The sequence below is a fragment of the Selaginella moellendorffii genome, unplaced genomic scaffold (assembly GCF_000143415.4).
Source record: "Selaginella moellendorffii unplaced genomic scaffold, v1.0 SELMOscaffold_27, whole genome shotgun sequence".
Lineage (NCBI taxonomy): Eukaryota > Viridiplantae > Streptophyta > Lycopodiopsida > Selaginellales > Selaginellaceae > Selaginella > Selaginella moellendorffii.
In genome coordinates, this window is record NW_003314288.1 from 1241504 (window position 1) to 1357229 (window position 115726).

At 45.7% G+C, this 115726-nt stretch overlaps 29 protein-coding genes and 1 long non-coding RNA gene across 34 annotated transcripts; 15 read left to right on the forward strand and 15 right to left on the reverse strand.

Moving 5' to 3' along the window:
* Positions 1–37366: 37366 nt before the first annotated feature.
* Positions 37367–39495, reverse strand: LOC112348191 (pentatricopeptide repeat-containing protein At4g39530-like). The gene is made up of 2 exons (XM_024680319.1): positions 39423–39495; positions 37367–39358 (listed from the first exon to the last, which is right to left on the reverse strand). Exon 2 carries the CDS (start codon positions 39346–39348, stop codon positions 37465–37467), a length of 1884 nt encoding a protein of 627 aa, XP_024536087.1. The 5' UTR covers positions 39349–39358; positions 39423–39495; the 3' UTR covers positions 37367–37464.
* A 208-nt stretch (positions 39496–39703) lies between these two features.
* LOC9629914 (prostaglandin E synthase 2) lies at positions 39704–41500 on the forward strand. Its single transcript, XM_024680320.1, has 6 exons — positions 39704–40344; positions 40431–40565; positions 40632–40722; positions 40788–40882; positions 40944–41111; positions 41171–41500. The coding sequence occupies exons 1-6, from the start codon at positions 39723–39725 to the stop codon at positions 41368–41370; spliced, it is 1311 nt and encodes a 436-aa protein (XP_024536088.1). The 5' UTR covers positions 39704–39722; the 3' UTR covers positions 41371–41500.
* Positions 41501–41629: 129 nt separating this feature from the next.
* On the forward strand, positions 41630–43183 carry LOC9629421. The gene has a single exon (XM_002975249.2). The coding sequence runs from the start codon at positions 41758–41760 to the stop codon at positions 43111–43113; it is 1356 nt and encodes a 451-aa protein (XP_002975295.2). The 5' UTR covers positions 41630–41757; the 3' UTR covers positions 43114–43183.
* Positions 43184–43758: 575 nt separating this feature from the next.
* Positions 43759–44742, forward strand: LOC9629422 (formin-like protein 1). Its single transcript, XM_002975250.1, has one exon. The coding sequence runs from the start codon at positions 43759–43761 to the stop codon at positions 44740–44742; it is 984 nt and encodes a 327-aa protein (XP_002975296.1).
* A 464-nt stretch (positions 44743–45206) lies between these two features.
* LOC9629423 (amino acid transporter AVT1E) lies at positions 45207–46799 on the reverse strand. Its single transcript, XM_002975371.3, has 3 exons — positions 46628–46799; positions 45876–46483; positions 45207–45797 (listed from the first exon to the last, which is right to left on the reverse strand). Exons 1-3 carry the CDS (start codon positions 46752–46754, stop codon positions 45252–45254), a joined length of 1281 nt encoding a protein of 426 aa, XP_002975417.2. The 5' UTR covers positions 46755–46799; the 3' UTR covers positions 45207–45251.
* LOC9629915 (transcription initiation factor TFIID subunit 12) lies at positions 46799–49030 on the forward strand. 2 transcript variants are annotated; one of them, XM_002975251.2, is made up of 7 exons: positions 46799–47563; positions 47745–47924; positions 47988–48350; positions 48414–48488; positions 48552–48630; positions 48680–48744; positions 48796–49030. In XM_002975251.2, exons 1-7 carry the CDS (start codon positions 46838–46840, stop codon positions 48949–48951), a joined length of 1644 nt encoding a protein of 547 aa, XP_002975297.2. In that variant the 5' UTR covers positions 46799–46837; the 3' UTR covers positions 48952–49030. The 2 variants fall into 2 exon arrangements, with proteins under 2 accessions (XP_002975297.2, XP_024536061.1); XM_024680293.1 differs by having other exon boundaries at positions 47748–47924.
* LOC9629424 (pentatricopeptide repeat-containing protein At3g09040, mitochondrial) lies at positions 48746–52008 on the reverse strand. 2 transcript variants are annotated; one of them, XM_024680292.1, is made up of 4 exons: positions 49661–52008; positions 49417–49558; positions 49233–49302; positions 48746–49182 (listed from the first exon to the last, which is right to left on the reverse strand). In XM_024680292.1, exon 1 carries the CDS (start codon positions 51982–51984, stop codon positions 49969–49971), a length of 2016 nt encoding a protein of 671 aa, XP_024536060.1. In that variant the 5' UTR covers positions 51985–52008; the 3' UTR covers positions 48746–49182; positions 49233–49302; positions 49417–49558; positions 49661–49968. The 2 variants fall into 2 exon arrangements, with proteins under 2 accessions (XP_024536060.1, XP_024536059.1); XM_024680291.1 differs by having other exon boundaries at positions 49417–52008.
* On the reverse strand, positions 49150–49644 carry LOC112348168 (reticulon-like protein B22). The gene is made up of 2 exons (XM_024680265.1): positions 49417–49644; positions 49150–49302 (listed from the first exon to the last, which is right to left on the reverse strand). Exons 1-2 carry the CDS (start codon positions 49642–49644, stop codon positions 49150–49152), a joined length of 381 nt encoding a protein of 126 aa, XP_024536033.1.
* Positions 52009–52016: 8 nt separating the features above from the next.
* LOC9629916 (rhomboid-like protein 19) lies at positions 52017–53521 on the reverse strand. The gene is made up of 8 exons (XM_002975373.2): positions 53471–53521; positions 53271–53395; positions 53150–53210; positions 52909–53075; positions 52747–52852; positions 52480–52685; positions 52278–52421; positions 52017–52224 (listed from the first exon to the last, which is right to left on the reverse strand). Exons 1-8 carry the CDS (start codon positions 53489–53491, stop codon positions 52137–52139), a joined length of 918 nt encoding a protein of 305 aa, XP_002975419.2. The 5' UTR covers positions 53492–53521; the 3' UTR covers positions 52017–52136.
* A 45-nt stretch (positions 53522–53566) lies between these two features.
* On the forward strand, positions 53567–55488 carry LOC9629917 (CCR4-NOT transcription complex subunit 9). 2 transcript variants are annotated; one of them, XM_024680295.1, is made up of 9 exons: positions 53567–53739; positions 53803–53874; positions 53947–54036; positions 54108–54150; positions 54218–54324; positions 54390–54485; positions 54555–54745; positions 54808–54877; positions 54923–55488. In XM_024680295.1, the coding sequence occupies exons 1-9, from the start codon at positions 53590–53592 to the stop codon at positions 54959–54961; spliced, it is 858 nt and encodes a 285-aa protein (XP_024536063.1). In that variant the 5' UTR covers positions 53567–53589; the 3' UTR covers positions 54962–55488. The 2 variants fall into 2 exon arrangements, with proteins under 2 accessions (XP_024536063.1, XP_002975298.2); XM_002975252.2 differs by having other exon boundaries at positions 54934–55488.
* Positions 55481–56934, reverse strand: LOC9629425 (zinc finger A20 and AN1 domain-containing stress-associated protein 6). Its single transcript, XM_024680297.1, has one exon. It carries the CDS (start codon positions 56649–56651, stop codon positions 55950–55952), a length of 702 nt encoding a protein of 233 aa, XP_024536065.1. The 5' UTR covers positions 56652–56934; the 3' UTR covers positions 55481–55949.
* A 247-nt stretch (positions 56935–57181) lies between these two features.
* On the forward strand, positions 57182–58925 carry LOC9629918 (ras-related protein RABE1c). Its single transcript, XM_002975253.2, has 8 exons — positions 57182–57468; positions 57574–57646; positions 57714–57814; positions 57884–57949; positions 58012–58109; positions 58172–58234; positions 58296–58388; positions 58466–58925. Exons 1-8 carry the CDS (start codon positions 57396–57398, stop codon positions 58535–58537), a joined length of 639 nt encoding a protein of 212 aa, XP_002975299.1. The 5' UTR covers positions 57182–57395; the 3' UTR covers positions 58538–58925.
* A 347-nt stretch (positions 58926–59272) lies between these two features.
* On the forward strand, positions 59273–60420 carry LOC9629426 (rhodanese-like domain-containing protein 9, chloroplastic). Its single transcript, XM_002975254.2, has 6 exons — positions 59273–59367; positions 59422–59654; positions 59731–59881; positions 59954–60039; positions 60098–60202; positions 60267–60420. Exons 1-6 carry the CDS (start codon positions 59294–59296, stop codon positions 60326–60328), a joined length of 711 nt encoding a protein of 236 aa, XP_002975300.2. The 5' UTR covers positions 59273–59293; the 3' UTR covers positions 60329–60420.
* LOC9629427 (probable choline kinase 2) lies at positions 60334–61861 on the reverse strand. The gene is made up of 6 exons (XM_024680294.1): positions 61478–61861; positions 61293–61414; positions 61044–61239; positions 60839–60956; positions 60604–60752; positions 60334–60501 (listed from the first exon to the last, which is right to left on the reverse strand). Exons 1-6 carry the CDS (start codon positions 61835–61837, stop codon positions 60355–60357), a joined length of 1092 nt encoding a protein of 363 aa, XP_024536062.1. The 5' UTR covers positions 61838–61861; the 3' UTR covers positions 60334–60354.
* Positions 61862–62030: 169 nt separating this feature from the next.
* LOC112348185 lies at positions 62031–62938 on the forward strand. The gene is made up of 5 exons (XR_002992974.1): positions 62031–62285; positions 62346–62389; positions 62437–62695; positions 62751–62812; positions 62869–62938. It is a non-coding gene; the product is annotated as an uncharacterized LOC112348185 (long non-coding RNA).
* Positions 62939–63003: 65 nt separating this feature from the next.
* Positions 63004–66286, forward strand: LOC9629919 (DNA cross-link repair protein SNM1). The gene is made up of 15 exons (XM_024680325.1): positions 63004–63319; positions 63386–63439; positions 63505–63546; positions 63601–63723; positions 63777–64121; positions 64169–64232; positions 64285–64502; positions 64562–64675; positions 64724–64829; positions 64886–65097; positions 65151–65257; positions 65329–65749; positions 65813–65916; positions 65984–66026; positions 66086–66286. Exons 1-12 carry the CDS (start codon positions 63053–63055, stop codon positions 65471–65473), a joined length of 1797 nt encoding a protein of 598 aa, XP_024536093.1. The 5' UTR covers positions 63004–63052; the 3' UTR covers positions 65474–65749; positions 65813–65916; positions 65984–66026; positions 66086–66286.
* On the reverse strand, positions 66095–67423 carry LOC9629428 (desiccation-related protein PCC13-62). The gene is made up of 3 exons (XM_002975376.2): positions 67159–67423; positions 66867–67095; positions 66095–66804 (listed from the first exon to the last, which is right to left on the reverse strand). Exons 1-3 carry the CDS (start codon positions 67281–67283, stop codon positions 66520–66522), a joined length of 639 nt encoding a protein of 212 aa, XP_002975422.2. The 5' UTR covers positions 67284–67423; the 3' UTR covers positions 66095–66519.
* Positions 67424–68057: 634 nt separating this feature from the next.
* LOC9629920 (protein ENHANCED DISEASE RESISTANCE 2) lies at positions 68058–71721 on the reverse strand. The gene is made up of 22 exons (XM_024680377.1): positions 71688–71721; positions 71335–71508; positions 71193–71267; positions 71072–71125; positions 70950–71015; positions 70843–70898; positions 70724–70791; positions 70546–70671; positions 70458–70492; positions 70304–70404; positions 70132–70227; positions 70001–70080; positions 69876–69947; positions 69630–69821; positions 69374–69579; positions 69264–69321; positions 69035–69207; positions 68835–68984; positions 68642–68785; positions 68472–68567; positions 68303–68404; positions 68058–68243 (listed from the first exon to the last, which is right to left on the reverse strand). Exons 2-22 carry the CDS (start codon positions 71479–71481, stop codon positions 68148–68150), a joined length of 2193 nt encoding a protein of 730 aa, XP_024536145.1. The 5' UTR covers positions 71482–71508; positions 71688–71721; the 3' UTR covers positions 68058–68147.
* Positions 71722–79031: 7310 nt separating this feature from the next.
* On the forward strand, positions 79032–82058 carry LOC112348169 (pentatricopeptide repeat-containing protein At4g02750-like). The gene is made up of 3 exons (XM_024680266.1): positions 79032–79069; positions 79193–79391; positions 79480–82058. The coding sequence occupies exons 1-3, from the start codon at positions 79032–79034 to the stop codon at positions 81244–81246; spliced, it is 2004 nt and encodes a 667-aa protein (XP_024536034.1). The 3' UTR covers positions 81247–82058.
* On the reverse strand, positions 81268–82766 carry LOC112348170 (pentatricopeptide repeat-containing protein At4g02750-like). Its single transcript, XM_024680267.1, has 2 exons — positions 81449–82766; positions 81268–81362 (listed from the first exon to the last, which is right to left on the reverse strand). Exons 1-2 carry the CDS (start codon positions 82764–82766, stop codon positions 81268–81270), a joined length of 1413 nt encoding a protein of 470 aa, XP_024536035.1.
* A 34-nt stretch (positions 82767–82800) lies between these two features.
* On the forward strand, positions 82801–83417 carry LOC9629922 (tubulin-folding cofactor A). The gene is made up of 3 exons (XM_002975256.2): positions 82801–83012; positions 83085–83171; positions 83230–83417. Exons 1-3 carry the CDS (start codon positions 82851–82853, stop codon positions 83320–83322), a joined length of 342 nt encoding a protein of 113 aa, XP_002975302.2. The 5' UTR covers positions 82801–82850; the 3' UTR covers positions 83323–83417.
* LOC9629429 (protein CHAPERONE-LIKE PROTEIN OF POR1, chloroplastic) lies at positions 83385–84709 on the reverse strand. 2 transcript variants are annotated; one of them, XM_024680185.1, is made up of 5 exons: positions 84601–84709; positions 84444–84544; positions 83755–84137; positions 83617–83693; positions 83385–83556 (listed from the first exon to the last, which is right to left on the reverse strand). In XM_024680185.1, the coding sequence occupies exons 1-5, from the start codon at positions 84705–84707 to the stop codon at positions 83406–83408; spliced, it is 819 nt and encodes a 272-aa protein (XP_024535953.1). In that variant the 5' UTR covers positions 84708–84709; the 3' UTR covers positions 83385–83405. The 2 variants fall into 2 exon arrangements, with proteins under 2 accessions (XP_024535953.1, XP_002975425.2); XM_002975379.2 differs by having other exon boundaries at positions 84444–84547.
* Positions 84710–84786: 77 nt separating this feature from the next.
* On the reverse strand, positions 84787–87211 carry LOC9629923. The gene is made up of 2 exons (XM_002975380.2): positions 87095–87211; positions 84787–87033 (listed from the first exon to the last, which is right to left on the reverse strand). The coding sequence occupies exon 2, from the start codon at positions 86508–86510 to the stop codon at positions 84957–84959; it is 1554 nt and encodes a 517-aa protein (XP_002975426.1). The 5' UTR covers positions 86511–87033; positions 87095–87211; the 3' UTR covers positions 84787–84956.
* A 103-nt stretch (positions 87212–87314) lies between these two features.
* LOC9629924 (fructose-1,6-bisphosphatase, chloroplastic) lies at positions 87315–88921 on the forward strand. Its single transcript, XM_002975257.2, has 4 exons — positions 87315–87828; positions 87907–88134; positions 88196–88702; positions 88775–88921. Exons 1-4 carry the CDS (start codon positions 87388–87390, stop codon positions 88850–88852), a joined length of 1254 nt encoding a protein of 417 aa, XP_002975303.1. The 5' UTR covers positions 87315–87387; the 3' UTR covers positions 88853–88921.
* Positions 88922–88983: 62 nt separating this feature from the next.
* LOC9629430 lies at positions 88984–90265 on the forward strand. The gene is made up of 7 exons (XM_002975258.2): positions 88984–89126; positions 89191–89298; positions 89352–89453; positions 89530–89690; positions 89753–89834; positions 89886–89954; positions 90004–90265. The coding sequence occupies exons 1-7, from the start codon at positions 89004–89006 to the stop codon at positions 90172–90174; spliced, it is 816 nt and encodes a 271-aa protein (XP_002975304.2). The 5' UTR covers positions 88984–89003; the 3' UTR covers positions 90175–90265.
* Positions 90248–91465, forward strand: LOC9629431 (psbP domain-containing protein 7, chloroplastic). Its single transcript, XM_002975259.2, has 3 exons — positions 90248–90596; positions 90683–90899; positions 90951–91465. Exons 1-3 carry the CDS (start codon positions 90248–90250, stop codon positions 91249–91251), a joined length of 867 nt encoding a protein of 288 aa, XP_002975305.2. The 3' UTR covers positions 91252–91465.
* Positions 91466–92044: 579 nt separating this feature from the next.
* On the forward strand, positions 92045–93497 carry LOC9629432 (arabinosyltransferase RRA3). The gene is made up of 2 exons (XM_024680317.1): positions 92045–92254; positions 92314–93497. Exons 1-2 carry the CDS (start codon positions 92102–92104, stop codon positions 93406–93408), a joined length of 1248 nt encoding a protein of 415 aa, XP_024536085.1. The 5' UTR covers positions 92045–92101; the 3' UTR covers positions 93409–93497.
* Positions 93498–101357: 7860 nt separating this feature from the next.
* On the reverse strand, positions 101358–101939 carry LOC112348190. The gene is made up of 2 exons (XM_024680318.1): positions 101638–101939; positions 101358–101553 (listed from the first exon to the last, which is right to left on the reverse strand). The coding sequence occupies exons 1-2, from the start codon at positions 101914–101916 to the stop codon at positions 101491–101493; spliced, it is 342 nt and encodes a 113-aa protein (XP_024536086.1). The 5' UTR covers positions 101917–101939; the 3' UTR covers positions 101358–101490.
* Positions 101940–102155: 216 nt separating this feature from the next.
* On the reverse strand, positions 102156–104393 carry LOC112348171 (pentatricopeptide repeat-containing protein At1g09410, mitochondrial-like). The gene has a single exon (XM_024680268.1). The coding sequence runs from the start codon at positions 104391–104393 to the stop codon at positions 102156–102158; it is 2238 nt and encodes a 745-aa protein (XP_024536036.1).
* Positions 104394–104455: 62 nt separating this feature from the next.
* Positions 104456–108345, reverse strand: LOC112348172 (putative methylesterase 13, chloroplastic). The gene is made up of 3 exons (XM_024680269.1): positions 108303–108345; positions 104829–104944; positions 104456–104719 (listed from the first exon to the last, which is right to left on the reverse strand). The coding sequence occupies exons 1-3, from the start codon at positions 108343–108345 to the stop codon at positions 104456–104458; spliced, it is 423 nt and encodes a 140-aa protein (XP_024536037.1).
* Positions 108346–115726: the final 7381 nt, after the last annotated feature.

The window sequence follows — 115726 nt, forward strand, 5'->3', positions numbered from 1 at the left end:
GGTTTAGTCAAAGATTCGATCGAAAAGAGAGTTGTCAGGGATGAAGGATCAAACACGTAAATCATCTTCTCTTCTTGGAGAGATGATTTGCAATGAGATGTTAACTCATTACTCGTGTTCACATTATGCAATCAAGAGACCCTACCTTGATGCATGTTAGTTATGGGGGTCTTACAAATGGTGAATTGTGGGATAGATAGTGGTGAAGCGTTAATCCATTTTGTTTATGCTTGCTATTAGAAGACTTGGGTTGTAATACTCAATTCTTTTCCGGAGAACCTTGCTATTGCTCCTCGAGTAGTTTGGTGCTAGATTAGTTTTGAGTTTAGTTGGAAAGAGAGTGGCATGAGCTTGTCCATGTTGTGAACAAATGTTAATGGTGTTCAATGTTGTAAACCTCTATTGGTGGAGTGTAGTATTTATGATGCATTTTGTCGAATTGAGTTGGCACTTGATATTCATATAAACCTTTGAAGTAATAATATGGGTATTGCTCGTGTTGTTGCTCAATTGATGATCAAATCATTGTGATTTCTATATTATATCCAAGTGATAATGAGTAATGTGTTTATGAAGTTGCTTGGTCAAACGATGATCAACCCCAAAGTGGTTGATGGAGAAGCTAGTCTACTTGCACGAAGTAGCATTGTAGTAGCTTTGACTAGATTCTCGATGATATTCCATTATGCTAAGTTTAAGTTGCTACCTTATTTCCTTGAGTTTGCCCACTGAGGTGTTGGAAAAGGGTTGTAGCATTTATTTGCTATAGCTCGTCAGTTTATCCAATAGCACTTTGAATAGATTGTTGGATGGAGAAAGTGTGTAGTTGAGGCATTGACATCACTGTGTTAGTGGAAGTGGCATTATTATTTTGAGTGATAGGGAATTTTCCTTAGAGCTTGATTTTTTATGTCATTTTTCTTGTTAGTGTTTTGGCTTCATATTGGATCTTGAGAATGATTGAAGAAAAGTGTTAGTGCAATGTGGAAATCCAAAGATATGGTCTTCATGATCAAACTTTGGATGTTCATTTTTGCATTTTTGCGGATATCGGTGTTAGATGTCGGAAGTATGGGCAAAAAGATGTTTGAGGCTTAGGCATACTATGGGTCATGAGAATTAGTGTTGAGGTGAACCTATGTGAAGTTGTAGGTAGGAGGAAGTTGGTTGAGTCTTGAAAATTTGCTTTCCTAAATTGAGAGTCATTCTTTCTCTAGGATGGAAAATTTTCCACAAATTTTCTTAGACTTTTCTAATGGCTAATTTGTTATCATTTTGCTCGAAAACCATTCCATTTTCGTAAGTCAATACAAACTAGTGAAGGGGTTGGAGTTGACTTCAGTTAGCTTAGACCTTAATATGTAGTTTGTATGATGTAGCCCGAAAGGGATACTAACTTAAGGGGCTAAGGCAATTGAGTTGGATAGAGTTTGGAGTTGGTGTAAAAAAGTGGCTGTTGCACTTTTCTAAGAAGGGTGACCCTTGTGCCTTTCTTTTGTAGCATTATGCTTGGTGGCAAGTTGCACTTTGTATTTCACTAGACTTTATGAGAGTAGTGAGCTCTCATTGATCTTGACGTGGTCTTGGCAGCCCTGTGCCTTGGCTGAGGTTAGTGATGTCCAACTTAGTTGTTTAAGGTTGAGGTGTTGGTACCCATACTATAGCTTTGTCTATGAGGAGGTTGTGTACTAATATGAGTCCATCTCATGGTCTTCACTTTAGTTTCAGCTGAGTGTTGATCATGCATAGCTAACTTCTTCAAAGCATACTCAGAGCTATTAGCTAAACGTGTCGGTGACTTATTGCAGTTAAGTTGGATTCGAGTGGTCATTTAGTTTATGCTTGTCCATGAACGTTTATCTTATATCTAAGGTATTATGTTCATGTTGGACAAGTGTATGACTCAATGACGTGAGTTTAGTGTTTGGGTCTTGTGAAAGGCAAGTTGAAAAGTGATTGTTGGTTGCTTTGCAACTAGTGGTTGCTGGTAGACTTTGTCGAAGACTATGACACTTCACTTGATGAAGATTTAGCAGTGATGGGTTTGCTTTATTGGATGGTGTTGCAGAGGATCGTGTCGAGGCTTGCATGGGTTTTCCATGTTGGTATGTCAACTCTACCTCTATTGATATCATTTAGTTGCATTTAGTTCATGGTGTTAGATTTTATTGAGACTTGGATGTGGTGATTCACTCCTTGATGATGTGTTATCTATAACTAAGTTTTGTTGAAGGATTGGTCTCAAATACCGAGTAAAGTATCTTCAACTTTGGTTAACTTGGTTGTTGAAGAGTTTTGAGTGGTGATTCACTCTTGCTTTCTTCTAGCTTTGTTATGGTGTTGATGGCATTGAAGTAATGCTTTGTTGTTGACATTATTGATATTGAGATTCAAGTGAAATGAAATGTCTTTCCATAAGATTGATATTGAGTTTCATTAGTCTTGATGAAGATAGTGTTGATGATTTGGCTATAGCTTTATGTTATTAGTATTCATGCATTTTTTAGTTAGCAACTATGTCGATGTTCAAACGAACAGAGTGGCAAATTTGAGTTAGTTGTGTTTTAGATGAGGTTATTTAGTAGGGGTTGAGCTTTAGCTTTTCCTTGGAAAGTGATTTAATTGTGGACAATGCTAAATTTACAAAATGAAGAGTTAGTGATTGATATTGAAGATGTTTAAATCCTTATTGGATTTAAGTTGGAATATATCGATCATGGATGATTCTTTTTGTGCTTGTTATGAAGTGAGTTACGTTTTGCTATAGATGGATTCATGGAGGATCGATTTGGTGATCACTTGTTGAGCATAGCTTTATTATGCTTGGCTTTTGGATTGATGCAGATATGCTCTTCATTAGCTTTGTATTATGAAGTTTAGCTTCTAGATGTATTGAGAAGGATATTGTGGGTTATACCATGATTTCTTCTTTAACATAGAAGTTAGTCCATCCAAGGCTTGTGGTCATTGTTAAACAAGACTTGGCTATAGATTTCTTCAAGCTTTTGGTTCTTTGAGTTTCATGCTCAATATGTCATTTGCTAGAAGTTGTTGGGGATGGCATTTTGGCTTGTTAGCTTCGATGTTGAAGTTAGTATTTGCATCTAGCAATCATTAATGATGATTGACTATCATCTAAAAAAATTGATTATCGTTATCGAAGATTTTGCTTGATTATTGTTGATATAGAATGATTTGCGGGCAGGGGCGTATCACACTTTTGTAAGCTGAGTGACACCCAAAGCAGCAAGGGTGACTAGCTCCATTGGTCATTTCCTTGTCGGTGATAGCCGGAAGGTGTCAAAGCTGGTAGCGCATCTGTGTTAGACAAAGAGGTTGCCTCCTAACTCATTTAAGTTGGTGTATTTCTTATATAGTGTGAATACTGTGAACTTTTTCTGGAGTTGTTTCCTTGGAAGTATTCTAGACTTGAGTATGTATTGACGAGGACGTCGATCTTCCCTAGGGGGGGAGAGTGTCGCGAATGTGACTTCGGGTATCGAAAGTTACTTGTCGGCTAGTCTTTTCGGATATTTCTTTCCTTAGTACCACGACAGCAGGAGGTCGGTATTGCTGGGCCTGTTATCAGTTCCCACTTAAGCTAGTTGAGAAACTGGTCAATAATCATGTACTTAAATTGGATAAACATAAGGTAAGAACCCTATGTGTTTTTTGTTGAGCATACTTGGCCTGGTTTGAGAAACTCTTGTTATTGGCTTGCACTTACTAATATCAAGAACCCCCATAGTATTGAGATTGGTCCCTCAATATTCACTAGATGATAGCTTATTGTGTTTGCCAAACACCCTCACTATCATGCCCTTTGTGTTAGTCTCATTCCGGTCCCAAATCCTATTTATAGAAAGTGTCTAGATTTGCTCATTTGGCATATCTACGGATTGTAGAGATTGTCTTGAACACAATGGTGTTCGTCCCATGTCCAAATTCGCAATCTAATGCCATTTCATATTTAATAAGTTTTAAGCTTGTCCTAGAGACTAACTCTTGATACTAAGGGAGGCTTGGGGTGAAAGCCCAAAGCATGTGTTCCTCAAGGGCGGGGGGGGGCTATGGGGGGTTCCAAATGTATAGTAGGGATAGTGGGTAGGTCAAGCATTGCTGACCAACTTGAGGCATAGTTTAGCTCCCACTTGCGTGCCTATCCTTGTTCTATGTTTGGCTTGGGTCTAAGCCCAAGTTCCATACCATGCTAGCTAGTGGATACCCATGTCCTTGCATTAGGCCACCGGTATGCAGAAATAGTGCTAGACTTCATTTAGCTCCGTTTTGTGTGTTGGTCCTGGCAAAGGGATGTTGGTTGCTCTAGGACTATTCCAAGTCTCTCCGGGCTCCTATCCCTTCACTCCTTGGGCTGTATGCTCGGGAGTTGCTCCGTGGTCTGGTTCCGTTGCTCCTTGGCTCCATGTTTGGGAGTTTGGCATCATTCCTTCATTCAGTGGCCCAAGGCCCTAAATCTCAGGTTCTGCACCACTATCCTTTGGACACGTGGCATATGACACATGATATACGTCACGTGGCATAAAGAGGGTTTAGGTTCCGCTTCGTGGTGTTATCCTATGGTAAATCACCATAGGATAAAGGGTAAAAACCATGTGCACTATAGGTTGGTACTTCTCTTTGAATCACTTAAAGTTTTCCTAAAACTTAAATTTTTCATCAAGATTATAAAACCATTCTAATGCTTTTCTTTTAAGTGTGAAAAGGAATAGAAATTCTTTGTTGTCTTCTTTCTGATTTTGATTTTTACAAGATTATATAATGAGAATTATGGCTTGAGTATAAGAATATTTTTTAGCATATTATTGACATTTGGCAAAAGTTCCAGTGTTATGTCCCCATCCATGACATTTGTCATATCATGAACAATAATTGTGTTATGACAATGCACAAAAAGCCAACGATCTAATCTTCCTAAACTAGACTAGGCCTCCTCTTGAAGTTCCTCACCACCCAACCACCCTCGAACTACCTTAAACGCTCCTATGCACCGCCGCTGAGTCCTAGGGTAGCTTAAGTCTTTTACCCTAAAATGCCTTCATAAACCCTTGAGCCTCCCTTTGATTGATGTTGACCACCCTTTCTAGGGACCCTGCTCAAGCTTCTGATCCATCTTCCACAGCCATATACATTAAGGAGGCATTGGGCCCATCACTCTGAGATAGTACATCTTTCAATTAACTAATATAAAATACTGGATGAATTTTCACCCTAGCTGGCAGCCGCACCTAATAAGCTGCCTTACCGATGTGCTCCAGCACTTCATATGGACTAGCAATGAGAAAGTTTATCACTCTTCCCATTCCATGAAGGCATTAAGGTGTTCCGTTGCTCACTTGACAGAAAGATCCCTTGTATAAAGACGAGATCACCCACCTTATATTCCTGGAATTGGCGATACTCATGTGCAAAATTCTCCACTCTATCCTAAGCTGCTTGCAAATTCCATTTGCACACATCCAAAATCTCATCAAGTTCTGTGGCCAGATTAGTCGCTTGTAAATCAAGTTTTTCTTGAACATCCTTACTCAAATGCAATTCCAACTCCATTGTTGCTTGAGGATGCTTTCCAAACATGGCAAAGTGAGGATTTAGCTTGGTTTCACTGTGTTGGCTATTGTTATAGGTAGATTGCACCAATGGAAAATATAGATCCCACTATCCTTGCTTTTGACCAATGCTACTTTGTAGCATATCCTCCACCACCTGATTCACACGCTCGGTTTGCCCATCTGCCTGAGGATGTTCTCCACTCAAGAGTTTCAGAGTCAATTTCATAGGCTTTGCAAAGCTCTTCCAAAATCCACTAGTGAATTTTGAATCTCGATTGTTAGCAATGTCCTTCGGCAAATCAAATCAAGAAAAACCTTCTCCAAGTAGACCGCAACCAAATCTAAAGTAGTGACACTCTTCCGAAGAGCCAAGAACTACATATACTTTATCAAATAATCCACTATGACCCATAGTTGCTCCTTTTGCCTCTGTGTTCGTGGCAAACAAGTGATGAAGTCCATAGAAATACTACACCAACGGCTCTAAGGAATAGGTAAAGGTTGCAAAAGTTTCCCCCGACTTCTCTTATGGCACCTTTACCTGCTGACAGCTCATATGACCTATAGTACTCAAGGATATCAGCCTTCATATTCCTCCAATAAAAATTGTGCTTAATCAACTCATATGTCCTTTTTTCCCCCAAAATGACCAGCCTCTTGACAATCATGATAGTGGAATAAAACCTGAGTAATTAATGTATCAACCCATGGCAAATACACATGGCCATTATAGTAAAGAATCCCATCCACTAATGAGAAAGATACTTCTATCTGAGCTTGCAATGAGACCACCTCAATGTGAGACATAAATCCCTAAGCCCCAAAATGGAGCCAAAGGGTGCCATGAGGTAGTGGCCGAAGCAAAAGCCAAATGAGTGTAACACGTTTGGACTAAAAGTTCCGACTTGAAAAGTCAAGAGCAAGAGTGGAACTCCCAATGAAGTACTCAAGAACAAGCATGAAACTGTAGCGCACATGGTTTTTACCCTTTATCCTATAGTGATTTACCATAGAATAACCAAAGCCCTCTATGTGCCACGTGTCATATGCCACATGTTACATGCCACATGTCTAAAGGACAGTGGTGTAGAACCCAAGTTTTAGGGCTTGGGCCACTTAACAAAGGAATGGTGCCAAACTCCTAAGTATGGAGCCGAGTGATAGAAACAAACTATGGAGTAACTCCCAAGCATACAACCTAAGGAGTGAAGGGACAAGAGCATGAAGCAATTTGGAACAGTCCTAGAGTATTCAACATCCCAATGCCAAGACCAACATGCAAAATGGAGCAAAACGGAGTTTGGTGTTATTTCGGCATACTGATGGCCTAACACAATGATATAAGTACTCCACTAGCTAGCACGGTGTGGAGCTTGGGCTTAGACCCAAGCCGGACGCAAAACAAAAACAGGCATGCAAGTGGGAGCTAAACTATGCCTCAAGTTAGTTAGCCATGCCCAATTTACCCACCATCCCTACTATACATTTGGAACCCCCCACATCCCCCCCCTGAGGAACACACGCTTTGGGCTTTCACCCCAAGCCTCCCTTAGTACCAGGAGTTAGTCTTTGGCACAAGCTCGAAACTTACTAAATATGAAATTTAGATTGTGAATTTGGACATGGGATGAATACCATTGTGTTCAGAACAATCTCTACATTCTGTAGATGTGCCAAATGAACAAATCTAAACACTTTCCATAAATAACATTTAGGACCGAAATGAGACTACATAAAAGGCATGATAGTAAGGGTGTTTGGCAGACATGGTAAGTTATCATCTAGTGATATTGAGGGACTAATCTCAATACGCGAGGTTTCTTGTCAAACCAACGTAAGATAGAGCAAAAGAGAACTAATAAGCCGGGCCGAGTATGCTCAACTAAATAGACATTTAGAAAGGACAACTAAAGGAACATAAAGTATTATCAACTTGGCAAGCAAAATGCTCGCAAATGTATTGTCCGAAAGAAATAACATCCAACCTATCAGAAGCAACAATAATAATAGTCAATAGAATAAAATGAATATTGCAAAGCAAACAAACACTCATTCATGCTAACCATCGCACTAGCTAATCTGAATAGATTTTGATCAACAATACGAAAGAACTCAAGTTGCTTAAGTAAGTGTCAGCAACATTCTACTAATGTCTTAAACCCAAGAGACCAATCCAAAGCAAACCACAAAGAACATGTGGTATTGCGAAAAGCCATAAGCCATCAAAGAAAGTAACTGACTATTATGAAAGATCATCAATCATCCCATCAATAAAAGATGCATAATTATCGTCAAAGAAAGAATTCACCATTCTGAAGAACAACGAATTATTCTATATCAACAACAATCAAGCAAAACTTTTTAACAAGGATAATTAACTATCCTAGATGATAGTCAATCATCACTAATGATTGCCAGATGCAAAAACCAACTTCAACATCGAAGCTAATAAGCCAAAATGCCTTCCCCAACAACTTCTAACAAATGGACCACAAGCATAAAAACTCAAGGAACCAAAAGCTTGAAGAAGTCTATAGCCAAATCTTGCTTAATAATGATCACAAATCTTGCATAAATTGATTTCAATGCTAAAGAAGAAATCATGCTGCAACCCATAATATCTTCCTCAACACATTTATAAGCCAAATTTCATAATGCCAAAGCTAATGAAGAGCATTTCTGCATCAATTCAAAAGTTAACCACAATGGAGCTATGCCCAACAAGTGATCACTAAACGATCCTCCATAAATCCATCTATAGCAAGACATAACTAATAAGCACAAGAAGAATTATCAATGATTGATATATCCTTAACTTAAATCCAATAAAAACTCAAACATTCCAATATCAATTACCAACCCTTCTTTTCATAAAGCTAGCATAGTTCATGACTAAATCAATTTTCAAGGAAAAGCTCAAAGCTCAACCCCTACTAAACAATCTCATCTAGAACACACTAACTCAAACTTGCCACTCAGCTTGTTTGAACGCCAATATAGTTGCTAATTAGAAAATGCACAAATGCCAATACATAAAGCTATAACTAAATCATCAACATTATCTTCATCGAGACTAATAAAACTCAATATCAATCTTAAGGAGAGACATCTCATTTCACTTAAATCTCAACATCAACAATGTTAACGACAAGGCATCACTTCAATGCCATCAACACCAGAACAAAACTGAAAGAAAGAAAAAGTGAAACACCACCCAAAGCTCTCTAGCAACTAAATTAACTAAAGTTGAAGATACTTTAGTTAGTATCCAAAACCAATCCTTCAACAAAACTCAATTACAAATAACACTTCCTTAAGAAGTGAATCACCACATCCAAAACTTAATGAAATCTAATACTATGAACTAACCGCAACCAAATGATATCGATAAAAGAATCGACATGCCAACATGGAAAAGAAACCATGCAAGTCTAACAACACGATCCTCCGCAACACCATTCGGTAAAATAAGCTTATCACTACTAAATCATCATTGAGTGACACAAGTGTCAAAAGCCCTTGACAAAGTCTATAAGTAATCATTAGTCGCAAAACAATTAATAGTCACTCTTTAACTTGCCTTCACTAGACCCAACACAAAACTCATACCATCAAGTTATTAACTTGTCCAACATGAACATAATACCCCAAGCACGAGATAAAGATTCATGGACAAGCATGAACTAAATGACTACTCGAATCCAACCCAACCCAATAAGTTCACCAATGCATCTAGCCAATAACTCTAAGCATGCCTTAAAAAGGCTAGTTATGCATAATTAACACTTAGTTGAAACTAAAGTGAAGACCATGAGATGGTCTCATATTGGTACACAACCTCCTCATAGATAAAGCTATAGTATGGGTACTAACATCTCAAACTCAAATAACTAAGTTGAACATCACCATCCTCAGCAAAAATGCAGGGCCACCAAGACTAAGCCAAGATCAGTGAGAGTTCATTACTCTTATAAAGTTTAACGAAATATAAAGTGCAACCTGCCACCAAGTATAACGTTACCAAAAAAGGCACAAGGGTCACCTTTCTTAAAAAAGTGCAATAACCACTTTTCTACACCAACTCAAGATTCTATCCAACTCAATTGCTTTAGCCCCAAAAGTCAAGATCCCTTTTGGGCCACATCATACAAACTATATACTAATGTCTAAGGTAACCGAAGTCAACTCTAACCCTTTCACTAGTTTATACTGGCTTACAAAAATGAAATGGTTTTTGAGCAAAATGATCAATAGATCAACCATTGGAAAAGTCTAAGAAAATTTGTGGAAAATTTCCATCCTAGAAAAAATGACTCTCAGTCCAAAAATACAAACTTTCAAGACTCAACCAACTTCCTCCTACCTACTACTTCACATAAATTTACCTCAACACAAATTCTCAGGATCTAACAATATGCTTAAGTATCAAACATCTTTGCCCATATATCTGACATCCAACACCAACATTTGCAAAATGTAAAATGAACATCCAAGGCTTCATCACAAAGACCACATCTTCTGATATTCACATTTCACTAACACTCTTCTTCAACCACCTTTAAAATCCAATGTGAAGCCAAAACACTAATAAAAAAAATGACATGGAAAATCAAGTTCTAAGGAAAATTCCTAATCACTCAAAATAACAATATCATCTCCACTAGCACAAGTGCTAGCAAAATTAATGCTTTAACTACACATCTTCTCTATCTAACAATCTACTTCAAGTGTTAACGGATCAACTGACAAACTATAGCAAGTGAATGCTTTCCCTGCATATGAATGAATGATGAACCCTTTCCAACACCTTATGTGTAAATCCTCAAAGAAACAAGGTACCAACTTAAGCTTAGCTTAGCATAATGGACCACCATCGAGAATCCAGTCAAAGCTACTACAATGCTACTTCGTGCAAGTAGACTAGCTTCACCATCAACCACTTTGGGGTTGATTATCGTCTAACCAAGCAACTTCGTAAACACATTACTCATTATTACATGGATATAATATAAGTATCACAATGACTTGATCATCAATTGAGCAACACCATGAGCAACACCATGAGCAACACTCATGTCATTACTTCAAAGGTTCATGTGAGCATCAAGTGCCAACTCGATTCGACAAAATGCAACATAAATGCCACACTCCATCGATAAAGACTTACAACACCCAACACCACTAACTTTTGTTCACAACACAGATAAGCTTATGCCGCTCTCTATCCGACCAAACTCAAAACTAATCCAACACCAAACTACTTAAAGAGCAATAGCAAGGTTCTCCAAAAATGAATTGACCATTGTGACCCAAGTCTTCAATAGCAAGCTTAGACAAAATGGTTTAGTGCTTCACCACTATCCATCCCATAACTCACCACTTGTAAGACCATCATAACCAACATATATCAAGATAGGGACTCTTGATTGCATGATGTGAACACAAGCAATGAGTTAACACCTCGTTGCAAATCATCTCTCCAAGAAGAGAAGATGATTTACAGGTTTGATCCTTCGTCCATGATGACTCTCTTTTTGGTCTTAACTTTGACTTAACCTCAAGCTTGCATTCGCACTGCCTTCAGTTCAATCCAAGAAAAGTTTACGAGAGAGCACGGCAATGATTATATGAATCAATAGACTCATCTTTAAAGTCTTAATAGATCCACTTATAATGATGCCTAGGAAGGATCCACTAGTGCCGTGCTAAACAGCTACGGAACAATGTATTTGCCACTCATAGCAAACCCAGGGAAAGTTTACTTTCACCCATGGTACTTGGAAACAACTCATGGAACCATCGATAGGTTAACATTAATCTTGCAAACTCAAAGTGTAACCTCGAGTTGCTAATATGCCTCACTCACAAGCCCAAGCACAAACTTGTGCAAACAGCATCTCACATCCATCTTATGAGCCCAAGAGCAAGCTCACATAATATAATACAAAAGGTAACCAAATCTATACCCAAGACAATGCTCAATAGAAAACTCCCCAAACTCCATGAGTCTGACCATCCAATGAGCTTTCTTAGTGTTCAACTCCTTCTGTGTGAAAAGATATACAAGAGGTTTATGATCTGTCAACACTGTGAACTCTACACTATAAAGATAGTGCCGCCACATCCGTAAAGCATGAACAATGGAGTGTAACTCTTGCTCATATGTGGAATAGTATTGCTCTGTGGGATTCAAAATTCAACTCTCATATGTAATAAGCTGTCCCTCTTGTATGAGAACTCCTCCCAATGCATAACCACTCGCATCACATGTCACCTCATAAATGTAAGGAACCGACTCCCCGAGATGTCGTAGGCTAAAGGATCTCCGAAAGCATGACCGAAATGACAAAGAGTTCATCGGATGGGACCGAGTCGAAGATTGAGTCCAAGACCGACTTAGAGACCGAGTTCGAGATAGAGTCCGGGATCAAGCAGAGGCCGAATCAGAGCCCGAGTTCGAGACCGAGTTTGAGACCGAGTTCGAGACAGAGTCCGAGATCCAAATTGGGTCTGAGACCGAGTCCGAGGTCGAGTCCAAAGTCGAGTCCGAGATCGGGTCCAAGATCGAGTCTGAAATCGAGTTCGAGACCGAGTCCAAAGTCGGGTCTGAGATCGAGTCCGAGATCGATTCTGAGACTAAGTCCAAATACTAATACAGCTCAAGGGGTGAAAGCCCAAAGCGTGCGTCTCCCGGGGAGGGGGCTGCAGGGGGTTCCAAAGCGTGCGTCTCCCGGGGAGGGGGCTGCAGGGGGTTCCAAACGTATAGTAGGGATAGGGAGGTCCAGGAACCAGTCTTGGAGAGTTCCGTCTCCCGGGGAGGGGGCTGCAAGGGGTTCCAAACGTATAGTAGGGATAGGGAGGTCCAGGAACCAGTCTTGATGGAACTCTCCAGTGGTGCTTCCAAACTGACTTGAGGTTGAGACTGGGGCCGAGGGGCCTCGGGTGGGAGTGAGCATGGGCTTGGGTGGTGCCAGAGGGGCCACCCAGGGAAGTGCTCAAGAGCAACTCCCACTCCCGAAAGGGAAACTGACTGCGGTGCTCCCGACTTATATGGAGTGGTGCCCCACTTGAGAACCTTGTGGCTCATTGGTCCTCGCCCTTCCTAGGGGCTTGGGCCTTCCCTTCAGGATGGAAGTGGAGGTACCCATACCGGGCCGTTAGGCCATGGTGTTTCGCCCCGACGTCCCAAAGCAAGTGCTGCACCCAAGGTTTGGGATTTAGAGGGTCCCATAATCAATGTAAGCTCCTGAGTTTGGACTTCCCGGGAGGTCACCCAGCCCAGTACTATTCAAACCCAAGGACGCTTAACTCCAAAATATCCCAAGACCCTTAACCGATTGGAAAAGGGGGTGCACTCTTGTTCATGGGCCCTTTCCCTCTATATTTGAACCCCAACGGATCGTCTCTCGAGTCGTTCCCTTTGGTTGCTTACAATCCACCATGCTTCCCTGCAAGTTCACGCCCTCGTGAACGGAAGCTGAGAGCCGCAACTCTCCCGAGAGCCCCGCTCTCTTGACACCCTACCCCTCGGGTCGAGCCCAGCGGGAACAAACTGGACCAGCCAGATGTCAATCAACATGTGGTGTGATTCCCTTAGCCAACCAACAGAGTCGGACCCGAGACCTCTCTCTGATACCAAATGTAAGCTCCTGAGTTTGGACTTCCCGGAAGGTCACCCAGCCCAGTACTATTCAAACCCAAGGACGCTTAACTCCAAAATATCCCAAGACCCTTAACCGATTGGAAAAGGGGGTGCACTCTTGTTCATGGGCCCTTTCCCTCTATATTTGAACCCCAACGGATCGTCTCTCGAGTCGTTCCCTTTGGTTGCTTACAATCAAGTCTTGTGGTACCAAGGGGTGTTAGGAATCTGGAGGCTTGGTGTGCTTGGCTACTTGTGCCTATGGGGAGTGTAGCCGAACCTTAAGTCCAATCTAACCTGGGGAGGGGGATTGGGAGAGATTTAGGAATCCGTAGATGGATGGCTAACACTCCGTTGCTTGTGCAGTGAATAGCTGAAACCAAGTAGGACCAAGTAGGAGCTGGTACCATACGCGAGAACCTTGGTGAAGGAAGTTAGCACAAGCTAAGGCAGAGTTGGCCGGATAGATGAGGTAAACTGGCAAATTGGAAAGGAAAAATTTGTGGCTTACAATAAAGTTTTGATGAATCAGCAATGCGAAGCACTAGAATCTCACTCAACAACAGTTTCAATGCCACAAAACTATCCTTATATGGCTTCTTCCACTCGAATGGCAAGTTCTTGTGTAACAATCGTGTCAAAGGAATAGCCACCTCTGTAAACTTATGCTGAAAAATATCAATAATAACTAGCCATACCAAGGAAACTGCATAACTCAGCCACTGAAGTCGGTGTAGGTCAATTCTCCACCATAGCCACCTTCCTTGGATGGTTCTTGACATTCTTGGATGTCATAATATGGCTTAGATATTCCACCTCTGACTTTGCAAACTCATATTTGCTCTTCTTCACATAAAATTTGTTGTTATGGAGTAACAAAAGAACCTTGCATAAATGCACCTTATGCTCCTCCATATTCTTGCTGAAAAAAAAAATATCATCCAAAAAAATCTCCACAAACTCATGAAGATAATGCCTAAAGACTTCTGAGTAAATCAACTGAGTAAATGTGGCTAGTGCATTCGTCAAACCAAACGGCATAACCATCAACTGAAAATGCCCGAAACTTGTGTTGAATGCCGTCTTGGAGATAGATGTATCATCCATAGCAATCTGATGATATTCACTCCTCAAGTCAATCTTAGTAAACATTTGTGCTTCACCAAGCTTGTCTAATATATCATCCACATGCAAAATTGGCATCTTGTCCTTCACAATCTTCTTGTTCAAGGCACGGTAGTCAATATACATCCTCATTGAACCGTCCTTCTTCTTCACAAGCAAAACCAGAGCACCAAATGGAGACTTACTTGGTTGAATAAATCCAAATTCAAGTAACTCTTTGACTTCTTGTTGAACTTTTTGCTCCTCAGCATAACTCAACTAAAATGGATGCTAGCAAATTAGCCATGTCCCTGGCTTTAACATAATCCCATGCTCCACACCTCATAATAGAGGCAATCCATGAGGAAGTTTAGAGGGAAAAACATCAGGAACTCTTCAAGTATAATCCACACTACTGCTTTTCCTCCACACGCGGCTTGGTCCCCCCAAGTCATGAACAAATAGCAAGTAACTTGAAAATGTTTTTCCATTACGACAAACCTATTTCAAAGATGTAGCAGAGAGTATAACAATTGGAGGTTGAACTCCCTCTCCAAACCACACATCTTTAACGCCACCGTACTCTAATGAGACATGCTTAATACTCCACTTTATCTCCGAATCCACCTTCACCAATCATGGCATCCCAAAAATGAGATCCACATAATGAAGACCCTTCACAAGTGTGGTTTTGCCAACCAACAATTCCAGCCCTTCTACACAAGTATCGAAATGCTAAGTAGAGGTAATTGCACCTTCCACCACGTATGAAAGAACTCCTCGTGTCACTAGGCCATGCTCCTCAACAAACTTTGTGGAAACAAAGTTGTCATCGCTCCCACTGTCCAGTAAAATCCATACTGGACTACCACGGAACAAGCCTTCCAACATTAAAGTTGATGCACGAGTGTCCTCGACCTCCATCTTGTTCCACACACAATTAAGTTGATGAGCAATGATTGAAAGCCTCTTCCTTTGACTGGAATTATTGTCCCCATCATCCTTGTGTTGCAAAGTTTGCAATTTCTTAGCATCTAACTTACTATCAGTAGAAGATTGGCCATTCTTATTGTCATGTTGTTTGCTCTTCATTGTGGACAATCAAACTTGTAGTGTCCCAGATCACCGCAATGATGACAACTTTGTCTATAATTCTTCACAAAGAATTTATGCTTCTTTGACCCCTGTGTACCTAAAGTAGCCACCATAGACTTCAGCTTGTAATGTTTATTCCCATCCTTGTGTTCACAATGATCATCAAGACGATTCTTAACAGAAGGACTCCTCAAACACTTGTGAGACTTATACTTCTCATTGTCAAGTTGATGAGCAGCATCAAAGAGCTCCTCCAAACTCTTTGTAGGCTGAGAATGACGCAAGTGTTGCCACATACTCTCATTATGAAGGTCATCAATGAAGTACAACTTGTTCTGATCTGGATCCTTTATTGGAACACAGCTAATCAAGCGAGTCAGCTTCTCAATATAGTCCCCAAGTTTCATTTTCCCTTGCTGAAAATGTCAAAGTTTGGTGTGAGCATTCTCCATGTCATAGTGAGGGGCAAAACATAAATGGAAAGCAACTTCAAACTCATCCATCATAGACACTAGTGGTTTCTTATCTATAGCACAAGACTCCTCAAGTTAATTCCACCACCGAAGATCTACATCATGCAACCTCTATAATGTGCACCTGCATCACAAACCTCTGTAACGTGCACATTCCCACATAAGGAGCAGTGGCTGTCCATGAGACATGGCTTGTCTGCCAGTCCTAGAACTATTGAGTGTTGCAGCCTCCATGAGGTGATTTCTTGGGTGATTTGTGACCTGTGCAGTATGAGAAAGAAGTGACGATTCACAGAAGAATTCTAGAAACATGGAGCTCAATCTTGGAAATGTGATCATGAGCATAGCAGGAAGTTTTGAGCAAGAGGACCTTGGTCTCTTGGAATGCAATGATCACTGCAAATGCCTAGAATGGGAGTCTTTTGAAAGTGCTTAAGCTGTTGGATTTCATTCCGGCATCTTTTGTGAATGCATTGATCACCACCCATGGCAGATCAAGGATCCTAGCTCAAGCAAGAAACATGTTTGATCAAATCTTGTGCAAAACTGTGAGCTCCTAATCACCCATGATCTAACTGTAAGCCCAGTAAGGACAATCCAGCAAAACCTTATTAAATCTTTGCAGAACTTACCTTTATCAGTGTCTTAGCCATGCCAGCCTAACAGGCAAGATCCAGGAGAACTTTTGTATCAATCATTACAGCCACTTGATTATATTGTTGCCCAGTGCATGGAGAAGAAGCTCAAACTTCTTCTATCACTGTGATACTCTACTATGAGGAGCAAGTAAAAAATTCCTTGTTTTCTGTTTATGGACATGCTATAAAGACAAACACATCAGACTACTCAAAAAAAGTGAACTTCTTGACTAGTAATAATGTTCTTAAAGGAAAGTTTGCAAGCTTTTAGTATTGCAAGAGTGTAAAACTTCTTCCTCATATTCTTCACTATTTGCTTTAAGCTTGCTATATGAAGAATAAAATTGATAAAAAAACATTAGTTGAACTTTTTGAGAGATAAACAAGAAGTACTAAAATTCTAAATTATATATGAATAAACAATTCTATTAAAATAAGTACATCATATAAATTTTTTATTTATGTAAAAATTGACAATATCAAAGCAAACCAAACGTTGTTTCATAGTGCAATGCAGAAAATTATATCTATTTGAGTTCGGTTAGGGTTAGTTAGTGTAGATGGTATTGTGTATAATGCCCAACTCTCCACCTAGCAACTCTTATTTTCCTCTAGTGCCCAACTCCTCTAATGGCTCTTACTTTCCTCCAATGCAACATATCTCCTCCCTCCAACACTCTTCCTGTAGCAACTCTCCTCCATGTCCTCTAGTGCTCCTCCTGCAACAACTCTCTTCCACATTGTACTTTTGCCAATCCTACTCTTGGATTTTTCAGTTTTTTTTTATTTCATCAAATCATTCTTTCTCACCCTCTAGCTCCTCCAAAACCCTTTGTGCATTGAGTCTCCTCCAGCTCCTCCAGCACTCCTCCTATAGCAGCTCTCCAACTCCTCCAGCACTTCTCCTGCAACAGCTCTCCTCCAACTCCTCTAGCACTCCTCCTACAACAGCTCTCCTCTAGCTCCTCTAGTAGATGGCTATGCCACGGCTAAGGCCAGCCAAGGTAGTGCTAGCCATGGCCGAGACCTTGTGCCACCATGGCTGTGCTTGCTATGGGCCATTGGTGGTGTAACTTTGGCCCTAGCTGTATGGTTATAGATACCACAGCCAAGGACAACATCATTGGCAATCAAGGTTGCCAGTGGTTGTGGTAAGCTTGGAAAAACATTATCTTTTATGTTGAGAAAGGACCAATTCGCACATTTATTTAGTGAAAAAAAACTTAAGCGACCCACTTTAAAAATTAAGATTCGCACATTGAAAAAATTTGTGTTGCAAAGTAAACTTATAAGGACTTTTGCATTCACACATGTCTTAGATTTAAGTGGAAAAACACCCTGGGATTCGCACTTAAAAGAAATGCATTCGAACACTTAAAATTCACTTAATTCAAATTTTGAAATTTCAAATTCAAATTCAAATATCCCAGCAAATTTCAAAGCAAACACGAACGCCACTGGCAAAGACAGAGGGAAAACGTGAGGTTCTCTCTAACCTCTTTCGCATCCTCTGGACTGTGCAACTCCTCACGAGGCTCCCCTTCTGCTTGCTCGGGATCACTGTAATCAACAAAGAGGTCCTGGTCCTTGAGCCTTTTCACATCTTTCCTCCAAGCTTGGATCTCCCCCCGAAGATCAGTCTCCCCAACATCAATCAGGAAATTGTGCAAGATGCAACAACTCTTGATGATGTTGGGAAGGTACTTAGTGAACCAAAGAAAGTAGAATGAAGAAGACTTGTGTGTGGAATCATCAGATGCTGCTGGAGTTGGTACCCTTTGTCCCCCACTAGGTATGGCTTGATCCTATCATCATATGCTAACACCACGGGCGATGTCAGCAGCTCCCTTGCTACAATCTTGTTCCTGAGGGTAGAATTACGAAAAACCCTCATGTCGTGGACGCGTCCTGAAAGCAAAAAGAACATTTTAGAACTATCCACAACACACAAAGAAACATACCTGGCCACCCAGCGTAGACACTGAGGACTCTTCTGGGCATCACAAACCCCTTGCAAGATGACAGAGTACCGCTGCTTCCTGTCGTAGTAGCTCTCACCGTCCAGTCTAGTAGGTCGGATGATCTCGGAGTACAGTCGATTGCCCCAGCAACACTAGGCAGTCGGGTTCCTATTGGTCATCAAAACTTATAACAATCCAAAAAACATAAGACAATGTACCTGTCACTAGCAGCAACAGCTCGAACCTCCTTGGCGGTTGAAGGAAAATGAATCTTGTACCTGAGGCACTTGACAATCGCCACAGTAGTGTCCATGACAATCTCATGAGCTGTGGACTTCCCAATGCCAAACTTGTCCTAAAGTAGGCAACCGAGTGGAGGCAGGGGTTGGGAGCAATCTGAGGCTTGAGGTATGACTTGTCCTTTCTACCTGGTGGAACTCCATCCGAGCATTCCTACTTCCCTCTTTTAAGCTGTCACGTTTTTACCCTTAACTCGTGTTAACTCTTAACTCACATTTATACTCTAATTTCACAATAACTCGCATTTTCACTCTAATTAATTCGTTTTTTTCCTTCCTCTAACTTACCTGGGACATAAAACTTACTCCCTCATATCCCTAAACCTCAGGATCATATGAGCATATAAATAATGTGATTAACACCTCTCACTCTTGATCTTGTGGGATTCATAATATAATAACACCTCACTTCTACTCTTGTGGGCTCCATAAGTACACATTAAAAATTGTTAATTTTTTATTATTAAAAAGTTAGTGTATTCTAATCTTGTTGAGTTTATCTATATCTACCATAGAATATAGGGTAGAATCCTTACATCAATCCGTTCACACACAATATTGAGCTAACCGCTTCACATGGATCTTCTCTTGACGTTGTGCATTGAGTGTCACCACATAGATTTGTGGACCAACTTGTTGGACGATGTGATAAGGACCTATGCAGCAAAAACCTTGGATCTGCAACACCCGATAACTCACAAACACTTGATCACCAACGACATATGTAGAAACTTTAGCAACTCCAGCGGGTGCAAAGTCCAGGCAAAAGTAGAGTGGAATTCAGTTATTCGGAATGTGCCACACCCAGGAATTCAATCCAAAGCTCTTCTCTTCAAAGTGCTTGTGTCAGGTTTATATCCACGAAACCAGGGCTGGCACCTTCTCTTCAGAGCTCAGTTGCAGAAGATCTTGCCTAGACAGGGTGGTAACTAGAAACAAGGAATCGATTGGCACTGCTCCTCTCAACACAAAGAAGGTCCAGGATGGAATAGCAAAAGAGATGTTGAAGATATGGAAGTCACACTCCTACCCAGGTTAAGTCAGAAAGAACCAGACCATCTGACAGAGGCATTAGCTGATTGCTTGTTCTTCAACGTAGTGCATAAGAACAGTAATCAACAGTATATAGGTGACTGTTCAGCGGTTAATTAAATGAGCATGTTTAGATATGTTTATAAAAGTTTAGCTCACACATGAACGTTTTCCCTATTTGCACAATAACTTAAGCTAAAGTAATGTACTTACCCTTATTTTTTATGGGAAAGTTATTAGTATTTTGGATTCGCAGGAAAAAAAAGGCGAATTTAGAGAATTCTTAAGTAATTTTCAAAAACCCAGACCAAATCTAAAGTGTTGGGGGGTCATTTTATTTTAAGGGAAGTTGTTAAAAATTATTCCGGAAATATTCGAGAAGATTCTTAGGTTATGCCTGCGACTTTTCTTCAATTAGGTTTTGTTGCTTGCTGTGCAAGCTTTCATGCACATTGCGGATGACAAGAGCCCTGGCCTCCAAGTGCTGCCTGAGGAAGAAGACCGTGAACTTGAGGTTCGTCTGGCTGTGATTGGGAGGAACTTCAGATGGAGAAGAGGACCTTCTTCACCATTTGTGGCATGCTGGAGAGCGAGATCTGGAAGCAAGATACCGGTTGGAGGAGTGTGGTGCTAGTGGATGTTCGACTGGGGGTAACTTTTGTTATGATCCGGCGCAAAAAGACAAAGATCTAGTTGCCCTAGACTATGCTATGCCACCTCTTGAGGTTCCTCACCACCCAACCACCCCCGAGCTACCTCAAAATCTCCACTGCGCCGCCGCTCCACTGTGAGCCCTAGGGTAGGTTAAGTCCCTTACCCTAACATGCCTTAATATACCCTTGAGCCTCCCTTTGACCGACGTTGACCATGTAGTCAAAGCTGGCGCCTAACAATTCTTTCCCCCCAACAAAGTCCTTGTTCCAAGGACGAGTTGTACCAGTGATCACCCTTTCTGGGGAATCCTGCTCAAGCTCCTGGTCCATCTTCCACAGCCGTATACATCAAGGAGGCATTGGGCCCGTCACTCCGAGATAGTACACCTTTCAACTGGCTGACATAAAATACTGGATGAATTTTCACCCCAACTGGCAGCCGCACCCGATAAGCCGCTTTACCAATGCGCTCCAGCACTTCATATGGACCAGCATATCGATGGGAAAGTTTATCACTCTTCCCTGTCCGTAAAGGCACCAAGGTGTTCCGCCGCTCACTTGACGAAAAGATCACTCGCACAAAGACAAGATCACCCACCTTATATTCCCGGAATTGGCGATGCTCATTGGCAAACTTCTCCGCTCTATCCTGAGCTGCTTGCAAATTCCGTTTACACACCACCAGAATCTCATCAAGTTCTGTGGCCAGATCAGTTGCCTCGGAATCAAGCTTATCTTGAACGTCCTTACTCAAATGCAATCCCAACTCCACCACTGTTCGAGGATGCCTTCTAAACATGGCAAAGTAAGGACTTAGCTTGGTTCCACTGTGTTGGCTATTGTTGTAAGCAAATTGCACCAACGAAAGATATAGATCCCACTGTCCTTGCCTTTGACCAATGCTACAATGTAGCATATCCTCCACCACCTGATTCACAAGCTCAGTTTGCCCATCCGTCTGAGGATGATTTCCACTTGAGAGTTTCAAAGTCACTTGCATAGCCTTTGCAAAGCTTTTCCAAAATCCACTGGTGAACTTTGAATCTCGATCACTAATGATTTCCTCCGGCAAACCAAAATCAGGAAAAACCTTCTCCAAGTAAACCGCAGCCAAGTCTGAGGCAGTGACAGTCTTCCGAAGAGCCAACAACTGTACATACTTCGTCAACCGATCCACTATGACCCATACTTGCTCCTTTTGCCTCTGTGTTCGTGGCAAACAAGTGATGAAGTCCATAGAGATACTACACCAACGGCTCTGAGGAATAGGTAAAGGTTGCAAAAGTCCCCCTGGCTTCTCCCGTGGCACCTTAACCCGCTGACAAAGCTCGCATGATTTACAATACTTGAGGATATTAGCCTTCATATTCCTCCAATAAAAGTTGCGCTTAATCAACTCATACGTCTTCTTCCCCCCAAAATGACCGGCCTCTGGACGATCATGATAGTGGAATAAAACTTGAGTAATTAACGCATCCACCCGTGGCAAATAGACATGGCCATTATAATAGAGAATCCCATCCACCAATGAGAAAGGAGCTTCCATCTGGTCTCGCAAAGAGGCCACCTCAGCATCCTGAGCCTGAGCATGCTCAACCAATTGCCCAAACTCGCTGACCACCTTACTCAAATGATGACAAAATCGTGTTCGTAACGTCGTCACATGACGAACACGAGATAAAGCATTTGCCACCACATTTGATTTTCCCGGACGATGCTCAATAGGAAACTCCCCAAACTCCATGAGTTTGACCATCCAACGAGCTTGCCTAGTGTTCAACTCCTTCTGTGTGAAAAGATACATAAGTGGTTTGTGATCTGTCAACACCATGAACACTGCACCATAAAGATAGTGCCGCCACGTCCGCAAAGCATGAACAATAGAGAGTAACTCTTGCTCATATGTGGAATAGCGTTGCTCCGCGGAATTCAAAGTTTGACTCTCATATGCAATAGGCTGTCCCTCTTGCATGAGAACTCCTCCCAGTGCATAACCACTCGCATCCAATGTCACCTCGTAAGGTTTCGATGGATCAGCAATGCGAAGCACTGGAGCCTCGCTCAACAATCGTTTCAGCGCCACAAAACTCTCCTCTTGTGGCGTCTTCCACTCGAATGGCACATTCTTGCATAGCATCCGCGTCAAAGGAATAGCCACCTCTGCAAACTTATGCTGGAAACGTCGGTAGTAACTAGCCATACCAAGAAAACTGCGCAACTCAGCCACTGTAGTCAGTGTAGGCCAGTTTTCCACCACAGCCACCTTCCTTGGATCCGTCTTGACACCCTTAGATGTCACAATATGGCCTAAATATTCCACCTCCAACTTTGCAAATTCACATTTGCTCTTCTTCGCATAAAGTTTGCTGTCTCGAAGTAACAAAAGAACCTTGCGCAAATGCACCCTATGCTCCTCCATATTCTTGCTAAAAACAAGAATATCGTCCAAGAAAATCTCCACAAACTCATGAAGATAACGCCCAAATACCTCCGTAATCAACCGAGTAAATGTGGCCGGTGCATTCGTCAAACCAAACGGCATAACTGTAAACTCAAAATGTCCGAAGCTTGTGTTGAATGCCGTCTTGGAGATAGATGTATCATCCATTGCAATCTGATGATATCCACTCCTCGGATCAATCTTGGTAAACACTCGGGCTTCACCAAGCTTGTCTAGGATATCATCCACACGTGGCATCAGCATCTTATCCTTCACTGTCTTCTTGTTCAAAGCGCGGTAGTCAATACACATTCGCATTGAACCGTCCTTCTTCTTCACAAGCAAGACCGGAGCACCAAATGGAGACTTACTTGGCTGAATAAATCCAAACTCAAGTAACTCCTTGACTTGTCGTTGAAATTCTTGCTCCTCCGCATAACTTAACCGAAATGGACGCCGGTAAATTGGCTGCGTCCCCAGCTCCAATGTAATCCCATGCTCCACACCTCGTAATGGAGGCAATCCATGAGGAAGTTCAGATGGAAAAACATCAGAAAACTCATCAAGTACATCCCGTACTGCTGCTTCTCCCCCACACGTGCCTTGGTCCCCCAAGTCACGAACAAACAGCAAGTAACTTGAAAGTGCTTTTCCATTACGACAAGCCCGCTTCAAAGATGTAGCAGAGAGCATAACAACTGGTGGTTGAACGCCCTCACCAAACCACACATCTTTAATGCCACCATACTCCAGCGAGATACGCTTAATGCTCCACTTTATCTCTGGATCCACCTTCACCAACCATGGCATCCCAAGAATGAAATCCACACGATGGATATCCGCGAGATAAAAAGTCTCCACAAGTGTGGTTTTGCCAACCAACACTTCCAGCCCCTCGACACAAGCATCAAAATGCTGAGTAGAGGTAGCTGCACCTTCCACTGTGTATGGAAGAACTCCACGTGTGTTCAGGCGATGCTCTGCAACAAACTTTGCCGAAACAAAGTTGTCATCCCACTATCCAGTAAAATCCGCACTGGATCGCCACGGAACACGCCCTCCAGTATTAAAGCTGATTCACGCGTATCCTCGAGCTCCATCTTGTTCCACACACAGTTGAGTTGACAAGCAACGATCGAAAGTCTCTTCCTCTGACCGGAATGGTCGTTTTCGTCATCCTCACGCTGTAAAGCTTGCAACTTTTTAGTATCTGACTTACCATGAAAAGATGATTGGCCATTCTTTTTGTCCTGCTGCTTGTTCTTCAACTGCGGACATTCAGCCTTGTAGTGTCCAAGTTCGCCGCAATGATGACAACCTTGTCTATAATTCTTCACAAAGAACTTCTACTTCTTGGACCCTTTTGCATCTGAAGTAGTCACCACCGACTTCAACTTGTGATGCTTGTTCCCATCCTTGTGTCCACGGCGATCATCACGACGATTCTTGACAGAAGGACTCCGCGAATGCTTGCGAGACTTGTGCTTGTCATTGTCAAGTCGACGAGCCGCATCAAAGAGCTCCTCCAAACTCTTTGTAGGCTGAGAATGACGCAAGTGTTGCCGCATACTCTCACTATGTAGGCCATCAATGAAGTAGGACTTGTTCTGATCTGGATCCTTCATTGGAACACGACTAATCAAACGAATAAGCTTCTCAATATAATCCCCGAGCGTCATTTTCCCTTGCTGGAAATGGCAAAGTTCTGTACCAGCATTCTCCACATCGTAATGAGGGGCAAAACGTAAACGGAAAGCAGCCTCAAACTCATCCATGGTAGACACTGGTGGTTTCTTATCCGCAACACGAGACTCCTCAAGCCAATTCCACCATCGAAGACCCGCATCACGCAAAACCATTGGAATAGCCACTAAAGCCTCTGCATCTGGAGTTCCTCTAGCAGCCAAGAACTTCTTCACATTGGCTAGCCAAGCGAGACACTCGTCCACACCACCATCACCGGAAAAAGTTGGAATCTTGAGTCGATCTACCAAAGAAGGCTTACTTGGAGCGCTACCCCGTCCAGCCTCGAGTGCCTCAACACGCCCACGCATGGTATCCATCATGCCATGCATCTCGTCTTGCATCTCTTGCTGATTTTTATTAAGGGCTCGCAGCTCATGAACCACATCTTGAATGGTCCAAATCTCTGCAGCTTCGTCGGCACCATCGTCGGCACCACCATCGACAATAGAATTCCAGCGTTCAGCTTGGTCGGCCATCGCAACCAACTCCTCTGATACCAATGTTATGATCCAGCACAAAAAGACAAAAATCTAGTTGCCCTAGACTATGCTACGCCACCTCTTGAGGTTCCTCACCACCCAACCACCCCCAAACTACCTCAAAAGCTCCACTGCGCCGCCGCTCCACTGTGAGCCCTAGGGTAGGTTAAGTCCCTTACCCTAACATGCCTTAATATACCCTTGAGCCTCCCTTTGACCGACGTTGACCACGTAGTCAAAGCTAGTGCCTAACAACTTTGTACAAGCTTTTCAAGAACACAGAATCTGGCGGACAAGTTCAGCATTGGGGAGTCCACAGCTCATGAGATTGTCATGGACACTATTGTGGTGATTGTCAAGTGTCTCAGGTACAAGATTCATTTTCCTTCAACTGCAAGGAGGTTCGAGCTGTTGCTACTGGCTTTCAACAAGTGACAGGTACATTTTCTAATGTTTTTTGGATTGTTATAAGTTTTGATGACCAATAGGAACCCGACTGCCTAATGTTGCTGGGGCAATCGACTGTACTCCAAGATCATCCGACCTACTAGACTGGACAGTGAGAGCTACTACGACAGGAAGCAGCGGTACTTGGTCATCTTGCAAGGGGTTTGTGATGCCCAGAAGAGTTCCTCAGTGTCTACGCTGGGTGGCCAGGTATGTTTCTTTGTGTGTTGTGGATAGTTCTAAAATGTTCTTTTTGCTTTCAGGACGCGTCCATGACATGATGGTGTTTCGTAATTCTACCCTCAGGAACAAGATTGTAGCAAGGGAGCTGCTGACATCGCCCGTGGTGTTAGCATATGATGATAGGATTAAGCCATACCTAGTGGGGGACAAAGGGTACCAACTCCAGCAGCATCTGATGATTCCACACACAAGTAAGTCTTCTTCATTCTACATTCTTTTGTTCACTTGTTTTGGTTGTTGCTAAGCTCCGAACCCGACACCATCCAAGGCAGATTTCAACCTTCATCACCACCTTGCTCAGATTGTTATTGAGCAAGCATTTGGACTTCTTAAAATGAAGTTCAGATGCTTGGATCAAAAACAAAGGATCCAGCCAAAGTACCTTCCCAACATCATCAAGAGTTGTTGCATCTTGCACAATTTCTTGATTGATGTTGGGGAGACTGATCTTCGGGTGGAGATCCAAGCTTGGAGGAAAGAGGTGAAAAGGCTCAAGGCCCAGGACCTCTTTGTCGATTACGGTGATCCCGAGCAAGCAGAAGGGGAGCCTCGTGAGAGAGGATGCGAAAGAGGTTAGAGAGAACCTCACGTTTTCCCTCTGTCTTTGCCAGTGGCGTTCGTGTTTGCTTTGAAATTTGCCAGGATATAATTCTAAACATTTGAATTTGAACTTCAAATTTCAAATTTTGAATTAAGTGAATTTTAAGTGTTCGAATGCATTGTTTTTAAGTGTGAATCCGTCAATCTAAGACATGTGCGAATGCAAAAGTCCTTATAAGTTTACTTTGCAACACAAATTTTTTCAATGTGCAAACCCAACTTTCTTAATTTTTAAAGTGGGTCGCTTAAGTTTTTTTTCACTAAATAAATGTGCGAATTGGTCCTTTCTCAACATAAAAGATAATGTTTTGCCAAGCTTACCACAACCACGGGCAACCTTGATTGCCAATGATGTTGTCCTTGGCTGTTGTATCTATAACCATACAGCTAGGGCCAAAGTTACACCTCCAATGGCCCATAGCAAGCACAGCCATGGTGGCACAAGGTCTCGGCCATGGCTAGCAGTACCTTAGACATGGCATTGCCATCTACTAGAGGAGCTAGAGGAGAGCTGTTGTAGGAGGAGTGCTAGAGGAGTTGGAGGAGAGCTGTTGTAGGAGGAGTGCTAGAGGAGTTGGAGGAGAGCTGTTGCAGGAGAAGTGCTGGAGGAGTTGGAGAGCTGCTATAGGAGGAGTGCTGGAGGAGCTGGAGGAGACTCAATGCACAAAGGGTTTTGGAGGAACTAGAGGGTGAGAAAGAACGATTTGATGAAAATAAAAAAAAACTGAAAAATCCAAGAGTAGGATTGGCAAAAGTACAATGTGGAAGAGAGTTGTTGCAGGAGGAGCACTAGAGGACATAGAGGAGAGTTGCTACAGGAAGAGTGTTGGAGGGAGGAGATATGCTGCATTGGAGGAAAGTAAGAGCCACTAGAGGAGTTGGGCACTAGAGGAAAATAAGAGTTGCTAGGTGGAGAGTTGGGCATTATACACAATACCATCTACACTAACTAACCCTAACCGAACTCAAATAGATATAATTTTCTGCATTAACAATGATATTGTCAATTTCTACATAAATAAAAAAATTATATGATGTACTTATTTTAATACATTTTTTATTCATATATAATTTAGAATTTTAGTACTTCTTGTTTATCTCTCAAAGAGTTCAACTCATGTTTTTTTTTATCAATTTTATTCTTCGTATAGCAAGCTTAAAGCAAATAGTGAAGAATATAAGGAAGAAGTCCTACACTCTTGCAATACTAAAATCTTGCAAACTTTCCTTTGAGAACATTATTACTAGTCAAAAAATTCACTTTTTTTTAGTGTCTTTATAACATGTCCATAAACAGAAAACAAGGAACTTTTTACTTGCTCCTCATAGTAGAGTATCACAGTGATAGAAGAAGTTTGAGCTTCTTCTCCATGCAATGGGCAACAATATAATCAAGTGGCTGTAGTGATTGATACAAAAGTTCTCCTGGATCTTGCTTGTGAGGCTGGCGTGGCTAAGACACTGATAAAGGTAAGTTATGCAAAGATTTAATAAGGTTTTGCTGGATTGTCCTTACTGGGCTTACAGTTAGATCATGGGTGATCAGGAGCTCACAGTTTTGCACAAGATTTGATCAAACATGTTTCTTGCTTGAGCTATCCTTGATCTGCCATGGGTGATGATCAATGCATTCACAAAAGGTGCCGGAATGAAATCTAACAGCTTAAGCACTTTTGAAAGACACCCATTCTAGGCATTTGCAGTGATCATTGCATTCCAAGAGACCAAGGTCCTCTTGCTCAAAACTTCCTGCTATGCTTATGATCACATTTCCAAGATTGAGCTCCATGTTTCTAGAATTCTTCAATGAATCGTCACTTCTTTCTCATACTGCACAGGTCACAAATCACCCAAGAAATCACCTCATGGAGGCTGCAACACTCAATAGTTCTAGGACTGGCAGACAAGCCATGTCTCATGGACAGCCACTGCTCCTTACGTGGGAATGTGCATGTTATAGAGGTTTGTGATGCGGGTGCACATTATAGAGGTTGCATGATGCAGGTCTTTGGTGGTGGAATTAACTTGAGGAGTCTTGTGCTACAGATAAGAAACCACTAGTGTTTATGATGGATGAGTTTGAAGCTGCTTTCCATTTATGTTTTGCCCCTCACTATGACGTGAAGAATGCTCACACCAAACTTTGACATTTTCAGCAAGGGAAAATGAAACTTGGGGACTATATTGAGAAGCTGACTGCCCTTTCACCTTGGTCACACTGGTGGGTTAACACCACCTGCATCAAAGTCCCGTCTCTCAAGACTGAGCCATCCATCCATGAGTGATCATCCCAGATCCACTCCTTAGCATCTTTAGGATGCCCATAGACATGGGGAATATCGTTCTCCAAAATAATTTTTCTGGTCCCCACTAAGTCCCTTTTTTGTCTATGGCCATTTTCATTAACATTGCTATTGGATCAATGCCCACAGGCCCGACCACTAAGTCCCACGGTCCTCTAAGATTTCCTTGCCACATGATTGTGTCCTTGGTCACTACACCAGAGGATTGCTCCTCTTCCTTTCCACAGTTTGGGACTTGGGACAACAATTCAGAACACCGTGGCCCTATGCGAGCCTCGTGGGTACTCTCTCTGCCTTCCGCCTTTGGGTGCTTTAGCCATGGGCTTAGAGCGAGGTTCCATTGAGCCACGCCAGGTATCCAAGTAGGTAGTGCCACTCACACTTGGACTAGGAGCATCGACCATTTAATCTCCTGAGGGAACTATAGTCGGCTCTTGAACACTTCACCGAACTACCCCGTTTGTCAGTCCGTATTCACTCTAGCCTTGGACATCCCAGTGGTCATCCCATCACCCAATAGCTAGGTCTAGCCTTTTTGGGCTAAACTAGCCTTTCCTGGCCAAACTTGCTCTACTGGGGTCCAAGCCCCACACTCTCCCTACTATACTTTTGGAACTCCCTACAGCCCCCCCACCCACCCCCCGGAGGACGATTGTTTTAGGCTTTCACCTAATAGCCTGTATTATGTAAGCAACCAAAGGGGATGACTCGAGAGATGATCCATGGGGTTCAAATATAAAGGGAAACGGCCCATGAATAAGAGTGCACCCCCTTTTCTAATTGGTTAAGGGTCTTGGGATACTTGGGATTAAATGTCTTTGGGTTTGAATAATACTAGGTTGGGTTTGGGTGACCTCTCAGGAAGTCCAAATTCAGAAGCTGACATATTAGTATTCGGACCCAAACCTGGACCCGGACCCGGTCCCAGTCCCGGTTTTGGTCTCCATCTTGGGTCCATCTCGGATTCTTCCACATGTCATGTGTTGGTCCTCTTGTGTCTTTTTTCTAGAGACTCACTTATTGCTTGTTTTGTGCTTGTTCCTCGAGTACTTCATTGGGAGTTCCACTCCCGCTCTCGACTTTTCAAGTCAGAGCTTTTGGCTCTATTTTAGGGCTTAAGGATTTGTGTTTCACAATGAAGTGGTCTTATTGCAAGCTCAGATGGAAGCACCTTTCTCATTAGTGGATGGGATTCTTTATTACAATGGCCATGTGTATTTGCCACGAGTGGATACATTAATTACTCAGGTTTTATTCCACTATCATGATTGTCCAGAGGTCAGTGATTTTAGGGGGAAAGAGAAATATGAGTTGATTAAGCACAACTTCTATTGGAGGAATATAAAGGCTGATATCCTCAAGTACTGTAAGTTATATGAGCTCTATCAGCGGGTAAAGGTGCCACGAGAGAAGCCGGGGATGCTTTATTTCGTTAAAGTGGGACTTTTCAATATCCCACTTATGGTGTGTGGCCACATGCCATTTTTATAACAACAATAAAAAATTGAAGTTTTAACTTTATAATTTATAAATTAAAAACTTTTCATATGATTTTGTGTTATAATATTGTGAAATATAAAAAAATAAATTAAAAAACTGATAGAAATATTAATAAATATTAATTAAGTACTAAGAAATGGCATGTGGACACATGCTAATTAATGTCCCACTTTACTGAATAAGTCCCACTTTAATGAAATAAAGCATGGGGGGACTTTTGCAACCTTTATTTATTCTTTAGAGCTATTGGTGTAGTATCTTTATGGACTTTATCACTTGTTTGCCACAAACATAAAGGCAAAAGGAGCAAGTATGGGTTATAATGGATTTTTTTACGAAGTATGTGCAGTTGTTGGCTCTTCAAAACAGTGTCACTGCCTTAAACTTGATTACGGTCTACTTGGAGAAGGTTTTTCTTGATTTTGGTTTGCCGGAGGACATTGTTAACAATTGAGATTCAAAATTCACTAGTGGATTTTGGAAAAGCGTTGCAAACGCTATGCAAGTGACTCTGAAACTCTCGAGTGGAGATCATCCTCAGACAAATGGGCAAATTGAGCGTGTGAATCAGATGGTGGAGGATATGCTACGATATAACATTGGTCAAAGGTAGGGATAGTGGGATTTATATTTTCCATTGGTGCAATTTGCCTACAACAATAGCCAACACAGTGGAACCAAGTTAAATCTTTACTTTGCCATATTTGGAAGGCATGCTCAAGCAGCAATGGAGTTGGAATTGCATTTGAGTAAGGATGTTCAAGAAAAGCTTGATTCAGAGGTGATTGATCTAGCCATGAAACTTGATGAGATTCTGATAGTGTGCAAATGGAATTTGCAAGTAGCTCAGGATAGAGCGGAGAAGTTTGCTCATGAGTATCGCCAATTCCGGGAATATAAGGTGGGTGATTGTGAGACACAAAATCCCTAGGCCCCAAAGTGGAGCCAGAAGGGTGCCACATGGTAGTTGTCAGGAATCCCCCAATTCTTGCCACATTCTTGACTCTCGCCGGATTCCTGACCTGCAAACCACATTCCTGACTCTCGAGACACTTCCCTATTCCTGACTCTCGAGACACTTCCCGATTCCTGACTCTCGAGCCACATTCCTGATGATGATGTGGCGCCTCCTCGACCTCAGCTATATTTAGGCCGTCCTCGATTCAAGAGTGGTGGAGCTTCATCAACCTATAATATATATAGGTTAGCCTTGTTCCATTTCTCCACAATCTGAATCAACACCAGTTTAAGGCCTTTTCTTTGTTTTCACTAACTTTTTCTCTTTGTCTTTAGCATTTTCCAGTCTTGATCTTGTTGGGGGTCTTGACAGTTTGATTCAGATTGTGGTTTTTGCTTTTCTTTTAGCTCGCTTTGATTGTTTGATTACCTTTGGCTTTTTTCCCCTTTTTTTCTTTCTTCTTGCCAATGGAGTCTCCAAGCCATCTTGATTTCTTTGCTGAAGTCCTTGCAAAAATCCAGTCTGAGAATACCGAGCTGAAGGCGACCCTTCTTTGCATGCAGCAGGAGCTTGCTTCACTTTTGGCTCAAGGATCCAGCAAAGTTCCTGAACCGAAGGTGAGCTTCCCGGCGAAATTTTCAGGCAAGCGTTCGGAGCTTCGCGGATTCCTGAACCAGATGGAGTTGATCTTCGCACTTCAACATCGGCGGTACCCTACTCCCGAGTCTCAAATCGGCGCGATTGGGACGTTGCTTGAAGGTGCATCTTTGTCATGGTTTTCTTCTCTTTTGGAGAAGAGCATGAAAGGGGTCGTGGTTCCAGAACTGATGGATCTTCAATTGTTCAAAGAGAAGCTCGAAGCATGTTTTGGCGAGACGGATCGGGTTCGGGCTGCTACCACAAAGATGAGACGTCTCTCTCAGGGGTCTCGTCCTGCCTCGATCTACGCTGCAGAGTTCCAACTCCTTGCTTTGGACACTCAGTGGGATGAGCGGGCTCTGATTGACCAATTTCGTTTCGGCCTCAACAACGGTGTCAAGGATTTGTTGCTCACCATGGAGGATCCCAAAGACTTGTCGGATGCCACCAACAAAGTTGTTCGATGTGACAATCGTCTCTTTGAACGTCGTCAGGAAAGTCGCTGCGCCGCTGTTTTTCCGTCCCAGATTCAGGAATCCCAGCTTGAGTCTTCGGGGCATACTCCTGAACCTACTGCTCCAGTTCCGATGGATATTTCTGGTACTCCCCGACTCATTAGAGGGAAGTTGAGTCCTGTTGAGAAGCAACGTCGAATATCTCATAATCTTTGCCTCTATTGTGCTGATCCTAATCACAAAGCAGCTGTATGTCCCAAGAAGCCTCCTTGACTTCTCGAGTTCACTCTGCCTCAAAGTCCACCTCTATTGCAGTCGGGAAACAACCCTGTCCAAACAGAGTAGGAGCTGTCTGTTTGGACTCCCCATATAAAAATCACTTTTCTTCTTTATCAAGCTCCTCACCACCTTTCATCAAAGCCACCACCAATTCCCGCAACTTCCGCGTCCCATGTCTCCTTTCTTTCACCGGACAATCTGGTCTCAAGGCTCTGGCATTACTGGACTCGGGTGCAACTTCCTGCTTCATGGACACGGACTTTGCTGCCCGACATCACGTTCCTCTTTCTCCTACCATACGGGATTTGAGGGTTGAAGGCATCGGCGGGCATTTTGTGTCTCCATCTTCTGGACTTAGGGAAACGTTGCCCGTTCGAGTACACATCGGGTCCACCGTCACCGATATCGCCTTCAACATCATCAACAGCAAGTCCTCCTCTGTGGTGCTCGGTCTTCCTTGGTTCCAACTACATCAGCCTCAAATCTGTTGGAAGGAATTACAGCTCATCTCTCCCACGGCTTCCCCTACTATTCATCGAGTCCGAATCAGGAAAAGTTCCCTAAACTCAAATCGGGGTTCTGTTCCTGACTCTATAAAGTTTTCACCCTCTTCTTTTTCCTCTCTTCCATCTTACACTGGACCGTATCCTCGTCTCATCATTCCATTTAGTCGTATGCCTCCTCCTATCTCCACAATCACTATGAAAGAACTCCTTCATGAAGAACCTCTTTTTCTTTTTGCTTTGCATGTTTTTCCTGTCAGTCTTCCTGAGAAGTATCATGATTTTGGGGATGTGTTTGACAAGAAAAAAGCTAGTGTACTGCCTGTTCATCGGCCTTATGATTGTCCCATTGATTTACAGGAAGGAGCGTCACCTCCGTGGGGGCCTATCTATGGGTTATCCCCGTCTGAGCTTAAGGCCCTCAAAGAGTACGTGGATGAGAACCTTGCCTCGGGCTACATTCAGCATTCGCAGTCCCCGGCTGGAGCGCCTGTCTTCTTTGTCAAGAAGAAGGATGGGAGCTTGCGGCTAGTCATTGACTACCGAGGTTTGAACAAGGTGATTGTTCGGAACCGTTATCCGCTGCCCCTGATCTCGGACCTGTTGGAACGTCTCGGCGGTGCCCGCTTCTTCACCAAGATCGACCTCCGTGGAGCATACAACCTGATCCGGATCCGGCCTGGTGATGAATGGAAGACTGCGTTCCGAACCCGCTATGGCCACTTCGAGTACACTGTCATGCCATTTGGCTTGACAAATGCTCCAGCAGTTTTCCAACACATGGCGAACGACATCTTTCGGGAGTTTCTTGATCAGATGGTGATCGTCTACCTCGATGACATCCTCATCTACTCAAAAACTCAGGAGGAGCATGACGAACATGTACGCAAGGTGCTAGCGAAGCTGCGAGAACACGGCCTATACGCGAAGCTTGAGAAATGTTCCTTTGATCAGCAGTCTGTGGAGTTCCTTGGGTACATTGTCACTCCTGAGGGTATCATGATGGATCCTGCCAAAGTCAAGACTATTCTCGAATGGGAGCCTCCACAATCAATGTCGGACGTTCAGGTTTTCCTTGGCTTCGCCAACTTCTACCGCAAATTCATTGCTCACTACTCTGACATTGTCCTTCCTCTTACACATCTCACTCGCAAGGATGTTCCCTTCTCTTGGTCTGCTGCTGCCCAGTAGGCCTTCGACACACTCAAGGCGGCCTTCAGTTCTGCTCCTGTCTTGATCCATGCTGATTCCTCACAACCTTTCTTCATGAGATGGAGTCCGAGATGAGTTTGAGATGGAGTCCGAAATGGACCTGAGATGGAGTCCAAGATGGACTTGAAATGGAGTCTAAAATGGAGTCCTAGATAGACCCAAGATGAAGTCTGAGATGGAATCTGAGAAGGACCCGAGATAGAGTCCGAGATGGAGTCTGAAAAGGATCCAAGATAGAGTCTGAGAGGGACCTAAGATGGAGTCCGAGGTCAAGACCGAGAACGAGATTGAGACCGAGATTGAGACCGAGACCGAGATTGAGACCGAGACCAAGACTGAGACCAAGACCAAGACTGAGACCGAGACCGAGTCTAAATCTAAGTCCAAGTTCGAGTCCGAGTTTGAGTCTGAGGGTGAAAGCCCAAAGCATTCGTCTCCCAGACCCTAAGGGGCTTGGTAAGCTCTAAAAGTATAGTAGGGGGAAGACTCTAGTGGAGCCAATTTAGCTAGGAAAGGCTAGTGTGACCAAGAAAGGTTATACCTATTTGTTGAGTGATGATATAACCACTAAGGAGTCAAATGGTAGAATGAATACGAACAAACAAGCGGGGTAATTTGGTGAATTGTTCAAGAGTCAGATTTAACTTCCCCAGGAGATCAAACAGTCAATGCTCCCAATCCAAATGTGGGTGGTATTACCTATTTGGATACCTAGCATGGCTCATTGAAACTTCACTCTAGCCACATCGCTAGAGCACCTAAAGGCAAAAGGTGGGGAGAGTATTTATAAGGTTTATATAGGGTTGTAGTGTTTTGAAATGTTGCCTCAAAGTCCCAGAGTGTGGAAAAGAAGAGGAATAATCCTCTAGTGTAGTGACTAAAGATATGGTCATATGGTGAGGAATTCCCAGAGGACAGTGGGATTTAATGGTCAGGCCTTTGGGCCTTGATCCAGTGGTGGTGTTAGCAAGCACAACCATAAATAAAGAGGGACTTGGTGGGGACAAAAGAAGGGATATTAAGGAAGGGTATTCTTTATGTCTTTGAGCACTTTAAGGGTGTTAAAGTGTGGTTAAGGGATGATCATTCATGGATGGATGGCCCAGTTTTTGGGAAACGGGATTGTGATGTAGGTAGTGTTAGACCACCAATGTGATAAAAGTGAATGGGTATGGATTTAGTGTAATATGTTGATTTATTAGTGATACCTTTGAGTGTCAATTATGGGATCGGACATGTGGAGCACTTGGACCAAGTGCAAAACTTGAGTGGCATAAATGTCATTCTCAGGGCCAACAAATCCTTAAGTTTGGAATAAAATTTATGGAGGTTGTGAGTGAGATTCTTCCATGTGGTTGAAAGTGTGGTTATGTGACTAAAGTAAAATAAAAAATTTAGTCACTTATAGGCATCTTCTCTTTTAAGTTGGTGAAAGGTCTTAGGATACTTGGGGTTAAGCATCATTAGGTTTAAGTAATATTAAGATTGGGTAACTTTTTAGAAAGTTTAAATTCAAGAGTTTATATTTAGTATCAGGGTCTGACTCTAGTAGTTAGCTAGGTTAATCATATTATATATTAGTTAGCTAGGGGAATCACACCACATATTAAGATTAACATTTGGCAGTCTAGTATAGGATATGCTAGACTCAAGGGGTAGGGTCTAATTCTATTACATAGCTAGAGAAATCATTTTATATATTGAGATTAATATTAGTATAGGTTATGTTAAACTTGAGGGTAAGGTGTCAAAAAAGTAAAGTAATTGTGACTTTTAGCTTTCATTTATGGGGGCATTAACTTGGCCACCTTCCAGTCACCATGGTCCTTCTTTTAAGGTCTACCAAACTTTGGTTCTCCCTCTAGATCCACCATATTGAATATTCCTTTAGAATATTTTTGCCCCACTCATCAGGCACAAGAATCGAATAAGGCTCTGATACCAATGTTAGGATCCTATCCCTTACACCCTAAGCCAAGTAGGGAAGTGTGGTGAATTGTAAGCAACTATAGAGAACAACTTGAGAAACTATTTATACAATTAAAAATTTTAAGATACTTTGGGTTAATTATTCTTGACTTTGAACCTCCTAGGAAGTGCAAATTCAAGATCTTACAAAAATCAAAGAAACACTTCACACTTTTAAAGGAATGAAAAAACTCCTAAAAAACAATGATAAAACAGAGACTTTCTATGGCATTTATAACTAGGTAAATGCAATTAATTTGAAACTTTGGCAAAAGTAAATTAACCCTTGGAGTAGAGGAACATTCAACACCAAAACTACTCAAAGACTTTTTTAAAGAAATAAAAACAATATTCTTAATTTCACATACTTGCTCAATATCTAAATTAGTATGAAGAGGACTCCAACATTGGATTGAGAATAAAAATAATAAGAGTTATAAATAATTGATATGCCAAAAAAAAAGAAATATTGTAAATAAGGAACATTAAAAGGTGGGTTAGGCCAAAAAATAAAAAAAGGTTGGGAAAGAGGAAAAGGCAAAAAAGAAAAGATCAAATAATAGATTGAAGGATTGATATTTATCATACAAATTTTTTAACTGATCTTTAAAGCTATGTCCATAATAATCAAGGTCCACATCATAAATAAAATCATAAACATAGTTATTTCATAACTTGATCCTCAAACATTCTTTAAAAATGGAATAACATCATTTATAGCAATGTTATAATTATGTTTCACATGAACCAAAGATAACAAGGCACCAAGAACAAAAAAAATTATATAATGATATCCCATAAAAGCTAGAGATAACAACACACTAAAGACAAGCACAATATTAATATGATTACACTCTATATTCCAAAAGCTCAATCTAACATAGAAGGGTCAAGAACTTTAAATGATATACTCTTTAATCTATGACAGTGTGGCATGGCATAAGAAAAGAATACAATGAAGATAAAAAAAAAAAAATCTAAACACAATAATAACTAAAAGTTTAGATCTGGCAAAAAACTAATATAGATTTAGAGAAAAAAAAACAATAAAACAAAATCAAAAGCATAATCCTAAACATTAAGTAAAGCCCATTACCTTTCTTTTCCACCAATGTAAATGCTTGGGATATAAGAATAAATGTATTAATTAAGAAGGAATAGACTAGATTCAGTTACAAATACATATATACATACAAATTCTCTTTAATCCAAAAAGACCTTCGTATCAACCTGTGGAGCCTTGGTAAATGTTAGCCATCAATGAGTAGGCAGAGGCATCGCCACCATCGCCCATCTCCACCAGTGCCTCAAATGCAAGCTTTCCCACACCACTGCTTCCCCACTTTCTACACGAGCTCATGAGAGACTTCCACGCTGCTGGGCTTGCTCTCACAGGCATGATCCTGAGAATCTGGATTGCCGCATCTAACTCGTTGGCCCGGCCGAGAAGATCGATCAAACAAGTATAGTGGTCGATGCCTGGAGCCAGGCCAAACTCCCGAGTCATCCTCTCGAAGTAGAGCTTGCCTCTGGCCACGAGACCTCCATGGCTGCAAGCCGTGAGAAGGCAAACGAAGGTGATGGCATCGGGCTTGCAGCCCTCGTCTAGCATGCTTGCAAAGAGATGGAAGACGTCGTTGGTGTCTCCCTGGCGACTGGAACCGGCAATGATCGTGTTCCAGGCGACCACATCTTTGCTTGCCAGTGACTCGAAGATCTGGAGGGTGTGGAGCATGCTTCCACATTTCCCATACACGTCCATGAGTGAGTTTGCAAGGATACCGTTGTTCTCCATTCCACACCGGCATATATCGCCATGGATTGGAGCTAGAGCTGCCAGGCTTCCACACGACTTGAGAGCGGCGACGAAGGTCTGTGCTCCAGGCTCCCACTCTCTCATCTCCAATCTCATCACCGAGAAGAGCTCCAGAGCGAGAGAGAACTCCCCGTTTTCAGCATAGCCGAGGAGGAGTGCTGTCCAGGAGACGACGTTGTGGCAAGGCATGGTGTCGAAAACCAAGCGAGCATCATCCAAAACACTCCCACACTTTGCGTAGACGTCCACCAGCGTGTTGGCCAGGAAGGTTTCGGTGTCAAGCCGGGCTTCCAGTGCTCGAGAGTGCACCAGCATCGCGTTTTCAAGACTTTGAAGCTTGACTAGCTTCCCATCGATCTTTCGGCCAGCTTCTTTCATCGCAAGACTGGCACAGGCGGCGAGAGCAGCGAGAAAACTGGGTGTATCGGCACTGCATCCTTCGTCTTGCATCCGAAAGAAGAGACTTAGGCTGGTTTCTTCCAGGCCTTTCTCGGTGTAGCCAAGGATGAGGGACGTCCACAGCACAACATCTCGACGAGGAGCACTGTCAAAAACTTGGCGAGCTTCTTCCAAGCTCCCACACTTGGCGTACACGTCTACCAGGCGGCTGGCCACGAACAAGTCCGAGTCGTAGCAAAGGCTCGACGCTTGCGAATGGATCACTCTTGCTTTCTCCAAAGAAGCGATCTTCACGAGCTTTCCATCGGCTTCCCGGGCTTGTTCTCTGGCGGCCACGCTCGTCAAGGCCTTGAGAGCGGCGACGAAGACGAGCTTGTCTGGCTGGAAGTTTCTCATCTGGTCGAACAGTGCCAAAGCTAGCTCTCCCTGTCCACTGTCTGTATACCCGAGCATCAAAGAAGTCCAAGAAGCCAAGCTATGGCACGGCATCCCATCAAAGACCCTCCTGGAATCCACCATGCTTCCACACTTTCCATACATGTCGATCAGACTGTTCCTCACCCGGACGTCACAGTCGAATCCAAGACTCGCAGCTCGAGCATGCACGTCCCTGCCTCTTTCCAGAGCTCTCCATCTCACAAAGCTCCCATCTCCGGCTAGAGTTCTCTCCTCCCTGGCTGCCAAGCTGCCGCAAGCGTTTAACGCAGTCACGAAAGTCACAGCGTCGGCTTCCATGTCTCGAGCTTCCATCCGTGCAAGCAACTCCAAAGCCATCTCCTCCTGCTTGTTCTCGACATACCCGGCCATGAGCGACGTCCAAGAGACCTTGTCCGGGTGCTTGATCCCCTCGAAAACCCTGCGCGATTCCTCCAGGCTCCCACACTTGATATACATGGCGATCAAGCTGCTAGTCACGAAACCATCAGTGTCAAACCCACACTCGGAAGCTTTCGAGTGAAGCGCCATACCTTTGTGGAGCGAGCTCGGTTTCACGAGCTTTCCATGGACGCGCTGGGCCTCCTCCTTGGCAGCGACGCTGGAGCAAGCCTTGAGCGCCGCAACGAGAGCTCGAGCGTTGGGCTGGCAGCCGTGGGCCTGCATTTCCTCAAAGAGCTCCAGGGCCGTGTCGCCATAGCCACTGTCCGTGTAGCCCAGCATCAAAGCCGTCCAGGAGACGATACCGCGGTGGGGCATCTTGTCGAAGACGGCGCGAGCCTCGGCCATGGCGCCACACTTGGAGTACATGCTGATGAGCGTGTTGGCCACGAATGGAATGGAGTCGTCCCCGGGGATGGCGGCATCGGAGTGGAGGATCCGACCTCTTTCCAAATCCCTGGAGCTGCCGCAAGATTTCAGTGCCGCCACGAGATGGCCGAGGCTACTCACCCCCGATTTTGGCTGCTGCAAATGCATTGTCCGCGACTCAAGCTCTACCTAGAACCCTAAAATCTCTTTTTTCCCGCTGGAAGATACACCGCCTTTCGGGGAGAATATTCATCCGAGAATATTCTCTTTCCCGAACACTCAAGAACCAGGGCAAGAGTGTTTTGGTTCGTTTGATGGCGACTATCGCCCGGGTGAGATTCCTCCGGCAGATCACAGGCGCCACGGATATTCTAGGTCGCCAGGGCTTCCAGGCGAGCGCGCGGGGATTCTTTGCGGCGGCGCATTTGTCCCCGGGATCATCCAGCCTCGACGATGGCGCCAGGGGCAGGAGGGAGAATTGGAAGGTCGCCAAGGGATTGGCAGCAGGAGCGGCAGCTTCGGTATCGTTCGCGGCGTCGATGATGAGCGTGGCGGCGGCCAAGGAGAGGCCTCCCACCGATCGCATGCCAAAGGAGGTGATCTTGTATCAATACGAGGCCTGCCCCTTTTGCAACAAGGTGAAAGGTACGCCAAGTCGATTTGGATTCCATTGCAGTGTGAGAGATTGAGGAGCCCTAGAAATTTTCTTCTTCGTTCTTCTTCTTTCCCAGCTTTTCTCGACTACTATGACGTTCCATACCGCATTGTGGAGGTGAATCCTCTAGGCAAGAAGGAGATTGCGTGGTCGGAGTATAAGAAAGTTCCAATCCTTATGGTAGATGGCGAGCAAATGAATGACTCGACTGGTAAAGTTCTTGTGGATTTGTGTTGTTCTTCCTCTCTTTTAATTGTTCTTCGTGTTTTGTCTCTAGAAATTATCAGCACTCTCGATGGAAAGCTCAATCCAAAGAGGTCGCCGGCTCTTACAGCAGCAGCCAAGGAAGAGGAAGAGAAATGGAGGAAGTAAGTAAATCTATGGTTCGTCGTGCTGGACGATTCTCACCGTCAGGAAAAAACTAAATTTCCAGATGGGTGGACGGTCACCTTGTTCATTTGCTCTCGCCAAACATTTATCGATCGACCAAAGAGGCTCTGCAAGCGTTCGACTACATCACTCGCGAAGGTGATTTTTTCCATCCTTTCTAATGCCACAAGTTTTCATCTTGTCACCATTTTCCTCACAGGTAACTTCACTGCTTGGGAGCGAGCCACGGCCAAGTACGCTGGAGCAGCGGCAATGTACTTCATCTCCAAGCGTCTAAAGAAGCGTCACAACATCACAGACGAACGCGCCGCCCTCTACGAAGCCGCTAATACGTGGGTGGAGGCTCTGGACAACAGGAGTTTCATGGGTAAGCAAGCTCCTCTCTTCGGAAACCTCGGAAACCAAGACTTTGAGATGTTTTCTCAGGTGGATCTAAGCCAAATCTCGCCGACCTTGCGGTGTTTGGAGTCTTGAGGCCCATCAGGAACCTCGACTCCGGGAACGACATGATCGCAAACTCCAAGATCGGTGCGTGGTACTCGAGAATGGAGCAGGCTGTGGGAAACTCCGCGAGAGTTTTAGCGCAGGAAGCTTTCAAGACGCAGCCAGTGGAGATGTCAACATAGCTTTCAGCCTCTTTTCTTCGGTGGATCGATCGAGCCATAGAGAAGTTGCAAAGTAGAGCCACTAGAGAGAAAATAAGAACAGTGGATGTTCTTCGCAGTTTTGGAATATACGGTGTCGTACGTGGCTGCATTCTGTTGGACTACGTGTGCCGTTCACACACCACACTTAATGCGGATAGTTCGCTGTCCACGTGGCAAAGTGCAATAGGCTGTATTTCTAAAGGCGATAGGGCGATAGTTTTGCTGGGGAGAGGAGAGAGAGAGAGAGAGAGAGAGAGCGAGGAGGGCTCGATTTTGTTCTTCCTGGGCGATCGATCGATCCCTGGAAAGCTCTTTGGCGCAGCGGCGCCGGTCTTCGGCGCATGGATTAGCACAGATCGCTCCGCAATGAGGTTCGTAGCTTGTTCTAGTTGTCGATTGGAGACTGGAGTCGTTGCTTCGCAGAAATCTGTGTCAAATTCCCCAGGAGTAGCCGCAGGAGGAAGCAACAGGGTAGGATTGATAGGGAGTGTAGTAGTGTGTAGTAGCCAGAATCGTCATGGGGGTTTTCTTGGGTGGAGCATCAGGGCAAAGCGTGGTGCTTCTCATTCTTCCGGTTCTCACAAGGTCTTCATTCTAGATTCTTCGTCATCGTCGCTTGCCCGGCATAGATCGCATCGACGGGCTGGCAAATGCAATGCAATCTTGGAAGACCAAGGGTCGAGCGCTTCGTTTGGCACGGGAATTTGGAATAGCTTCTCCGAGTTCTTCCGGATAGTGATCCAGCAGGAGGAGAGCCCGCTCTTGGGCGAGAGTTCTTCGACGTCAGGCATCCATCTCCACAAGAGTTTGAGCGAGCTGCCTTTGATCCACGTCTGCCCGACGTCCATCCCGGCTGCCCACGACCTCGACTCGGCGGACGAGGTGTTGAGCCAGCTTCTCTACGCGGGCTTCGGCAGGATCGGCTCCACTTTGGACGGTTTGCTCGCCGTGATCTTCCCCTCGCTCGGCGATCCCAGCGGCGACATGGCGGACGTGAAGATGGATCCAGTCGCGGAGCTGTGCGCTCCGTCCAGCCGCTGCGTCACGGCCGAGGATTTCTCCGGCTCGCTCGACCAGTTCTACGCATGGCTCAAGGAGAGGCTCCCGCAGGGTGGCGCTCAGTTGGATCTCTGGGGAACAGCTCCAGGAACCAAGCGCGTCGCCAACTTATGGCGAGAGCTCCTGGAGGGCGAGATCTCCCTCGAGGACTCGCGCCCGCCCAAGCGGACTGTTCACGTCGCGAGCGTCCAGATCGTGAACGAGAGCGGCGAGATGCTGGTGGAAGCGTACCAGGAGATGGCGGACGGGAGGATCCGGCCCAGGAACCGGCCACTCTCGGAGAAGATGCGGCCCGGCGAGAGCGTGGAGGAGGCGTGCTTGCGCGGGATCTCGGAGGAGCTGGGCTGCGCGATCGATCAGGTGGCGCTGCTGCGCGAGAGCTACCAGAGAGTGGAGGAGGAGCGGGAGTCCTTCTCCTATCCGGGGCTCTCGACCAGGTACGTGATCCATACGATCACCGCGCATGTCAAGCAGCTCCCTCAAACGGACTTTGACACGGAGGAGGACGAGGATGGGAATGGCGGTGGCGGCGGCAGCGGTGGCGGTGGCGGAGCGGCGGTGTTGGTGGTCGCCAGTGGAAGAACCGCGACTGCTACCAGCTGCCTGGGCGGCGCGGTGGGCGTGAGGAAACATTTTTGGAAGTGGGTACAACAAGCTCCATAGCATAAAAATCATGGAATTCCCGCGAAATAACTTCGTAGATATAATGATCATTTATCTCTTCCATGGTTTAGATTTTATTTGATAAAGGTCATCAAGGGCGTGACGTGAGGGAATATGTTCGGGAATAATCTTGTGAGAGGGATGCTGACGCCGTGTCAGCAGACAGTGGTGCCAGCTCAGCTGGCCAGACATGTCACACGAATGATGTCCCCCTCAACTGCATTTTAAGATGATTGGTTTCTAGCCAAAGTATCGCTACGCTTGATTTAGTAGAGCGTGCTAAGCCCAGACTAAACAAATATCTATATTTGAATGGACGCGCCGACGTGGGGTTCGAATCCTGCCAACACAAAATCTTGAAACGAAGCGCGTTAAAAAAGTGTTTTTTCTTTTAATCTTTTCAAACTCTCTCCCTGGCTCGACGCTCGACGCTCTCTGTGAGTTCTTGGTCCTTTGTTCTTTCTTTCTTCTCGCGAGAGAGAGAGAGAGAGAGGGAGGGAGAGAGGAGGCGCCGCGCCACTGGCGTGCTGCTCTTGGGAGGAGGGATTCGGCCCATTGGGGATGGAGGCGGCGAGCATTCCAGCGGATTGGCGGTGGATTCTTTGATCGAGGATCTTGGAGGTGAGGGAAGAAAGAGCTCCGGCTATGGCGTCCGTTGGAGCGCTTGGAATCGGGCTTAGCATTGTCTTTGGCGTCTTTCTTGTGCTGCTACTGGCGGAGCTCTACTATCTCCTCTTCTGGAAGCGCAGATCTCTCATTGCGAGCTCGCGCGTCACGAGCGCCAGCGTCGCGCCGAATGATCCTTCTCGACCAGAGGTGGTTATGGGGGAAGGAGGAGGAGGAGGAGGATCGACCGAGACGGCGTTCGTGGCCAAGATGTTCGAGAGCCGCGGGCTTGGATCGCAGATTGGGATGATGCTGGATGGGGGCGAGTGTGTTCTTGCGCCGCCCAGGCTGCTCTTCACGATCAAGGAGGAGGCGCGGGAGGATCTCGTGGACTCCGCCGAGGACGCGCTCAAATCCTCGTCCATCCGGCTCAAGCGCGGCTGTGCCGGGCACGTCGTGGTGGAGGTGATCCAGCCCGACGTTCCGGATGTCCGCGAGCGCGAGAGAGGGCTTCTCCACGTTTGCTCCTCGTCGTCGTGCGAGGAATCTGGGAGCTCCTCCTCGTCTGGGGCATCGGAAGATCAGGACTTGGGCGATCATCGCCCAGCAGCGGCGGTGACAGAGATTTCTCTCGCGGTGGATCGTCCCCCACTCCCGGCAGCCGCGGTGGTGGATGTGATCGAGGAAGAGGAAGAGATGTCCTCCGCGACGCCATTCGTGACGCCGCCATCGTCTCCAGCATTCTCCACGCCGCCCTCGTCGCCCGATCGCCCCCAGATATGGGCGAGGCCACCGCCACCACCGCGGCCGCCGCGATTGTCGTACGAATCGCCGCCATCGCCACCGCTGCTGCCAATGCCGGTGCCTGTGTCGAGCGACGCTCCTCCCGCGGCAATGACGCCATTGTCAGTGTCCTCTTCCTCGCCGGGCAGGAGGAGCAGCAGCAGAGCCACCGCCAGCGCTTGCAGCAGGGATTCCTTCTCGTCCGCCGCGGCGATGCGATCGTCCCGGCAATCCCCATGAGCGATCGATCGCCAGTGCCGGCCTGCTCGATCGATTCGATCGAGGGTAGGGAGGGATCGCTCCACACATCCATTACAACAGTGATCGATTTAGACGAGAAGGGAAGGAATGACCGATCTGGACGAGAAGGAGGAATCTCGGCGATTTGTTTGACGTGATTGGTCTTGACAATGTTGGTTGTTTTTCTTCGCAAAAGGAGAAATAGCATAGCTACTCTACGAGGCGAGCGAGCTTTATAGTAGCTAGTGTACAGATTACTACTAGTACTATACCTAGGAAAGACGCTCTTTACGTTAATTCCTCTCTTGTTCCCTGGGCACTCTCCCTCCCCTGGTTGATCCTCGCATAGGACAAAATCATGTTGTCGCCTGTCCAGCTACAGTCAACTCTAGTCAGTCTTTAGTCAACTCTAGTAAACGATATCTCTAAAAATAACCGTTAGGAGTCAAGTCAATCAGTCCATATAAGTCAAATCTAGTCAATCCTACTAGTCAACGGACACTGAATGGTCAACGCGCGAGCTTTCTAATGGACGAGACGGTTCCCACAATGCCCAGCACCACACCGGCCACGCCGAATATCACAGTCAACGTGAGCTCGTGCCGGGGTGCCCCCCGGGCACCGAAGATCTTCACGAAAAAGATGGCTGGGAGGATGACGCAGGTGGTAACGCTGATGCCCGACCCGATCAACGCTACCGTCGTCTCGAACGCCGGGACCGCCAGCGCCAGCAGCAGCACCACCGCCATGATCGCGCTCCTCACCGAGACGCTGCTCCAGCTCCGCCAGGCTCCGCCACCGCCACCGCCGCCGCCGGAGAGCGATGGTGGCGACGGAATGAGAGATTCCATGTGTACCGCCAGGGTATTGACGACGAGCGCGTACTTGGTGAGAGGGATGAGCACCATCAGGAACAGCACCAGCTTGGCCACCGCGAGCTCCTTGGGCAGGCTGAGAGTCACCTGGGACTGGATCGAGGAGCCAAACATGGTGGCGCCAGCGATCGCCACCACCGCGTAGATCAGCGTCGCGATGGAGAAGCTTAGAGCAGCCACCTGCGAGATGAGACGATCAAATGGTTCTTTAGAACTTTTCCCGATCAATGGAGAGCTTCTAAAGAGAAAGTTCGTCACCTTTGGGTACTGCGATGGATCTTTCATGGAGCTGTAGATCCTGGGAAGGATCACGTGTCCCGAGTAGCAAAATGCGTAGAGGCCAGCGACTTCGGCGAGCTTTGTCGGATTCACGAGCGCGATCGAGTGGTGGAATCCAATCCCGTCGACTATCCCGGCCCAGAGAACTCCCAGGACGATGATCAAGTAAGTTGCGATTCCACCCAGCGAGACATACGAGAGCCAGCTCAAGTCTCTCACCCAGATGATCGGAAGAACCGCGAGCACGCCGGCGATGGGGAGGAACTGCGTAGGCGCGAGCTCCAGCCACGGGAGATGGACACCTGCGTGTGGGAAGATCCTGACTAAGTTGTCACGCAACGAGATTGTGAAGCCCACCAGCGTTCCCAGGATCTCCAAGTCAACGATCGCGGCGACGAAGATCCGCCCGGTTCTTCCGAACGCCAGAGCTCCGACTTGCTGGAAGGTGGATGTTCCAGGTTTGCTTCCAAGGCATCGGGCGAGGATGTAGGCCGTGTAGCAAAAGATTGCGCCGCACGAGAAGAGGACGATCAGGCCGAGCCATCCGCCATTGTGGAGAGAGTATGGACACGAGAGCATCCCCAGACCTGGAAGAAGCAAGCGATTAATCGAAGAGAGACAGGAGAAATTCGAGAAGAGGAGGAGGAACTTTTGGAATTTCTCCGGGAAAAGGAAGAGCAGAGAGCAATCGAGAAGAGCTAGCAATCGAGGAAGGAAGGAGCTATAATTACCAACGAGAGTTCCTACGTTGTTGAAAAGCGCTTGGAAGAAGGAGCTTCGTCCTTGTTCTTCTTGCAATTCATCGCCATGCTCGAGATCTTGCGGGACGAGGAGGCGCTCCTTCGACCCACATTCCATAATTTCTCTTCTCAGAGCCTATGCCCTAATTCCATGGCAAAATATTTAGCTCTGGCCCCATTCTAGGGCTTGGCGAGGCGGACATGGCGAGCGCGCCCAGCGATGGAGCTCCTCCTCCCGCGACACAGCAATCCAGCGGCGGAATCCCATCATCCGCAGCTCCAGCAACGGTAGGATCGGCTGCCTCGGCGTCAGCGCCATCGCCGGCTGCCTCTGGATCAGGGCCGCCGCCTGGATCTCAGCTCCCAGTCGCGACGCAATCGGCCGTTCCGATCCCTCAGGCGGCCACAACAGTGGGGGGACTGGGATCGCCAGGATTGATGGCCGGGCAGCAGCAAAATCCCGCGGTGGGATCGCAGCCTCCAGGTCAGAATTTCTCGTCGCTCCAGCCCCAGCAGCAGCAGCAGCTCATCCAGAACGCGGTCTACCAGCAAAAGATGCGGCAGAGGGTGATGGTTCCACAGCAGCAGCAAGCTCCTCGCGGCGTGGCTGCTGGGAGGCCTTCCCAGGCGCCGGCGCCCACCAGCAACGTCTACTCGCAAGCGGTGTCGTCGCCCATCGGTGGTGGCGCCGCCGCCACCTCCATGCAGCAGCAGCTTGCGCAGAGGATAAGCTCGCAGCAAAGGCCGCAGCAGATGGCCGCGCAGAATGGGCAGACCATCCAGCAGCAGCAGCAAGCCAGCGCTCTCAGCGCCACCGCGATTCGATCTTCCATGTATCCCTCGCAGACCACCAACATGCAGCAGTACATGACGCAGCAGGGATTGCGGCATCCATCCATGCTCAATGGCCAGGCTTCAACAATGCAAGTAAGTTCTTCCATTTTTCTCTATTTAGTGTTCTTTCTTTCCTTTTTTTTTTCTCTTGTGTTTTTCCCGAATTCTCCCTCTGTTTTTTTTTTTCACTAGGTACTTTGGTAGTTCTTATTCTTTGCAAGTTTGTGATTCACTGCCTTAATATTGATCGTCCTGATTTGGAACTCTCTTATAGCAGGTGAGGCAAAAGCAAGCGCAAGCACAATTCCAGCCAGCAGGGATTCAGGGGCTGCACCAGATGATGAGTCCTCTCGGGAGACCCTCCGGAATGCTCCAAGCGCAACGAGCACAAGGCAACGTACGTGCGCAGCAGCAGCAGCAACAACAGCCACAGCAGCAGCTAACTTCTCCTCAGGTAGATGCGAGTTTTTCCTTTACGGATGATAACACACATCTTTGTTTTGATCATGGTCTTCAGAGGTTGCAATCCGGCCAGGTTGCAAGAGCGCCATCTCCTGCACAGCTTGCTTATCAGATGCAAACGCCCCTGCAGCAGCAGCAGCAGCAGCAACAGCAACAGCAACAGCAACAGCAGCAGCAGCAACCGTGGTCCAAACAGCTTTCCGCTGCGCAGTATCAGCACTTGAGGCCAGTCCAGCAATTATCTCCACAGCAGTTTCAACAGCAGCAGCAGCAATTAAGACAGCTCCAGAGGCCTCTAGTGTCCCCGGGTGCCAATTTTAATCCTCAGGCTGCTGGAACACCGGCGCCAGTTAACCAGCCACCGGAGCCGACCAACAGAATCCTGGGCAAGCGGAGCATTCAGGAGCTTGTCACGCAGGTACATGCAATGCTTTCTTCTCGCTTGTGACAAACCTTTTCATTCCGTTTCCTTTTCTTTCAGGTGGATGCCAAAGAGAAGCTTGAGCCGGAAGTGGAGGATGCTTTGCTGGAGATAGCCGACGATTTCATCGAAACGGTATACAGCAATACATTTTTGCTGGAAGCCTTCTAATCTTCCTCTTCCATTCGGTGGAATCAGGTGACGACGTTCGCCTGTGCTCTTGCAAAGCATAGAAAATCTACGGTTTTGGAAGCCAAGGACGTGCTTTTGCATCTAGGTACGGCCGAGCTCTCTCACAGGGAGTAACTTTAACTCTGGATTTGCAGAGAGGAACTGGCGAATCACACTTCCGGGCTTTGGTGGCGAAGAGTACAGAACGTACAAGAAACCCGTAAGCGCAATCTTCGTTTTTTCAGTGTATTAACAAGATGGAGATTTGCAGGTAGCTAGCGACGTCCACAAACAGCGCTTGGCAGTGATCAAGAAGTCACAAGCGGCCTCACCAGCAGAACCAAAAGCCGCCATCGGCAGTCCTCCAGGAATGAAACTGCCTGCTGCGTCGCCAATCCAGTCTCCTCCTGGATCCAGAATGGGATAGACACCCAAATTTTTCCTTCTCCTGTAAACTAACACAGTGATCTGTATAGAGAACTCCCGCCGGGACGATTGTGATGGAAGTTCTTTGCCGGGAACGATGTAAATCCCCTGAGCCTGAGGCAGTTAAGAGGCTGATAGAAAAAGCTTCCCGCAAGCTAGTCTCGTCGCTGGGAGAAAACCTTTGGTTTGAGCTTGTGAACTAGTAGCGGTACGATGAAAGCTGCCACGAACGCTGCGAGGAACGGATCTTAGCAAAGAATAAAAGGTAAGCTTGCCGAGAACCTATGTATGTGACTGTGGCTCCCGAGGCTGCTCTTCCAACAGCAGCTGCCAAGTACAAGAAAACCACAACCTGGGATCATAGAGATCAATGAGATGTTGTCAAGGCAAAGGCAATGGCAAGAAACAAATACGATCATAGAGGTCACGGAGACGGGTTGTCAAGCAAAAGAGAAGGAAGAAGTACCTTGAAGAAAAGCTTGTAATCGGAGCCACTAGCTGCCACTCGGAGGACTCCCTCAGTAGCGCCAACCGTATTGGCAATGCATGCCGCGATGGAGGTTGCACACTCTTGCGAGACTTGCCACTCGAGAGGATCGACCGGGACCCTGGAAGAGAAAACGATGAGTTCTTCAAGCTCTAAGAAAAGGAGACAAACAATCGTGCGAGGAGTAGCCAAAGTGATTTGTATCATCGCAAAGAAAAATTACGCGATGTTGAAATTCCGGAACGCCAGGCCCAGAATCGCGAGCGACGAGACCAGAACGATGACAACGTCGCAGGCCAGCGACACGAGGCTGCAATTCCTGGCCGTGCAGTGGTAATACAGGAGGCTGCCGCAAGCGAGCACCAGCGCCGATAACCCTGGCCTCTTCCACAGCAGCAGCGATCGCAATGGTGAAATCTCCGCCATGGCGCTGGCGCTGGCGCCGCCGCCGGCGCCGCCGCATTCGTTCATCCGCCCCGGATCCACAAACCCTAACAATCCATCCCCACGCGCAAGAACAAGGAAGAAGATTTAAAGCGCCAGCTCCTGTTCATCCGAGAGCATATTCGAGAGGAGAATGTAGGGAGATTCCACGTCCGTACATGGCTGGCCGAGCGCCATGGCGGCCACGCGGTTGGCCCGTACGACGTCCATATGAACCCTACACGCGCCCAGGATCATCGTCCACGCCACCTCCACCGGCTCGTAGGGCATGGCGGCGATGAGCTCCTCCGCGCGATCGATCTTCCCAGCGCGCGCCAGGAGATCCACCATGCATCGAAAGTGCTCGTCGCTTGGATCCACGCCGTGATCGCCGATCATCGAGTGGAAATTCTCGCGCGCCTCGCGGAGGCGGCCCTGGTGGCTGCACGAGTAGAAGAGGCACTGGAAGCTCACCTGGGAGAGCGCTATGGCGTCCAAGGCGGCGGCGCGGAGGATCTCCACGGCGGCGGCGTGGCGGCCGTGGTGCGCGTAAGCTCCCGCCATGGCGTTCCAGCACACCACGTCCTTGCGCGGGATGGCCGCGAAGATCTCGCTCGCGACCGCGAGGCTCCCGCATTTGCCGTAGAGATTGACAAGCACGGATCCAAGCACCGCGTCCGGACTGATCCCCAGCGCCGCGATCATCTCCTGGTGGATGTGCGCGCCCTCCTTGATCGATCCCAGGCTCGCGCACGCGTCCAGCGCGCTGATCAGCGCGACGCGATTGAGATCCAGGCCCTCGAGCCGCGTGTGGCGAAAGAGATCCAGCGCTTCTCTTCCCCGCCCCCTCTCCGTGAGCGCTGTGATCATCACTGTCCACGAGAACATGTCCCGCGACTCCATCCGCGAGAAGATCTCCGCCGCCTCGTCGATCCACCCGGCGTTGAGATACATCTTCACGATCGAGGTCTGGAGCACCACTCCCAGCGGTGATCCCGCCGCCGCGAGCTCCAGATAGATCGCGCGGCCGCGCTCCAGCGTGGCGCGGTCGTGGAGCGAGCTAAGAACCCTAGCGAAGCTCCCTTCGTCGGGAACGATCTCGCGTGCGCGCATTTGCTGGATCAGCTCCAGCGCGCGATCGCCGCGGCCGGTCTGGGCGTAGACCGTGATCATCGCGTTGTAGAGACCGAGATCGGGGCGATCGATCGTCTGGAAGGCGCGCTCGGCATCGCCCAAGCTACCGCATCGCCCATACATGGCCACGATCTCGGCGCCAGTGGCGGGATCGATCGCTCCAGCGGCGAATTCGAGGATCTGGGCGTGCGCGATCCTGCCCTGGGCGAGATCGCCAGCGCCGGAGCACGCATCTAGCACCGAGCTAAACGTGATATCGTTTGGCATGACTCCTTCGAGCGCCATAGCCCGGAAGAGCCCTAGCGCGCGGGCGTGATCCCCGCGCTGGACGAACCCCGCGATGAGCGACGTCCACGCGATCACGCCGCGATCGAGCATGGCATCGAAGACCTCCATCGCGTCGCCGAGGCTGCCGCATCGCGCGTACATGTTGACGAGGCTGTTCTCCACCACGGCGTTGATCCGGAGGCCCTGGTGGACGATCCTGGCGTGCATCCATCGCCCCAGCGCGAGGTCTCGCGAGCTCGCGGCGATGCCGATCACCGCCGCGCAGGTGAAGATCGTGGGCTTGATCCCTTGCAGCTCCATCTTCCGGAAGAAGAACAGTGCCTCGAGAAAATGCCCATTCTGGGCAAATGCTACCACGAGAATCGTCCACGAGAAAGCGTTTGGATTGGCAATGGATTGGAACGCCGCCATCGCTCGCGAGAGATCCCCGAGCTTGCCATACATTTCTATGGTAAGATTTGTGAGAAGTCTCTCGCGGCCGAGGCCGATCGCGAGGATGCGCTGGTGGAGGAGATTGGCATCGTGGGCATTTGTGTTGGTGCCGCATTCCCGGATCGCGCTGGCCAGGAGATCGCAGCGCTCGTCGTGATCTTGCGCTGCCTCTGCACGATCGAGCAGGCCCTGGACGAGGGCGCTTCGCAGAGATGAGTAGCTCCGAGTGACCGATGGGAAGATCCAATTCTTCTTTCGTCCCAAGATCATCAAGCTATGGGTCTTGCGATGATAGTGCCAAGTTTCCAGGAAATTTTTCTTTCTTCTTAGCTCCTCTCAAGTAAAATTTCTTGCCAAATTCTCGGCACTGAGATCTAAATCATGTGTAGGCTACTCTCTTTCGCGATTCTCTTACCACCATTCTATACATTCTCCTCCGCGGCGTTCGCGTTATCGTTCTCCCTGGGATTATCGTTTAGCCTCTCTTCCAGCGCTCGAGCCCCGCGTTCCCTGTATGAAATGAACTTCCTGAGAACTCCACCACTATGAGAAATCTGATTTACCTTCGTCTTGAGGCTTCGATCGGATCCGATCCAGGTAGAGGTCCACTGCCATCCCCACGATCGTCTTCCAAGTTTGCAGTGCTTTGATTCCTACGCCCGCAACAAAGTTTGTCGCAAAACGTCGCAACTGGATGCACGACTGGCCTGATGGAAAATCAAAACCAGAAGTGAATGAAAGATGGGTTGCGTGATTCTCAGTTACCTCATGAACTGCGGGAAGAAAGTCGAGAACGCGAACTCGTCGCTGGAGTCGCCTTTCACGTTCTTGGCCTCGGGTTTGGTTTGATGGTATCGCAAGTAAATCCAGCTGATATAAGTTCCAGGAATGATGTAAGGGGCAGCGAGGAACGCATCCGGGACGACCAAGTAGAGTACTGCAAAGAATGCGACGAGCAAGGATGGAAACCACTGCACAAAAGCCAGACAGACGTTTCAACTTCTATAGTTCTAGAAGATATTCAGAGAACACCTTTGCACGTAGCTTGATTTTTGGGAGCTCGTAATCGGGCATAAGTTGCTTCACCGCAACGAGAAACCCTGCAAGCACTCCAGAGAATCCAGAGATTGGCACATACCTGAAAGGAAAGACGACGACTCAAAACCGGAGAGAAAAGAAAGAACAAAAACTCACAAGTATTTCCCCTGGCTCGTAACGTAGTACAAGAACACCGAGAGGGCAAAAGTGGTGATCGTAGTGAAGAAATTGACAAGGATGATGAACAGGGACATTCCTCTCGAAGTCCATATAGGTTCCAGCAATTTCCCGAAGAAGACGATCCCAAGAACACTAGAAACAAGCTGCAATGATCCAAGGTAGAAGCCAGTGTCAGTGACTGGAATCGACGAAAAGTCCTAGCACTGTGCTTACTTACACCCAGAAAAGTGTGCTCGAAGTAACCGGCAGTGACAACATTCCACGCGAATGGTATAGTTCTGGCGAATGGATCCCAGACCGTCAGCACGAAAGAAGCAAAGCAAGATAGAATTCCTCACCTCCCGGGAACCAATGCGAGGTACTCCACAGTCCAGGGAAGAACAAGCGCTAGAACATACCCCGTCGCAAATACCAGCGCCAGGCCTTTGGACAGGCGCGTGGATCCAAACAGCGACCAAGCTCCCTGGATGCAAATTACGCAAATGCTGCTATAGATCTAGCGAAAAATGCGAGAGATCGAGAGATATTTCTTCCTTACATCGCCAGACGCTAGCGCCATCGCTGTCTCGCAGCCCGGGAGCCCTAAGATGAGAATGGGCCATGGCCTAAATTTTTTCAAGTAGTAGACAACTTGGACACTCTCCAAGGGTTTGTGTTATGCTGGGAGGAAACGCTGGAGTAGGGTTTGGGGAGATGGCCGCGAATGCGATGCTGGACAGGCGGCGCGAGATGGCCACCGCCGAGCAGCTAGTGCTGGAGCTCATCGTCCCGGAGCAGCGGGAGAACGCGCTCCTGGATTTGTCCAAGGTAAGATTGGATTGCGCCGGCATTCTTCTCCTCCGGGATTCTGAGCTCCATGGCTTGTTGCAGAAGAGGGAATCCTTCCAGGAGCTCGCTCCGATGCTGTGGTACTCGTGCGGGACAATCGCGGGGCTCTTGCAGGTGTGGTTTTGTGTTTTTTTTTTTTTTCTTCTACTTCTTCTAGTTTGTAAGCTCTTAGAACACTACCTACAGGAGATTGTATCTATTTATCCAATGCTTTCGCCTCCAACCTTGACGGCTGGTGCTTCGAATCGCGTTTGCAACGCTCTGGCTCTTCTCCAGGTCTGTGCTCTTGTTTTTCTCTTCACTTCGGTGACAATGTATCAATCCTCACGACCATGTTTTGTGTCCAGTGCGTGGCTTCGCATCCGGAAACGCGGACCCTCTTTCTCAACGGTGAGACCCAAACAACTTTTCGATCGTGTTCTTCGTCTCGTGACTTTGGTGCGGTCGTTGTTTGCAGCACATATTCCATTGTATTTGTATCCTTTCTTGAACACCGTCAGCAAGTCGCGACCATTTGAGTACTTGCGTCTCACTAGCCTTGGCGTTATCGGTGCTTTAGTAAAGGTAAGCAAGCGACTCTTCTAAAGTGGTTCTTTTCGTGCGATGGATGACACACGAACCTCTTGCAGGTTGATGATACTGACGTGATCAACTTCCTGCTGTCGACTGAAATCATCCCACTTTGCCTGCGTACTATGGAGATGGGCAGCGAGCTCTCCAAGACGGTTCTCTCTCTTTTTTAAAAAAGTTTTCTCCTGCTACTCCAGCACTGAAATGTTGCTCCGTCACTGCAGGTCGCGACTTTCATCGTCCAGAAGATTCTGCTGGATGATGTAGGGCTCGCATACATTTGTGCAACGGCCGAGAGATTCTTCGCCGTGAGTGCAGTTTTAGGAAACATGGTACAGGCTCTTGCAGAAACACCGTCGTCTCGCCTGCTCAAGCACATCATACGTTGCTATCTCCGTCTATCAGACAATCCCAGGTACCTCTTTTGCCCTGGATTTGGATTTGACGTTTTGTAACCTCTCGCGTTGGCCGGCACAGGGCTTGTGAGGCGTTAAAGACGTGCCTTCCAGAGTATCTCCGCGACAACACCTTCAGCAATTGCTTACGGGTAAGCAAGAGCTTTGAGACTTTTCGTTTCGAGCGTAAGATCAAGTTTTCTTCCAGGAGGATGCTGGAACTCGGCGATGGTTGACACAACTCCTGATCAACGTCGGGGTTGCTCCTCTCCATCCCCAGCGAGTTCCCGGGGGCATCCCAGGCGCCCCTTTGAGTGCCATGGAGCAGCTACTAACCGGGTAAACACACACACACAACTTAAGAGGCTTAAGAACATCGGAGGAAAGGAACACAGGGCGGTACTTACACTGGGAGAGAGCGGCAAAATCTCGCTTCTCCCGCAAGGAAACAAGGCGATATCAGATCATCAGTCTGTCTTGACAACGAAAGTTTTGGAGTGACGCTGCTGCTACTGTTGCTGCTGCGGCGGATTAAATTAACTCGTTCTAAGTGGGGAAGACTCGTTCGGTCGTGTACCATAGCATGGCGGATTCAAAGCTCGGTGATGGTGAAAAAAATAATTTTGGAGGGGACGTGGCAGAGAGCTCGTTTCCTTGGGACAAAAAAACGTTTTTTTTTATGCTGTGACAGTGGCTCTCGTGGAGCAAAACCATACGATGTAAGAAGTAAAAAATAAGATGGAACGAAGGCTCGATTCTACTATAGGCCTAGTTTTTGATTAAATTATCAAGCTACATTGAATTGCACACCCACCAGCCATATGTGATCCCGAAAGAACGACGAAAACGCAACCATAGCGGGGAGAAAGAAAACTCTCAAGAACACCTCCTACATGGAAAGAGCCAAGGAAAAAAGGACCACCAAAACACACGTAGTAGAAAACGAGAGGAGGCTTTTAGCGGCGAGGAGCGAGAAAGAAAGCGAAGTAAAAAAAAGAAAAAAGAACTTTGAAAAAAACCAATAGAGATTTGATCGAGCTCCAAGCTGTGGAGCTCGATCGATCGAGAAACACCTCCTTTCTCTCACAACATTTTTTTTTTTTTTTGTTTTCTCTCTTTTGCTGCCTCTCCGCTGCTCGATCTTCTTCGTTATGAACAAGGCCACACGATGGATGAAAAGAACCAACCTTAGAAACTCTGATGATCTTGTGCTCGCTCGCTCGCTTAGATCTTTTCGATCTTGTCGGCCTTGACGACGGGATTCGCCTTGGCGATGGCCTCGCGCCCCGCGGCCTTGTAATCAAAAGAGCAATTGTGCTTGTCCGAGTACCTGTGCATGGAGCAAAACACGTCCCCGCAGCGGCACTTGAATCCGGTCAAGCCGAGGCGCTTCCGGCAAGCCAGGCAGCGATTTGACAGCCGCGGCTTCTCCTGGGAAGCCGAGGAATCGTCCTCGGTTACCAAGGTGGTGGCGGCGGTGGCGATGGTGGTAGAAGTACGACTGGTAGCTATGGCGGCAAGAGCTTCTTCTTTCGCTGCTGGAGTAGCAGCAGCAGCAGCAGCAGTAGTGGTGGTGGTGATCATCGTTTCCTCGAGGTGTCCGTGGTGGTGGTGTTTGCTTGGCTGGAGCTGGAGATGGTCGGTCGCCTCGTCAGCAATGGCGAGCTCGAATTGGGCGGTGGAGGTGGCGGTGGCGGTGGCGGCGCCCTGGAGGCCCTTGATCGCGGCGATGTCGATGGCGGTGGCGGGCGACGCCGGCGACACCGCCGCCGCCTTGCTGCTCGACTGCTCCCGGTAGCACTTGGAGCACAAATTCATGGTGGCCACGCTGCCAAAGAAGCCGCAATTGTTGGCGCAAAGCACCGGGCCCTCGGGGAGCTGGCACCCCGCCGCCTCCTCCTCCCTCTTCCAGCTCTCTTGCGCCATTCTTCCCCTTGCGCTACTCTAGATCTCCGCGCCGCCTCGCAGAATCTACCTGGGGGGAATCTCGCGGACCCAAGCGAGGCGGCGAGCGGCGAGCGGCGAGCGGCGCTGTGGTGTAGATCCGACCAGCGGCGCGCTGGATCCAGCCAAGCCCGGCGCCTCCGCAGCGATTCCCACAAACCCTCCCAGCGCGAGGAGGACGAGCCAAGGGCGGCGGCGAGCGAGGTGAAAGAAAGGAAGGAGTGAGCGAAGAAGAACAAGGACACGAGACCCTATGACACTGTCCACATTGGCGAAGAAAATGTGATTCGATTTTACATGGAAAGCCGCCCACGCTGCCCGGGATGCCCGAACACCCGACGTGGCCTGCCCGGCCCCGCCAGCTGCTGGTTTGGTACGCCACGTCCTCCGCGGTTTCGTGTGACGTGGTGGCGCCGGGCCACGTGTGTTCGTACGGGCACCTTTATTTTTTCCCGCGTACGGAGGGGAATGTTTCGTGCTTGACGTTAGGTTAGGTTTGGTGGGGGCAAAAAATATAAGAGTAAATTTAGGGTAGGAGAAAGACGACAGGGGCTTGGCGGCATCGCGGCGTGGATCGGCCATGGATCGCCAGCAGCGATCGTGAGGAGACGGATGTGTCGTCTTCGCTGGTACTCGGATCTCTTGTTTTGTGTGGATTTAGGGCTTTGATTTGGCGGCATTGCGCCCCCGAGCGAGGGGTTTTGATCCCGTCCGTGAGCAGCGGCCATGGCCAGCGGCTCTGGGAGAGCTAGGGCCGACTACGACTACCTCATCAAGCTTTTGCTCATTGGCGACAGCGGTATGGTTCTTTTGTTTTTGGTTTTTTTCCCCCTGTTCTTTCCCTTTGTTTTTGCTTGCTTTGATGAGAATGTAGGTTCTTTTACATGGTCTAATGCGCTTCCAGGTGTTGGGAAAAGCTGCCTCTTGCTGCGCTTCTCGGATAATTCGTTTACAACGAGCTTCATCACGACAATTGGGTGAGTTCTTTGCTCTTTTACTTCTCTCTTTGTGATGAACTGAATTTGCTGTCTCTGGGATTGGCAGGATTGATTTCAAGATCAGGACCATCGAGCTCGATGGAAAGAGGATCAAGCTGCAGATATGGGACACAGCTGGGCAAGAGCGCTTTCGAACGATCACAACTGGTGTGCTTAGCTTGCTACACAGCACTTGCTTTTATTTGCCTTTTGCCTAAAAGCTCTCGGATCTTGCAGCTTACTACCGAGGTGCCATGGGAATTTTGCTAGTTTACGATGTCACGGACGAGTCGTCATTCAACAGTACGTACCAAAGTTTTTCTTACGTGCGAGAAGGAAGAACCCGACCTTTTGGCCTTAACCAGATATACGAAATTGGATCAGGAACATTGAGCAACATGCGTCTGACAACGTGAATAAAATTCTCGTTGGCAACAAGGCGGATATGGACGAAAGCAAACGGGCACGTTTTTTTCTTCTTCCCCTTTCCTTGCAGAGAATTGACTTGGTCCGCTCCACTTGTAGGCTGTTCCAACTGAGAAGGGCCAGGCTCTCGCCGATGAGTTTGGCATCAAGTTCTTCGAGACAGTAAGAACTTTTCTAGACAAATCTCGCGCTGAGATTTTCTTCTCTTTTCTAATCCTTGCAGAGCGCGAAGACGAACCAAAATGTGGAAGACGTGTTTTTCACCATCGCCAGGGACATCAAGCAGCGATTAGCCGAGAGTGACGCCAAAGCCGAGGTCGGGTTTTGTTTTTTTTTTTTTTTTTTCCTCCCTGGTTTTGTTTAAACTTGTCACCGCTGGTTCTTTGTATTCAGCCTGGAAACTTGAGACTCAACAGACCTGACACAAGCAGAGGTCCGCACAAGAAAGAAAAGTCGTGCTGTTGATTTGATCTTTGCAACGCGAGGAAAGAAAATAAAAAAACAAAGCAAACACAAGTAAGAAGAAGGAAAAAAGAAAGTAAGAAAGGAGCCAAGAAATCTACAACTTGCCGTGTGATTTTGTGCTAAAACTTCGTACCGATTGACTCAAGAGTCGTGTTTGGAGGCCTTCTCGAAGCACAGCTCCAAGTACTCGAGCCTGGTTACAAGCGTTCGTCGCTCGGCCATGACTCTACTCAGCAATCTCTCGCTGCGCCAGTAGTCTTGCTCTAGATCTTCCAGTTTTCTCTCCAGATCGATGCTGTCGTCGTCCAGATCTTGGACGGATTTTTGCAACCAGTGTACATGGTTTTCCAGCTGCAACCAAGACGACTGTGTCAGATCTCTTTTTAAATGTGTCCAACTTACGGCTTTCTCGGTGCCAGGTGGAGTGATCATCCTGAAAATGAGTGCTGACAAGAACTTGGAGTAGTGGAAAAACACGGCCACGTAGAATAAAAGCGTCCGGCAGCACGGGAGCACCAAAGAGCAGTAGCCAAAGAGAAGGATTTGGAGCTCCCACTCGATCAGCGCTCCAAAGCAGTCCATTTTTGTTGATCTTTCCTCCAAGAACTCTCTCCCGAGCTTGAATTTCTCGCGGGGTTTTTTGCCACTTGTCCAGCGAATTGTCTGCCACGTCACGATAAAAAGAATTGCTACGTCTGCAAGCAACCCAACCACATTATCTAGAAGAATCGCCACGTCAGATTTACCGCCAAAGATATGGCTATGGCCGCCAAGACGCACTCGCAGTGGACGCTCTCTAGCGGCTGCTCGTCCTCGAGAGGCTACACGAGGTAAAGTTTTCGGATTTACAGTGCTGCCCGCATTGATCTGGAACAGGATTTTAGAGCTAGGAGCATGAAATGGAGGAGGAGCTCCAATTACCTCGCAAGAGCTGCTACAAGCACTGCCATTGTGGCCGCTGGAATCAAGTATGTTGATGGAGAGGAGGCCAAGAAGCTTGTCACGGAGGAAGGCTACAGTGTGGTCGATGTCCGCGATAAGTCTCAGTTTGATCGAGCGCATATCAAACCGTCCACGCACGTCCCACTGTTTACAGTGAACACCGATGGAGATATCAGTAAGAATTCTTGCTTTCTTTTCCGAGTTTTTCTCTGTTACCTCGGCTTAAGTTGACGCTCTTTCCATTCTTCCAGGTACCTCGATCAGGCGAGTGATGCACAATGGATTCGCCGGGCTGTTTTACGGAATAGCGTTCACGAAACCAAACTCCAACTTCGTCGCTGATGTTGAGCGGAGTTTTTCTAAAGACAGCAAGCTGTTACTCGTCTGCCAGGAAGGCTTAAGGTGAGAGTGAGAGATACACTAAGTTACCTTGAAGGCGAGCGTTTCTTTGTCTTGACCATTTGATTCTTTCAGGTCTGGACAAGCAGCCGAGAAGCTGGAAGAAGCTGGATTCCGAAACTTGGCATTTATTGACAATGGGCTGCAAAAAGTTAAGCCAGGTAAGCAAAACAAAAAAAAGGGGGTAGAAAGATTCTTAAGTTGTACCCCTTGAAGCAGATCTTTTCGCAACAGAGGGTCCCAAGCAGCTCCAGGACGCAGGAAAAGCGGGCCTGGTCACCATCCAAGGCCAATTCTCCGTGGTCCTTGGGGCCATTTTAGTTTGTAAGATTTTCTTCCTGAATCGTCAGAACCGAAGAAAAAAGAATCTAACTATGAAACTTTCCAGCCGCGTACCTCTTCTTGACACTGTTTCCAACGCAAGCGGAGGAGCTCTTCTTCAAGAAGTGACTGAGTCGCTGGAATTTTGTATCTGTTTATTTCGATCTCAAGATATATGATACACTTTCTAAAGGATATTTCTTCATTGTCCTTGGCCATAATTCACGCTTCCTCTCATCGTAGCGCTGGAACCGCTGCCTCGCATACTCGAGGAAATCAAAGTCAATGTCTGAGATAGCTGCCTGTAGAAAAGGAAAGATATTTTTCCAGAGTGAGATGAAAACCTTAAGCAGCAAACTGAGACAGACGCACGACACGTCACAGGAAAAGTAGACAACACGTACCGAAATTATTCCCCAGAGGCCCCAGTGCAAGTGGCTCGCAAGTTCATACAGATCAACTCGGAGCAGTAGCGTGTCCACATCTCCTCGACTCGCTTTTGATCCGGAGGAATCCAGGTATGCTTCTATGAATCTTCGCCGCTCATCTTCATCTGCCGAATGAGAGCAACAGTGTAAGCTCTCGCAATTAAAATGCTCTCTCTCGTTTTCTCGACGAGACAAGGCGAAAAGTACTTGCCTGGATACTTGGCATAGTCCAGCCGGTGGGGAGATTCCGTGTGATAATCGGCAGCCATCTCGCAGAAGTGATTCGCAATGTCAAACGCCACGGGATTGTAGCTGGCGTACTCGTAGTCCTGTTAAGCACCAACGTTAATTAGATTGAGAAAACTAAAGAAGAGAAAGAAGATCCACCAAGCAAAAAGGCCTTGAAAGAAACGCACTATAATGGTCAGAGCGTCGGTGGCATCGTTGTGCATGATATTCCCGTATTGTAAATCGTTGTGGCAAAACCCAATCACATCGCCAGGCTCCGGGATGGTTCTCTCGGCCTCGCGAATCTCCGACTCCAATCTCTTCATGTGGAATTCTTGCATCGATTGAGGCGAGCATAGCTTCTCCGCCTTTTGGAGCCAGTCCCTGCGATCGAAATTCTCAGTGTAGAGATCGTTTGTAAGGCTATAGCTGTGTACCTCAAGCGCTCCCACAGCTTAGGCTCGTGCGATTCCGGCAAATCCAGGCGATGGAATTCCCACATCTTGGCCGCAATCCGTGCGGAGATTCCAGGATCGCGAAGATCGGCAGCCGTGAGCGTCTGCAAGAAATTCCAATCCGTCATCGCGGTTGCAAGAAAGCCAAGGGAAAAGGAGACACAAACCCTGGCGTGGATGAATTCCTCCACTCGGCCATTGGGGAATCGGCCAAGAAGACGCGGCCCCTGGCCCTTGCGCGACACGAATTCGAAAATCCGGACCTCGTCCTCCCGCTTGAACAGGATGTCGACGCTGTCGCCGTAAATCCTCACCAGCGCCTTGCGCTGCTGCTCGCCGACCCTGCCGCTCCCCCCCGGCCACTGGCACTCGTAGATGTGATTCGTCATAGCTCCCTTGAGCGGCCTCCATGTCACGTCCAGAGCATCCAAGACATCCGGCCACTTCCCGGCGAGCTTGTGGAGAAGGGGGAAAACTTCGCTGGGGATGATCCCGCTTGAAACTTCGCTATCGTCGAGTGATCCCATCGCCTCGCCAAATCCAAATGAACGAACGAAACCTAAAACGAGGGATACATAGCGCGAAAAGCGGAGCGCCACGTCATCGACAAACACGTATACTTTTCTTTACTTTTACCCCATACGTAAATGTAGATATTTGAATTTGGGCGGGAAAGACAATCTAGGGTTCTATGGCATTTCTCGACCCTAAAGTGGTGGCGATTCTCGATCGATCGAGCGGTTTTGTCGAGTTTCTAGGTTTTGCGAGCTTGATTTTGAGTCGTGTCTAGCGAATCGGATGGATGCTCTACATAGGTACCGAGCTTCAATACGATAGGACTCGGAATCGCGTCACGGGGACTTCTGAAGAAAAGTCTGTGAGAAATGGTCCATTGTGGCGACGGTCTATCCCTTATCTCCGCTTTGTACTTTTGGGATCACCATTTCAAAGCGTGCTTGGAAAAAAGAACCAAAGGTAAACATAATTGTCAATAGCTTCTCTCTCGCCCATTGTGCCAAACGTGTTCTTCTCCAGTTTGCGGTTCTCCTCGATCAAGAATCTCGTGTCCAATCATCGAGGTAGGAAACTTTCCTTTGGCTAACAGTAGAGAACAATTGTATGGCAGGACTTTAGTGAGTGGCTGCATTACCAGGATCTAGAAGATAATGGTACACAGGCTTTCCCATTTTTCTGCCAGGAAATCCGAAGAAATCCGTGACCAGGTCTGTTTAATCCGTTTTTATCTGCTGCTATCGTTTTCTTTTTCGTCTTGCAGGACGCACGGATTTTAATTTTTTTGGGAACAGTAGATTTGCAATCCAATATCTAAGATTGCTGTGAAAACCACTGAGAACAGTGCATACCAAATGTAACTCGTGCTCTTGGTACGTTTCTTCGGTGTTCTTAGCGACATTGCTATTGATCTTCCATTAAATCTAGGAAAGGAGCTGTCGCAAAGAGGATCTAGACGGCCTTGTACGCTCGACTCGTCCACCACACACGTAAGATTCGATTGTTTCATTTAGTTTGTATCGATTCTCTTGCGTTTTCATGGCAGGGAACGCTTTTCTTCGATCACAAAAGAATGTTCTTCAAATACAATAGAACTTACTTAAACATGGCATTTTGAAACTTGGGCGGGAAATTACTAGCTAGGGTGTTTTGGAGAGCAAGAGGGGCGTCTAGGGCGGCGTCTCTCTTAACGAGTCAGCTAAGGCTCGCGAGTCGCGACTAGAATCAGGATGGATGCTTCACTGGGCCTCTCTGATGATGCTGCCGGGGCAGAGGATTGGGATGATGACGATATGGTGAGCTTGATGATGACTCAGGTGGATTCGCCGCTACAAGCGGCCTCGTTGGTGCTCCAAAACATCAGCAATTCGGGGAAAATCCATGAGAATGGCCTAAATGCGGCCGTCTTTTGTCCGATTTGCAGTTCCGAGATCACTAGCATGTCGATCCAGCAACGCGAAGACCATTCTAATTTGTGTTTGGATCAAAAATCACAAGTAAGTTTCTCTCAATGTCTTTCCTTTTTTGTTTCCTCAACCATGTTTGTGATTTTTTGTTCTCAGCATTGCCAGAACGATGTGCCATCTGCAGTGGAGTGTTTGGATAAAAAATCACAAGTAAGTTTCGTCTTTCATTTCTTTTCTTGTATTCCTCAAACATGTTTGTGACTTCTTGTTCTCAGCATTGCCAGAACGACGTGCCATCTGCAGTGGAAGAAGATCAGGTAAAGAGATGAATATTTCTTTCGTTTCTAACTTTTATTTTTTCGTGCTACCAGAATTTGCCAGTTGATGTTGCCCCGGTGGTCAGGTTTCTGGAGAAGCTTAACTTGTCCAAATACGCATCCTTGTTTATCAAGGAAGAGATCGACTGGGACACCTTGCATTGGCTTACAGAGGAAGTAAGACGAGTTTTCTAGATTCTGGTACGTCACTGAATTGGCTGCATTCTCAGGATCTCCGTAGCTTGGGAATCGATGCTTTTGGACCTCGGAAGAAGATTGTTTCCGCTTTAAGGGAGATGAAAACACCTTTCTCCACCGAAGTTCCAGTTCCGGAGAATGACACGCACAAAACAAACGATAACGAAGAAGACGAAGCGCTGCTGCCGCAGTCAGGCAAAAAGTATATCACAGATTTTTTCGGAGCTACTGGAGGAACAGGAGGCACAAAACCCGCTTCTGGAAGAAAGAGAAACGGTGATGCGTCACTCAGTAAAACTCGGAAGAAACCTTCCAATTTATTCAAAGCTGCCGAAGCACGGCAGTGGATGAAAATTCCAGGCACAACGTTCAGAGTGGTCCGTCTGATCTGTATTCTACTGTTATCTCACGACTGAGTTTGCAGGATGCGTTCAAGCACACGACTACCGAATGTTCCCATTGGTTTCTCACTCATTTTCACAGCGATCGTAAGTACTCATTCTGTTACTCGACTTATCTTGCTTGGCTGTTTTGTTTCAGACTATCAAGGGCTTACTAAAAGCTTTCGGTTCGGAAAAATCTACTGCTCCATGATAACTGCGCGCCTTGTGAACTTGCGAATAGGAATTACGTGGGATCGCTTACATCCTTTAAACTTCAACGAAAGAACAAAGATCGACGGAGTATGGGTGACACTCTTGGATGCAAACCACTGTCCAGGTGCGGCCATGATCCTTTTCGAAACACACGATGGTAAGGTGTGGCAGCTAGTTTTCGTGAAAAGTTTCAATGAGAACTTGATCATTGTTTGATGCAGTTTGTCTTGCACACGGGAGACTTTCGGTTTTGCGATGACATGGCAAGAATCATGGATATCTTACCATGTAGATTGTCTACATTGGTTTTGGATACAACGTACTGCGATCCTCAGGTATTTGAAGCAGTTTTAAGTTCCACGGCTCATACGTGTTGCATGTAGTACGACTTTCCAAAGCAAGAAACCGTCATTCAGTTCGTTATTGATGCCATTCAAGCCGAATCGTTCAACCCGAGTACTTTGTTTCTAATAGGAACTTACAGTCTGGGTAAGTTCCTCTTTTTCGTTTGCACAATTTTTAGAGACTGACCTTCAAACTACCAGGAAAAGAGAGACTGTTCTTGGAAGTCGCTAGAGTTCTTCGGAAGAAAATATACGTCGGAGCTGTCAAGCGCAGAATGCTCGGCTGCCTGGATCTCAGCGACGAGGACATGGACTGGATAACCACAAGCGAGTGCGAGAGCAGCATTCACGTCGTCCCACTCTGGAGCATTGCGAGCTTCAAACGGATGGCATCCATCTCCCGGCATTACCACGTAAGCTCCAGCCGCTCCAACCTTAAGTCATCCCTTCACGTTTTTGTGAACAGGGAAAATACACCACCATCGTCAGCTTCTCACCGACAGGGTGGAGCTTTTCCAAAGGGAAAAGAGGAACTGGGAATGGCAAGAGATGGCAGCAGGGAACTATAATCAGGTAGTGTGATCTCTTACGTTGTCAAGGATCGCGAGTATTTCTTTGATCGCTCTCTCCTTGATCTTTGCTAGGTACGAGGTCCCTTACAGCGAGCACAGCAGCTTCACGGAATTAAAAACATTCGTGAAGCTTCTCTCGCCAGTGGAGATCATTCCAAGCGTGAATAACTCCTCGATCCAAGCAGCCAAATCCATGGTAGCCTCGCTAAGGCCTTAGCCAAAGAATAGCAAAGGAAGAGCTATGGACGAAATTTGAGCTTGCGATTGATTTCTTTGTCGTGGATGAGATTTGAGCCCGCGATCGATTGGTTTGTGTTGCCCTAAGAGGTAGGAGCGATGGCGATGGCGATGGCGCTGCGGCAGGCTCTTCTTCGCAAATCGCCTTTCAATTCGGTGCCCCGGCGCTCTGTCAAGTACAATGCCGTGGAACTCCCGACGAACAGCTACAATCGCTTCGCGCTGAAGAGCCAGGAAGAGGTGGAGCACGACCTCCGTAAGTATCTTCTATCTTTTTGGTCTTTTTCGCACTCTCAAGCGCTGGATTTCCATTTCCTAGATGAGATCAGCAAATGGAAGAAGATAACTCTCGGGATGATCATCGTGTGCCTTTGTGATGGGTTCTATGTCTACAACCATCCGGAAGTTCATGAGCCCAGAAAAGTACGTTCTAAGAGTTTTTCTTCTTTTCTCTCCTTTTGTGATTTTCTTTTCTTGCTATCCCTCGCAGGAGTATCCATACATGAACGTTCGCCACAAGGATTTTCCATGGGGTGAGTATCTCGACTTGGAAGTAAGTATGAGCTTTTGACTTTTTTATTTTCTGTTCCAGGCCCGGATCCTCTCTTGAAGACGCTGTTTGGCACGGAACATTGAATGGAGGTGGCTGGGAAATAATCCTCCGGATGCTAGCAGAATCAATAATTCTCACGCTTGGTTCTTGCTAGAGGTCCGTTGATCCATGTTCGTGTCGATAAACACGCTCTGTGCAACCTCTTTTTTACTTCAGAATCCAGACCAAAGTTTTTGGAAATGCACGCTGTCTTGAAAGAAACTAATGCTTTCTAGTTGGATTTGACAGAGGACAGCGTGCTATTGACTTACGCTCTCGATCATGCATCATCCAGCCTTTATCAAAGACAAACATGATTGAACCTCAGCAAAGAACTTCTGTAGAATTCAACAAAAGAAATTTATAGCAAGAGTCGAGTACATTCGAAGGTTTGTAATAGAACCTCCATCGTTTTATGCTGCGCTGACTTCGTATCATTGCAGGAATCCCAGCCTCTGCAACACTAGCCTCGCCTGTTCTGCAGATAGAGCTGGAGAAACTCCACTATCATCCACCGGAAGAGAGAAGAGGCTCGACTGGTACTTTGCGGGATGAGCTCCGCTGAGCAACTCAAGCGATCTCGTCAAGCCCAGGACTTTGCCGTGGAAGTGAGCCACCGAGTGTTCGTATGGAGCGACGATCTCCTTCCGGTGCCTGTAAAGCAGTGCTCGAACTGCAGCATCCTGGCCTGCTAGCGCTCCCACGACGCCGGCGACGAGCTGGAGCAGCAAAACCAAAACCAAGTCACACTGGTAACAAAGATCGATCCAGTCCAACTTACAGCTTTGGAGGATTTGGAGTGGAGCTCCGGCAGGATCCCGACTGAGAGCGATGTGGCCAACGGTAGAACAGTGGAGCTCGCGACGAGAGCGCTCAGTGGTGTGGAGAAAGGATCAAATGCTGGGCTCAGCACCTCACCGAATGCTGCATGCACGATCCTTTGGAAAGCCAGCTTGGTCGACGCAATCTCCGGGGCCTCGACGCCATCTCCCAGGTGTTTCTGGATCATCCTGCCAAGCGAAAGAGAGAAGATTTTGCTCGATCAAAGCTAGTGTGATCTCCGACGATCAAACCTTGTTTGCAACGCGGACTGGATGCCAAACTCGGAGATGATATCCATTGTTAAAGCCTCCTCGCCGGAGAAGTTTGCGCTCTTCTTGGAAGCGGCAGTCACGTACAAGCGCTGCAAATGGTTCATCACTGTGAAGATTTGTGTCAAGGGAAGTTTTGGATGATGGGCTTTCCCACAGCAGGGAGAGCAGTGGGATGGCGGTGGTGGTGTTTGGCGATGGGAGGGACAGGATGGAAGAGATGGGCAAGTGTGACGTGGGGGTGATGGCGGCGGGCACGGTGGTCGTGGTGGCGGAGTATCGGGTGGCGGACACGGAGGTGGAGGTGGTGTCTTGGAAGGTGGCGGAGTTCTGGGTGGTCGCGTTGGAGGTGGAGGTGGCGGACACGGAGGCGGTGGCGGCGGTGGCGGAGTTGGAGGTGGTGGACACGGAGGTGGCGGCGGTGGCGGAGTTGGAGGTGGTGGCGGCGGAGGCGGAGGTCGAGTAGGAGGTGGCGGACACGGAGGCGGTGGCGGCGGTGGCGCAGTTGGAGGTGGTGGACACGGAGGTGGAGGTGGAGGTGGAGTAGGAGGTGGCGGCGGTGGCGGAGTTGGAGGTGGTGGACACGGAGGTGGAGGTGGCGGCGATGGCGGGGGCGGAGTTGGCGGGGGTGGAGTTGGAGGTGGGGGTGATGGCGGGGGCGGAGTAGGAGGTGGCGGTGATGGCGGGGGTGGAGTTGGCGGAGGCGGATGCGGTGGCGGAGGTGGTGGCGGACTTCTGGGAGGAGGTGGTGATTGTTGACCGCCAGCCACACTAGCGGTCAATACAAACACCAGAAAGGCCAACCACGCCATGGTTATTGGTTGATGAAGGACCTAAACCAACAGGACACTTATATATACAAAGCAACCATGCAAAGTTCCTCACATTAATTTTGTGTCTCCCATTGTGCATGCTATGTCTGATATTTACAAAAGAATGAAAAGGGTAAAATGGAAAGGTAAAAAAGAAAATCAACCGAGTTGAAAAGGCACGGCAGATTCTGGGCTGATTCTATTTACTCGAGTTGTGCCCAGTATGTATTCTGGCAGCTCGTCGTCCTCTTTGGCCTGGAAATCGAGATAAAATAATCTCCAAAACTTTGAAGAAACTTTGATAGCTTTGGTACCTCAACAACAATCGCAAGATCGACAACTATTTTGGTGACATATCCCAGCACTAGCCCGATAACTCCTCGTGCCACGGAAGAGGATCCTATATCCACATCAACCTGAAAGAAGAAACTTTGTTTAGAAATGCTCGAGCATTGAAAGAAATGCTGGAACTTGCAAACGAACCTCCAAGTAATTGTCCTTCCTATGGTAATGGCAAGCTACTGCTCTTCCTAAAAGGCACGCCTTGGTGCCAACAGCTCGTCTTACGACCCAATATCCCTGCGAGAATCCAAACGAAACAATGCGAGTAAATCCTAGACTATAAATTCATAGCATATAAAACCTAGCCTCACCTCCACGATGCTTGGAATGAGCTTGAACCGCGAGTTTCTAAACGAGTCATCCCCATTCGCAAACTTCTCAAGCAGTGAGCTTGGCCTAAGCGAGCGATCTGCTGCGTAGTAAAAGACCAAGCTGTAGTTTGGCTTCGCGGGTACCTTCGGTAGAAAAAGCAAGATCATTGCAGCAGATTTTCGCAAAACTTACCTGCAGGTTGACGATCAAAACAAATGGAAGTTTTTTGCCTGCTTCTGTCCGGACGATACTTTGTGGATGCCTCGCAACCAAGTCAATTCTGTGAGCGGATTTGTACCAGTCGACGGCTAGAAGCTTCAAGACTGGCTCTCCCCCAGGAATCTGACAAGGAAAGGCTAAGAACATTGTCACAGTGTGAGAAAGAATGGTACCTTCAGATTATCTCTCGTATATGTTCTACCCCGGACCATAAAACCTTTTCCACCGGGGTCCTCCCAACAGTTACAATCCTTGGACGGAGACGCAGGTTCTAGTGAGCCTTTGAATGCGTTTACATCCAGGTTGATTCGTGGCTCGTCGGCCAGCAGTGGATTTTCCAGTTGCGCTGGAGAGTTAAGAGAAAACCGTGACTAAATTTTTAAGACTCTAAAGATGTTTTACCTGCAGCAAGTGCCAGCATTGCGCTCCATGGGGCTCTGCTAAGTCTATGGCTCCCTCTCTGCAAAACATAGTTGTGAAAACGTGGTCTACGTAAAAGAAAAATGCCATACCTGAAACGGGATATTGCTAATCAGCCCTTCGGTGTCATCACCGGCATCTGGATCCTCGGAAACAATCGCATCAATGAAATCTTCGGTAACTTCCGTGTCTGCAGCAGTTTCTAAAGGCTTGGCCGCTTCCTTTGGAACATTCAAAACAGAAATTCGATCTTCTAACAAGCTCAGCTCCGCTTCAGCCTTGAAAAACTCCCTCAAGCCTGTAGAGCAAAACGATCAACAAATGAGTACAAGCATTACCAAAAAGAACCTGCTGTGCGACAAAGCAATATATACGGCACGGTTTTCCGAAAAGAGGAGTAGTCACTCTTTTTCCATTTGCCCCAGCTTTTTCTCCACCTCCCCCATCCTGTGGATTCAATCTCCATAACCTGTGTTACTAAAGATCGAGATCCCGTGGCTCCTGACCTTGTCGGCAACGGGTTTATCTCCCAAATACCAGCTGCATGAGACCGGACGTTAAACACTTTGACAAAGCAGCAAATACGACACTTACAGTTTAAAACAACACGACGTAATCCAGGCCTTTTCGGTCGATTTCTGTGAAGAGTGCTAATTTGCGTGATAGCTGCAGCCAACCTTTGCATAAACTTCGGGTTATGTCCGTAGAAATGAACTTACAATAAGAGCCATCTTGATCACGGCGCCAATAACGCGAAATCAGAAAGTCCCGTCTTTTGTATTTTCTATACCAGCTCCAACTGCAAGAACTCCATGTGAATTGTAGCTAGAGAAATAGCAGGATCACTTACTTCTCGAAATATTTTGGATCGAAAGTCCCGTAGACTATGTCAGCATGCCCGTCGATGTGCTCAACAAGCTCCAAGTCTCCGGTTAGAACATCCCACCTGGATTATGAAACCAAAAACACTGGCTCTTGTCAAACAAGCTACGAAACGAGAGGCAGAGTTCGATCGGAAGTACTGATGTCTTTGCGACTTGTCTAGGCTCATTACAATCTCAAAAACTGCATCCGGCGACGCATCAACCACGCCGACGGATTTCATGATCGTGCCTCTATCAGCCTGTAAGCAACATGAGCTGAAAGAAAGCTCTGATCTTAGCAAAGAAAACACACTTGAAGAGCAGCCACGTCCTCAAACATGCGCAAGCCTGCAATTACAGTAGCTAACACTCGCTTGTCAAAAACGGAAAGTTTGACAGACCATTTTGAGTTTGGAAGCACCTCCAGTCTGCTTGTTCAACGGCATCACCGTCACGCTTGTTGAAATAATCGTCAGTGTCAGCTTCCTGAATCATCGATGTTCGTGCCCTCATGAGCATTTCAGGCCCTGGAACCTTCCGTCAACTGCATCTATCTCCCTCAGATCTAAGTTTCGTTACCTTTTCCAATGGTAATAAGTCTGCTCAACCGCGACTTTGATCGCATCCGGGGCAAAGTCTGTTTACTCCTGCCAAAGCTCCAGATCAGACACAAGGCGGCTGGAAAAAGTGGCACTTACTCCTCCTCAGTGAGCGAGGGAGCGCGGGCTGATGTTTTTCTAGCTTCAAGTTCGGCCTAGAAAGGAGAAAAGATCAGCCGAGATACAACTAAAGTCAAGGAAGTCACCTCGTCTTTCGCATGGCGAAACGCGGACATCCATTTCTCTATCTCTTCGGCACTGGAGCACGCAAACTGCGCACACATTCTCGATCACTACCACCACTGGCCTGAGAAAATCACTACAGTACCTGTACATGCTTGCTGTGATCTCGTTTACTGTGGATCTTCATTCCATAAAGTACCTGACGAACACGATCACTGTGAAGTTTCTGAAATGGAGCTAGCTACTTCTTTTCCTGTAACACGCACCCTGCCGTAGACGATCTGGCGGCCAATCTCCGCGACCATCAAGTTGTGTCTAACAATCCCCTTCTTCATCGGTTGCTGCATCGATCGAGAAAAAATTGTGAGCTTCATTCATGGTAATGGCAGGAGACTAAAGAAATGTTACCAGGCCAGGCTCTTCCTGTGGATCTCGCTTATACATATCCACGCATCTCCCTTTGATCACCAGGTATCGAGCGTGACAGTACTGGAGGTCCTTGGAATTGATTCCAACATGGTAGACCCATCCGGCATAAGCTTGTGCTTGGGCCATTCTCCGCGCGTAGCCGATCTCCTTTCTCTGCGATCACAGCCAAACTAAGACTTGCGAAGCTAAACAAATGATCGAATGGCTTCCAGCTGGAATCGCCTGTCCCAAACCTAAACTAAAGAAATATTTTCGAGCTCGTCGTGAAATGCGTGCGAGACAACGTGATCGCAAGGGGGCCGCATTGCCATAGATCGAGAAAATAGGCTTACCGCGATTGCTAAGCGATCGCATTGAGAAGGTGAAGAGACGTGGTCGCCATAGCCAGCGATTAGGGCTCCGAGCTCATGGACATAACGGCAGTTGCCTTTACCCCAGTTTAACCGGCCTTAAAGCTCGCTTATAGGGGAAAAATATTTCTAGGGCTCTTGATGGATCCCCATTTTATAGATATCTTTATTGAGAAATCAGGAAGTGCATTCAAGATTTAAGTTGGTTTCTGCCATAAAAACCACGTAAAAATCAGCCAAGAAGTATCAATGTCCAAGACTTAAAAGCTGGTTTCTAGGTGTTGCAGAGAACCACGTGGAAGTCTGTTCCAAAAACTATTAACATAGGAGAGATTGCCACCATGTAAGCATTTGAAAAAGCTCCAAAGTTAAAATAGTGAAGAAATTTATACCATCTATCATTATGCTTACAGGATTGTTCTTACATGCTTCTAGCATGACAATCCAAAATGCTCGGCATTTAAGTCGATTCTCCCCGTTAGAAATAAAGAAGATCACTAGTGGGATGTCCTATCTCATCAATTCCCTTAAAAAGCTTTGGTTCCCCTTAAACCTTATAGCATTAATGAGCCCCGGACACCACAATGATGGTTTTGAAAATCTGTTTCTACTTATATTGCATGACGGTATGTGGAGAGGGCGAGCATGATCATCCAAGAACACATTGACAAGTTTTGGATGGCTGGATCGGAGGTGAAGGCTTACCCCCTCGTGAAGAAGGCCTTGTTCTCGCTCGTCTTTAGCTTGTTCTTGAGTATCTCGGACGAGGAGGAGGAGAGGGAGCTCCTGGCTCCTTTCCAGGATTTCTTGCAAGGGTTGCTTGAGCTGCTGATCGACTTGCCAGGGACAATGTTTCGTTGGCATACCAGGCTGTGAAATAAACAGTTATGAATTTAGATGATAAAGCAATAGATTGCTCTTGAGTCACTAAACAAGTGCTAAGTAGCAATAGTTATGGAACAATGTTAGTAATTTCAAAACTCTTTGGAATTGATTATGTCTCATGGAAAGAAAGGTCACAATGAATTAAATAGTTATATCAAACATTGGAATGTTTCAGTTCCCCTTCACGGTCATAATCTCATAATGTATATAGAAGTGTCTTTTTAATCCATGATTGGTATTCAAGCTTAGAAGATTGTTTGCCTTTTGAGACAAGTGTCATCAGTGGCTTTATCTTGATGAACCATATGTGTTACAATCAAAGAATGGATGTTATCAAGCTATGATTGCAACTTTGTTCTATATGACTAAATGGAAGAAATCTTTATAAATTAAAAATAAAACATTAATCTAAATAAATGACAACCATTAAATGGTAGAATATCCTAGAATATCTAGGTATATTCTTTGTATAGGTTTTCTTAAGCAAACCAACAAGATCTTCTTTATTTGTTATGTGGAGAAAGCATGTTTAAACTCATAAAAAGGGGAAATCAGTTAAATAAGAAGAGAAAGATAAGAGAATTAAAAGAAGAAGAAAGGTCATAAGCACTTAAAGGAGCTAATAATAATGTAAGTTTTCCTATAATCATAAACAATGTGCCTTTTGGTCTTGGGAGCATCTATGAGTAGAGTTTCACTTCCCTACCTTGAAGTGTTGCATATAAGAGTTGAGTATGGTGGTGTAGGGTCTTGAGTCACAATAAATGGTACTCCAATTTTTAATGAAGTGCTTACTAAAGGATTATTTGGTTATCATTTTTTGTATAGAACAGGAGATCCCACTACTTACACTCTGGTTTGGTCAAATCTTGTTACATTTAATGTATTCTGCATTTCTAAACAAAGTTTGTCATCAGAATAAAAGAGCACATATAGACACATTCTTGATAACTTATAGAGTGAGTGCACTACTTGCTTATACAACCTAATTGAAATCAAAGTGTCCACACCTCTCATTGTAGCTATTATAGAGCTATATCAACTCTGATTGCAATTTCAAGGCCGTCCACTTTCCCCAAAGTTTGCCATTTATATTAATACATTGAAGACAATGATTGCATTCAAGGCAGCACTCAATAGCTAGAAAACCAAGAAAGATAACCTAATTATGTTTGAATCTCAATAATATGTAAAAAATGAGCAATTGATCTACATAAAAGTACTATTTGGGAAAATCAATTGCATGGAGATCATGGGTTTTTATCCAATGAGAGCTTGGAGACAAGTAAAGATCTTCACAAATATGCTTGAAACAGCCAACATATTATCATGTTTGGCCAAGTATATATAAATATCTAGGGTATTTCATCCACAAAAATAAATGGCTACAAGTGCATACTTTGCACTTCAATCAACTCTCCATATTATAAAGTTAAATGGCAATTTTTCTTGACAAAAATTCTATGTAATCAGAAGTTACTGATTCAGGTATGACTAATGCTAAGGAAATAGTAGAGCTACAATACCAATCAATTTTTGCAAACTATAAAATATAAGGTTTTATCACCAATTCTATGTATATAACTCCTTTTGCAAGGGTATAACCTTCAAATGCTCTTTTCCAATGAAGCCCTTACTTTTTCTCTACCACTTGAGCCCAATCTATTACCAATGAAGTACCTGCCATTCACTTTCCACATGGCATTTGATGGCCATAAGTGGAGTTTCACTAAAATACATACCTAGGGTATAGTGGAGATATGGTGTTAGCTATGGTGGATGGAAGTGAAATAATCATGATGATCAGTAGATTTGGGTCTCTTAGGATTTTTCCCCCATCTAACCCTTTATCCAAGCACAAAAAATGGTAAAACAAGAGTTTTTATTTTTTATTTTTTACCTCAATGAATCTTGACATGTCGAAGGGGCTACAATAAGGTTTTTTCAATATTGTCAACTTTGTGTAAATTGCATAAGCTCTTCTTCACTTGCTTCTCCCCCACCTCCTAGATGGGTGGCATAAAGGCAACTTTGGATCCTATTGAGTATAAGGATGTATCATCGACAAAATTCTCCTTTGGCATTAGCAGATATATATCTCACCTTTGTGATTTGATTTTTTTCTAGTTCCATCCTTGATGCTATAAGAAAAAACAGATAGAATCTATGAATAAGTCTAATCATTTTCTCAATTCTTATTCTAATTCTTTGCCTAGAAAGCCTCTATTCTCAATTTTTTTCCTTTAGGATTTAATTAATTTTTTTCTCCTTCTCTTTTTTCTCAAGACAAAGAAAGTGTCCCTTACTGTACCTAGTGTTTTCAAATTGAGAGCTGTGCCAAGCTGTATCCATCCAACAAAACCTAAACCATAAGAGATGTAAATTGACAATGAGTGGGATAATTTGAATTGCTGACAGTCACCATATGGAAGCAAGAAAGTTGAAGTTTTAAGGGTGGGTTACTAGCTGCCAAATCTTACCCATATTGTCTGACATTAGTAATGTGGACAAAGTGACAACATAAATCCTACATAAATGCAATGTATGTCCATGCCTAATCACTATAGGTCTTAATGGAAATATAAAGATTAGTGATTATATTCCTAGGGCCCCCATATGGCCATCAAGTTCTGCTCCACTATCCTCATATGTTCACAGGTTATATTTCACTCTATGGTTATCCTATAGTAAATCACCATAAGGTAAAAGGTAAAAATCACATATGTAAGGTGGGTAAGCCTCACTTCTAGTGGGTGTGGGTTGGGATATATTTTTGGGATACTTGTAAAAGGCAATATGATTGCATAATAACTATTGGCCTCTTGTAAAAGATGATGGTTAGATTACATAGTTCAATCTTATTAATTTCAATTTATTACAGAAAAACTAATTCTTGAAGCTATTGTAACACTTTTATGTACTTTACTTAGAGGGTAAGTTTTTGAATATGTTATTGTCTAACTTCAGCAATTTAATATAGATATACTTGCCTCATTCAAAAGAAACATTCCACTATTGTTTTGGCATAAAACAAAATCTATATGGGATCTCAAAGTTAATAGAAGGCTTGTGATAATAACTCATAAGCTGAGAGTTCACCTATAAATCATAGTGTCATTATATATCCAATTAGGCACTATAGAGAGATATTATTATTATTATTATTATTATTATTATTATTATTACAGTATTTACAAAGGCTCCACAACTTAAATATACAAACACAGCATAAAACAAAGTTTTGAGTATTAGATTCCAGGACATGGCATCATGACAAGCTCAATATGAAAATACATGTATGTATATTGTTCATTTGGCATAAGGCAAAGTCTTAGTTCTTGGACAGCTAAATGTGGTGGGATCCTCAAAGAATTATTGTTAAAAGCCAAGGAGTGAAAGAATATATAATTAATATGGAGCAACAATTATAAAATAGAATTTTATTTATAGAAAAAAAAGATTTTACACGAAGAGGTTTGTATGCATTTGATATGCTGAAAGATTCTCCCAATTAAAATAAAGAAGATTACTAGTGCTATTTCCTAACTCATTCAATCATTTCAAAAACACCCTTATTATTCTGTAGGAGTTGTCACAGATAAGTATAGTGCCACTATACACCTTTGGTTTTTCAGCATTGATTACAACTTTAGAGCCAACACTTGTTCTATAGCTCCTAACCCCAATAGTATCTTGTCTTCTAATATCATGCAATATGAGTATAAAAATATCTATGAAACTATCATTAGAGTCTCAAGTATTTAGAACAATGTCAGTTATATCCAAACTTTTGGATATTGATTATATTTCATGGCCTGCCAAGAATGGTCACAATGAATTAAAAGCTAGTGACAGCAAGAAGTGTTCATATTCATATTTTGCCTATTCAAGTGCTTGGAAAAAGCTCAAAAGTGTTCCTCATCAAGATCTAGTGCTAGTGTTGGGAGCTTTGCCACATCTAGTTAGAGCATGAAAGTGAGAGTGGGATATTCCTTGAATATCCCAAGATCCATGTATAAAGCTTACCAAGATTTAGGGCTTTGGAGCTAGCCTTGACAGTGTGCTTACATTATTGGGTTATCTTGTAGGCAATGACTTTTCCTTGGCCTGAGCTGCCATCTAGTGCCTCTGTGGCAATGAGCTTCTTCCTCTAAGCCCTATCTAAATCATTGAGATAACTTTCTTCTTGCCAAAACTCAACAAAGATGGTGTTGACTAAAATAGAAAACTTTCGTACTAATTTTGAGAAGTCTGGAGCAAGCTATTGTCAGCTAGGGGTTGTTCCTAAATGCACTGTGTCCTCAGTGCTCACTGCTCCAGATGCAAAGGATGATGGACTCCACATTTGGAGTGGAAGTTGAAGTCCACATAAGTTGAAATGCTATCACCCTGGATCAAGATGTCTCAACAAACTCCTAGAGGCACCACTATATTTTTTGTAAAGTTTTGAGTAGTATAGTTATGTTCTTTGAAGGAGAAAAGTGCAAAGCCTTCAATAGGTGAGAATAAATCATGTTAGTTGAAGATTCAGTCCTTTGCTAGTATGATCCACTAATCAAAACATTTGCAATAAATGCCTTGGGATCTGGGGATGATTTCAAGTCCATGACTTGGATTGAATGTGGGCCTTTTACAGGAGCCCTTTGCACCAGACTTTTCTTTGTTCTTATCCTTTAAACTAGAGGATATTTAAGCTAAATACAAATTCATAAAATATGTGTTATGTAACAAATATTTAATCTAAAGCTAATGATATTTTTGAGAGTTTAAATAAAAGATAATGTATTTTGAGATTAATCTTATAATTATTATTACAATAGTTTGTTAATATAGTCTATTTATGCAAGTGAATGCTTTGTCACAGCTCATGAAAATCTTAGAAACATATAGTATTAACACATTTATTTCTTATATGTATATATATTTTAATAGATTCTCATATCAACAATTTTTCTATCACACTCAAACACTTTTAAAGACTGATTTCTATCTGATACATCATAGTTGGATTAAGATGATAAATTATACCAATATCCAAATATATATTAAGTATCTTGGTTTACTTATTTATTTTAAATATTAATTTCTTTATTTAAAAGATTTGAATTATTATAAATGAATTCTTAACTTGGATATATTTTAAAATTATTATGTTTAATGAGTGACTTAAATGTTGTGAAAAGTAGTCAAAATATAATATTATATCAAAAGTTGAAGTATCTCTCTTGATCAGGGATTGGCAAGGCATGGGGCAAAGCAACAACTTAAAAAATGCCTTTGACACATATGCACATGCTGCTCTTGTTGGAGAAGCATTTTATATTCCTTGAATTTCGCTAATGCTAATTCCATGGCTGAAGTCATCTACTCAACTGCTGGTTAGGGTTTGATAATGCAACTAGCAGCCCATAGAGGGCCTTGAACTTAAAAGAAACTCCAGCTCCCAAAATATCTCCATCTCAAGCTTAGGAGGAGCAATAGCTCAAATTGGTTGAGGAGCTCCAAGACTTGAGACTCCTAGCAAAGACACATCCTCCTCATCGTCCACACTAGTGTGATGAATATTGCTTGAACGCTCTTGATACAACATGCTATTGGCATCTCCACTCGGAGCTGTGTCCTCCTCAACAGCAGCTGGTCTAGAGGCAGCTGTTTGCAGATCACTCTGCTCTGGCATCATCCTCATCTGGGAGATTCTCCAGCAATGAGCCATCGACGCAACACTATCTATGTCTATCAATCATGAAAAAGCTCCAGCTCACATCAACATGATCAAAACTTATGAGAAAGAGGCACAGAAGCAGCAACTTGCCATGCCCAAAAGTAGAAAGCCATAGCTGCCCAGAAAGGAGATCCAAATCCCAAGGATTCCTCTCCAACAACACTCACAGCATGCAAGCTACCAGTTCCTTCGGTTTTTCCACTTGATCCCACACAAGAAAATCTTCCAAGACCAGCTACTTGCACTAAGAGACCCAGTGGAGAACTCCATCCAGCATTTGCTTGACATGCAAGTTTCCCTCTCACTGGGTGATCGTTTGCAAGCAGCTCCAGGAATCGGGCAGCAATTGAAGGCAATAGCCAGAGCGTCCAATCCAGCTCTTTCTCCCACTCTACCAGCAGACTGTGAGCACAAAGGCATCCTCAGATCCTGGAGTGTACATTATCCCTGCAAAGATGGAGTCCACTGTCAACAAATATCATCTCTCTAGAGCCAGTCTGACCATTTGGGTGACATTCAGAAAATTTAGATTTAAAAGTTTATATTTGATATTAGAAGGGTGATCTCATAGTAAATTTAAATTTAAAAGTTACATTTGGTATTAAAAAATATTTTATTAGTTGGCTATGGGTGCTTGGAATGTGGCATAATGATCCTTAAACCTACTGGAGTAATGGGAAGATTTCTTAAACATCTCAACAATCATGATATCGGTCTGCATGTTTAAAAAAGAACTGGCACCTTTCCCACTGGTCCAGTAGGTTTTTCCTAAACACTCTGCATCCTGCTTACAATCGTCTAGAAGGAAGCTTTGATCTTAACAAAGGAAACACAAACTTGCCCGTGTTTCCCGCGCTTCTAAGAGAGAAATTTGTTCTAGGGCTCTTGATGGAGAATGCGAGGAGGGAGAGCGATCCCTCCTCGCAGTTCTCGGCACTTCTTCGATCGTGCAGGGATTTGGAGCAGGCACGGCGGCTCCACGCTCGGATCTTGGCCAGCGCCGAGTGCCGCCACGACAAGCTCCTCGCCAATCTCTGCGTGGAGATGTATGGCAAATGCGGCGGCGTGCGCGATGCCAGGTACGCTTTCGATGCTATCCAGGAGCCGAATGGCTACTCCTGGAACATCTTGCTCCAAGCTTACGCTCACAATGGCTGCTTGGATCAGGCCCGGGAGACGTTCCAGCGGATGCCCCGGAGGGATCTCACGGCATGGAACACGATGATCACGGCGAGTTCTCGCGGCGGCAGCGTGGATGAGGCGAAGCGCCTGTTTGATTCCATGCCCCAGCACGACGTCGTCTCGTGGACAGCCATGATCCAGGCGCTTGGTCGAAACGGGCATTTGGAGGACGCAGGTAAGCTCTTCTCTTTGATGCCTGAGAGGAATGCGATCACTGAGACTGCGATGATCCAGGCCTATGGCGAGAGCTCTCGCGTCGATTTAGCAGTTGAGATCTTCAACAAAATTCCAGAGAGGAACCTCTTGTCGTGGACTTCCATGCTCGCTGCATATGCCCAGGACGGGCATATTGAAGAGGCTCGCGCGGTCTTTAACAACATGCCCGAGCACGATCTCGTCGCGCTCACCTCAATGCTCACAGTGCACATCCAGTCGGGGGATCTCGAGCAAGCCAAGGCCATCTTCGATCGAATGCCCGACCAGGACATCATCTCCCAGACAGCGATGATCCAGGCCTTCTCGCAAAACGGCCAGCTCCGAGAGGCCGAGCTCATCTTCGAGGAGATGCCCGTCCAGAACATAGTCTCGTGCACGGCACTTCTCTCCTCGTACGCTCAGAGCGGCGATCTGGATCGGGCAAAGCAGATGTTTGACAAGATGCCGCAGCGAGACGCCATCGCCTGGACGTCTCTCGTCGCCGCCTACGCTCAGAGCAATCACTTCGAGGAGGCCAGGAGCTTGTTCGACCGCATGCCAGTCCACAACTTGGTGCTCGCCACGGCCATCCTGCGAATGTACTCGCAGCTCGGGAGGATCGACGAGGCCGAGGCGGTGTTCGACAAAATGGTGGCGAAAGACATCCTGGCTTGGAACACGATGCTGGCGGCCTACTCGCAGCACGGCTACATCGAAGAACTGCGAACCACTTTCGACGCTATGCCCGAGAGGGATATCGTCTCGTGGAACATCGTTGTGGCGAGCTATGCGCAGCAGGGGCACGTCGACGAAGCTCGAAAGCTCTTCTCCAGCATGCCACAGTGGGACTGCGTTTCCTGGACGATCATGATCGCGGGCTATGCCCGGAACGGGTATATGCGACGGGCGAGGAGCACTTTCGACGCCATGCCACTGGTGTCTTCCGAGCTCGTCTTCTCCAGCGCGATGTTCACGGCTTATGCTCTGGCCGAGAGCTTCTCCGACGCCATGGAGTTTTTCTACGCCATGAACGCCGAAGGATCACTCCAGCCCGACGATGTCACCTTCACGAGCGTGCTTGGCGGATGCAGCCACGCGGGATTGTTTTCTCGGGGACTCGGCTACTTCCGATCGATGGTCTTCGACTTCGACGTGGATCCTGTCCGCGAGCACTACAGCTGCGTGGTTGACATCCTCGGCCGGTTTGGACAGCTCGAAGAGGCCGAGGAGGTTCTGGATTCTATGCCGTTTGAACCGGATGCCGCGAGCTGGGGGGCTCTTCTCGGTGGCTGCGGGATTCATCGCGACGTCCAGCGTGGAGAGCGAGCGGCAGAGAATGCACTCAAGCTGGATCCGAGCGAGGACGGCGTTCGGATGCTCTTAGCCAACATCTATGGAGCTGTTGGTCGGACGCAGGACATGATCAGGCTCAAAAACACCGTTCGGATGCTGAGAAGCCGCAAGCTCCAACTAAAACGAGAGTGTTCTCACAAGACAATGGAAAGCTTCCCTTACCAGCGTGAAGGCTCGACTGCGGGATCAACAGCCTCGTGGTGATCTTGCAACAAGTTTTTCTGCTCAAAACTTTCCGGGACAACCTCTCCGTCGATCATCGGGGACTGTTGCTGCTGCTGCTGCGCTGCTGCTTTCTCGGTGTACATGTTGGCGAGAAGCTGATACATCGACTTGTTCTCGGGGTCCAGCTCCATGAGATGCTGCGCAGCTTGCGCAGCGCGCTTGAAGTCGCCGTGCATTCTACACGAGCTCAAGTAGCTCGTCCAAGCAACAGGTCCTGGGAAGAATGGCATTTCGTGGAGAAGCTCCTCGGCATGACCCAGCTGCTTTGCTCGGCCCAGGACCTCCACCATGCAGCCGTAGTGATCGAGCTCGGGCCGCAGTCCATACTGGGTGATCATCGACACGAAGTGCTCGTGAGCTCTCTTCACTTTGCCTCCGCGGTTGCATCCTATCAGTAGACCCACGAAAGTGCTCTCGGTGGGCTTGAGTCCCTCGAGGTTGAGCTCCCGGAAGAGCTCCACGGCGGTCTTGTACGAGGCATTCTCGGCATAGCCAGCGATGAGCGTGTTCCAGGAGATGATATCAAACTCGGGCATCGTCGCGAAGAGCTCTCGGCCTCTGGAGAGATAGCCGGTGTTTGCAAACGCTGTGATCATGGTATTCCACGACGCGAGCTCCAGCTGCGGCATCATCTCGAAAGTCCTGCTGGCCTCCGCCAAGCGCCCTCTTTGGGCAAATGCTGCGAGTAAAGCGTTCCACGACACCACGTTCCGGCAAGGCACGGATTCGAAGAAGTGTAGCGCGTCCTCTGGGCTGGAGTTAACCGAAAATGCCTGGAGCATTAAATTCCACGAGAGATCGTTCTTGAGCGGCATGGTGTCGAATATAGTAAACGCTTCACGCAAATGCCCGTATTGGGCATATGCTGTGACCATGGCGTTCCCTGCGATTGTGTCGTGCTGGGGCATTCTCTGGAAGATCGCCTCCGCCTCAGCGATGTGCCCGGACTGGGAGTAGACCGCGACGACCGCAGTCCAGGAGATGACGTTTCTTGGCCACATTCGATCGAACAAGAACTTGGCCCCTTCCAGATCCCCACACTGGGCATGCGCCTTGAGCATGAGATTCCAGGAAACGGCATCGCGATCCGGCATCCGATCAAAGAGCTCCCGCGCGGAATCCAGCTGCCGCTCCTGCGCGTACGCCGACACGATCGCATTCCAGGAGAAGGTATTGGGAGAATCGAGGCCATCAAACACCGCCCTCGCCTCCTCCAAGCTCCCGCAACGGGCGTACATTGTGATGAGGAGATTGCCGAGGAATGTGTTGCCGCTGTGCCGGCTGTGGAGGATCCGCGAGTGGCAATCCCGCGCTCGCGCCAGGCTCCCGGTCGCCGCGCACTGCCGGATCGACGCGGCGAAGGCGGAGACATCGCGGGCCGGATCAAAAACCTCAGTGTGGAGCCATCGCCCTAACACCCGCATATTCCATTTTGAAAGTTCCTTGGTTGCGAATATACTCCTCGCAGTTGACGGAATGTTCTGTATGGCTGACGGCATATGCTTTTGCGGTTTGTTTAAGTTAAACCGCTTCCTCCCTATAACGGTGTTTTGGGCGCAAAGATCTCTCACTCTCTCTCGGCTATGGCGGGACTCCCAGGGCTCAAGACGCTCAAGATCAAGACGGGGACGTGCAAGCGCGTCCACAAGGAGCTCAAATCCTACGAGAAGGAGGTGGAGAGAGAGAGCGCCAAGACGGCGTCCATGCGAGAGAATGGCGCCGATCAATTCGACCTCAAGCAGCAGGTCTTTTCTTTGATCTCTTCGGGTTCTAGCTCAGGAACTCTAGCACTGTCTCAAACTCCTTGCCTGATCCAGGAGAATGTGCTGGTGGAATCGAGAATGATGGTGCCGGATTGCCGCAAGAGGCTCGAGGCTGCTGTGGCCGATCTGGAAGCCCTCATCGTGAGTGATTCACTACTGTTCATCCTCTTACTCTCGATTCTTTCTCTCCGTGTTCTAGGCCGAAGTTGAGGATGACGAGGCGATGCTTGAGACGGCCGAGCTACAAGCAGCGAAGGAAGTTCTCGCAGATGTCAAGCCTTGCATTAGTTAGACGCAAGAAAAACGGATCTAGAGAGTCGAGCTGTAGACACCACTTACAGATGAAACCAAAGCTTGCAAAAGTTTGATCTTCGATCACTTCAAAAATGTGCACGCCACCCACAAAAAAACGTACGAGCTCAGCGCAGTGAAGAGCTCGAGGCTGCCTCGCTGCAAGCTTACCGACACGGACAAGGAGGGAATAACGAGCGAGCCGAGCGTCCATCCAATGAAGAGAGAACCAAGCCTGGAAGAAACACGGGGTTGGATCGAAACCAGCAAATCAAAGATGGAGAAAAGTCTCTACCCGAGAATGAATGCTCTTGACAAGCTCTTGACGCGGTCATTGATGAAATATATACAGCAGCCAAGCGCTACAAAGACCTGAGTAAACATCGAAACTTCAGCGCTGCCAAGGAAGAAGAAAAGAGAGCTTTTGCTTTACCTGGAAAGCTGGGCCTCCCTCAGCGGCATTCATCACACTCCAAACTCCTATGGCAGCGTACAAAGCTGCGCGCTGGAGGATGATGGTCGACTTTGGAATCTCCACGAAGCTGGCGAGCTTGCGCACCCATGGCGGAGACTCGTCCAGCTTCTTCTTCAGGTTGGTCTTGAGGTTGATCTTGGATCGCTTGCGAACCCGGAAGCTCTCAAAGATTATCCTATCGTGTGCGTCCTCGATAGCTTCTCGACTCCTCTCGTGTCTGCCGTATTGACTCAACAGGAAGCTCCGGGCCTCCTCCACCTCCATCTCGGAGGCGTCGTAGCTGACACCCAGTCGCTTGTGAGGATCCCTTACGTAAATCCTGTTGAAGACAGGAGGTGGCCCTGTTAACCAATCACTCTCATGAGAAAAAAGAAGAGAAAGCAAGCATCCAATCCCGCAACAAGGAACAATTTTGAGGAGCTTGTCAAGCCCAGGCAAGAAAAACAAACGAAGAACATCAAAGAAAAAATCTTCAAAGTATCACCAAGAAAGTATCTAAGATATCTAGAGAACAAGAGCTTGGCCAAGGCAACGCAAGAAGAAACAAACGAAGACATCCAAGAAAAACCCTTGAGCTTTGATAGAACGGTCGCACCAAGGAATTTAAGCATCTAAGCCAACAATGCAGCCAAACGAGAGAGAAATACCTGGAATCTCATCCGCGTCCGCTTCGCTCGAAGAGAAGGACGCATCCATGGCCACAAAGCTGGTTCTCCAGCGAAGCCGGCCATAGAATCGCAAGCTGGAGCTACTGCAACACAAAACTCCGCATTCTAAGAAGAAAATCCACGAAATTTCTCCTACCTGCTGAACAGATTCCTGCTAGCGACACGCGAAATCGCGGCTTGCGACGAAGAACGCCGCAATGGATCACACCACAGGGCACAAGGCGCTGTGGCAGCCATGCTCATCCCTGAAAAACCCTAAATCCTCCATCTAGAAGAGACAGAAAAGGTTAAAATAAATGCGAATTTTTACCTCTAAGCAAAATTTACAAAGAACCTCCTGTATGTACATTGCAAACCACAGCACAATTTCAAGTACGAGAGAAGAGAGATAAAGAACTAGTACAAAAAAAACCACCACCCAGCAGTGTTCCAAAAAAAATCCTACCTCTTTTTTTTTCCTGTGTTATTTTCGTCGTCGTCCTCCTTGAATCGTCAAGAATCTGTGTGACCAACCTGTGATCCTGGCAAGAGCACCAACACCTCGCGCTCCTCGGAGAACATATGCTTTGGAACCATGATCTCCAGCCCCGCGATCGCCTCGACGTAGTAGGCCTTGAGCTCAGCGTTGTCCGGGATCCGAGTCGCCAGATCAATCTCTCGCAGGAACTCGCCGGGAGGGCAGTGCTCGGGGCTCAAATCCGTGAGCTTGAAAGTCCTGTCCCCCCTCTTCACGAACGGAGCTCTCCCGGTGCTCAAGCAGTGGATCTTCACCACGCCGTGAGTGGCCGTGTTCCTCCACGAGACGCGAAGCCTGTGCTTGTCCGTGAATGGTAAGCTCACCATGATGAGGTAGCCTTCGTCGTCCTCGTAGATGGTCTTGGCCCCCGTCACTGGCCCGGACGCCTGAGTGATGACACCCGAGAAGCTCGAGTACCAGCTCGGCTGCGGGCTTCCACCACTGAGCTCCTCCAGCCCGGAGAAGGTGACGATCGGGACGCACGACTCCGCGTCGGTGTTGTTCCTCACCGGCGAGTACGTCTTCCTCTTGCGCTTGGCGTTGTTGGCGACGCTGCTGCCGTTCCCGTTCATGGTCCCGTTCGTGCTCAAGCCACTGGCACCGGGATCCGAGAGCTGCGTCGATAAGTTCAGCGACGTCCCGTTGAGAGGACCGCCACCACCACCACCACACTTCCGGAGCGATCCGTTTGGAGACTTGGTCTGCTGCAGCGGAAGTCCCAGCCTCTCCAGCTCGTGATCCGGGCTCGGGACCGTCCGCCAGTCGACGAAAGCCTCAGCGTTGTGAGGGATGGTGAAGTTGACGTCCCGGCCGGTAAGTTCCTTCCACCGCTTCCTATCCTCCTCGCTCACGAACGCCACGTTCGGCGTCCTGACCACCTCGATCCCGTGGATGCACTGCGGGTTGGACAGCCCCCTGTAATGCTTCCTCTGCATCCGGTGAGAGCGGATGAATCCCTTCTCCACGCTGAAAGGAAACTGCGGCTCGCGGAACCTCGAGTGGCCGTTCATGTAGCTCCGGAGCTGCATCTTCCCGAGCGCGTTCTCGGGCTTCTCCTTGAACGCCCACATATACATGTTCTCCATGTCGTGCTGGACGAGGAAGATGTCCAGGCGGAGGTCGGGCTTGTCCGAGTCGCCACCGAGCAGCCCCTCGCCGCTGAGCTTGGCCTGACACTTATCTTTGATCGCTGGACGAAAGTAATGGTTGAAAAAGAACCAGGCACCCCAGATGGTGTCACTGCGACGAAGCCAGCGTCGTCCTTTGGATAGCGGCGAGCTGCTGGGATCCTCCCCGAGAGGAGGAGCCAAACCAACGTCGAGAGACTCGAGCTCCTTGGATGGCAGCCACTGGTTGGATGGGATCTCGTCGGAGAATGGCAAGTTGATGTCCGGAGGTTCCACCACCATTTGCATCTGGAGCTGGCGGCTGCAATCGTCGTGAACGCCAGCGTCCATGGAGAGGATCGTGGATGGAACATCGGTGGCGAAGGATGATAGTAGCGGCTCTGTCAAGCTCCCCGTCACCATGCTTCCCAGCTGCAAGTACCTCCCTTGCTCGTGAATGCTGCTCTCTTCCTCGTCCCTGGATTTGTCAGCCACGTCCAAGCAACCCAGTATCAGGGGCTCATCCCCAAATTCTTCCAGCGTTCCTGGTTGGATCTTCTTTTTTTTTTCTTCTTCTTCCTTGTTTTCCTTCCTTGTTCTTCCTTCTTGTTCTTCCCTGTGTGTTCTTGTTAGCTCTGTCTCATCCCCACCCAGTGCTCACAGTGCACGCCCCTTCCCTTGCCCCACAGAAGCCAAATTCCACTGCCGGAAGGAGCGCCGCTTTGAGAGTCACCCCGAGAAAATCTATCCCTGGAACCATTGGAGAGGACTGGCGAGCAGTAGCCGATCACAATCCTGGCATCTACGCTCCGAGCGCTGATAGATCCGAGGCTGCCAGGGCACATGTAACGAAATTACCGTCGGGAAAGCCTCGGATCGCCACGATCGAAACCCTAATCGCTGGGATTGGCGTCCTGTCCTGGGGAAATCCGCGGCAATGCCGACGCTGGAAGAGATTCGGAATATGAATCACATCGATCGAGAGAGAGGGAGGGGGATCGTCTCACCGTGCTGTCGTCCGGCAATTCGTACGAGCTCCAGCCGCTACACGGTGCGTTCTTTCCTCTTCCCTAAAGCAGACGAGACGAAGCTCTGGCTATGGCGTCCCAGGTCGTCTCCCGTACGAAATGGCCACGCGGGACATGGCGGCGCTACTGTACGATAGAGGGCGTTGCCGGCCGTCCACGTGGCTGAGATCCGTTGGAGCCAAGGATGAACACCAAGGGCAGCCACAGACACCCCACCCAATAATTTCCCACACACTTTAGATGAAGTGAGAAGCAAGCAGTAATTTTGGGCAATGGCGGCATCCTCCGCGACGCAGTGCTTCGCCAATCGCTCCACCAAGATCATCAATGCGCCCGGCAAGAATCGATGCTCCTCCTCCCTCTCCACCGCCAGCAGGGGTCTCGCCATCGGCAGTAATCGGGGTTTCCAGCAGCAGCATTGCAGGAATCTAGGGATTAGAGCGGCCGTGAGCGTCGAATCGACCACAGACAAGAAGAAGAGCGGCAGTAGGAATCAGTATCAGCTCAACACGCTCACGAATTGGCTGCTCAAGCAAGAACAGGCAGGGATTATCGATGGCGAGCTCACGATCGTGCTGTCGAGCATCGCCGTGGCCTGCAAGCAAATCGCGGCCCTAGTCCAGCGCGCCGGGATCTCCAATCTCACCGGCGTCCAGGGCGCCGTCAATGTCCAGGGCGAGGATCAAAAGAAGCTCGATGTGGTGTCCAACGAGGTGAGTCAGTGGAAAATCTCCTCTCTTTCTCGATCGATCCTCCCACATTTCGTCCGAAATATCGTTTCTTGGTGCTAGGTTTTCTCGAATTGCCTGCGCTCCAGCGGTAGGACGGGTATCATCGCGTCTGAGGAAGAGGATACGCCTGTGGCCGTGGAGGAGAGCTACTCTGGCAACTACATTGTGGTGTTTGATCCCCTGGATGGATCATCCAACATCGACGCCGCTGTCTCCACGGGCTCAATCTTTGGAATCTATCACCCAAGCGAAGAATGCCTGGCGGATTTCGACTCGGACTCCGACTCGGTAAGTTCTTGGGAATCCTTCGCTCCAATTCATCTCTGGAAACTTTTGATGATGATCGCAGCTCACTCCAAGCGAGCAGAATTGCGTGATGAATGTGTGCCAACCGGGGAAGAACTTGCTATCATCTGGCTACTGCATGTACTCGAGCTCCGTGATCTTCGTTCTCACGGTTGGAACCGGCGTGTATGGCTTCACGCTGGACCCGATGGTGGGCGAATTCGTGCTCACCCACGACAAGATCAAGATCCCGGACAAGGGAAAGATCTACGCTTTCAACGAGGGCAACTACGCGCTGTGGGAGCCAAATCTCCAGAGCTACATCAACAGCTTGAAGGATCCAGGGCCGGCCGGGAAGCCTTACTCGGCGCGCTACATTGGGAGCTTGGTGGGCGATTTCCACAGGACGATGCTCTACGGCGGGATCTATGGCTACCCCCGCGACAAGAAGAGCAAGAATGGGAAATTGAGGCTCCTCTACGAGTGCGCTCCCATGAGCTTCTTGGTGGAGCAAGCCGGCGGCAAAGGGTCGGATGGATCCGGAAGAATTCTGGACATCAAACCAGAACAGGTTCGATCGATCCAATTCTTTCGATTGATTGATCGCGCAAAATGTTCTAATCTTCTCCTTTTTTTCTTGTAGGTTCACCAAAGAGTTCCTTTGTACATAGGAAGCAGGGAAGAGGTGGAGAAGCTCGAAAAGTATCTCTCGTCAATGTAAACACACCTATTTCCAAAATTTTGAATTTCAAAATTTCAAATTCAAAATTTTAAAAGTTTCGCGCGCTAAGAGGGCGATCGCGTGTTCGATTCCTTATCCCTTCCGAGCGTGTGCCGGGCACAGTGCCACGTAGGGTCTCCCTCAAGGGCATATGGAGAGCGAGCTCTTGGCGGGGAGGGCAATGGCGACGGCCGCCACCGCAGGAGCGGCAGTCTCCCTCGCTGCGGCCGCGCCAAGATCGCGATCCTTGACGCCGGGAGCATCGAATCACCAGGTACATTGGCAATCGAGAGTCGAGAGCGCGTCCTAGACTAGGGATTGATCCTTTGTTATTTTAGCTGCGCAACTCGTTCCTGGGATCGCAACTTTGTAATTGCGACGCGCGTCTAAAAGTCTCGCATCCCGGGACTATCAATTCGACGAGGAAAACTTACAACCCTCTCCAGGTAGCTCACTCAAAGATTTTCCAAGTTTTAGTATCACATTATTGTATTCTCAGGTGGAGGCTAAAACAGCTGCTGGAAAAACGATAGAGGTAGAGGTCGATAAGCCTCTCGGACTTTCGCTTGGGCAAAAGCCTGGTGGTGGCGTGATCATAACAGTAAGAGCTCCATACGTTCTTCTTCTTTTCTTCCTGGTTCTTTCGCAAAACATTGTACTGTAATCGTGCGAAACAGGCAGTGGAAGGAAATGCAGCCAGAGCTGGATTGAAAGTCGGGGATCAGGTGCTCTATACGAGTAGCTTCTTTGGCGATGAATTGTGGCCGGCTGATAAACTTGGCTTCACAAAGACAGCCATCCAAGCGAAGCCAGAGTCTGTTTATTTTGTTGTTAGCAGGTACTTCACGATCGATTCCTTGTTCTCAAACTCTGAAGTTTGCCCTTTTCTTCTTCTTCCAGAGGAGCGGATGTAGATGTAAAGCGACTACCTAAGCGGCCAGCGCCACCTCGATTTGGTCGAAAACTCACCGAAGCGCAAAAGGTAAGAGCTTTTCTCTAAGGACGAAGCTGTTCTATTCTATATGTTTTCCAGGCAAGAGCTACTCACATTTGTCTCGACTGTGGATACGTCTACACACTCTCCAAACCTTTTGAAGAACAGGTATGAAAAGTTCAGTGTTTTGTAGATGGTGCTCATCTTTTTTCTTCAGCCGGATGGTTTCTTATGCCCTCAATGCCGAGCACCAAAGAAGAGGTTCTCCAAATATGATCCGGAAACCGGACGAGCAGTCGGAGGCGGTGCTCTGCCAATCTCCGTGATACTGGGAGTCTTGGCTGGTGCTCTCGCAGTTGGAGGATTGGTGGTATATGGTCTCCAATAGGCTTGTTAAGAAGCTCTTGCAAAATCAAACTCCCAAGGTTGAGAGTTTATAATCTGTTCCATTACCTAGGTACATGGCTTCTATTTCTACACCACTTTCTTATCCTTTTCCTTGTGGCCAGGGAACGAAGACAAAGTACAATGGCCGCAGAATTTTTCTCACGAGAGCAAACTTGGAAGACGCAGAGGGACGAGTTTTGCAACAAGATCTCGAAGCGGCTCAAGCAGCTCTTGCTCCCAGGTTCAGCAGAAGATTTACAATTGGAATTCTTTCGGCAGCAGGACTGGGAATTGGAGCAAACTTTTTGGGAACTACGAGCTTCGTGCTTGGATTAAACCCGGAAGTCGCAAGAAGCTTGAGGCTGGACGTCCTGTATCCTGTCCGGGGCTTCTTCAGATGCTTAGACACAGACAAAGGTTTCGGTAAGCACTAGCTAAGTTTCATCTTTAAGAAGTGAACGATTTTCTCCAAAGCTAAACAACCAGCTTTCATTTTTCTTCGATTGCAGAGTTTATCTATCCTCAAGACTGGTTTGGCGATCAAAAGATCTTGTATAGGTCCATTGAGAAGGCCGAGAAAGAAAGGCCTCTGGACTTGCCGGCACTCAAAGAGCAAAGATCGCCAGCGAAAGTTCTAGTGGAGCCTGTCACTGCTTTCGGACCTCCTGGAACAGATGGCGAAGTTAACGTGAGCGTGATCGTAGCTCCAATCCTCCCTTCTTTCAGGTAAGGAAAGTTTCCATCTCTTGGTTTGATAGAGAAAAAACGTCTTTGCAGTTTGGAGCAGCTAGGAGATGCCAAAGAAGCTGCTAAACTCATCCTGGACAAGTTCATAGCTCCACCAGGATCGAAGAAAACGGCAACTCTGGTGGATGCCTTGACTAGAAGAGATGAAAAGGCAGTCTACTACACACTGGAGTACTGTGTGGAAGCTCCCACATTCTTTAGACACAATGTGGCTGTCTACACTTCTCTCAAAGGCAAGCTCTTCTCTTTGAATGTGCAGACTCCCCAGGCTCAGTGGTCACACCAGAGAGAAGAATTCATCCAAATTGCAAACTCTTTCAAAGTAATCTAAAGGGCTAATTAGCATAATTAACATCTATCAGATGGCAGCTTGATTGAGCTCCAAATCAAACGACAATGCTCTACGTACACCCTTTGAAGACGGGCATGGCCTTCAAAAACTCCAGCCTCCCGGCAGCTGGGCTCGAAAGAGATGAAGTTCTCGCCTTTTCAACACCAATGTAACAAGTGTTTTGCGACTGAAGTACTCTCAGACATTTTTGGTTCTTTCTCAGCTTGCTATCTTCTTCTCTCCAGCTGCAAGGCTCGATATCAATCTGTTCCGGAAGGATGGTAAGTTACCCGTGTTTTCTTCAGAATTTTGATTCGCAAGGAGTTGGAGATGTTTTGGCTCACAGCAAGTTTTCCTCAAGACTTCTTTGTAACAGACGAAGATTTTCCTGAAGCGCTTCAGGAGACTTTCAAAAGTGTAGAAGCAAAGGTAAAAATTACTTGCAAATTTTGAACATTTGTTTCGACATATTTTTTTTCATACTCTACAAAGGTTGGGTTCAAGTTTCAACCTTCTAATAAAGCAAAGTTGGGTTGAAATCTTAAATGAGGTGAGGTGAGAGGTATAAATACATTTATACCTCTTTTTTATGGGCTTCTAACTGAGGAAATTGATTTAAGCACACTAAAAGGGGGAATGCCAAAAGGTTTGGATTTATCGACAACTGGAGTCAGAATTCAGAAGGCGTGGAATTCAGAAGGTGAGAGGAGGTGGATTAGAGGCGTTGAACCGCAAAGTTTTATTCCATCGCCCAGCATCATAGATTCATAGTATATCCTTTTTGTTAGCTTAAATGTAGGTAGAATGTGGTCAATAGGGTTTGTGTAGCTCGGGCGATCTCGATCTGAGAATGGTGCTGGGGAAGAAGGAGGGCGGCCTCTTCCGCTCCTCCTCTCCGTCTTCCAATGACCGCTCCAAGCTCGGGCTGGCGATCCTGGCAGGAATCATGGTGGGAGCGCTGTGGGCGTACTTGCATCCTCACGCATTCATGAGCGCCTCCGAGGTAAGCGGCCGGAAAATTCGAGTTCCAGAGAGAAACGAGACACTCCAATCGCTCCACAGGGCGGCGATCCGCTGGTGAGCGAGCTGGAGAAGAAGATCCGAATGCTGGAGCTCCAAGTGACCACGCTGCGGGGCGAGAACAGCGAGATTAAGAGCGCGCTCGATCTGTCCAACCAGGAGAAGAAGTCCGCGCAGCAGCAGCTCATGGCCTCGCGGAGCCGAGTCAAAGCAGGCAAATTCGGCACAGTGGCCGGCACCACGACCCATCCAGAGATCATCCCGGATAAGTCCGTCAACCCGGAGCTAGCCCAGCTGCTCGAGAAGATCGCCATCAACCGCGAGCTCATCGTTGGCGTCTCCAACAAGAACGTAGCTCCAATGCTCCAGGTATGGTTTGAGAGTATCAAGCAGTCCGGGATCACGAACTACCTCGTCGTCGCGCTGGACGACGAGACTGCCAAGTTTTGCAAGGATCACGACGTCCCGGCGTACAGGAAGGACGCCACCATACCCAAGAGCTTGGCCGGGACTGGGGACAACCACGCCATCTCCGGAACAAAGTTTCACATCCTGCGAGAGTTCCTCGTGCTGGGATACAGCGTCTTGCTCTCGGACGTGGACATCGTCTACCTCCAGAACCCGTTCAAGTTCTTGCAGCGCGACTGCGACGTCGAGGCCATGACCGACGGCCACACCAACGCCACCGCCTATGGATACAACGACGTGTTCGACGATCCAAAAATGGGCTGGTCGCGCTACGCGCACACAATGAGGATCTGGGTGTTTAACTCGGGGCTGTTCTACTTGCGGCCCACGGTGCCATCGATCGAGCTCCTGGACCGGGTGGCGACGAGGCTGGCGAGAGAGAAGGCGTGGGATCAGGCCGTGATCAACGAGGAGCTCTTCTTCCCGTCTCGGCCGGGATACAATGGCTTGCACGCTTCCAAGCGCGTCATGGACAGGTTCCTCTTCATGAACAGCAAGCTACTCTTCACGGACATTCGTGGAGATCCATCGCAGTATGCCAACTTCCGGCCGGTTACCATTCACGTCAACTATCATCCGGATAAATACAACCGGATGCTGGCCATTGTTGATTACTATGTCAAGGGGAAAAAGGATGCCCTGGCCAAGTTCCCGGTTGGCTCAGAGTGATACTGGCCTGGTTGGATCCGACTGATCTTGTGATTGATAGATACTCTTTTTTTTTCAAATTATAAAATGAAGACACTGTTTTTGATTCATCGGTAAGAACAGATCATGGTAAGAACATCACATCGGCAGGAGAATGGGAGGACAAATAGTTTTGACGTTCATGCCCGGAACAATTTATTTGCTTTATCTTTTACAATCATAAGATAGTGAGTATATGGAGATTTTTTAAACTATTATTGTAGAATCCTATATTAATTGAGACCATTAAAATCTTTGGTTCATATTTTGATGTCTTTAAATCAAAGATTGTGACTTTTGCTTAAATGAAGAATGCTAATTATGCTAACTATTTCTCAACTCCTAGAATATTGTTAATTATATTTTGTGGCATACATGCTATAAGGGACTTGATTGCATTATAAGAGCTGTGAAAGTTCTATATTTGGGTTATGGAATACATAACTCAAACATTCTCACATCAAAGTTTTGGTCTGAGGGTGGTGAGCTCCTTCATGCACCACTTCATTTTCTTATTTTTCATAATACTGATGGAAGTAAGAATTCATGGTAAATGTTTAACCTCTTTAAAATAAGAAATTATTTCTGCTTATAGTTAGATCATACTTTGGCTCAGAAAACTAGCATAAGTTTCATATTTTTTATGAGTATATCCAAAGGCAAGCACTTAGTTCTAGATGTGGTGGTCCTCTAACATGGAATAAATAAATGAGAGATAAGGAAACTTTTAAGGTCTATCTGTTTATGTGGGTCCACAAATGGCTCATCATCTCCAAATATCTCTTTCATCACCTCCACCAATGTTCATCTGAGGGAAGGCAAAGATTAACCTAAAGCTCTTGCAATAAGTTGCATTGGTCTAGATATCTCAAGACCAGAGAGATGAAACTGTTTGATATGGAGACTAGATTGAGCAAGATGGTTGGATCCAACACTAACTTCCAACATAAACTTCTTGTCTTACTTCAATCTGTTGCAGCCCTTATCTCTATTTGCTTCTCTGAACTTTCTAAACTAAGTCATGGTGAAGGCTATCAACATAAAAAGGGACAAATTACAGCCCTTCTCCACAAGTTCACAATCTCAAACAAATTCCAAAAGAAAACCTTATGATCTTAGTGGAATAAACTTTTGTAAAAGAGAGTAGCCAGGCGACTTAAGCATTTGTTGCCACTTTGAGTCTTGCCTCTAGATGATAATTGCCATGAGAAAAACAGTTGTACAACAAGATGGTGCAACCATACAACATCAATGAGGTTAAGAGCTACAAATGTAAGCTTGGACATATGGTTGCACCATGCTAGAGTTGGTATGGTCAATGGTATCAACCCCAAGATGGTTGGTCCAAGGCTGGATAAGTCAAACTCAACTACATCTGCTTTTTGGGTCTAGTAAGGGGTGCTAAGTAGCAGTGTGGTTAGTTATGGGCTTGGATCAGTCAAATCCTGAGAATGCATCTATTGTTGGATAAAATTGGCACGTGAATTTATGTTCCAAGCATGTAGCAATGCCAAATCAACCTTCTTGTGAAGGAAAGATTTGATGCAAGGAAATGCAAAAGAAGCATAAAACATGGAATCCTAAAAGAGGAAAGATAGGTGTGAAAGGACCCTTATGATAAACTCCCAACCAAGCTATTAAAGTTTTGAAACTCTTTTATACTTTGCCTTAACTATGGAAGAAACCTCACCATAGAGAGAGACTATTTTTCTAGAACTTAAGCAATAGATGGGACAGATCTAACACTAGATGTAAAAATACTCATCTAAATCTAATATGCATTTATAAGGATGTAAGATGATTGAATTTACCAAGTGTTGTTAGCCCTCTAAGTTTTGTAAAAGTGTCAGGCAAGCCTCTGTTCAATGGAACATATTGATCTTACCCATATAGGGCCATAGAACAACTACCAAAATATAATCTAATGTAAGTGATTAAATTTCCATTTTACTTTAGTCATTTAACCAAGTTTTTAACCCCTTAGAAAAATCTCACTCACAACCTCCATAAGTTTTCATTTGCCATAAGGTATTTATTATCCTCTAGATATGATTTCCAAATCATACTGACTTTACACATAGTCTAAGTGTTTTACATGTTTGATCCCACTTTAGACACCCAAAAGTACCATTAATGCAAAGGTTATATTCATTCTTATCATCTTATTAGTAATCCAAGACTACTTGTACTATGGTCCTATCTTCCCAAAGATTGGGCCATCTGTGGTCATCCCGTGACCACATTTTAGTATCTTTAAAATGCCCCAAGATATAAGGAACACCATCCTCATAATATCCTTCTTTTAATCCCATAAAGTCCTTATTTATTCATGGTAGTGCTTGATGGATTAGATTATATGAACAAACTTGGTGAGCAAAACATTTAACCATTGAGGAGTCTAAAGTTAAAGTGAACATGAATGGACAAGTGGGATGACTTGGTGAAATATTCAAGAGCTAGCTCTAGTTCCCTTGGGAGATTGAATAGACAATACTCCTAATTCAAATGGGTATAGATAGCACTACTTACTTAGATACTTTGTATAGCTTATCAAAACTTCATTTTGGCCACATAGCTAGGGTGAAAGGTGGGGGGAGTACTTATAAGACTTGTGTTTAGCTATAGTGTTTTGAAATGTTTGTTCTAAAATCCCAAACCATGGAAAAAAAATAAGAATGGTTTTCTTACATAGTGACCAAAGGTATATTCATGTGATAAAGAAGTCCCAAAAGTTAATAGAACTTATTGGTTTGGCCTTTGAGCCCTAACCCAATGGTGGTATTATGTAGCTGAAGAATGCAACCAACTCACTACGTGGTGTAGCCTTCCTAGGTCACACTAACCTTTCTTGGCTAAATTAATTCCACCAAAGTCTTCCCTCTATTATCCCATAAAAACTTACCAAACCCCCTAGGGCTTGTGAGAAAATCACTTTGGGCTTTCATCTTTAGACTCAGACTTAGACATAGACTCGGTTTTGGACTTGAACTCGATCTTGGTATTAGACTCAAACTCGGTTTTAGTCTTAGTCTCAATTTTAGTTTTGGTCTCGGACTTGGACTTGAACTCAAAGTTGTAGCGCACCTTATCTCTCTCCCCTTAAGCCAACTGGAAAAGGGGCAATTGCTTGATGAGAGAGCCCTTAGTGGCTATTTTATCCCCATTTATCCCCCAAGATTCCAAGGATCCACGGTGACAGTATATCTAAATCTCATCCCATGATCACATGCGCTACAAAAGTCAATCTTGATTTCAGTCTTGGTCTTGGCCTTGGTCTTGGTCTCAGTCTTGGTCTCGATTTTAGTCTTGGTCTCGATTTCAGTCTCCATTTCATACCTGGTCTCAGACTCCATCTCGGATTCGGCCTCAACCTCCATCTCGTACCTGATTTTAGATTCATTCTCAGACTCAATCTTGGATTCAGTTTGAGACTTGATCACAACACTTCTATATGTCATGACACTTGCCATGTGTCAGTCCTTTTTATATTCCTTTCTAGAAACTCACTTATCAATTACTTCGTACTCATTCCTAAAGCATTTCTTTTAGAGTTCCACCCCCATTCTCAACTTTTCAAGTTAGAGCTTTTAATTTAAATATATTACACTTATTGAACTTTTGTTTTAACCATTGCTATTTGGCACACTTTTGTCTCCACTTTGGGGCTTAAGGATTTATGTTTTACACCCAACAAAGGATCTACATTCCATTCACACTTAATATTGGGGTCATTTATTTTCCTCAATTGGTAGTATGAGTATCTAGAACTTGTCAAACTTTGAAGATGCACTATTGTAAAATGAAATTTCCTATTTGATGATTAAGCCTTATAGTTTTATCTGACTATAGGTATCTATACAGAATGCTTTGGCCAATACTACTACTCCATTTAAACATATATACAATCCTATTTCATAGACATAAGTTCTAAACACTCATAAAAAGAATATAGTAAATTTTAAAGTACGAACCTAACTATTAACTATGCAACCTCCCTTGTAATCTTGAGTGCCCAAATCAATGAACGTATATGTACATTACCCCATATCCCATAGGGACTAAAACAACATCAAGAGTGCACTCTCACAATAAGAAATTAGCAAAATTATGAGTACAAACACATAATGCTGCTCTTGGGCTATTCATTTCCTAGATGACTCTAATGCAAAATTTAAAGTCACGTATTATGCTTTGTGACACATGAGACTTGCTATAGGGCACTCCAACACCAATGTGCTTCCGATGCTAAAATAGTGTTCAATCACGATTGAACTCCAACTCATAACTCCATATGAGGTGTGAATGTCCTCCAACTTAAGGTTGAAGCATGTTATCTTACTTCCCACATGAAACAAGTGCATTAGCTCATCTTTAAAAAAGTCCTATAGAAACTAGAGAAATACCACAAACCTCCTCAAGAACAAAAGCTCAAAAGTAAGCACTGGAGAAAAAATGTATGGATCCCCTATACATATAACACTAAATTACCTTTATCCACCACTAGCCCCAATTATGGTAGCAATCCCTACCACTAAATCCAAAAATCAATCCCTCAAAGTCCCACAAAATCAATCCAAAGCTAATAGCGAGCATAGTTTTCCACAAAACTAAGTGTTGGCATCACTTGTCCAGAAGCAATAGAATGTGTACCTCCACGAGTCCCTCGAACTCCCCATTAGGGACTTCAACCAAATGGACCCCAACGGACACAGACTTAGAGCTTTAGTTCGACTTTGGCCCCCCCCGCATTTGCTCTTTTCCAATTTTGAGCATGTCAAAATTGGACTCTATGGTTTTATAGAAACTAAATAAGTAAAACCTGGTTGACAAAACTAAGTGTTGAACTCTATTGGGGTTCTGCGACCAAACAATGGAAGAACTAAAATGGGATTTAGCAAAATGGGAATGGAAGGACACATGTAATAGATTCTTTTAGTACAAGACCAAACTTGGCTGAAAAGTCATATGCCCACTAGTACAAACCACATTTATCAAAAAAGTGAAAGCACAATAAATCCCATCCCAAAACCATCTACAATGCGTAAACAAGATTTGGAATGTCAAAACCCAATACTTTATGTGGCTTGCTTAGTAGAAATGCCTCCCCTCACTTGCGATAATACACTTCCCGAATACAACATGTAGTTTTACATAGCAAAAGAGATATAGCACCATATTCTATGGAAATGCTCAACTACACAAGAAGTTTGGGAGGGCTCAATAACAATTCTTAAATGGACCTGTCAAAGTAGTACGGCTGTAACCTATGAATCAGCGCTATGAAGCAGCTTCCTACAAAGGGAAGACCAAACATCTAGATGCCTAGAAATTGAGACATAACGAGAACCCCTACTTCAATCAACTTAATCGAACATATACACACATTACACATCTTCATTAGGAGCTTTTTGATATCCTCAAGGGATGTACTCTTGCAAAGATTTAGAAAGCCTATTCTGTTAGGATGCTTGATAATAAGAATCCCTCAGCTTGGTCGCACTTGATCATCGCATCCTAATTTAACATGTTGATGTCTCTTCCTTTCAGTTGCTTACAATCCACCACACTTCTCTGCAAGTTTACACCCTCGTGAATGAAAACTGATACTCTACCCCTTAAGTCGAGCCCAACTAGTGGTAAACTAGACTTACCAAATGTCAATCTTAACATATGGTGTGATTCCCTTAACCAATCAATAAAATCGGATTTGAGACCTTTCTAATACCAAATGTAAACTCTTAAATTTAGAATTCTCAAGAAGTCACCTAACCCAATATTATTCAAACCCAAGGATGCTTAATCTCAAGTATCCCAAAATTATTAATCAATTAGAAAAGAGGGTGCACTTTTATTCATGGGCCCTTTCCCTTATAGATCGTCACTTGAGTCATTCCTTTTGATTGTTTATGTTGAAACCAAACTTTATAGTTCTTTAGAGGTTGTTTTTCATATTTATCCTCTAAAAAACTATAAAGTCTAGTTTTGACATATTTAAAACTGGGAAAGAGTATAGAGGGGTGGTGACAAAGGAGGGATCAATAGAACTAGAGTCCTATTTTATGCAATGGAACTAAAGTTCAGTTCTATGCAACCTAGATCTATGCCATTTACTTCACAAACACATACTCTTAATTCTTAGTGGACTTGAATCAATTGTGAAATCAATGGAGGTACAGCACCCTTGCTTAATCTCTATTTATATAGCACCTATAATTTCCTAAAGATATAAAAAGCCCCTAAAGATGTACAGTTCTGAATCCCATGGTGTGGTGAACTTAAGAATGTATAACCTCTAGTAATAATGACGTTGTTGCTGCCTGAAAGTCCTCTCCTTACTGTTGTGCGACCGATCCCCTCCAATTGAGATTGCTATTTTTAGCCTCCCATCAGACTGTGCAAGTTCCAATTGGGATTGTTGTTTCCAACCTCCCATCAGGCTATGCAAATGTGGTGCCACTCTGCCAATCCTACAGCCTTATACTAGTATAGCCATACCTTTAGTGCTATCTATATGGAATCATGACCAAAGGCAAGTTGCTCCTCTTGGATTCAGGTTGAAGTTACATAATCTAACAAATTAGCCTAATGTAGCCTTTAACATGAGTTGTGGCCCTCGAAACATCCTATACATGTAAGTGGTATTGCTCCAAGTGCCTTGATCATGATGAATTCATTAGCACTTGGCTTTATCAATTTGGGTTTAATTATTTCCTATTGACAAAACCAAGTACTAAAGACTTGTTTCCAAGTCCTCTAGCAAGTAGGCAATCCCAAATCATGCTCTACAAACTCCTTATAGCACTATAATGAAACCTTAGCCACCACTCTTGTCCTTCAAGTGAAATCCCCTCCAAACACTTGTTTTACCTCAATAAAATATTAGTTACTACTAGATAACTATTGTTTGAGCATGCAAGGATTTTGGCATAAAGAAAATCATATTATTTTAAACTTAAATTATTTCCCTACATGAATGAGTACAAAAACATTATATATCTACCACGTGGAAGGTCATAATAAGAACTATGGCTGTATATAAAGAGAGTGCTAGAAGTAAATTTTATTTAATCTTGATTATGAAGAGTTTAGTATATGTCCTAACTATTACTATATTCATAGGAATGTTCATATATGTTTCTAGCATGACAATAAGGTATGCTAGACATCCAGGGCGATTCTCCATACCAGAAACAAGAAAGATTACAAGTGCTATTTCCTATGTCATCAGGTCCCTTAAAAGGAATTCATTCTATTCTACAGGGCGTAGCTTTACATACAATCCTACAGTTTCTAATAAGTATAAAGTTTCTATAAGGCTTTGGTTCTTTAGTATTGCTCCCTCAATGATCTCTGTCACTTGTTCAGTATCTCCAGACCCATCTATGGCCTTGCCTTCCAATTTCATGAAAGATGAGTATATGAAAATCTTCAAAACTATATTTTTGGAGTCTCGAGTGAATGGCTATGGAACATTGTTAGTTATTTCAAAACTTTTGGGAATTGATTATATTTCATGGCCTATCAAGAAAGATCATGATGAATTGAATGCTAATAGTAACCACTGGAATGTTTCAGCAGCCCTTCCTCTTTATACTTTTTCAATTCAACCTCGAAGTCTTAACAGGAGCACTTTTATAATTCATGATTGGTATTCACAGTTAGAAGACTGCTGGCCTTTTGAGATGAGTATGATTAGTGGCTTTGAATCTTTGGGTTCCTTTGTTCTCGAACCATATACCTTTCAATCTAAGAGCCGACGTTATAAAGCTCATTTACAAGTCAATTGCAAATTTATTCTGAATGACTTAGATACGAAAGAAATGCTCTATGTAAGTCCCATTGATACAGATCCTCCATGCCCGTTGACTATAAATCCTCATGCAGCCATAAAGATTGGTGACTTAATTTTAATCGATATAGGAAAGCGCCTTTGCAAAGATCAATCTGATTGCATAATAACAACCGGATTATCTGTAGAAGAAGGTTATATTGGACTATGGGACACAGACGATGTGTGGGGCGGTCCTTTCAACTAAGTTAAGTCCCATGTGCAAGTGGACCGTCTTATTCATTCCACGCTCTTGAGCACCTCATAAGCGAAAGTTTTTCGTTCTCCAAATGAAGCACCTGCACCACCAGCACATAGAAACTTATGTAACCGTGAGATCTGCCTAAAATTCAGAAGAAAACGGAGAAACGTTACTTGCTTACACTGTTAGTGAGTAAATATCTCAGATCATGTTGATCCAGAGTAGCGACACTGCTATGAAAAAACTTTTGCAAACCGATTGTGAGCTGAAATAAGGGGGCTCGACAAGAGCGCACTCGATCTGTCCAACTAGAAGAAATCCGTGCAAGCAGCTCATGGAGGCAAATTCGGCAGTGGCCAGCGCCAGTCCTGGATAAGTCCGTCAGCCCCACGCTTCTCGTACGATTGTGATCTGCAAGCAAACAGAAACGTAACTTCAAGCACTCTGGGTAGTTCGTCATAGCGAAAGATCATGATGTCCTGGCGTATGGGGCCAGGACCAGCGACAGCCACGCCATGTCACCAATGTTCAAAGTTAAGGGTTGGAAGACAGTCCAGTTTTAAATAGGAGTTTTTAAATTTCTTACGGATGCTAGTTTTTCATCTTGCTCTCAGACGTGGATATTGACTCCCTCCAGATTGCCCTTACCACCGTCTGGTCAATCTCCAATTTAGATCCATGGTGGATCATGCCATAATATCAAACTGGGACTGAAAAAGCATTGGCCGTGAGAATGTATGCCATGTTGACCTTTGGGTCCAGCTCTGTGACATGCTTAGCAGCAAAGGCTCCCAACTCAAGGTTGCCGTAGATTTTACACCCATTAAGCAAACAACACCACTCCAAAACTTCTGGAACAAATGGCATGCATGATGTCAACTCGCCAGCCTCACGCAAATGCCCTGCACGGCTCAAGAGATCAATCATGCAACTGTAGTGCTGTTTCAATGCTTGCAGCCCATAGTCAACGCTCATAGACACAAACAAGCATCTACCAACATAAACCTTGCCTACTTGGCTGCATGCCGCAAGGGCAGACATGAAGCAAATCTCATCCGGAAGAAAGCAATCGTCTCTCAAATTGTAAAATGCATCCAATGCTTCACTAAAGTTACCACTACAAACACAGCTGGCTAGCAACGAGCTCCAAGCGACCAAGCACCTCTCGGGCATCTCAAGCAAGAGCTTTCTACAATGCAAGAGGTGGCCGGTTTGAGCATAGAGAGACAACATTGCAGTCCAGGAGGCTGTGTCCTTCCGTGGCATGTCGTTGAACACTTCCCTCGCTTCCAGTAGATATCCATTTTGGGCATAAGTTGCAAACATCACATTCCAGCACACAACATCTCTGTCTTTCGGAGAGATTCTTTCAAACAAGCCCTTAGCATCTTCCACTTGTCCATGTTGGCCAAAGTTGAGAACCATGACTGTTGAAGAGACTGAATCTTGAAATGGCATTGTGTCGAAAAGCTGCTTAGCCTCTTCAAACTTGCCGCTTTTGGAGAAACTCGAGATCATTATAGTGCTAGACACAACATCCCACTCTGGCATTTCGTACTGGAAGATTTCCTTGGCTCTACTTATCATCCCTTTCTGGGCCTCTATTGAGAGTAATGTATTCCAGGAAATCCGATCCTTTTCAGGCATCATGTCGAAAACCCTTTTTGTTTCCTCCAAGTGCCCGTTTAGTGCATTTGCTGACAAAAGAGCATTCCACGACATTGTACTATGCTGTGGCATTTTTACAAACAGTTCTCTAAATTCCGACAGGTACTTATTTTGTGAAAGAGCTGACAGCATTGCATTTGCCGCCTCTATTGTCTTTTGTGGCATCATTTCAAAGATATTCTTTGCTTCATCCAGATGCCCGTTTTGGGCATAAGCACACAGTATAATTGTCCATGAAACCAGATCGTGTTTTGGCTCGCTATCAAAAATCACTCTTGCTTCTTCGAACTTCTCGTCATGCACATACGCTGAAAGCATTGCATTCCAAGAAACCATTGTTCGTTCGGGCATAGCTTCAAAGATGATCACCGCGTTTTGCAGATCTCCGAGATGGGCACATGCAGAGAGCATTGCATTCCAAGCTACAAGATCGTGCTCCGGCATTGCTCTGAACGTTTCTTTAACAGCTTGTAACTCTTTGACCTGTAAAAATGCGTCCAGCAAGCACGTCCATGACACCAAGTTTCTAAACGGCATCTGATCAAAAGTTTGCTTGGCTAAGGAAAAGTTTCCTCTCTTCACATACGCAGTGAGCACTGCTGTCCACGATACGAGATCCCATTCCGGCATGAGATCAACAAAACTTCTCGCAATTTCAACAGTTCCGTTCTGCACATACGCGTTGAACATAGCCGTCCAAGAGATTAAATCTCGTAGTGGCATCGTGTGAAACATTCTCTTAGCAAGAACAAGGTGCCCTGTTTGGGCATATGCAACAAGCATAGTGTTCCAAGCAACTAATGTTTGCCTTGGCATTCCATCGAACAAAATTTTAGCCTTTTCAAGAAATCCATGATGAACGTACGCGTCAATCATGCAGTTGCAAGCCACCGTATTTGCATCTGGCATCCTTGCAAAGGTATTTTCGGCTTCCTCTAGATGCCCAGCACGGGCATATGAGCTTAACATTGCAACCCAAGAAACAGTAGTTCTCTGAGGCATCGAATCAAAAAATCCCTTTGCATTCTCAAGGCTGCCATACTTTGAGTAAGCATTCATCATGAAATCCCAAGAGTAGACATCCCTGGAAACCATGCTATCAAAAACTCGTTTGGCGTGCAATGAGCTTCCACACCTCGTGTACATTGCGATGAGCTTGTTGCACAGGAAAACATCATCAGTTTTGGCACTGTTACTGGCATGCAGATCCTCAGCCAAAGCCAAGCTCTTGCAAGATTGAATGAGTTCTAGGCACTGGACTCTGTCCATAGTCTTCCAAGGATTTTCATGGATGGTAATTCCTTGCATTTGCGATTGTCTCTAGAATGTTTTCATTTTAACGATGCTGTGATGTTTACAAGTGCCTTTACAAGCTCATCTGGAGTGGAAAAGAAGGGGCTGTGATCAGATGCAAGCTCTAGAACACCGTTGGGGGGATTGTTTTCCAAGAGATAATCTTGCATTGCCACGGGTAGCATCCCTTTGATGTAATAACGAGGAACACTTCCATACTTCTCTTGGGTGTACTCCACCCCGATTTCAGAGGGTGGCAACAAAGGATTTGGTTTGAGAAGAAGATTTCCTAGCTCCACATCCTGTTTGAAGTTCAGTTTTAGTAGCGGGTCTAAAAGTTTTGCAGGATTTCACCTCGGAGGAACAAAGTTTCACATCCTGCGAGAGTTCCTCGTGCTGGGCTTGCCCTACCTCCACAACCCGTTCAAGTTCTTGCAGCGCGACTGCGACATGGAGGCCATGACCGACGGCCACACCAACGCCAACGCCTATGGATACAACGACGTGTTCGACGATCCAAAGATGGGCTGATCGCGGTACGCGCACACAATGAGGATCTGGGTGTTTAACTCGGGGCTGTTCTACTTGCGGCCCACGGTGCCTTCGATCGAGCTCCTGGACCGGGTGGCGACGAGGCTGGCGAGAGAAGGCGTGGGATCAGGCCGTGATCAATGAGGAGCTCTTCTTCCCGACTGATCTTGTGATTGATAGATACTTTTTTTTTTCAAACTATAAAATGAAGACACGTTCATTGGTACAGATCATGGCAAGAACATCATCAAACATACATCAGCAAGAAAATGGGAGGACAAGACCAATTTATTTGCTTTATCTTTTAGATTTTTTGTTTATCTAGAATATACTTAAATATTTTAGGATATTTTACCATCTAAGGTTATCATTTATTTAAATTAATCCTATATTTATAATTTATAAAGTTTCTTAAACACTTTCTAGTATATTCTAGTTTATTCTACCATCTAATAGTTGATATTCAATATGATAAATCTTGTGTTTATAAATTATAAACATGATCAATTCAATTGATCAATAGGAATAATACTACTATTAAGCAAACTAAGCAATTGATCAATAGGAATAATATTACTATTAAGCAAACCAAACATTACTAGATGCAAGGCATAACAAATTATTGAAACTATTATTGTAGAATCCTATATTAATTGAGATTAACACATATTATTTGAATCTTGGTTCATATTTTGATGAGTCATATGTCTTTAAATCAAAGACTATCAAGACAATATAATGATTGTGGCTTTTGCTTTATTGAAGAATGCTAATTTTGCTAACTATAGTTCTCAATTATGAAAGCTTGTGGTGTCTAGTGTGCTCTTGGTCACATACAACCCATTAACTATAGGTAAACATAAATATTATTAATTATATGTTTTTGGCATACATGCTATAAGGGACTTGATTGCATAATAAGAGTTAAGACTCTTAGTGAAAGTTTTACATTTGAGTTATGGAATACATAAACTTAAATATTCTCACATCAAAGTTTTGGTTTAAGGGTTATGAGCTCTTTAGGAAACCATGCACCACTTTTTCATTTGGCTCCTAGCTTCGATGTTGAAGTTAGTATTTGCATCTAGCAATCATTAGTGATGATTGACTATCATCTGGGATAATTGATTATCCTTGTCAAAGGTTTTGCTTGATTATTGTTGATTTAGATTGATTTGCTATTCTTCAGGATGGTGGATTCCTTCTTAGACGATGATTTTGCATCTCTTTATTGATGGGATAATTGACGATCTTTCATGATAGTTGGTTGTTCTCTTTGATGGCTTTTGGCTTTTTGCAATACCACATGTTCTTTGTGGTTTGTTCTGGATTGGTCTTTTGGGTTTGAGACGTCAGTAGGATGTTGCTGACACTTGCTTAGGCAACTTGAGTTCCTTGGTATTGTTGGCTGGGATCTATTCAGATTGGCTTTTGTGATAGTTGGCAGGCATGAGTGTTTGTTGGTCTTACCACATTCATTCTCTTCTATTGATTGTTGCTCGAGTTAGTTTTGATAGATTTGGATGTTATTTCCTTTGGGTGATACATTCGCGAGCATTGTGCTTGTTAGTCAATGATACTTTGTGTTCTTTGAGTTCTCTCTAGTAAGTTGTTGGGTTACTGTCTACTATCTTCGGTAGTTAAGTTTCATCATTGAGTTTCCTTGATAATATACTAGCTATTGAATTTTGTTGGATGGTCATTCCTATGTTTGCCAAATTATGATGATCTTGGTGGTTCCTATCTACAATACTACTGGTTTATTGGATGATAACTTGCTTAGAATACTTTTGTATTTATAATCACTAGTAATTAAGCTTCTCAGATATTATTGTCTCTGACTTTGATATTGTCCATTTATGAGTTTGGGCCAGTATAGGCAGACTGGCTTCGGCACTTCGTGCGTATGGTGAAATCTCTAGTCATGGGGTAGCTACTGTCAACTGGTCACATAACCCGCCTCTTTGTTGATGTTCCTTATTCCGTTAAAAAGGTGTGACCGTGTAAACAACTCTAACTGCCTGTTTACAGTAGTCTATCTAAACCTTACCGACGGGTTTGGTTTTTTTGCTTAGGAGGGTTGGGGCCTCTGGCTTCTTGCTCTATGTTCCTGCAGGCAGGGGCATATCACACTTTTGTAAGCTGGGTGATTCCCAGAGTAGCAAGGGTGGCTAACTATGTTGGTCATTTCCTTGTCGGCGACGGCCGGAAGGTGTCTGAGCTGGTAGCGCATCCGCGTTAGACAAAGAGGTTGCCTCCTAACTCATTTAAGTTGGTGCATTTCTCACATAGTGTGAGTACCGTGAACTTTTTCTGGAGTTGTTTCCTTGGCGGTATTTTAGACTCGAGTGTGCATCGACGAGGACGTCGATTTTCCCAAGGGGGGGAGAGTGTCGCGAATGTGACTTCGGGTATCGAAAGTTACCTATCGGCTAGTCCTTATGGACACTCTTACCTTACTGCCGCGATGGCAGGAGGTCGGTATTGCTGGTTTCCTTTATTAGCCCCTCTTGTCCAAGTGTTAGCTTACTGGGCTTAGCATCTGTACTTAGCCAGATGAACATAAGGTAGGAACTCCTATGTGTTTCTAGCTGAGCATTCTCGGCCTGGCTCTTAGTTCTCTTTTGCTCTGTCTTGCACTGGCTTGGCAAGAACTCTCGCGTATTGAGATTAGTCCCTCAATATCGCTGGATGATAGCTTACCGTGTTTGCCAAACACCCTCGCTATCATGCCCTTTGTGTTAGTCTCATTTCGGTCCCAAATGCTATTTATGGAAAGTGTCCAGATTTGCTCATTTGGCATATCTACGGAATGTAGAGATCGACCTGAACACAATGGTGTTCGTCCCGTGTCCAAATTCGCAATCTAAAGACATTCCATATTTAGTAAGTTTCGAGTTTGTCCCTGAGACTAACTCCTGATACTAAGGGAGGCTTGGGGTGAAAGCCCAAAGCGTGTGTTTCTCAAGGGGGGCGGGGGGGGGGGGGGGGGGGCTATGGGGGGTTCCAAATGTATAGTAGGGATAGTGGGTAGGTCGGGCATGGCTGACCAACTTGAAGTATAGTCTAGCTCCCGCTTGCGTGCCTGTCCTTGTTCTGCGTCCAGCTTGGGTCTAAGCCCAAGTTCCATTCCATGCTAGCTGGTGGAGTACCCATGTCCTCGCGTTAGGCCACCGGTATGCCGAAATAGCGTCAGACTCCGTTTGGCTTTGTTTTGCGTGCTGGTCCTAGCATTGGGATGCTGGTTCCTCTAGGACTGTTCCAAGTCGCTCCGGGCCCCTGTCCCTTCGCTCCTTGGGCTGTATGCTCGGGAGTTGCTCCGTGGTTCGGTTCCATCACTCCTTGGCTCCATACTTGGGAGTTTGGCACCGTTGGGATGCTTGGCGTGACTCCCCATGCCGGTGCACCAACTTATACTTAAAGCGTGCTATAGATCACAGCTTAGGAACCTAGTTCCTCCGAACTGCCAAGTCCTCTCATTTTATAAGTTTGTGATCATGCATGGACTCCTCCATGCTCGGCCCCATGGGCCACCCCTTTTGAAGATAGCACCTTCAATTAGGTGATTTGTTCCCCTGACTTGCCAATCTCACTTAGCAAGTCATCTAGCCACTGTAATATGGTTCATGCATAAGCATGAAAGTCTTTAACCATCGACTTTCGTTCAAAGCCCTCTCTTTGAACACTTGGGAAATAATTCCCCAACCTTGATAGCCTTGTCTCATAGCCAACTTCAAGACCACGCTTCTACTACACCACTCTGATTTCGCGTGCTCTAGGAACCATTTACACTTAGCTTTCTAGGTACTTATCTACCTAGAATTGTCTTTGGGAACCTTCAAGGAACTTTGTTCCTTAACTTGCTAAAGCTTCTCCTTTGCAAGCTCCCTACTTACCATATGGTCTAACATGGATAATTCCACATTTTAGACTTTTCATGGCATCACAATTGCTAGTAACAACATCCTCGAGCGCTCACTTGATTCTCCACTCCCAACTTGTATAACCACCATTAGTTATGCCCTTCGATTTCTATGGTTTAGTTCCATCTCAATACTACTTGCATTTTGGCCTCATATGTTTCCTTTGGTTATTCTCCTCCAAACCAGGAGGATACCTTTGCATATTCTACCATGCCTTGGCTCACCTTATAATCCCACACACCGGGATTACCGTTGCTACTTATGGGCCTCGATATACCCATCACTAGCCTTGCCAAAATCCCATTTTTGGCTTTGTCCAAATTGGGTAGACAAATTTTTCCCATTTCCACAACCTTGGACGTTTGGATGGCATCTCCTATCCATCATTCGCTAGGGATTTAGTCCCTTGGGCCTTATCTATTGCCCTTACAACACTAAACACCACCTCCTGGTGTTCTAGAGTGTTTAGGTGTCCCAATGATGGTCTCCTTGACAATGAGTATTTCCTTTTTCGACATTGACTTCCTATATCACAGCATAAGCAATTTATCCCCCGTAAGGGTATATCTAACTTCCTTATGCCATTAAGAAGTCTTGGGTAGTTACCTTCTACCCGTTTAACCAATTATCTTGCACCTTTTGCTTAATTGCCCTATAGTTGTCAAGTTCTACAACTCATTGCTTGGTGCTTCCATACTTCCATCATTATCTGGGTCACTACACTCCAACCACATGCCTTCCAGCTTAGGCTATGCGATTCCCTTGGCAAGGGGTTCCCATAAACCTATCAACATAACCTCAAGGTATCTCACTTTAGCACATTTGGTGTCTCCCCACCAACGGTTCCACAAGCTTACCTTTATGACACTTCTTATTTGTGTCTAGGTCTTTGCCAAGACCAAAGTAGTCGTTTTTCATGCTAACTATCAGTTAGCATTACACCATAGTGTTCACACACAACTCTATGCAAAAGTTGCTAATTTTTTTTTTTTTTTTTTTGGGAACACCTTTCCCATAACTTTAGCATGGCACATTCTGCTATCAATGAGATACCCACTATTCTCATACTTGGATCTTAAGATCCTCCCCATCCTTTGTGGAGTACAACACACTTCAGTCCAAATGCTTCCATCAATCCCTTAGGATTAATCCTTGACTCTACTTGAGTCATCTAGCTTTTTGGACTTTGCTAATCAAACAACCATGACGTCCTACTTTTGAGGTGCCAGCTAACAAGAATACAAGTTCATGTATTCATGTCTTACTCATAAGGACCATCTTTGCAAGTGTTACTCTAACACTTGATTTTGTTCTCTAGGACCAACTTTTGCCCCTTATGACTACTTGTCCATGTGATGAGAATACCAACTCCCCATCTAAGTACACCCCTAACTCCTTGGGTTGTTCTAACATTTATTAGAGGTAGCCCCGGTTACCATTTCAAGGACTTGTGTCCTCTCTTGTATTTGACCTCCCATGGTCATCAATTCCGGTCTCAAAGTTATAAGCACTAGCTTCAATTATATAAGGGTAATCTTGTGACTCCTTTATTATTTTGGAGTCTGCATCATTCCCGTGATCCCAACTATAGTTGTTTGCCACAACTACATTAGCCCGTTTGCTGCGTCAAACGTTCATTTGGATCACATCCTTAGCTCTCTGAGGAAACCCTTATACTGTTCCCAAGATCCCAAAGTCATTCCCTTACTGGCTCTTTTCCATCCACCACATCATACACAAGTTCACACATGAACTTGAGTGGAGAGCCATGTCCTCTCGACATGCTACTCCTTGAGGATAGGTCCATATCTAGGACCTTCCAATTCCAATACAAGTGGTGATATACTTGGCCACCAATAAGAGTCGGACTAAGGAACAGCTCTGATACCAAGTTGTAAGTGACTAAATTTTTCCATTCTACTTTAGTCACTTAATCACACCTCCAATCACTTGGAGGAGTCTCATTCACAACCTCCATAAGTCCTATTCCAGACTTGGGCATGCTAGCTCTGAGAATGGCATCCCCGCCACTCAACCTTTGCACTTGGCCCAAGTGCTCCACGTGTCCAATCCCATAACTGACACCCAAAGGTACCACTGACATATCAACCTGTTACACTAAGGCCATGCCCATTCACCTTTGCCACACTGGTGGTCCAATACCACTTGCATCACAATCCCGTCTCTCCAAGACTGGGCCATTCATCCACGAATGGTCATCCCAAATCCACTCTTTAGCATCCTTAAGATGCCCACAGACATGGGGAATAACCTTCCCCAATATCCCTTTGTCAGTTCCTATCAAGTCCCTTTTCTGTCTATGGCCATGCTCACCAACACTGCCACTAGATCAAGGCCCATAGGCCCAACCACTAAGTCCCATTGTCCTTTGGGACTTCTTCACCATGTGACCGTATCCTTGGTCACTACATTGGAGGACTGCTCCTCCTCCTTTCCCCAATTTGGGACTTCGAGACAACATTTCGAAACACCGTGGCCCTACGCGAGCCCCGTGGGTACTCTCCCCACCTTCTGCCTTTAGGTGCTCTAGCCAAGGGCTTAGAGTGAGGTTCCATTGAGCTATGCTAGGTATCTAAGTAGGTAATGCCACCCACACTTGGACTTGGAGCATCGGCCATTTGATCTCCCGGGGGAACTAGAGCCGGCTCTTGAATACTTCACCAAGCTACCCCACTTGTCGATCCGTATTCACTTTAGCCTTGGACTTCCCAGTGGTTATCCCATCACCCAACATCTGGGTACAGCCTTCCTAGGCCAAACTGGCCTTTCCTGGCCAAACTGGCTCTATTGGAGTCCTCCCCTTTACTATACTTTTGGAGCTCACCAAACCCCCCAGGGTCTGGGAGACAAACGCTTTGGGCTTTCACCCTCTCAGACTCAAACTCGGACTCGGACTCGGACTCGGACTTGGACTCGGACTCGGACTTGGATTCGGACTCGGATTCGGACTCGGACTTGCGCTTGGGCTCCGCTCGGCCTCGGCCTCGGTCTCGGCCTCGGGCTCGGCCTCCGCCTCGGTCTCGGGCTCGGCCTCGGTCTCGGCCTCGGCCTCAGTCTCGGCCTCGGTCTCGGGCTCGGCCTCGGTCTCGGGCTCGGCCTCGGTCTCGGGCTCGGCCTCGGTTTCGGTCTCGGCCTCGGTCTCGGTCCCAGTCTTGGTCTTGACTTTGGACTCCATCTCGGATTCCATCTCAGGTCCATCTCGGACTCCATCTCGGTCCATCTCAGACTCCATCTCGGTCCATCTCGGACTCCATCTTGGACTCCATCTCGGACTCCATCTCGGACTCCATCTTGGTCCATCTCGGACTCCATCTTGATCCATCTCGGACTCCATCTCGGACTCCATCTCAGGTCCATCTCGGACTCCATCTCAGGTCCATCTCGGACTCCATCTCGGGTCCATCTCGGGTCTTTCTCGGACTCCATCTTGGATTCCATCTCGGGTTCATCTCGGACTCCATCTCGGGTCCATCTCGGACTCCTCCACGTGTCATGTGTTAGTCCTCTTGTGTCCCTTTTCTAGAGACTCACTTATTGCTCACTTTGTGCTTGTTCCTTGAACATTTCATTGGGAGTTCCACTCCCGCTCTTGACCTTTCAAAAGTCAGAGCTTGTAGTCCAAACGTGTTACGCTCATTTGACTTTCACTTCGGCCACTATCACGTGGTAGCTTTTCAGCTCCAGTCTGGGGCCTAGGGATTTTGTGTCTCATAACCCCACCACCCATAGACGAAATTTGATGCTCTCATCGAACGATAAACCATTTTATAAAGTAATACTAGCATGTATCACCCTTTCCATCTTTGGTATCTAGCCAATACTCGTCAATGGTTTGACACCGAAGGCTTACCATGCCTTGTCCACCCTCTAAGGAGCATAGCCTCTCCAATTTAGAGGCTCATTCGACCATTTGTGGTGGTTCTCTCCTTTTATTCGTTTAATTCTCACTAAACCGGTTAGAGACACCCTCTCTAACTCAATAAAATGAAAATATAAATTTATTAGATGAGCTATTAAGAAGCAACCAAGCAAATAGAAATCGAATACTAAGGATTTAATAAGTGGAAGTCCCTTGGGGACAATGGGGAATAAAAAAAACAGTTAATCGAAGCATGGATAGTGATCAAAGATAACAAATACAAGAATCAAGAATCTAGAAACCTGTATCAACAACAACCTTGAGGACAACAACACTTAGAATACAATTATTACTCAACTCAGACTTTTTGAACATCACCATCGACTGGAGAATGCAAATGCTGATAGTGAGGATGTGCACGACTTTATACAACACAATTAAAGATAGGCCACAATTACTTTACATTAATTTAACACAACAAAGACTCATAAAAAGAGTAGCCATAGTATGCACTCCTATTTAATCCTAAAGTTAGCGAGCAACGACCTTGTTGAAGACTAATCAACTTTACCAAGTTGAATATAATGTAACAACATTAATACCAATACATAAATTGTGTTAGTTTACACCACATGATTTTACAACTACACAACATTTCTTCGAGAAGAACACAACAAATTAAAGACAACAACAACAAAACCATAAAAGCAAATTTAAGAAAATGATAACTCAAGAAAATTCTAGCACAACATCGAATGTACAAACACAACCTTGATCCACTCAAGAAACAAGAGCAAGATCAGATACAAAAAATACGAGAAGAGAAGAAACAACTCCATAAAAAATTAGAAGTAGACAAGCAATAGAAGACTCAAGCTTAAATCGATCTCCTTAAAACTATATTTAAGACTTTCAACAAAATGACCCAAGCCACACCAGTTGGCAAACCAAACAACATTAACACAACCACTACTCAGCTTAGACTTTTTGAACATCACCATCGACTAGAGAATGCAGACGCTCATAGTGAGGATACACACGACTTTATACAACACAATTAAAGGTAGGCCATAATTACTTTACAACAATTTAACACAATAAGGACTCGTAAAAAGAGTAGCCATAGTATGCACTCCTGTTCGATCCTAAAGTTGGTGAGCAACAACTTTATTAAAGATTGGTCAAATTTACTAAGTTGAGTATAACATAGAAACACAAATACCAATATATAAGATCATGTTAGTCTACACCACAAAATTCTACAACTACACAATATTTCCTTGAGAAGAACACAACAAACCAAAGATAACAACAACAAAATTAGGAAAGCAAATTCAAGAAAATGATAACTCAAGGAAACTTTAGCATAACATCGAATGTACAAACACAACCCTGATCCACTCAAGAAACAAGAGCAAGATCAAATGCAACAAATACGAGAATAGAAGAAACAAGTCCAATAAAAATTAGAAGTAGACAAGCAATAAAAGACTCAAGCTTAAATCAAAATCCTTGAGACTATATTCAAGACTTTTGATAAAACGACCCAAGCCACACAAGTTGGCAAACCAAGCAACTATAGCATATGTGATTATAGGATGAGATTTAGATATATTGTCACCATGGATCTTTGGAATCTTAGGGGATAAATGGGGATAAAATAGCCACTAAAAACTCTCTCATCAAGCATATATTCATACCCCTAAATTTGAAATTGTATGTATTGGGCATCCATGCATATGTTCTTCCTTTTGTGTGGAGTATCCATGGATGAAGGTATCCACCGTGAAACTGCAGTACGGGTGGATGACTACTTGCCTCAGATGAATAGTTGGTCTACACAATGGAAGGATTGATAAATTTAGTGCGGAAATGGAGATACCTTGGGGGATAAATGGGGATAAAATAGCTACTAAGGGCTCTCTCATCAAGCAATTGCCCCTTTTTTAGTTATCTTAAGGGGAGAGAGATAGAGTGTGCTACAACAACATCAACACAACCAATGCCGAGGAAGATACAATCAACCAAAATTTAGATTTAAATCAAGATTTACCACCACTCAAAACTCTTGATTATGAAGATTACAACACCAACAACTTTCAATCTTATCCAACTTTTCTAGAAATTGAACCATCACCAATCGTAGAAAGATGGCACTCATCAACCCAGCAACACCCTATCGCATCATGATTATGTATCCAATCTTCACCAATAGCAAAACTGAAGATGCAGAAAGACATCTCTAGCAATTCAACCAAATTATATAAGTCAATCAGCAAGAAGACAACAAAGAACTTCTATTCCCTTTCACACTTAAAAGAAAAGAATTAAAATTGTATTATAATCTTGATGAAAACTTAAGTTTTAAGAAAAAGTTAAGCGATTCAAAGAGAAGTACCAACCCAGTGGCACAACAACTAAATACCTAGAATATCTCAAAAGCATCAAATAAGGCAGTAAAGAAGATATCGAAGATTATACCTGAAGATTCAAATATCACACAAAGTGCTACAAAGATCTACTCATTGAACAAGGTAAGTATATTTGGTATGTACAGGAATTGAAGAAGATATACCAACAAATGGTTGCTCTCACAAGCACGGAAGAAGATCTAGATGTCAAGACCTCTATTGACAATATTTTCAAGAAATTCAAGAACCTCGAAAAACAGTTTTAAAAATTTTTAAGAGTAGAAACAACAAGAACAAATGACTCTTCTGATGATAAGGAAGAATACAAACTTGAAGTCATGAAGAAAGACAAGAATCAAGAACTTACCAAAATACTCAAGAAAGTTACAATAAAAAACGAACTTAAAGAAAGAGTATGTTGTACGAAATGTAAAAACAAAGGATACATCCTAACAGAGTGTAATTACTGATTTCTAAGTGTTAGATCTATGAAAAAGAAGGATATATAGCAAAGATCTGTCGATACAAAAGAGCAACTAAAATCACACAAGTCGAGAACATACC

Bases quoted from the DNA above. Each gene is read 5' to 3' on its own strand.
- LOC112348191 (XM_024680319.1), bottom strand. From the start codon at position 39,348: ATGTATATCAAGTGTGGGAGCCTGGAGGAATCGCGCAGGGTTTTCGAG.
- LOC9629914 (XM_024680320.1), top strand. From the start codon at position 39,723: ATGGAATGGAGTCGTCCCCGGGGATGGCGGCATCGGAGTGGAGGATCC. The intron at 40,345-40,430 runs GTACGCCAAGTC...CTTCTTTCCCAG, and splicing joins CTTTTGCAACAAGGTGAAAG to CTTTTCTCGACTACTATGAC. The intron at 40,883-40,943 runs GTGATTTTTTCC...TTTTCCTCACAG, and splicing joins CGACTACATCACTCGCGAAG to GTAACTTCACTGCTTGGGAG.
- LOC9629421 (XM_002975249.2), top strand. From the start codon at position 41,758: ATGAGGTTCGTAGCTTGTTCTAGTTGTCGATTGGAGACTGGAGTCGTT.
- LOC9629422 (XM_002975250.1), top strand. From the start codon at position 43,759: ATGGCGTCCGTTGGAGCGCTTGGAATCGGGCTTAGCATTGTCTTTGGC.
- LOC9629423 (XM_002975371.3), bottom strand. From the start codon at position 46,754: ATGGAATGTGGGTCGAAGGAGCGCCTCCTCGTCCCGCAAGATCTCGAG. The intron at 46,484-46,627 runs GTAATTATAGCT...TGCTTCTTCCAG, and splicing joins CAACGTAGGAACTCTCGTTG to GTCTGGGGATGCTCTCGTGT. The intron at 45,798-45,875 runs GTGACGAACTTT...CTCATCTCGCAG, and splicing joins ATCCATCGCAGTACCCAAAG to GTGGCTGCTCTAAGCTTCTC.
- LOC9629915 (XM_002975251.2), top strand. From the start codon at position 46,838: ATGGCGAGCGCGCCCAGCGATGGAGCTCCTCCTCCCGCGACACAGCAA. The intron at 48,351-48,413 runs GTACATGCAATG...CTTTTCTTTCAG, and splicing joins TTCAGGAGCTTGTCACGCAG to GTGGATGCCAAAGAGAAGCT. The intron at 48,745-48,795 runs GTAAGCGCAATC...GGAGATTTGCAG, and splicing joins ACAGAACGTACAAGAAACCC to GTAGCTAGCGACGTCCACAA.
- LOC112348168 (XM_024680265.1), bottom strand. From the start codon at position 49,644: ATGATACAAATCACTTTGGCTACTCCTCGCACGATTGTTTGTCTCCTT. The intron at 49,303-49,416 runs GTACTTCTTCCT...CTATGATCCCAG, and splicing joins ATTACAAGCTTTTCTTCAAG to GTTGTGGTTTTCTTGTACTT.
- LOC9629424 (XM_024680292.1), bottom strand. From the start codon at position 51,984: ATGATCTTGGGACGAAAGAAGAATTGGATCTTCCCATCGGTCACTCGG.
- LOC9629916 (XM_002975373.2), bottom strand. From the start codon at position 53,491: ATGGCGCTAGCGTCTGGCGAT. The intron at 53,076-53,149 runs GTAAGTAAGCAC...GGATCATTGCAG, and splicing joins TCGAGCACACTTTTCTGGGT to CTTGTTTCTAGTGTTCTTGG. The intron at 52,853-52,908 runs GTGAGTTTTTGT...CTTTCCTTTCAG, and splicing joins ACGAGCCAGGGGAAATACTT to GTATGTGCCAATCTCTGGAT.
- LOC9629917 (XM_002975252.2), top strand. From the start codon at position 53,590: ATGCTGGGAGGAAACGCTGGAGTAGGGTTTGGGGAGATGGCCGCGAAT. The intron at 53,740-53,802 runs GTAAGATTGGAT...GGCTTGTTGCAG, and splicing joins CGCTCCTGGATTTGTCCAAG to AAGAGGGAATCCTTCCAGGA. The intron at 54,486-54,554 runs GTTCTCTCTCTT...CCGTCACTGCAG, and splicing joins GCAGCGAGCTCTCCAAGACG to GTCGCGACTTTCATCGTCCA.
- LOC9629425 (XM_024680297.1), bottom strand. From the start codon at position 56,651: ATGGCGCAAGAGAGCTGGAAGAGGGAGGAGGAGGCGGCGGGGTGCCAG.
- LOC9629918 (XM_002975253.2), top strand. From the start codon at position 57,396: ATGGCCAGCGGCTCTGGGAGAGCTAGGGCCGACTACGACTACCTCATC. The intron at 57,815-57,883 runs GTGTGCTTAGCT...CGGATCTTGCAG, and splicing joins CTTTCGAACGATCACAACTG to CTTACTACCGAGGTGCCATG. The intron at 58,389-58,465 runs GTCGGGTTTTGT...CTTTGTATTCAG, and splicing joins AGAGTGACGCCAAAGCCGAG to CCTGGAAACTTGAGACTCAA.
- LOC9629426 (XM_002975254.2), top strand. From the start codon at position 59,294: ATGGCTATGGCCGCCAAGACGCACTCGCAGTGGACGCTCTCTAGCGGC. The intron at 59,655-59,730 runs GTAAGAATTCTT...CCATTCTTCCAG, and splicing joins GAACACCGATGGAGATATCA to GTACCTCGATCAGGCGAGTG. The intron at 60,203-60,266 runs GTAAGATTTTCT...GAAACTTTCCAG, and splicing joins CCTTGGGGCCATTTTAGTTT to CCGCGTACCTCTTCTTGACA.
- LOC9629427 (XM_024680294.1), bottom strand. From the start codon at position 61,837: ATGGGATCACTCGACGATAGCGAAGTTTCAAGCGGGATCATCCCCAGC. The intron at 61,240-61,292 runs GTACACAGCTAT...TTTCGATCGCAG, and splicing joins AAGCTGTGGGAGCGCTTGAG to GGACTGGCTCCAAAAGGCGG. The intron at 60,502-60,603 runs GTACGTGTTGTC...CCTTTTCTACAG, and splicing joins GCCTCTGGGGAATAATTTCG to GCAGCTATCTCAGACATTGA.
- LOC9629919 (XM_024680325.1), top strand. From the start codon at position 63,053: ATGGATGCTTCACTGGGCCTCTCTGATGATGCTGCCGGGGCAGAGGAT. The intron at 63,724-63,776 runs GTAAGACGAGTT...CTGCATTCTCAG, and splicing joins TGCATTGGCTTACAGAGGAA to GATCTCCGTAGCTTGGGAAT. The intron at 64,122-64,168 runs GTCCGTCTGATC...CTGAGTTTGCAG, and splicing joins CAGGCACAACGTTCAGAGTG to GATGCGTTCAAGCACACGAC.
- LOC9629428 (XM_002975376.2), bottom strand. From the start codon at position 67,283: ATGAACCATTTGCAGCGCTTGTACGTGACTGCCGCTTCCAAGAAGAGC. The intron at 67,096-67,158 runs GTTTGATCGTCG...TTCGCTTGGCAG, and splicing joins CAGTCCGCGTTGCAAACAAG to GATGATCCAGAAACACCTGG. The intron at 66,805-66,866 runs GTAAGTTGGACT...TTGCTGCTCCAG, and splicing joins ACTCCAAATCCTCCAAAGCT to CTCGTCGCCGGCGTCGTGGG.
- LOC9629920 (XM_024680377.1), bottom strand. From the start codon at position 71,481: ATGGCCCAAGCACAAGCTTATGCCGGATGGGTCTACCATGTTGGAATC. The intron at 70,792-70,842 runs GTAAGTGCCACT...GAGCTTTGGCAG, and splicing joins CCCTCGCTCACTGAGGAGGA to GAGTAAACAGACTTTGCCCC. The intron at 69,208-69,263 runs GTAAAACATCTT...TTAACTCTCCAG, and splicing joins AATGCTGGCACTTGCTGCAG to CGCAACTGGAAAATCCACTG.
- LOC112348169 (XM_024680266.1), top strand. From the start codon at position 79,032: ATGTTTAAAAAAGAACTGGCACCTTTCCCACTGGTCCA. The intron at 79,070-79,192 runs GTAGGTTTTTCC...AATTTGTTCTAG, and splicing joins GCACCTTTCCCACTGGTCCA to GGCTCTTGATGGAGAATGCG. The intron at 79,392-79,479 runs GTACGCTTTCGA...TGCTTGGATCAG, and splicing joins GGCGGCGTGCGCGATGCCAG to GCCCGGGAGACGTTCCAGCG.
- LOC112348170 (XM_024680267.1), bottom strand. From the start codon at position 82,766: ATGCCGTCAGCCATACAGAACATTCCGTCAACTGCGAGGAGTATATTC. The intron at 81,363-81,448 runs GTAGAATGCACG...TCGATGTATCAG, and splicing joins GACGAGCTACTTGAGCTCGT to CTTCTCGCCAACATGTACAC.
- LOC9629922 (XM_002975256.2), top strand. From the start codon at position 82,851: ATGGCGGGACTCCCAGGGCTCAAGACGCTCAAGATCAAGACGGGGACG. The intron at 83,013-83,084 runs GTCTTTTCTTTG...TGCCTGATCCAG, and splicing joins AATTCGACCTCAAGCAGCAG to GAGAATGTGCTGGTGGAATC. The intron at 83,172-83,229 runs GTGAGTGATTCA...TCCGTGTTCTAG, and splicing joins CCGATCTGGAAGCCCTCATC to GCCGAAGTTGAGGATGACGA.
- LOC9629429 (XM_002975379.2), bottom strand. From the start codon at position 84,707: ATGAGCATGGCTGCCACAGCGCCTTGTGCCCTGTGGTGTGATCCATTG. The intron at 84,548-84,600 runs GTAGGAGAAATT...TTTGTGTTGCAG, and splicing joins AGCAGGAATCTGTTCAGCAG to TAGCTCCAGCTTGCGATTCT. The intron at 83,557-83,616 runs GTAGAGACTTTT...TGTTTCTTCCAG, and splicing joins TCAAGAGCATTCATTCTCGG to GCTTGGTTCTCTCTTCATTG.
- LOC9629923 (XM_002975380.2), bottom strand. From the start codon at position 86,510: ATGGTGACGGGGAGCTTGACAGAGCCGCTACTATCATCCTTCGCCACC.
- LOC9629924 (XM_002975257.2), top strand. From the start codon at position 87,388: ATGGCGGCATCCTCCGCGACGCAGTGCTTCGCCAATCGCTCCACCAAG. The intron at 87,829-87,906 runs GTGAGTCAGTGG...TCTTGGTGCTAG, and splicing joins TCGATGTGGTGTCCAACGAG to GTTTTCTCGAATTGCCTGCG. The intron at 88,135-88,195 runs GTAAGTTCTTGG...TGATGATCGCAG, and splicing joins TCGACTCGGACTCCGACTCG to CTCACTCCAAGCGAGCAGAA.
- LOC9629430 (XM_002975258.2), top strand. From the start codon at position 89,004: ATGGAGAGCGAGCTCTTGGCGGGGAGGGCAATGGCGACGGCCGCCACC. The intron at 89,691-89,752 runs GTACTTCACGAT...TTCTTCTTCCAG, and splicing joins GTTTATTTTGTTGTTAGCAG to AGGAGCGGATGTAGATGTAA. The intron at 89,955-90,003 runs GTATGAAAAGTT...TTTTTTCTTCAG, and splicing joins CCAAACCTTTTGAAGAACAG to CCGGATGGTTTCTTATGCCC.
- LOC9629431 (XM_002975259.2), top strand. From the start codon at position 90,248: ATGGCTTCTATTTCTACACCACTTTCTTATCCTTTTCCTTGTGGCCAG. The intron at 90,597-90,682 runs GTAAGCACTAGC...CTTCGATTGCAG, and splicing joins AGACACAGACAAAGGTTTCG to AGTTTATCTATCCTCAAGAC. The intron at 90,900-90,950 runs GTAAGGAAAGTT...ACGTCTTTGCAG, and splicing joins CCAATCCTCCCTTCTTTCAG to TTTGGAGCAGCTAGGAGATG.
- LOC9629432 (XM_024680317.1), top strand. From the start codon at position 92,102: ATGGTGCTGGGGAAGAAGGAGGGCGGCCTCTTCCGCTCCTCCTCTCCG. The intron at 92,255-92,313 runs GTAAGCGGCCGG...ATCGCTCCACAG, and splicing joins CATTCATGAGCGCCTCCGAG to GGCGGCGATCCGCTGGTGAG.
- LOC112348190 (XM_024680318.1), bottom strand. From the start codon at position 101,916: ATGACGAACTACCCAGAGTGCTTGAAGTTACGTTTCTGTTTGCTTGCA. The intron at 101,554-101,637 runs GTAAGCAAGTAA...CTGGTGGTGCAG, and splicing joins GATATTTACTCACTAACAGT to GTGCTTCATTTGGAGAACGA.
- LOC112348171 (XM_024680268.1), bottom strand. From the start codon at position 104,393: ATGGACAGAGTCCAGTGCCTAGAACTCATTCAATCTTGCAAGAGCTTG.
- LOC112348172 (XM_024680269.1), bottom strand. From the start codon at position 108,345: ATGGGGAGTCACGCCAAGCATCCCAACGGTGCCAAACTCCCAA. The intron at 104,945-108,302 runs GTATGGAGCCAA...TACCGCGATCAG, and splicing joins CAACGGTGCCAAACTCCCAA to CCCATCTTTGGATCGTCGAA. The intron at 104,720-104,828 runs GTAGGGCAAGCC...AACTTCAAACAG, and splicing joins AACTTGAACGGGTTGTGGAG to GATGTGGAGCTAGGAAATCT.